This window comes from Vulpes vulpes, chromosome 16 (genome assembly GCF_048418805.1).
Source record: "Vulpes vulpes isolate BD-2025 chromosome 16, VulVul3, whole genome shotgun sequence".
NCBI classification, from domain to species: Eukaryota; Metazoa; Chordata; class Mammalia; order Carnivora; family Canidae; genus Vulpes; species Vulpes vulpes.
Window position 1 is genome coordinate 63,352,970 of NC_132795.1, and position 107,416 is coordinate 63,460,385.

A 107,416-nucleotide genomic window follows, 5' to 3' on the forward strand; every position below is an offset into this window, starting at 1 on the left:
TGCATCTGTGCTCACTCGGTGACAGAGTACAACAGGCCCAGCAAGGTTCTGCTGGGGTGATCAAGCCTCTGACACAGCCTATCCCAGGAGATGGGGTGAATATTTTTTTTTTCACATCAAACGTTTTCATTGAGAAGTTGACACAGACACCCATACAGTTTATCATGGATGGTATCAGAAGCTTTCCTGTGTATGAGAAACGGAACTACAGGCCTTTTTGTATAAGTTCCTGTATATCTTGTCCATGCTGTTCTCAAAGACGGGTTGGTGGGATTTTCCTTTATAAGAGGCTGACCTGTTGGACCAGTATTCACCATCATCCAAATGGAGAGTGCCACGTGGCCGCTGAAATGAGCTATACTCTGGGTCACTGTCGTAGGCAGAGTCTCTGTATAAAAGACCTCTTTTCAGTTCCAGTTCGTCTTCCTTCTCTGGGTCTCTCTCATCATATAAATGTCTTTGATGAGCCTGATGTGATTTCAAGACATTTTTTACCCGGTCATGGATCTCATCGCAGTTTGAAGGTGAACACCAATCAGAATGAAATCTTTCCCTGAGAGAAGCTCTATTTAACACAGGGCTTGGAGAATGCTTCGGCATTGTTGAAGGTGCTGAATGGACTAGTAAGGTCCTTGCTGAATGCTGGGGCTTGCTACATGACCTTGAGCTTAAGTACTCATCACATCTTTCCAAAGAGTCATCAAAGTCTCTCCCATGGGGTGTCCTGATAACCTTATAATCCTTGGGTCGGTAGCAGCCAAGATGAGAATGCTCATTGTGCATCCTGGACCATCCATCTCTTTCACAGTTCTAAATTACACGCCCAAGAGAACCCATTCACCCAACCATGGTCTGCAATCTTGATTCATGTTCTTATTTAAAGAAATACTATTGATAACCTTTTGCCATTTCTGCCTCAGTCTTTTAGAAAATGTGCAAAACAGAAAATCACGTATTTTCAAAGCCCTGGGGCCTTAAATGATGAAGATAATCAATAATGTCTCTTGTTTCATTCTTAATCAGCTGAATAAGTATGATGACTGTGACCATTTCATGTGTAAGCATTACATCCTTTCTTGATAGCATAATGTTTTGGATTTTTCAAAAGAAGGAAAAACACTTTTTGGGCGGGGGGAGGTTCTGCTACGTCATCCATATTCAGCACCTGTTCTGATTTTTCCACCTTTCTTTCTATCTTTTGGCAATATCAGTGTCCTTCTCTAGTAAATTTAAAGTCTCCATTTAATTTCCATTAGAGTCTCATTCATTTGGGGAATATAAAAATTAGTGAAAGGGAATAAAGGGAAAGGAGAGAAAATGGGTGAAAATATGTGAGGGTGACAAAACATGAGAGATGCCTAACTCTGGGAAACGAACAAGGGGTAGTGGAAGGGGAGGTGGGCAGGGGGTTGGGGTGCCTGGGTGATGGACACTGAGGGGGGCACTTGGCAGGATGAGCACTGGGTGTTATGCTAAATGTTGGCAAATTGAACTCCAATAAAAATTTTTTAAAAATAAACAAAAAAATAATAATTTCCATTAGAAAAAAAGTTGCATGTAAAATAATCTCTATCCTCAAACACACTTATCAAAATGACCATGCTAAAAAGTCAAAATTATACACAAGATACTTATTTCCTTTTCATTTTCCAGGTTCCTAACTCAATAATTTTTAGTGATTTCAATTTACCACAAGCCATCAGCTTGAGCTCAGTGTGGGCATATAAATAACTGAATCTGAACATTTGGGTTAAAGTTCTCATTTGGGAACCTATGTTATCTGGACTAACCATTGACATTGGTCAAGTAAATTGGGTAAATACAGCTCTGCCCAACCTCCCTACCCCAGTCCAAAACATTTTGTCTCTGTGTCTCTCTTAAGCTCTTTACTTTCTCATGTGTGAATTAACTTGCATGTATCCAGGACAGAGAGGACAAGATGGAAAGGGAGAACGTAGAAATCCAACTTCAACCTGCCGCTCTATTCCTCTGTGTGTCAGTGGGCTCAGGGGGACAGAAGGGCAGGAGAAGTTATTATATTCTTGTAAAAGCTGGGTTTTGATGTGGACAGAACTGGAGGGTATGATGCTGAGTGAGATAACTCCATCAGAGACAGACAATTATAGCATTTCATTCATACGGGGAATATAAGAAATAGTGAAAGGGATTATAAGGGAGGAAGGGAAAACTGAATGAGGAAAAATCAGAGAATTTGTTTAACTCTGGGAAGCAAACTGAGGGTAGCTGGAGGAGAGATGGGCAGGGGGATGGGGTAACTGGGTGATGGGCATTAAGGAGGGCATGTGATGTGATGAGTGCTGGGTGTTATATGCAACTGATAAATTATTGAAAACTATATCTGAGACTAATGATGTACTACTATATGTTGGCTAATTGAATTTAAATTAAAAAAATAATAGGGATGCCTGTGGGGCTCAGTGATTGAGCATCTGCCCTTGGCTCAGGTCATGATCCTGGGGTTCTGGGATCAAGTCCCACATCGGGTTCCCTGCATGGAGCCTGCGTCTCCATCTGCTTATGTCTCTGCCTCTCTCTGTGTCTCTCATGAATAAATAAATAAAATATTTAATAATGATAGTAAAAGTCGGTTTTTTCCTAATCATTTAACATGTGAGAAAAAATGGGCAAATGCTAAAAGGCAATGTCCTTTCAAAATGTTTGTGTTTCAGACGTGTTCCTGGGGCACAGGGGTGCAGGGGCTCCCAAAAAGAGGCACAGGGGTGCAGGGGCTCCCAAAAAGAGCAGGCTCAGTCACTTACCACTGACAAAATCCAAAGGCAGAGACAGGAGTGGTGGTAAAACAAAAAAGCCAACACAGGAAGACCGCTCACTAATGTCTTAAAGACCATCTCCAAAGTGCTAAAAATACGTCCAGGTGTATGTCTGGAAAATGTGGGACAAAGGATGGTGGGTATATGCAGATGGGAAGTAAAGGTCACCGCCCACCTGCTGCAGGGTCAGTCTTTAGGGTCTGGCTGGCTCAGGGCAGTCCTTAGTGCCTGAGGGGTAGTTTCAGTTCCTGTCAGGGGTGCTTCACCCACGGGTCTTCTGCCCGAGTTAAGAGAGAAACTGGAAAGAACTTAATAAATTAAGAAGTGGAGACTGAGGTCAAAATAGAGGCGGCTGGAGTCCTCTTTATACTTATTTATAAGAGAGAAATGTGGAGTTACACGGGAGATATAGAGCTCTCTGGAATGTGACGGGGTCCAGGTGGGTACGTGGGGTGTGATGGAGTCCATGCAGGCATGTGGGATGTGATGGGGTCCTGGCAGGTACCTGGGGTGTGTTGGGGTCCTGGCAGGTACGTGGGATGTGATTGGGTCCAGGCGGGTATGTGGAGGTTTGTGGGGCATATGACCATTTTGGTGTCAGGGGAAAGGGGAGAGATCAGATCTGGGGTCAGAGCCTGCTGTCGCTGTGCAGGGAGGAGGGAGAAGGACAGGATGTGCACTGACATAGGAACATGTCCCAGAATGATGCAGCAGCTCCCAGGCCTGAGGCCAGCGCAGTAGGGGGTCCTTGGGTGACCAAGTCTTGGTTCGTGGAATCTAATGCTGATTTAGTCTGTTTGGCCCTCCACTCCCCAGAGGCTGGGGGGGCCGATAGAAGCAAGGTTCCCGCTCTTCAAATAGAAATCGCTGATTCTACAATTTCCAAGTGGTGTGTTTCAGGGTAGGACGTCAGGAGCCAGGTGCGCTGTCAGGGGTGCTGCGGAGGGGTGACCCTCGGGGCGGGTGCCGGCCTCTCAGTGCTGGGAAAGGCCTCTAGATGGTGCAGGTGAGTCTGCCGGAGGGAAGGCGAAGGCCGCTCTGCGGGCCGCCGCACACTCGCAGACGGGACGCAGCAGTCCAGGAGCAGTTCCCGGACTGCCTTTTGGAACAGGAGGAAAGTGGGGCGGGCAGCGCCGAGGAGCCCTGCCCCGGGCAGCCGGGCCGGCCTCAAGGGACGCTGGCCACCTGCTTCTCCAAGCGCTGCCGGAGGCCACCTGTGAAAGCTGGTGGCTCCACAAGGGACCGTGCCCGCCTGTCTGCACAGACCATCTTCTGCCTGGATTAGGAACTGACCCGCCAGCAGGTCCAGGTTCCAGGTAAGCCTTGGTCCTTCCTTTGGGTTTTCTGAACTCTTGAGTTGTTGGAGACGGAGGTGTCATGACTGAGAAACGGCCTGAGTGCATTTTTGAAATGCGCGTCATTTTTGGGTTGCGTTTGAACAAGCTTTACCAATTACTGTGCGTCTGCACTACCAGGTCTGAGATCGTTCCTTTGTTTTCAGGAAAACGGTAGAAACCCCATTTTGCTCCTGGTTGCACGTTCGGTGAGTGAGCTAAATCCTAGGTGTGTAGCTGGCTTTCAGATTTTGGCTCCCGAGACCTCGGGTATCTCCGAGACCATGATAAGTATTTCTGAGGTTTGCCCCAAGCTCGGCTCCTGGGGAACACAAGCAGTAGCTGGGACCTAGCTGTATACCTGCGTCCCCCTGAGTTACCTGCGGCGCCCTGAGACACCTTCCAGGTACACTTTTGAATCATGCCTGAGACCCAATGCCTCAGAGGTCCGTTTTGGGGTGCACAGTGGGGGAAGTACGTACTGCTGATGACTGAGGCATTTCTTTCCAGCCAAAAGGCTGCTCAGTGCTCTGACGCATCGCGGACTGGTTAGGGCTCCCGCACAGGAGCCAGCTCAGATTCTGCAGCATCCTGTACGTACAACTGCTCCTGTGCTGCGGGCTTGCGGGCTTAGGGCAGAGTGAAAGGGGGCAGCTCAGCGGGAGGGCAGCTGCCGATGTGGGCCCCAGGGGGCAGTCAAGATGCTAAGGTTCCAGAGCTCACTGACAGGGGAGCAGAACAGAAGCCCGTCAGTAGGGGCATTTGGGACTTGGTGGGAGACACAGGACACCACGAGGCTGGAGTGAGGACAGAGCAGAACCCGACCCCACCTTTTCTGCTGTCCAACTAGCCACTGCCCTGTAGCTCTGAGGTTGCATGTCTGAGACACTAAGAATGAGATGGCAACTAATTCAAAATATTAACAAGGTAAAAAGCCATAAGGGACTAGGAGAAAGGAATCAATTCAAATAACTAACCTAGAGACTATTTCTTGCCTGACTTGATGCTCTGAGATTTCAAAGGTATGGCCATTTAAAGTTACTTTTTGACAAAGTCCATCAAAAAGAGAGATCCTCATCGGAGTTGGGTGGCATTTGTCCTGACGATTGCCCAGTGGAGAGAGGATTGGGGCCCTGCTCTGGGCTGGGTCAGCAGGGGCCTCTGCTGTGCCTCCTCCTCATCCTTCAGTGAGCCAGGCTGTACCTGGGAATATTAATTTGTGATCATACAGCAGAAGGGCAATCCTGGAAGCACATGGCTTTGGGAGGAAAAAATAAATAAAATTTCCTTGAAATGTTTGATTCTTACTCTCTGGCCATTACCTGATTTCTGAAAGTAAACAGGATTTCCATTTTGTTGAAGATACATATTTGCAAAGCTCAGAAGTGTCAGGGGCTCCCCCTTTCTTAAGCATCAGCATGTCCCCATACCCAGCAGAGCACCTGCCATAGGCAGCAGCCCAGTGTTTGCTCAGGAATGTGAAGACAGACCTGGTCTTACCCCCTATTTCACACAGTACAAACCAAATTGACTCTTTTAGCTGAGGAGTATCTTCTCATCCAAGTTCCTTAGGTCCCAAACGAGCACAGGTGGAAGCCAGGTCACCTAGTCACCCTTCTCTATCTAGGTGAGTGAGTTTTGTGGTTTCTAAAAGATGAAGTTCATTCTCAAGGAAATGCCCAGGAACCCAGTGGCAAAGACTCAAGTAAACCTGAAAGTCAAACACAGGAGCTATGAATAGGATGGCATTTGGCAGGCCATCCTGGTGCTCAGCTTCTCCCATCGCCTTCCCTTCCCAGCCTGCCCAGTGTCTTGCCTGCATGCCTTCCAGCAGCTTTCCTCCAGACCCTGGTTTGCTCAATTATCCCGGAGGACACCTGCCTGCTCACCTCTTTGATGCTGTTTGAGGCTCTGCCTAGCTGATTCCACCCCCCAGCAGGATCATTAATTAATTTATATTACACTCACTTAGCACATTAGGTCAATTAGGAAACTGAGGCCCCAGCCCTGTCTCAGAGCAGCGCCCATCACAGGGGGTGATACAGTCCATCCTGAATTCCTATCTTGGGGCAGGACTTTGATTCAATCTCCAATTATTATTTTCCCATAGAGTGAAGAAGAGAAGATAAACTAATGTGCCATCGTTTAAGCTTTGCCTTACATTTCTAGACCACTTTGCAAGCATTTTCATGCATTTCTTCCCTACTTTCCAAACAAGGAAATGGAACCTTAGAAAAGCTAAATGGCCTGCCTAACCCCATATGGCCAGTAATGACCACCATGCCAACAGTAGCTCAGGGCATCATGCTGAGTAACTTGTGATTAGGAGGGCCGCCACCAGAACCTCTGTCCCCTGCCTCTGTGGCGAACACTCTTGCCTCTGTTAGGATGTGTGGCAGTGGTTCTGGGACAGCCGCCCGCTAGAACTGAGGGTAGTGGGAGCAAACTTCTGCCTTTTGAGGAGCCCAACCCTCATACCCCACTGTTTGCTGGCCGCCGTCCTCATCAGAGGCAGGGTTCAGGAGGAAGCAATCTCCCCTCCATTCCTGTGAGCCGTCCTCATGAAAGCTTATAGTATGGGAAATATAGTTGTGGGAAATACAAAGTTGCTGTTAGTATCTGGTGCAGAGTCAAATGTAGGTGATCTCAGGTGGCTCAAACCAGGAACCAAGAGAAATTTCCAAATGGCTTTTGGGGTTCAGGCATCCCAACGGTTTCTTGGCCTCTGTTAGTACAAATGAGACTAGACTCTACTTTTTCACCGTTATCTGTCCTGAGGTCATCACAGAGCAGTGCCCAGGGTGGGTAACCTGTGCAGTCAAAGGATCTCAGCATCAGGGTGGGCCATTCATTTGCTGGTAAACAAGGGATCCTGCAGTCCAAGGTGTCTTCCATAGCACATAGTGGGCACTCAGTGAAAGTGCAGTTGACCCTTGAGCAACACAGGTTTGTACTATGTGGTTCCACTTATATGCAGATTTCTTTATAAATACAGTACAGTACTATAGATGTGTTTTTTCTTCCTTAGGACTTTCTTAATAACATTTTCTTTTCTCTAGCTTACTTTATTGTAAGAACGCAGTATATAATACAAATAACATACAAAATATTTGTTAATCAACTGCTTGTGTTATTGGGAAAGCTTCTGGTCAACGGTAGGCTATTAATAGTTAAGTTTTAGGGAAGTCAAAAGTTCTTTGTGGAGTTTTGAGTGCTCAGGGGTTGGCCCTCCTAACCCCCACGTTGTTCTTAGGTCAGCTGTATGTCCAATGAAGGAATGAATGAGATCCTTCTAAGAAAGGTGACCAGCTGTCCTGATCACAAACTGGGGAGCAAGGGACTGCCTAAGTGAACAAGCAAACAAATTCCAGTTCGCAAAGCTACCCTCTCTGAGTGCAGAGATACGTGTTATTTCTTCATGGGTGGTGCCCACAGATGTCAAACACACTGGCTACACGGGGGAACAGACACAAACTGGTGATGCCGGAAGCTGGCCTCCTGTGCCCAGGCCTCCTCCAGTAATGCCCAGAGCTCTGCATTCAGTTTCCTGTATAGTTAAAGGCCACTTCTGACAAATCAGATCATTGTGGAAAGCAGATGGGTGGTAATGAGCCTTGGGTAGGGAAATGCATTTGTGTTGATAGCCACAGCTGTGCCACCCACCAAGCTTATATCATCCCCAGTCACCTCCCAGGACAGTAAATCTGACTGCTCAGCACGTGGCTGGAAGGTGCCTTGGCTTGTGAGTCCCAATAGAATCAGCAAACAGAGAAGGAATAGCCACACTCATGTCATTACGAGTAGTTGCAAGGCCTGAGGTGCATGGGAGGCAAGCTCAGCTGTGGTATTTCTAGATCCCTTAAGACTGATATTGTTAAAAGATACCATTCAGTGATTGTATACAAGCAACTAAAAGGTGAGCCCAAATACTGAAATAAGATATTAGTCTCTTGAAAATAATAGGGAGATAATTCTGCCAACAGCACTCTAATCCTGACGAAAGGTGCTTTCTTAGGAGATGAAGAAAGACAGGTAGATCTAGACTACAGATGAAAAATGGTGGGCTGGGCGGGGAGGGTCAGAGATTTGACAACTGTCCGATCATTACCAAATCTTTTCTCTTGAAGTTTCTATCTTGCTGTCTTGCCATATTCCCAGTTCCATATTTCTTAAATGTCAGGCACAGAAGAGAGATGAAGGTAGGATTTTATGTTGGTTTTAATATACGTTCATTCAGCAAATCTTTTCTGAGCACCTGCTCCATGGTGGATACTTTGAGGGGACAGAGTGATGTAGTGGTACCATTCGTGGGTGAGGACATGAGATGTCCCTGTTTCGTGGAGCTTACATCCTAGTGTGGCAAAGGAAGCCATCACACAGTGATACAGATGTAGTTCTGGGTGAATCCAATGCCATGAAGAAACAAATAAGCAGAGGAAGCAGACAGAAAGCACTGGGGCAGGGGGCCCCTTGAGAAGATGTTATCTGAGTGAAACCCTGAGTGAAGTAAGGGAGGGGACTCAAGGGAGGCCCCAGGATGCGGATGAACTCCAGACATGCCAGCACCAACAGGAAGGTGCTGTGGCTACAACAGAGGGCAATATGGGAAGAACAGGAGATGGGAAGAGAGAGCCAGGAGCCAGAGCATGCCAGGCTAGAGGCTGTGCTAAGAAGTCTGGGCTTTCAGTGCAGGCAGTGGGAAGGCAAAGGAAACCATGTACTAACTTGGGCTGAAGCCAATCATGAGTATTCATGCCCCATACCACTCGAGGACCCTCAGTGCCCACCACAGGCCATTTGTTATGTTGTGAAACCCACCCCCACCTGCCATGAGTCAGGTCTCCAGGCGTTCTCTTCCTGAGAGGGCTGGTCTGGCTAATGTGTAGACAGCAGGGCAGACAGCAAGGCAGGCAGCAGGACAGACAGTAGGGTGGGCAGCAGGACAGACAGGAGGGCAGATAGCAGGAGAAGCTGGAAGGATGGTGGAATGATCCCTTTCAACCCATAATCTGTTCCCTCTGCAATTAACAAATGACAAAGGGGTCTTTTCTGAGAAAAATTTTAAAGATTCCAACTAGAAACACATGCTTACATTTTTTAATGTCTCCAACCTGAAAAGAAAGCCCAGAACATCTTATGGAGCCCCACGTTGCCTCCGGCCCTGTGCACGCGACGTGATCCTCCTGCATGCAGCCAGCCCAAGCCAGTTCTGCTCACCCTGTTTGTCATCTGGAGAGAGGGACAGGCACTTCCTGGCATTGGGGAGCATGGAGCTGGGCTCTGTTCATGCAGCCCTGCGCCCTGACCCCGAGTCATGAAGCTCTCTTCCAGGCTTGCTGTTATGGATCCAATGGAGAGATGGATATCACAGCAGGTTTGGCATGCCACAGCTATTTGTGCATTGTGCACAGCCCCCGAAGCTAGGGAGAACCCTGGCCACTCAGCCTGGTCAGCAGGTAGCTCAGCAGCACCTGGCAGGTTTGATTTCCTTCCAAGTGACAGAATTGTGGAGAAGCATCAGGATGGAAGGCCAGCCTAGAGGGAGCAATCCTGTGGCAGGGAAGCCCAGGGCACTGACAGCGCAGGGATGGTCAGGAGGCCGGAGGTGGGGTGCGCTCTGGGCTTGGCATCTGGCTGGGCTCCTGACGTACAGCGAGCCCTAAACCACAGAGGACAGTCAGATGGGATGCACACATTTTTGCTTTGGCTGACTTTGTTTACCTGGCAAATGTGGTTTTATGGTTTAATATTTTGATTGAGGCTTTTTGTTCTTGTAAAACAAATGTTACCTCTGTCCTAGAAAAACCATGATCCTTGAAAATACTGAGATGCATTGAACTTTCTTCAAAGCACTTCCGAGGGCTTTCGAGTTTCATTTTCTTTAAGATTTAGTCCTTAATAATGGCTAGAAATGGCTGTTCCTAAACCTTCCTGTCCATAATGAAGAAAATACATCAGAATGGACACTTTGGGGATATGGCTGCTGGACACTCCTCCCTCCCCAGAAATCCAGCATCCCTACAAAGCAGGGGCCAGGCAGCTGGGCAGGGCGACACTTGTAAATGGCACAAGGCAAGTGTGCATCAGTAGGTTTGCAGAGTGGTTTTCTGTTTGATGGAGTCCTTCCTGGGTGATAAAATCTTCAGTAAATATCATTTAAATTAGAAGAATTTAAAGCAAATTTTAGTAGAAGCCTTTTCATAGCTTAGCTCATTCTCAGAGATTGGGAGACAGAGACCCATCCTTAAGATAAGTAACATGCAGCAGATGTGTGATCTATCCTGGTGGCCTCTGGCAGGGGCCAACTCTTCCTACGGCCACTGTGACGTGAGCATATGCCGTGGTCCCCCTCTAGCACTCATTTAAGCAATTTCTCTCCTCATTGTATGGACAGAAGAAACCAAGACAGGGACATGCCGGTGACTTGAGACACTTGGTTTTGAATCAAGTCTAAAAACCCAGAGACTGGACTTCCACCACCATCGCTGCCAGTTGGTTTCCAACGTAAGGTTTCCACATGAAATTCATTATCCAAACAGACCACACACAGCTCTCCAACTTGACTTCTGCAATTGGCGTGTGTGAGGGAAGCAGCGCTTGAGAATATTACCCTGATGATTATCACAGTCGTTGCTTTTGAAGGCAAATATTTATTTTGCAAGGATTGCAAAACTAAGAATAGTAGAATGTGGAGCTCCCTCATGTTTACAGAATAAACAGAATTGAGACACTGACAAATGCAATGTCCCTGGATCTCTGAGGAGCCAGCTGTTTGCCTTCTGCATCAATTAAACGAAAGCAGGGGCCTCTGGAGGTGCAGGTCTCCATGGGGCTGAGCATCTTCCCGCCCATCCCATTGGGTTCTAGGCAGGAGGATGTGGGGTTTGGGGGGCGTCCTTCTTGTTTACCCCTGTGGCCTGAGCAACACTTTTCAAGGGCCTCCCTGGAGGTTTTCCTTGTTAAATTAGAGAGGCCACTGCATTTGCCATAGAATAACAGCCTACAAATTTTGCTCGAGGTTTTGAAAGACGATCTAAAAGAAATTGGAAGACCCGGCCCCTGTTCTTAGGGCTCATAGGGCTCAAAAGGAACCACATATTCACACACAAACAGAAAGATTCATATAAGAAATAGAAATAAACAATATTGCACTGTTATCATGTGTTCAGTGTTCACTCCGGTGTTGCACTGAGTGGTGCTCTCTGAGGCCAGGAGCACATCTCCATGGGAGCACCCCTCTAATCTCTAGCACATGGCACATCTGTGCCTCACATAGTAGATACTCAGTAAATGTTTATATAAAAGAACCTGTATGGAACATTTATGACCTTCACATTTGCATTTCATTCAATCTGTGTAACAATTCTGTGAAGCAGAAATTATCACGGTGTCACAAATGTGTGAGTCAAAGCTCGGAGAGGTGAAGTGACTTCTCCAAGAGCTTGCTCCTGACAAATGGCAGCATTTCAGCCGAGGTTCACAGACCTCAACTTGGTGTCTTTTCCATGGACTCCTTCAGAGATCAGGTCTGGGGTGGGCTGTTGCAAATTAGATTGAAATTTAACTTTTTATCATAACCCTTTCAGGGGTAGGGTATAACTTCTTACCTAGGCAGATATCTAGACTCATCTCTGAGTCTCCCAGATCCTTTTTTCTTTTTTTAAGAGAGAGAGAGTGGTGGAGAAAGACAAAAAGAGAATCCCAAACAGACTCTACACCCAGCCTGATGTGGGGCTTGATCTCATGACCCTGAGATCATGAGCTGAACTAAACTCAAGAGCCAGCTGCTCAATGAACTGAGCCACCCAGGCACTCCTCATACCCCTGTTGGCTGGTCCTGGAGCCTGTAGATATATTATTTGGGGCAGCAGGATGTTGGGAGTCAGAGCAGAAAATAGAGTCTCTCTTTCCATCCGCCAAGGCCAAGAGCCAACCACGCAGCCACTGTTCTCACAATGTCAGTGTCAGAACTGCATGAGAGCCAACACAAGCCAGATCCACTTCAACTTCCGAGGCCTTTCTTCTCTGATATTGGGCTGGATGTGTCCTGTTGGGGTCAGACTGCAGTGGACACACCACAGGAGCTGAACACAGGGGCTGTGTGGAAGTGTGGGCTGGAGTGCAGCCTCCAGCATCCGTCAGACATGGGCCCCAGTCCTGCTTCTCTTCTCCATGTGCTAGTGACAGGACTGTGGACAGTCATTGCTGGGTAACATCTGTCGGTTACCTGACAAAGGACAACAGTACTCAGCTTGTGGGATCATTGTACAGATTTAAGTGAGGTGAGGCAGGCCAAGCTCTGAGAACAGGACATCAGTGCTCTGCACACACTCGTGGGCTGAATTTAATACATCAGCTAGACCTTGGCTTATGAGTCATTCACAGTGGTTTGGTGAAGGTCAAGTCCATCTGAGGTGTCCATCTTTCCCTGGGACAACCTATCGATTTGGCTAGGATCCAGAATACCCCTGGAACCCTGCAATAAGGGGCAGCTACACTGAGGCTAGGCAAGCATGCTGTCTGCTTGCTCCCTGCCCGTAACACCTGGACTGCACTTGGGCCACACTGGCTTTCCTGCTGCTCCTCACACAAGCCACAATTCCTTCTGCCCAGAATGTTCTTCCCCAGGATCCAGGTCTCTGCTAACAAGTCACCTGATCACAGAAACCCTCCCTGGCCCGGCTCAGAATAAAAGAGCGGCTCCCACCTCCAAACTCCTGTTTTTGGCACTGATCATGAGATGACTCACTAGACACACAGTGTAACTTAGGGATCATCATACGTAAGTGAGCCTAGAACGTGGTGGGCAATCAAGTTTATTTTTTTTAATTTTTATTTATTTATGATAGTCACAGAGAGAGAGAGAGAGGGAGAGAGAGAGAGAGGCAGAGACACAGGCAGAGGGAGAAGCAGGCTCCATGCACCGGGAGCCCGATGTGGGATTTGATTCCGGGTCTCCAGGATTGCGCCCTGGGCCAAAGGCAGGCGCTAAACTGCTGCACCACCCAGGGATCCCGGCAATCAAGTTTAGAATCTCATTTAGAAACGTGGATCGCTGCTGAGACCAGAGGCGGGCGTGCCTGTGTACCTGGGGATGGGGATTTCCTCCCTTGCTCTTGACAGCTTCACAAGGCAGTGTTCACCCTGCCCTGCCCTGCCGCGCTGTTGGGATGTGACTCTCAGGAGACTTCCTGGGACTCTCCCCTGGAGCTCAATGTGAAATCAGTGGAGCACGTAGAGGAGAGGATGGAGAGGAGAGGATGGAATGAGCGGAGGTTAAAGAACAAGTAGGAGGCGTAGCCTCAGCTGAATTTCAGGCGAGGAGCTCCAAAGCAGCAAGTGCCCCCTGCCCATACCCCCTCCTCCCTCCCCACTCCGTGCAATCTCACAGCAGCTGCGCTGCTCCGCACAGGTGTGTGCGCTGTCACACGCACACACAGACAGCAGTCATGGGGGGCGAGGTACCACGCTCTGTCACAGTTGGGGGTGCTGCAGCCCCCTCCCACCAGCCTCACCCCAAGGGCACATGGGCCACTCTGCCTCTCTGAGTGCTGCCCTCACAGCTGACTTAGGGACCCAACAGGAAACACAGATGGTCCAAGGTGAAGGAACTTCGTTCACGGGGCCAGTCATCCACTGAGAGCAGCGCTAAGGGGACCACAGCTTCGCCTCCACAAACCCGCCGAACTGTCCTTTCATGGGTTGGTGGCTGTTGCCTCCAATCGGCCAGAGGCCTCTGCTGGGTCTTCAGTTCTTGCCATAATTCATCTAACCCTGGGTGGGCGCGGTGTCTAGGTCTCAGCAGCTTTGCCAGCTGACATGGCCGCATTGTCTGGGGCTTCTTCCCCATCCTTTCCTTCTCCCATTCCTCAGTCACCCTGTTTGGGATAAATAGTGCCACCGAACTGTGCAGTCCCTGCATCAGGATTTACAATCACTGCTCCCCAGCCCCAGGCACCCTCCTCAGCTGAAGTACCACATGGTGTGTGTGTGTGTGTGTGTGTGTGTGTGTGTGTGATTCAACAACCAGAATAGCTCAGAACGAGACCTGGACCAGGCTGGGGTGTGGAAGAGTGAGGGGCAGAAGCAGCCTGGTGTGGGTGCCAGCAAAGGAGCTTGTTGGAGGGACTGAGGCTCACCAGATGGAGGTAGCAAAGCTGGCTCTCAGTTTCCCCAACTGGATGATAACTTTACTTCCTGCACATCTGGAGTCTAAGATACAGATTCTCCCTTAACTCACAGCAAGAAAGGTCTGTTCCTTAAGTATGAGTTAGAGACTTGGGAGGCGTGATGAAGAAAGGCAGAGGGAGGACAGGAGGGAGGACCTCAGCCTCACTGGGTGGTTTAGTATGTGTGGTTTAGGTGAATCTCCTTTTCTACAACACCAAACACCTTTGAAGTTGGCACTTCTCTGCTTCCTAGGTAGACACCTGAGCCCTCCCTGGAAATGGACCATCTGCTCCTTGTGTGCACCCTCGCCCCGCCCACTGGAAACTCTTGAGGGTTAATAGTTTTCCTTTTGGAAAATTTTCCAATTGTATTCATCTGAGTTTACATTAGCTGCTTCCTTCTGTTCTGTGTGTGGATTATTCTCATGTTGGGTTTAATTTAACCAAATTCACAGCTGTGCTAACAAATTTGTTGATGCCTTTCTGCTTTCAGAATGAATTTTTCTGAGTCTTTTCTCTGGCTTTACTGATGGACTGTGTCCATACTGAAACCTTCGGTGTCGGGCACTGGCTGGTGTTCCTTTTGCTTCAAAACCTGTTTCCTCTGACCGTGCCTCACTGCGTCTCAGATGCTAACAAGTTTAGTTTTAATATTTTAATGGTTAAAATTTATGATTTATAAAAATCACTGTTAAACACAAAGAAACAACACAAAACATGTTTCTCTTAGTGCTGTCAGCCTCACAACTATTAGGAGGATAGATCTGTGTGTTCCATAAACATGAAGATCCCCTGGAGGCCTACTTTTTAGAAATACATTGTGAAATTCTGAGTCTTCAAAATTATTTTAAACATGGAGTTTGGTAAAGACACCCAGAACCTGCCAATTTCAATATTTTTGATGAATTTTTTTTAATGAGCTTCTTGTATTTAATTAGACTTAACGAGAGGCCTGGCCACCTAGTAAGATGGTGGTTATTGGGAGCCAAAGAGATACAATGGGGTGTTCTAGGCCTAGAGGGTGTATTTACCCCTTAAAACACTACTCTGTACCCTGCCTGGACCCATTTGTACTTCAAAGGCCAAAGATGGGTTTCTAAAAGAGGGTTCTAAATGAAGGCAGCGCCCCAGCAGGCCTTACCCAGAGGCAGGACTCATGCTTGCCCAGAGCGGGTTGTCTTCCTGCCCTGGCACTTCCCTGTGTGGACACCCTTTATCAGAAGAAGAAATGCCTGCAGCCCAATTCTGTTGGGGTAGGTTGGTTGGAGGTCTTCTATTAGAAATAGGCTCCTTGAAGGGTCTCATCTATATCCATAGATGCCACGGATCCTGTCTATAAATAAGAATAGACGTATGCTATAGGACCCTGATCCATCATACAGTATCATGTCTTGCATTTAGTGAGGGCTTAGAAAGTGATTAGTATGTATGAATGAGAGATTGAGCAAGAAAAGGAAACACAAATGGTTTTTCCCTCTCAGCGGGAGTTGTGCTAAGGCCCAGAAAGCTACCGGGCTTTCACAGATGCTGGAGCCCGTTGCCGCTGTCAGTTTCGAAAGTCTTGTATTCATTAGAGTCTTACAGACTTTTTCAGCAATGGAAATAATGAAGACTCTCAGTGAGAAGGTAAATGGGTAAATGTGTGTCTTGAGGTTGAGGAAGCAGTACTGGGACTTTCAGATGTGCCAAGTCCTTCATAATAACCTGGAATCATTTTTTTTAACATAAAGAATATTCAAAAAGGGCAAGATCCTCAGAGAGCCAATGACAGGAGGCCATGGACCTCTGAGGTAACACTGATGAGCCGTGAAGGCAGAGCTCTTGGCGAGCAGTCCAGGACATTTCAGGTATCCTTTCTGGAAACACGCAGGGGCTGGCCGCTGGCAGGCTACCAGCATCCTCAGGGCACCATCTCAGACTTGCTGTCATAGCATAGTCACCTGCATAGTGGCGAGCTGGTTCTTTCCTGCACTGAGAGGCAACAGGCATCCTCAGGTATCTCCTCACCTTGCCCCACACCCGGATCCACATTTCTTTTTTTTTTTTTAAGATTTTATTTATTTATTCTTGAGAGACACAGAGAGACAGAGATACAGGCAGAGGGAGAAGCAAGCTCCATGCGGGGAGCCCAATGTGGGATTCGATCCCAGGACCCCAGGATCATGACCTGAGCCTGAAGCAGATGCTCAACCACTGAGCCACCCAGGCATCCCAGATCCACATTTCTAATGCTATTCTCAAATGGTATCAGAATTCCTGGGAGAGAGGGTTCATCACAGGGTTGGGGCAGAAAAATAAAATAAAAATAAGCCTGGAGCATCCTCTAGTGCCAAGAAAGTAGAGAAAGGCAAGTGGAATAATTTAAGCAGGAAAATCGTGTTGGATTATAATCCAAAATTTAAAATAAATATCCATGCACCTAAAATAAATAGCCATAGAAATAAATGATTGAATTAATAGAGATTAAGATACAAATTTGTCATTCAGAAGAATTTGAAATACATTATGTGGACACTCCCCTCTCAGAGAGTTGGGACATAACTCCCCGCCCCCCTTAGGAGTGGACTCTCATCACTAAGAGTCCAAAAAGGACAGTGTGGAGGCAGAAAAATTTCTTTTGAGTGGAAAGGCCTGGCAGGTGCTCCAGGTCAGTATCAGCAGTGATACATGATGTTGACAGTCCATACACCCGACGGGATGTGATGAAGAGGATGCTTTACCTCTGTGATCTTCCTCCCTAAAACCCATAACCCCAGTCTGACCTTGAGGAAAACATCGAACAAACCCCTCAATTAAGGGACTTCCTACAGAACACCTGACTGGCCCTCCTCAAAGTGTCCAAGTCATCAAAAGCAGTGAGAGTCTGAGAAACCATCACAGCCTGGGGAGCCATGGAGAGTAAACATGCTGTGATGTGGTGTCTGGGGTGTCATCCTGGAACAGAAGAAGGCCATGAGGGCAAAACTAGAGATGTCTGAATAAAGTACGAATGTGAGCCGCCTATCACATACTAGTGTGGGCTCATCGGTGGTGATAACGTGTTAGGCTAGTGTAAGGCTCATCCCTGGGTTCAAACCCAGTCTCCCTACTTTGCCCCTCAGGCCTTGGGAACATTACAGCTCCTGGAGTGCTGGCTCAGGGCGTTGCCCTGTCTCTTGCCCCCAAACTCTGCTTAATCCCTGTAGACAGTGTCCTTGCACTTAGTGGGGGACTCAGAAAAGCAAATTCAGTGCTGGGTTCTGGTTCTCCAAGCCAACCGGAAAGGTGGTCCTCGTGCGGGGGGCTGCACGATGGCTGCCTGAATTGTCTGGGGATGACAGAGTGACTGCCTTCAGGGCTTTTGAATCTCCAGCAGAATCCTACAAGCCGCACATTTTCTGTGCATGCCTGGTGGCACAGCGCAAGTGCTGAAAGGAACTAGAATTCCACCTTTGCCACTTGCGTTATGTCTACTCTTTGTGGTTTAAGAATGGTACCTTAATAAGAGGGTACTTCTGTATCTAACCCATAATCCACCATGAATATGTGACACTTTTCATTTTATGCTTGCTGTTTTTTAAAGATTTTATTTATTTGAGAGAGATAGAGAGAGAGCACCAGCAGGGGAAGAAACAGGGAGAGAGAGACGCAAGCTCCCCGCTGAGCAGGGAGCCCAATGCAGATGGACTCCCAGGACCCCGGGATTACGACCTGAGCTGATGGTAGATGCTTAACCAACTGAGCCACCCAGGTGCCCCTGGCATCTTTCATTTTTATTATTCGTATTTGAAAAATGAATGGACAGGAAGGTCTTAGGTCTCCTAGAGGTGGAATGTTGAGCCTTTTGTGAACAAAGCTGAGGCCTACAGCTCCATATTTAGTTGATGATGGGTAAGAACTTTGTGCTGAAAATATCCTGGGGCCTGATCTTAAACCCCAGGAAAAGTCATTAAGCTATTTTCATAAAAGTGGAGGCCAGCAGGGTTTCCAAAAAGCTCAGGGTTAAAGGGCCTTTGCGAATTCTGATATGTTTTTCTTACCAGGAGATGGAAAGTCAAGCCTGTGGCTGCAAGCCAAGCAGTTTGCAATGTTTACAATCCATGGTGAACAAGCCATGTTATGAGGGTAGCCCTGGACTCCCCAGCTGGCTTCTTGGAAAATGCATTCCTCATTTCCCCCCCCCAGAGACAGTCAGTACCTTGGCAGGTAGAGGGAGAAAGGCACATGGGTCTAGAAGCCACTGCTTTCAGGCTGTAACTGTTCTAGCACAGGGCAGAGTCAGGGGCTGTGCTCACTGCCAGGGTTTGGGCCCAGGGCATCCTCGGGCACTAGTAGCCTCTGGGCATCCCTGTCTGAGCTGCTGTGAGGACCGGGCTTCCCAATGCTGTCTGCACCCTCCTCTGGCCCCCGCTGGGAGGAGCCATCCCAACGTCCAGTGGCCTATTTTCACTCAGAGCAAGGAGGTGGCATTATGAATACCTGGTGAAGCACCCTCCTGGGAAATGCTCAATCACAGTGTTCTGGGCATGCCCAGCTTAGGAAGTTCACGACGGCACAGGGGAAGATCTCGCTCGCCGAGGGAGGTGGAGGGGTATAGGTGGAGGAAGAGGCACCTGCACAGCAGCAGCAGGCAGCCTTGTGGCCACCACCTTTTCTCACACCCTTTCTGAGTCTCAGTGTTTAGTTTCTGGGCCACCGGCCATTGTCTGGTCATTAATAGATCAGCTGGGTGTTGTTTGTTTGCTTTTCAAATTAGCCAGACCAGTTCCCACTGCTGTGAAATCACAGCCGAGGCCACAAGTCGGGCGGAGTAGGGAAAATCCACGCACCCTGATCAGATGCTGGTTCTGCTCACCCTGGGCATGCAGGGCACACCTGCCTGAACCAAGGTTGTGCCTCTGCTCTCCAAAGCTGCCCCAGCCCTGCTCCCCGCACTCCCGCAGCCTGGCAGTGGCTCAATGTGGTCACTGAAGCCAGCCAGAGGGGCAGGGTCGATGCCTGAGGGGCCTCCAGAAAGGAGTGGGGACCTCAGCATGACTGTGCGGGCTCAGGCTGGGTGACTGCACCATGTCGGGCCCTGCCTGCCTCTGTGTTTAGATTTCATTGTCATTGTCTGCTTTAAACCTGAAGCTTCTAGAGAACCGGGGTCAGCCCGTCTATGTAAGTTCTGTTGGAACCAAACCTGTGGGACAGCCATGTGGATGTTTAGCACACTGGGGTGTGGCAGACGCAGCAGAGGACACGCAGTGAAGCAGAACAAGCAGCTTCAGACAAAGACCTTTGCCACCTCACACAGCTTTGGAGGCCAGGCTCAGGGAGAGGCCCAGAGTCTCGGGGCCACACCACTTGAAGACCTGATGGAGGCGGGGGAGCCACAGGTGGGGAGGCTCTCCTGCGTGGCCACCAGCAGCGGGGCCCACTTCCTGGCCATGTGAGCCTCTCCATGGGCTGCTTGAGTGTCCCCATGATGTGGTAGCTGCGCCACCCAATGCAGGCAGGCAGGAGGCTGCTGTACCTCTGATGACCAAGCCTCGCAGGAGTGCCCGGTAACTTCTGCTGTTTCTGATGGTTAGCAGTGAGCCGCCAAGATGAGTCCGTACTCACAAAGAGGGGAGTTAGGCAGTGTCAGGTTGTGGATGCATTTGAAGCCAGCACAGCTGGCCTCTAACACTAGCTTGCCCCTGACTACTACGTGGCCTCGGGCAAATCACTTCGAATCCATAGGCTTCAGTTTCTTCCATAAAATCAGAGAGTTGACCAGATGGCTCAGGGCCTGCCCTCGGCCCTCATGCCCTATGTTCATTCATTCTGTGTATTCGTTAACTGAATATTTACTCCATTCTTACTCTGAGTCTAGCTCTCTTCTTGATTCCCGTCCTTACGCTGAAATACCTGGGGAGCTTCTAAAAAATGCAGGTGCCTGGAACCCACCCAAGAAATTCAGCTTTAAGTGGTCCAGGGAGGATCCCAGGAGCTCCACAGTCTTAAAATCTCCCTCAGTGATGCCACTGTGCAGGCAGAGCAGAGGACTGTTGCTCTAGAGTTATAACCTTGGACTCTGATGGACCTGTGAATCACCTGGGGATCTGGTTAGGATGCACATTCTGATACTGTGGGTCTGCAGTGAGGCCTCAGATTCCACATTTCTAACAAACCCCAGGTAATCCAGTGCATTCCAAGGACTACCCTATGAATAGCAAGTTTCTAGTTGCTGGGAGAAAGGTGCGGAGGTACAAGGATAATCCCCATCCCCAAAGAGCAAAGAATCTAGTTAGAGAGGAAGACACAGAGTGAAAATGTAAACAGCACCCCAAGACCTAAGTGCCCAATATGTGGCCCAAATGGGATGTACCAGGAATTGAGTTTGAGATGGTGAAGAGTATCCCAGGTGACGCACTGACCCCTGCCTGGACCATCACCACCACGACCTCATTCCCGTTCCTCCAGCAGCTACACAGGTGGTGAGCAGAAAGTCCAGGTCCCTCTGTGATCCGTGGAAGCCTTTCACGAGTTAGTTTGTTTAGCTGAACGGTAGTTCTTTCCATAGGGAAAGAAAAGAATTAGCAAATCCATTATTTGTATTTGTTCAGTCTTGTAGTCGATTCCCAAGATGCTTTTATTGTTTAGTGAGCTTGCTTTTGTTGGCACCAATAACAAATTAAAATGTGTTTCCTGAATTTATGTTAATGGTGTGAAATTCTAGGCTTACAGAAATTTTAGTAAAATTTCTCTTAATGAAAGCTGCAAGTAACCATTGTTCTAGTTTTTCTTCTTTCTCTCTCATGGGTTTTCTGTTAACCTCAGTTCTTAGCAGAAGCCCTCCTCTTCCTTGATGTGTCTTCCCTTAGCATGTGTCTTCCCTTAGCATGTGTCCAGTGGCTCCCGGACTCTGTTGTGTGTGGGCTGACCACACTCACTCAGCCTCCCAGCTCCGACCTGGCTCCCAGAGGCCAGTCCAGGCGCATCCACATGGTGCCTTGCCCTCTCCCACACCTTGGGAAGTCTGGAACAACACCGGGCCCCTCCTAAGGTCCTGAAACAGACTCCTAGTTAAACTCTGGCTTCCAGGTTCTCTTCCATTAACAGATTAATGGTCCTGAAATATTTCCTTTCCCCTGTCACATAGCCTGGCTCCTCACAACCCAACCAAGTACTTTTCAGTTTTTTTGGGTTTTTTTATTGCAGTATAGTTGACGTACAGTGTTATATTAGTTTCAGGTGTGCAACATAGTGATCCGACATTGCTGTGCATTATGCAGAGCCCCCCATGGTAAGCCAGCGTACTCGTGGCTACCATCTGTCACCTTACAACATTATTATGATATTATTGACTACATTCACTGTGCTGGACTTTTCACCTCCGCGACTTATTTATTTTATAACCGGAGGTTCATGGTGGTACTTATCAACCTAATGGGCACCACTGGGGTCCTGTGAAATGAGACTGGGACTCGGGGAGGTGGGGGCTGAGTCTGCAGCTCCAACGGGCTCCTGTGACACCCTCCGCACCAGCACTAGGCTGGAGCCACAAGGTGCTGCAGGGCGAGCTCCTCCTGCTCCTGGGGGCTGACGGCCCAGGTCACCATGATGCGGCCAGGTGCCAACCGCCCCATGGGGAAGCACAGGGTCCTGCGCCTTGTGCCCCAAAGCCCAGCCTCAGCTTTGACGCGAGCCTCTGTGAGCAACTCCCCTGCTTTGCTCCTTTTGTGTTTAACCGGCTCTAGCATCTCTGTGACCCGCATCAAACGCTAACTTCGCCTTGAAGCTTCCCTGGCTGCTGTTTCTTTCACCCTCTTTAGATCCCTCACAGCTTGCTCTCAGCTGTTCTTTTGCTCTTAATCACACTCTACCAGGCATTGTTATTTCAGTTTTTTACATGTTTCTGACTGTCTTTCTATGGTAAGGCCTGAGGGACTGCAGCTTACTCATTTTTCACTTCTTTTGTATTTCTTTCAGCACTGAAAGGGTACTGTGCATTTATTAGGCACTTAATAAATTTCTTGAAATGACTCAAGGTAAAATTCCTGCACTTAGTCAAAAATTAGTCTGAGAAATGGGATAAAGGGCCAAACTGAAACAGAATCACCCCACTTCATAGTCCTCACTGAACTGAATAATCGTCTATGGACCTCCGCACCGGATCGCAGGGGGTGACCTGCCTCCTGTCGGGGGCCTAACACAGTTCCTGGCCCTGCAAACATTTGACAAATGCACAGATCATGAGTTTGCAGACTCTTCTCGGTGGAGGTGTGAGCCAATCTGTCTTCAGCTGTCACATCCACGAGTCGTACAAATCAATAGCAGCAAAAACAAGACCAAGGGGAAAATGGGTAATTTCAGAGGAGGTCTTGGAAAAGCAAAATCTCACTAGGTATCTTTTTTAGAATATGGGGTAGCGGATGGGAGGGACCAGGGCAGAGAGAAGAGTGGAAGTGAAGGAGGAAGGACACCGGCAAACAGAGTCAGTCTCGGGCGTTGTCTTTGGCCCGGGAGCCAGCGGGGCCCTTGTCCTGCGGGCTCATTTATCACGGACGGTGCCGGATGCCTGAGACAAGGAGCCATAAGAGCAGCTGTGTGTTCATCATGGGGAATCTCATTGTCGAGGAGATAAAACTGTGACTCTTCTACAGTATAAACAGTGGGGAGCAAAGCCCCACCCAGCACCCTCCCCTGAGGAGTCAAGTCATCCTGGGCAGCCCCAGGTGACAGTGGGCCGCGCCGCCCTTCCAGGTTGTGTTATTTGCAACTGTTGGTTCTTCGATCAGAGTCCAGCTTTAGCCCAGGGTGACCTGGGGGTGAAGGGAATAAGCCCTCTCTGTACAGCAGTGGAAGGAGATGCCAGCTCTCTTTCCCTCTACAGTGAGGAACAAGAGAAAGCCCCTTGGCTATTACCAGGGGACTGTGGACAGGAAGCTCAAGGTGCCGCCCTCCCAAAGCTCCTCCCCCAGCCTGCAGCAGGAGCTGGGAGGGCAGGACCCAGAGGGCTGATGACACAATGGTCCTCACCCGTCCTCTGCTGCAGCTCAGCTCCCAAGGAGCCACGGGGACTTTATATGCTCTTCGTTCCCTTGCAGCTCAGAGAAACCTGCTCGTTACTAACATGGAAAGCTACAGCCCTAGTTTTCCAAGTTAAACATCCATAAGGAGTGTTGCACCATTAGCAAATAAATATTGCTTTTTCCATCTTACCCTCATGCTTTTATTTTCTGTATCTATATTTAAAAAGTGGATAGTATCTTAGTATAATAGGTGCAGCAGCATGTCACATGTAGATGATGCTTACTCAGTCACCATTAGGGATGTGCAACCAAAATAAGCTTGGAGACCTGTGTGCGAATCCGTTCCTCCTCAGGTATTCCAGTGTATCTGAATCACCTGGCATCTAATTGAAATGCAGATTTCAATTTATTATAGGTCCAGGAGGGCAGAGAGTCCACACTTCTCACAAGTTCCTGGGTGATACTGCTGTAGCAGGTCTGCAAGACCACACTTGGAGGACACAACAGGTTCTGGCTTCTGATCCGTAGAAAATGCTAACCTGGTGGCCCACTTGGAGGTGGTATGCACCCACATGCCAGAGTGGAGTGACGTGCTCACCAGCTCACCTGCACTCAGGAGATGGAGCAGTGGCAGCGGCAGCAGTGGCCATGCTAAGGGTTACCTGGCGTGGATTAACATTCCCCATCTGTCGCTTGCTGGTTATTATGACCTTAGATAAGTTACTTAGCCTCTCTGAGCCCCAGTTTCCTCATCTGTAAAGCGGGATCAGTAACAGAACCTTTCTCAGGCTGCTCTGTGAAAATCAAATGAGCTGGCCTGTGTGCAGCCCCTGGCACAGTGCATGGGGTTGCGTGGGATTGCCCAGGGTTGCCCAGGCTGGGGGCTTCAGGGATACGGGATTCTGTTTTGTTTTTTGTTTTAGAAGGGTTGTAATTTTTTTTTAATCGGAATTCAATTTGCCAACATTTAGCATAACACCCAGTGCTCATCCCACCAAGTGCCCCCCTCAGTGCCCATCACCTAGTCACCCCAACCCCCCAACCACCTCCCTTTCTACTACACCTTGTTTGTTTCCCAGAGATAGGTGTCTCTCATGTTTTGTCACCCTCAGTGATAATTTCACTCATTTTCTCTCCTTTCCCTTTATTCCCTTTCACTAATTTTTATATTCCTCAAATGAATGATGTTTGTCCTTCTCCGATTGACTTATTTCACTCAGCATAATACCCTCCAGTTCCATCCACATTGAAGCAAATGGTGGGTATTTGTCGTTTCTAATGGCTGAGTAATATTCCATTGTATACATAGACCACATCTTCTTTATCCATCATCTTTCGATGGACACCGAGGCTCCTTCCACAGTTTGGCTATTGTGGACATTGCTGCTAGAAACATCGGGGTGCAGGTGTCCCGGCCTTTCATTGCATCTGAATCTCTGGGGTAAATCCCCAACAGTGCAATTGCTGGGTCGTAGGGCAGGTCTATTTTTAACTCTTTGAGGAACCTCCACACAGTTTTCCAGAGTGGCTGCACCAGTTCACATTCCCACCAACAGTGTAAGAGGGTTCCCTTTTCTCCGCATCCTCTCCAACATTTGTTGTTTTCTGTCTTGTTAATTTTCCTCATTCTCACTGGTGTGAGGTGATATCTCATTGTGGTTTTGACTTATATTTCGCTGATGGCCAGTGATGCAGAGCATTTTCTCATGTGCTTGTTGGCCATGTCTATGTCTTCCTCTGTGAGATTTCTGTTCATGTCTTTTGCCCATTTCATGATTGGATTGTTTCTTTGCTGTTGAGTTTAATAAGTTCCTTACAGATCTTGGATACTAGCCCTTTATCTGATATGTCATTTGCAAATATCTTCCCCCATTCTGTAGGTTGTCTTTTAGTTTTGTTGACTGTTTCTTTTGCTGTGCAGAAGCTTTTTATCTTGATGAAGTCCCAATAATTCATTTTTGCTTTTGTTTCCCTTGCCTTCATGGATGTATCTTGCAAGAAGTTACTGTGGCCCAGTTCAAAAAGGGTGTTGCCTGTGTTCTCCTCTAGGATTTTGATGGAATCTTGTCGCACATTTAGATCTTTCATCCATTTTGAGTTTATCTTTGTGTATGGTGTAAGAGAATGGTCCAGTTTCATTCTTCTGCATGTGGATGTCCAATTTTCCCAGCACCCTCTATTGAAGAGACTGTCTTTTTTCCAGTGGATAGTCTTTCCTGCTTTGTCGAATATTAGCTGACCATAAAGTTGAGGGTTCACTTCTGGGTTCTCAATTCTGTTCCATTGATCTATGTGTCTGTTTTTGTGCCAGTACCACACTGTCTTGATGACCACAGCTTTGTAGGACAACCTGAAATCTGGCATTGTGATGCCCCCAGCTATGGTTTTCTTTTTTAATTTTCCCCTGGCTATTCGGGGTCTTTTCTGATTCCACACAAATCTTAAGATGATTTGTTCCAACTCTCTGAAGAAAGTCCATAGTATTTTGATAGGGATTGCATTAAATGTGTAAATTGCCCGGGGTAACATTGATATTTTCACAATATTAATTCTTCCAATCCATGAGCATGGAATATTTTTCCATCTCTTTGTGTCTTCCTCAATTTCTTTCAGAAGTGTTCTATAGTTTTTAGGGTATAGATCCTTTACCACTTTGGTTAGGATTATTCCTAGGTATCTTATGCTTTTGGGTGCAATTGTAAATGGGGTTGACTCCTGAATTTCTCTTTCTTCTGATTTCTGGGCATTGATTTTGTATCCTGCCACACTGCCAAATTGCTGTATGAGTTCTAGAAATCTTGGGGTGGAGTCTTTGAGTTTTCTATGTACAGTATCATTTCACCTGCAAAGAGGGAGAGTTTGACTTCTTTGCCAATTTGAATGCCTTTCATTTCTTTTTGTTGCCTGATTGCTGAGGCGAGGATTCTGTTTTAAACCCATGGGGTGGTCAGTCACATAGTCAGTGCTCAGCATCGAATCTGTGTACCAAAACCCACCATCCAGGCTCCGCGGCTCTGCTCTCAGGTATGTGTCCCGCGGTGGGAGTGAGCACGGCCTGGTGCCTGAGCACTGCCTGCTCCCCTAGCTGTGGCTGCTGGGGTGGGGCACGGGGTCGCCTCGAGCTCTCTCCAACCCATCCTAGGCTTGCTGATCTCTAGGGGTTTCCACACATGAAGCCCTCAAACCAACAAACCCGCAGCTCCGTCTTAATGAATAGATGGTGTTCTCTGGAGCTCTGAGGGAAAGGGGGAAAGAAAGTGGTTTGCGAAGTAAAAGTGAATGAATTAAAGGATCAAGCTCACCTTAACTTTTTCTACAAAAACACACTTTTCCGTGTACGGACAGCATCCAGTTCTTTTCAAGTTTTATAGCCACCTCGTTTGGGCAGAAAAATCAGGAAGTCACTTGTTGCACACAGGACTGGTACAAGTCTCTTTGATAATAAAAAAAAAGGATGAAAAGCAAGTAGGAAATCCGTAAACACTGACTTTAAAGGCCCGAGAGCAATGGACCTCATCTTCCCTCTGTTCCCTCTCTTGCCTGCAAACCCCCTAACCATGTTTTCCACAGCCGTCCCTGCAGCCTCAGGGAGAACACGAAGTATTGAAGTATAGGAAAGTTCGAGCCTTTGATATTCCTATTTTTTTTCTGGTTCTCTCTGTGAAATATGAACCCACCACCGATTATCCCAGGGACTTGGGCTCAAAAACACAAGACTGGGTGGTGTCGGTGGGGGTCCTGCTTTCTGCCCCCTGCTTTTCTACCCCCTCTGGCTTTGAGTATTGAGTTTGTGGAGTTGTCCTACATGGCCACCAGTGTGCTCTGTCCCAAGGAGCCTTGTCCTCCTGCAGCTGCCCTCCAGGGCCAGCTCCTGGACTGTCACAGGGAGCTTGAAAGAAGGGCAGCCCAAGCCCCTGCACCCACCCTCTGTAGGGCCGACACTGGGGGGTCCATTCTCTCAGCAGCATGATAACAAGATGCCGTAGCTCGTAGCTCGGTGCTCCTGAAACCAATAGGCTCTCTTACTCCGGAATGAGCCTGAGAAGTAGCAGTCTACTATCACTGCCCTCCAGATGAAAGGCAGCCTCTTCCTCACAGGCTCTCACTGTTGTCTCGTTGTCTCGAGGAAGGGGCACAAGGCACAGCTGAGCTCACAGGCTCCATGCTCCAGCCCCACGGGACTGACCACAGAACGGCCCAGTAGGACAGCACATGGTGGAACTTCTGTGCCCCGTGAGGGGTACTGTCCCAGGGGACCTGACCTGTGGTGGTCTCGGTGCTGCTGCACTCCTTACAGTTTTGGAGTGACTTACTGCCACTTCCAGACCCTTCACCTCAGTCCGTGCGTTCATTGTAAAGATGATCCAATAAAAAAATGCTAATATGAGAAATGACAACGATGGAACTTGAGCAGCTAATAAAATGCTACCACAGATACATTGTTGAATACTTGGAGTTTAATACATGAGATGGAGACAGGAGCAAAAAAAGACCAGGAGGTGAGGAGTACATCAAAGTCAGTCTGATCAAAACACTTTGATGTGCTAATGGCACCAAGTGCATTAGACACCAGGATCCAGTGATCTGGTGTCAGACACTGACTAAAGTCAGACACTTTAATTGTGCACACTCAGCGCCCAGTTGGAGATTGGAAGATGTCACTCACAGATAAGAGCACTGGGCCCAAATTTTATAACCTAATTTAATTAGCACTGATCTGAGATTTCTGGTACCTGGTTTTTCCAGTTTTCAGGAAATATATCTTGGCCTGGGGGTGATGGGATGCTGAGGGAGGGTGAGTTCAGGGAGGTTGGGGGTGGGCTGTGAGACTTGAAAGGCCTCAATATTGAATTTCATCTGTGATGTGATAAAACCTCAGGCCTCGCTCTCTTCACCTGCCAATATGCACAGAGAGCCACACCTATCCTACATCAAACATTCAATTACCATAAACCCAAGGGAGGGCAAAGGAGACTTTCAGCTGTGGCAGCCACTGGAAGGGAGATGACTGAGGTACACAGACACCCAAAGGTAAGAGGAAAATACCCAAATCCCTCTAAAGCCTGTGGAGCTCAGGAGGAGAAAATCTCTATGGGGTGAAAGTCTGCTGAGGATCCTCCTGGGTTTGCTCTTTCTTTCTGTCACTGGAAGTCTGGGGACTTCCCTAGTGTCTGGGGACACTAGGACAATGATGGTCATTAAAAGATATAACACCTCCGCATACACACAAACAGGCGTTTTTTTATTTTGAGGCAATATTTAAATGGGAGAATATGAAATAAAGAGTAAGTTTTTAGGAAGTTAGCGTGAAACAAGCAGGTTGTGTCACTAAAGGTAAAGAATAGATGTATCTTATAGGATTTAATTAGAGTGAATAAATTATCCTTATCCTCAAGATGCTGTTAAGTATGTTTTTGTCGTGCTACACGGTTTGAAGAATTTCTCCCACACATGCTGTATCTGCCGTTCTCTGGAGACTCATGATGAAGGATGAGTCTCCTGGTGGAAGCCCACCAAGGTGAATGAGCCAAGAGCTCAGGCTAGGGAGACAGCGTGAATCTCTTATTTGGGGAGCTTTCATAGGGATTTATGTTTAATGTTTTTTCTTTCTAGAGTTGGTTTGCTATTTGCTGTTTCAATTTGCTCACATGAACCTGATTCTTGAAATAGGAGTGTCTTAGTTGTCAAAATCATATCCTTATTTCAGTCTCTGGTTATCATGTTTTCCTTGTTTTTTTGTTTGTTTGTTTGTTTGTTTGTTTTTTCCCCAAAAGTGCCTGCCTTTCTCTTAGTTAGAATATAAACTTTTATTTCCCCCATTTTGGGTTTCATATTCAGCGTAGGGAAAGGATGGACAGTCACGACAGTCCATGACAGTCATGGACAACTCATGAATGAGTTGATTTTTTTTAATCACAGTAAAATGTCAGCGGGGTTGCTTCTGAGCCACCATGTGACACAAAGAGGGGGATGATTTGGTCTAGAAGTCCCATGACCTGGGGTGGGCAGTGGGCTCCAGCACAAGTGACCAGTGGGACCTCAGTAGAATCCTGGAGGTGGGCGGGGGGGCAATCTGGATAAGCCTCAATGTTGTTAATTAGAACATTTGAGAGGAGGGAGGGATCTGAAAGACCCTCTCCTGTTCTGCACAGTGCTGTAGCCACAAGCCACATGTGGCTTTACATGTAATTGATGAAAACTAACAGGCACTAAAAACTCAGTTCCAAAGTCACACTGGCCACGTGTCAAGCACTCAGCAGCCACATGTGGATAATGGCCATCGTCCTGGGCAGCTTCAGGTTCAGCTGCCCCATCTTCTGGCCAAGGGAGAGGACCTGAGAAGTGAGTGCAGGACTGGCCAGCACTGGAGCCGGGGCTGGACGCCCGTTCACTGCTAGTACGGAGGGTGTGGGCACCCTTCCCGCTGCCTCCCACCGTACTCCCTCTGCCCACATCTTTTCAGGAGAAGGCTAGAACTTACAGAAAGAAGGGGCCCCTCATTTGCAGGTTGCAGTTCACAGATGGGCACTCCTGTGAGCCCCTCAGCCTGGGCACTTTCCTAAGTTTGTCACAGTGTCCTGAAGAGCCCCCACGTTCGTTTTTCTGCTGAAATAGCAACCCGCTCTTGCAGATGATACCGTTTTACAAAATAGTTTCTAAAAAGGCCTCTTGTGACTCATCTGCATCCTGACTACATGAATGTCAGCAGCCGATGTGCGGGCAATAGCACACTATAATTTTGCAAGATAAAACGATTGGGGTAAGGAGACACCAGGTTTCTGTATTATTTCTCATGACTGTGTGTGAAAGCTACAGTTATCTCAACACAAAAAGGTTAATTTCTCAAAAGATCCTTTTGCAGTGCTTACAATTCACATCTTTCTCAATTCAAGAATGTCTGCATTCTTAAACACCCTAGAAACGGATTGTGGACGGCCTTTAGACCCAAAATGAATTTTCTCCTCCCAGCTCCTAAGAACCTCAGTTTTACTAAATTTAGAGTTTATGATGATGTTTTATTTACAGCATCCATTTTGAATTGCCACAGAATTTCAAGTAAGAATATATAGCCTACAGCTCCACAATGCAGTTTCCAAAACTAAAGCATTCTCTATTGTGGGGCTCAAGCACACAGCACAAGTGATCGAAGTTAGGGAACACATGAGGACATGGGACCTGCACGTGGCAGAGATTAATCTTGACTGGCATGCAGAGCCACAGGATTTTGTTCAGTTTGATTGACTGTTGCTGCCTAAATGACTGGCAGGCGGTAAGAGAAGGCAGCCATGGTCGGCAAACCCTTTTCTTGGCATCTCTGCTGCCTTCAGTTCTTCTAGAAAATACTGGGATTATTTGTGGACCTTTAATGTAACCATGGAAGAGTGAGGATCATTGACGTTGTGGTATATTTGGCCTTGACAAGTGTGTGTACGATCCTCATGCTGGGAAGTGGAAAAGCAGCCTGGTGGCCACTGGTAAGAATGGGGGCCTTGGGTGGGAAGTCTTGGTTGGGCTTCCTTTTTCATCACTTGTGTGAACTTAGACAATTCACCTGGTCTCTTTAATTCTTTATCTGTGAGACAGGCACAACGAAATCTACCTATTTCATAGGATTGTCATGAGATGTAACTTCGGTTAATATGTGTGAAGCACTTGAAGGAATGAAAGTGAACTCTCTGCAGTGAGCAGTGTGCTTTTGTGGATTTACAAAACCATAAGAAAGGCCTGGGTCGGGTGCCTTGAAATGGTCCTGTGTTCTAGCCCCGGACAGAGTTCCTATTCCCACTTGGATGTCTTTTTAGACCTCCCTTCTGTGCTTTACAGGCAAAGTCCAACAGGAGAAAATTTCTCCAGGATTTTATCCAAACTGCTATATTCTGGGACAGGCTGTTGGGAGAAATAGCTCATGACTCATCCTACAGCTGCATTTCCTCTCCTTGGTTTCCCTGAACACAGCTGGGGTTTTTCATACAAATATAAGCTTGGAAAAATGAGAGTTGGCTTGGCCACACATACCATGGACACACTGCCTCTGCCCTTTCCCAGCCTGGTGACCACTCATGAGGCAGTGACCCCAGCACACTCAAGCTGCAGATCCCCTGGCATGAGAATGAATTCATTTTGACCCCAGAGCTTCAGAAAAGAAAACAGTTGGAACACCTGCCAATGAATGCTCATTTCATATAAGTGTCTGTTCTTTTTAGGATCTCTGTAACCAGTAAGGCAGCCCCTCCTTTGACATGTACATCTAATGCTTGTTCCTCAAGAACATGGCTCATTCCTCTTGGATCCCCTCTAGTCCAGTTGTCCACATTGCACAAATCCACTGCAGAAAGTGTTCTTGGGGGGATTCCAGAAGACAGCATGGCCCCAGCTCTCCTGGGGTTGCCCCAAAGCAGCTGAGCCCATGTGAAGAGAAGCAGCTACAGCAGATCCACCGGGAGAGGCCAAGCCGTGACAGGCTGGCTGGCCTCCAGGAATGCTGTACTCCATTTCCAACTCCCCATTTGCCACCCAGGAGCCCATCTGAGTGACCACAGCCAGGCAAGCCTGGAGCTGGTGGCTCCTGCAGCCAGAGGTGTGAACCTTATACCCTAACCGTGCAGCTCCTTGCATGAGGATTTCCCTTCTGCTTCTCTAGAAGGGAGAGAGCTGGACAGTGCTCCCTTGCTTCAATCTGATTTTCTGTTTCTGCCATTACAAATCATGCTCATTTTTCTTCTTCCCTCTGCAACTCCAAAATGTAGTCAGGGACCACCAGAAGTCCTTGGTAGTGGCCATTCTGCAGAATCGGCCCCACGCCCGCTGGGAGAGCCACCAAGGGAGGGACAGTAACACGGCTGAGTTCTCCTGCATCTGTGGATCTTTGATCCAATGATTCTGTCCCCAGGAATTTATCCTGAGGAAACAATGAGAGTTCCTTGCACTGTGTGAGTTATGTACATTGATTATAACAGCGAAATAGCTTGGATAGATTAACTACTCATGGGGCATCCGTGTAGTGGAATACTGTGCAGCTGTGATCCTGGAGAATATTTCATGACAGAGGGAGATGTTTATCAAATTATTAAGCATAAAGGATACAAAACTCTGTGTACAAAATGATCCTTGATTAGACAGATAAGATAGAAAGAAACATCAAAATCTCAATATTTCTGGATGGTAGGACTACAAAGTAGTTTTTAGGTTTTCTTCTCTATAGTTTTACATATTTGAAAACTTCCTATGATTAGTATGTATTGTTATTATAGTTAGAAAATTATTTTTTAAAATGTCAATGAGGCTGAGTGATGAATGAGGTTATAGTCCATTGTTCCATTTGCTGAGAAGGCAGCGGAGCCAGAAGTGTGTAGCTTCCTCAAGCTCTTGCAGAAGTTCTAGGAAATACTTACTTGATAATCTGGTTTTAAGTCAGATATCAAGTATTTTGGAGAGGCATAACAGTAATCTGTAAAGGCACTCACCACCAACATCACCTTGTGAGCTCAACCCATTCTCCACTAAAATGTCTAAGGTACCGAACACCTGTTATTTGTTCAGTCTCCCAGGAAAGCATCAAGTCAGGTGCCTGCTATTCAGAGTTAGAAATTCAGGGAATCAGTTGCAGTGATGTCCAGCCATGGAGAAATGAGCCCAGAGAGGCTGGTGATTGCCTAGGGGAGCCAGGCTGAGCCAGGACTAGAGTCCACCCTCCCAACTCCCAGTCTCCTTGGCACTGTGTCACATCAGTCAGTCCCTTCTATGAGCTGCCTTCAATCCAGGCTGCTAGTTGAGGGCTAGCAACCTGTTCCCTGGAGGGCAGCATTTTCTCGAATTGCCAGTTGCCTCCACTTGGTGCATCTTGAAATTGATGTAGTGGGTCAAAACTAGTGTTTATTTTATTTTTTAAAAGATTTTATTTATTTGACACAGAGAAAGAGCACACAAGCAGGGGGAGTGGCGTTCAGAGGGAGAGAGAGAAGCAGGTTCCCCACAGAGCAAGGAGCTGGACATAAGGCTCTATCCTAGAACCCCAGGATCATGACCTGAGCCATGGCAGACACTCAACCAACTAAGCCACCAGGCACCTCTATTTTTTTTTAACGGAATGGAATACATCATACAGCATTGTATCACATAGTGGAAAATATCAGGTAGAGAGGGTGGTTTGTAAACCTTTTATTCCAGTTATATATGTATGTGCCTATTTGTACATATGTTCAAAAGACTGTAATCCATGAGGACAGACCCTTGGAAAAGTTAGGTTCTCAGAAGCCACATCTTCCTCATTTTCATACAGTATTTTGTGCCAAGCTGCTGAGTAACATGCAGACATACTCTGAAGCAAATCTTGGTCCTGGTCACTTCTGAGGCCAGTGTCCCACAGGGAAGGCCCCACAGGTCCAGCAGCCGTTCACCAGGCACCTAGAGCTGAGTGCTCAGGGTGGATCCCATGCCCAGGTGCTGGCCTGACTGGACACCGCAGAGTGTGAGAGGCCCCAGCTCCCTCTCAGCCCAGTGATAACAGCAGAAACCAGGGCTCCAGGGAAACCTTACACTCGAGTCCTTTCACCACAGGCTTGAAGGTCACAGAAAATCAAGCATTGAAAGATGCAATTCCAGTCATGAAAAAGCAAGAGGACCCCAGATTGGACCAGAGCATGGGGAACTCCATGAGACCGCCTCCTCTGGCCTGGGAACATGACACTTTAGGTTCTGCTCACCAAGGTTGGCTGGCTCCTTCTCTCTATGCCCCACCCTCCTGGGACTTTCTCAACACCAGCTAAACGGCAGTTTGGTTTCCATTTTTTAGACTCACCTCCAGGCATCTGGCTCACTACATCCTCTGTATTACAGAAGCCAGGAAGCCCAAGTTTCCTTTCCATGCGCTCACTCGCTGGGAAAGCTGATTGACAACTTCAAGTCTCCTCTATCCACCAGGCTATGAGTCCCCCGATCACGGGACGCAGGCTCCATGGAGCATCGTCAAGCCCTCGGCCCACACTTAGCCTTGCAGTGACTTTGTTGCTTCAGGGAAGCCTTTGCTTCACCTAAGTCACCTCCACCTCCACCCCCACATACACACACTTCATAGGCATGACTCCAGCATGTTCTCGGAGTCAGGAATCCCAGAGAAGCCACAGAGAGCTAGATGTTGACACAAATTATTCTCTGGCTCTTGCCCATTTTCTAAGCATGACCTGGAGAGCACAGTGTACCATGCCCCGTGGGTGCTGGCTCTAATTGCATCAGCCCCCCAGCTAGAGGCCACTTAGTGTGGACTAGCCAGGGCAGTGAGGTGGGGGGGGAGGATGGTATTTCATTAGGGGGGTGCAGCTCCCAGATTCTTTCACAACTCTTGTCATCCTGCCCCAAACCTGGTGTCTTTTCTCAGCCAGCCATGAGCCTGGGGAGCCTACTCCTCCCATTGGTCTTTCAGATTGGGTTTAGGGTCAAGGCATCCCAAATCATCAAAGCCTCACTCTTGATCTTTTAGGCTCTGGAAGCACCTGAAATCTCAGGCCATCTGAGCACAGGCCTACTTCAGAGGCTCAAGAACCATGCTTCATCCTCTGACCCCAGGGGTGAGGGGCCAGAGAAACAAGTGTCCAACTCGTGGCTTTGCCATTTCTAAGTGAGGGTCCAGAAGCATTGGAGTGGCTGCAAAGTACCCTCCAGCTGCCCTTCCCGCCCTCCATGTGCTGTGCACTGTGTCCGAGTCTTTCTGAACACTTTGCTCTGTCCTCTGACCCTTGCCTCTTCTCCTCTGCCCCCTGCCCCCACCCTCTGCCCTCCGCCCCCTGTTCTAAGTAAGCCCTTCCCCACAAGCCTTCAACCTCAGCCCACTGAGTGCATTCATCTGTTTTTCTTTTCTTTTCTTTTTTTTTAACCTGCTGAAGGAAGGAATATTTCATGGTTATTAATGAAAGTGATAGCAATCCCTTGTGTATTTATCTTAGATTATGTGGTCGTTATAAGATGAAGTACCTCAAGCAGTCAGTCTGCGGTTGATTTGAAAACAGACGAGTCTCAACAATGAGCTTAAGGAAAGGTGTCAGGTATAAATCTTGTCTTCAAACAGTCAGGGTGCATTCCAGACTTCAGAGACACTTCTTTGTATAAAGATGCTTTTTTCCTCCCGCCTTTCTGTTCCTTGGGCCTGGAGGAGGATGAAAGTGCAGGGGTGTGTGCATTCGTTCGTTTAGTCTGATAATGAGGGCGAGGCTCACGGGCATGGTAATTTGGCAGCTTTGGCACTTCCTGTAACAGTTTTAATTTTTTTTTTAATCCAAAGGCTGCTTAAAGACAAACATTTTTTGTTAAACTGCTGGTAGTTCATTTTCTGCAGGAACCGTGCAATTAATCTTGTTTATATTAAAGAGACAGGTTGCCTTTGTCAGCTTTCCTGAACTATAATTAATGAAGATCAAAAACGTTACAAAGACATAATATTTAGCTTAATGCAGATGAAGCTGGGCAACAGCTGCATCAATTAGAGGAGCAAAAGGGAAAACAAATATCCTTTCCTTTGGAATATCTCAAATACATTAAAAACCAGGGAGCACGAGGTGTCCTCCCTCCACCAGCCTTCCCAGTAGGCCAGGTGAGAGACAGGATTTGGGCATCACATAGTGTGTAATGCCCCGTCGATTAGGCTTTAAATGCAGCTGGGGGCACTGCACGTCTCTCCTCACGTAGCTGAAATGCATCCAGGTGTACAGCTCTGATCTGAGAGCCTCCTCGCCGGGAAGGCTGTTTGGGAACCAGGAAGGCAGGGAGAACCTGCCAGAACCCTATCGCCCACTGGAGACTCTAAACACAGCCAAGCCACTTCACTTGGAGCCTCTGTTTAAAGGACCGTTAGTAGGAAAATCCAGACAGACCCAATGAAGTGTATTCCCCACGGCAACATCAGGGCCCCGCCTGTGACTTCCTGACCTGGTGACTAAGACCTATGGTCTCCCAGTGAAAGTGTAAGAGGTCTTGCCTCCGCCTCCAGACAGAGGAATGTGGGCTCTCCTCTGCCTTAAGGAGCCAGTGGCAACAGCCGCCTGGGAGCCCACTGAGATGCTTTGTGAAGACCTGGAGGGGCTGGGACTGGCTGCCAGTGGCAACCTCGCCGGTTACTTTGCTCACAGCTTGGGAACCAGGACTGGGGAAATTGTGGAAAGTAGCGCAGAGTCAGCCAGTTAGCATCATCACCCTCTCTGCTGGGCTATATGCACCTGAGATCCTAATTGCAAAAGTCCAGAACAAGGAAGAAAATGCTAAATAAATTCTAAAACAAAGATTATTCAGCAAGTTCTGGTGATGCAGGATGGTGGCTGAACAGGTAGAAGGAGCTGCCCATCATCAGGTATCTACAAAGTCAATCAGACAGCCAGGTCATAACCATCTAACCAGGAAAGCCCCCGTGGGACCCCTTGTGTGATGCCATGGGCAGCATCAACCCAGAGGGATTGACAAATGTCAGAGGCTTCCTATCTGAAGGACTGGGTGCACAGCTGGTGGAGGACATGAAGTGATTTTAGTGGCGTCAAAAACACCCAATATTCAGAAGCAAACTATGTTCTTACCTGGAACTAAACCAGAAGTCATGTCTGGGCCATGAAGGATGCCTGTACAGGTGCTGTTCTCACACATCATGCTTTTAACTTCATAATTGCACTTTTATGCATCAATATTATCATTGAATATCATCAAAAAGCTTTAAAGATGCTTATTGCACAGTGTTTGTAATGGTAAACATTGGGAAATGACCTGAAGATCAGATATTAGGGGATTTGTTGATTTATTTATGGGCCATCCATATAGTGGGATAGTTTGGACCCATTGAAAAGAACATAGTTTATAAATAATTAAAGCTATAGGAAAAGAAAAGACAAATGCTGAGGAGCATGTATACTGCTATCCTAATTTCATTCTTAAAGATATCTATGTGCAAAGAGAAGACTGAAAGAGTATGTATCAAATGGATAGCCTACGACTTTTCATTTCTTCTCTTTTTCTTTTATCTTCCAATTTTTCCATTGCAAGGAATTTCCAAAATTGGAAAATAGCTTGTATTCATTAACACTTATTATGAACCAAACACTGTTAGCACTTTATACGTATCATCTCACTTAATCCTTGCATTCTGAGATAGGATCTATTAACATTATAATTTTACTAATGAGGCACCTTAGGCACAGAGATCATTAAATTATTATTGCCCAAAGTCACATAGCTAGTAAAGGATCAAGCCAGAATTTGAACCAAAAAAAAAATCTGACTTACGGGTCCTATATGTAGAATTCACCCTCTAATGCTATTATTCGAATAAGCTTGTAAATGCCTCCCTAGGAAAGATGCACCAGTCACTTGCAACCTTATCTGAATTTCTGCATAAAATTATTTTCTTAGTGAAAGCTGGCTGAGTCAAAATCACTGGGGGAATGGGATAGGAAAGCAGGTAAATACAGAAAATTCAGGGACCTGGGAAAACACCATACAGGGTACGTGTCTGAGTGAGAAAGGCACTGACTAAGATGGAAAGACAAAGTGTATGTTTCACAAGTTTGCCAGAAGGAGTTGGTAGGGAGTCTTTTTCCTAGTTTCTGGGCTAATGGCCATGTGGTTGGGCTAGAGGCCACACTTAACACAAAGTTAGCAGGGTCTCCAAACTTGGAAGAGAGAGGGCAGGTTGGCTTCAGAACATCTGTGAAATTCCATTAAGTAATGAACCATTCAGATGATAAACAAAAATTTCAGGCCATATATCCTATGTCTCAATCCACAACCATCTGCCCGGCACACTACCATCTGCCTTCTGGTTCTGGAATGGGATTCTTATCCTAAAGAGAAAATGGTCCAAGACATGGAATTCATGTTATAGAATTGCTTCTTGTGCTCTCTGGGCTGCTATAACTGAAGGGTCTTATAAGGAGATGGTGAAGGTCCCAAGTGTTACTTTTCTCCATCAACTTCTCTGAGTGACAATAGTAAGAAATATTAGAGGAGACAGTTCTTTACAGAGAGGGGCTCCTTGAATCCTGTTTTTTCTGACCCTAGAATTTTTATCACGTTTTACAGGAGAGAGCTGAGAAGTGCAAGGATCTTGGCAATCTTTTGTGTCCCATTCATGGTTTGTAGAAAAGCATTATTTCAGAGAATATCCATGTTCTCAGTCCCTTGTACCAACCAGTCTGGTTCAACTTCAGTTGTTTCTTGAGCAAAAAAAAAAAACAAATGGTAAAAGAGCAGAGAAAAGACTCAGAACCTCTGAACCATTTTCTTCTGTCCAGCTCACCCCCTTCCGCCAGTTTTCTAGATGCACCCTACTTTAGGTTCTTATTTTCATACACCTGTCTCCAGTGTCACAACAGTCATAGATGTGTTGCAAGAACATCATCAAACTAATTTTCCTAAAGAATCCCCTTACTTTGTCCTAGCCCACCAAAAACAATTTCAGAACTAGACCAAGATCAACTATTCTCAGGCACTGGGCAAGAAACAACACAGGACTGTGATCCTTAAGAGAAGAGAAATACATTCATCACCCAGCTTTCTGCTGGGAGGCACTTTCTAGACCACAGTGAGGCCAAGCAGAGAGACTAATCCCAGAGATACTGGGATTTGGGACTGATAATGTATCTAAAATTTGTAGGACAAGATACCATAGAGGTAAGAGCTACACTGAAGAGAGCCCCATAAACTGGCATGAGGGTTCCCATGGGTCCTTGGCCTAGACTCAGCACAACCCAGCAGAGAGCAGGTTCAGGGTTATGAGCTGAACAGAGCTCACCCGTCTCACAGAGCTGGGAAATTTTGGAATGCTGGCAAAATCAGGATGGAGAAGCCTCACTGAGAACTTTAGGCCACCAAATGACACCCCCAAACGTCCACACCTTAGGTATAAGAATCATGCCTTAGGACTAAAGACAAAAAGCTAAATAGACATGGCCTAATAAAGAATGAACCAAAGCCTGACAGTTTCAAGAGAATATGCCAGTAACTTAACACCTGCTTGAGCGAAACTCAACACTCTTCCATGGTAGATTCTCTACAACATATCATTATAATGTCCAGCATACAGTAAAACCACTACCAGGCATAAGAAGAAGGAAAAAAATGTGACCCATAAGTCTGGAAAAGTATTCAATAAAAATAGACTACAAGAAAACACAGCTGTTGGAATTAAGAAAGACTTTAGGACATTTGATATCAACATGTTCAGTGATTTAAAGGAAAAGTTGAATATAATAAGTGAACAGATGGCAATTCTCAGCAGAGAAAGTGAAATTATTTTTTAGAAAGGGAACTCTAGAACTGGAAAGTACAATATCTGAAATGAAATATTCGGCAGAGAGCTTAGCAACCTGTTGGAGACTGTATAAGAAAGGGGCAGTGAGTTGAACTCAGATCAACTGAAATAATGCAATCTGAAGAAGAGAGATTTTTAAGAAACACATCATGTTTTTCTGCTGTTCAGAAAACCCTTATCTAGTTAATGAAAACCAAATGCTATTATTTAAGACCCTTTGTACTCAATCTCCAAACTACCATCCAACCTGATCCCCAATACTGTTCGTGTGAACACACCATTTCAACCAAAGCAATAAACAAACTGCCCCAGCACCACCCAATACCTCCCCTCTTCCCTGCATCATGCCTGCACCTAAAGTTCTTTTCCTTGCCTCAGGTTCTTAAGATAATATCAATTAATGCCACTCCATCCATGAAATTGTCCTTAGTGTGCCCAACCAGCGATGTAATTTCTCTCTTTTGATCTCCTCCCAAAAAGCAAACAAACAAACAAAAAAAGCAAGCAAGAAAAATTTGATGTTTGTACTTCCTTATGGAAATATTCTTGGTCCTACTTTCAAAGTCATTTGCCTACTATCTAGGCCCTCTTATTAGACTGGAAGAGCCTCAAAGCCAGTCTGTGTCTTACTTATCTTTGAATTCCTGTTGGTATCTCAGCAGCCATTGGGAGGTTGATAATGTTTGCTGAATTAATCACAATATACTAAGGTAGTCCATAACATGGGTATTTGTTCTGGTAATGGTGTTACCAAAGCTTTCATGATATTTTCTATGATATTAAGAGATCTGAGAGAACCTTCTGGACTGGTAGAGATGGATGAACGTTTAGAAGTGATCTAATATAACACGTTCATTTTACAGTTAAAGAAATTGAATCCTCGGGAAAGGAAACGCTACCCTATGTCCAATGCTCTTTCCTCCAAACCATGTAACCTTTATCTGTGTGCCAGAATCTATAAATGGGATTATAATGTAGGGTTTGAAACAAAGAATTTCAAGCCCACTTTCACATGCTGATAAGACCGGCCCCTCCCATCAAGATGTGCTTTATTTTGGAATTCCTTTTGATTCCAATGTTCATGACCTGTTAGCAAAGTAATCATAATAGCCTTTCTGGTGTGTGTCTGAACCCAGACACAGTGCTGCCCAGATAACAGAAATTACTGACATTTCAGCTCTTTGTTATCATCTGCTAAGTTTAGGGTTTCTCTAGTGCTGGTACTGTGGTGTGGCCACTCGAATGAGGGTCTGCTAGCAGGGACATATGTGCAAGATGGATGTTGAGATGATTCTGAACACACCACACAGGTCCTGTGGGGTAACTGGGGAATGGGAAAGAGGGGCCTCCCACATGATAAGAGTCCACTGAGGAGGAGCACCAAGCTAAATGGAATCCCTTCAGGGTGCTGAGAAAGCCCAAGGGTAGGTGGTTATCAATCTGGTGAGCAAGCACAAGAAATCGGTGCTCCCCACTGAGTCCCCTAACCTGGCAGCTGTCCTTGGGGGAAGAAGGCTGTTTGACCAACATCACCCCCCTCCTGGGGGAATCCCATATCCTGTGTTTGGCTGGTATGGGGGTGTAAAGGCCTGGTCCCATTGTTCCAATTCAGGACAACTCTGTAGGTCCTACCTGGCTTCTTTGAGGTCTTTCATGGGACTGCATTTGCTACCCAACTTTTCACATCCACTAGTGTTGATCCCCCAAGCTCTCCCTGATAAATGTCATATACTTCAGCCTCCAATTCAAGGAGTTACCTGGTGCACATGACCTGAGAAGGGAGTGAAGGCAGGGGAAAGTTCCAGAAGAGCAGAGGTGAGGCCTAAAGGTAGTGTGGCACTTGAGAAGCACCAAGCAGAGCCCTGCTGACATGCCGTAGGAAGTCGCACACTATCCTATCTCCAGTCACGTTACACTGCAACATGGAGGAATAGAGAGTCACTTACACTTCCCTGATTAATCAGACCCTACTGGGCTCACCTGTTCTTAATGGCTGCAGCCCTTATGAAAGAAATACACATCTCAGGTATTGTCTGCTTTGCCTTGTAGGGTTGGATATCTCTCTATGCCTGTAGCATTCAGCTCCCCCCACACCCCACCTCAGGAAGCTCCTTCCTATGACCAGATCTCACACCTGCTGTCAGAGCAGCCTCCCCAACAGGCAAAGTTCAGTGAATATATGACAATCTGGGCATTGACTTGTCCATTTTGCTGCAATCAATCTCCACAGCTCTAGAGGGATGAATTCCACTTAACTCCCAGACACACTAGCTTCTTCGAAAACTGAAGGAAATGAGGGCATTCGCTTCTGTGAGCTCATAGACTCTTTAATTTGGAAGGGACATATTATTCTGAGGTCATTTTCCAGTCACATCTGCTTCTAAGGTGGCATGAAGACCTAGTCTATGATAAATCATAAGCTGCATACGTCATTATTTCAAGTGAGTCACTCTTTGGTGTTTGGGATGAAATGAAAACATCCGTTTTCCATATGGCGTATGGAGCTGGAGGGGGTAGAGAGGGATGTCACCCAAGTGGGCTCTCTGGCTGGGGTGATTGTTTCCTGCAGTGCCAAATCAGTCCTTGACCCTCAGATGATTCCTGTTTATGATGGCGCAAGTGTAAGAATCTCATCACAAGTGTTAGGAAAAGAATGTTTTTGTGATAAAGTTAACCACAAGTTGTGCCCTGGTTTCTGAGGAGCTATGGCAGCAGGAAGATGATAGTCCCTTAGAGTAAGTGGATGTACCAGGCATGTCATTCTGAAGTCATGGGCCTTAGGTCCCAGCCGCACACAACTATTTGTAAAGACGGGATGGCCAGGCTCAGGGCAGCCATGCTCTTCCTGTAACTAGAAAGCAAAATCACCAGATATTTCGTGTGCCTTTGCTTTTTCCTTTAGAATAATTTTTTATTGTTTTTATTCAAAATAGCCTATGCTCAGGGCCCCTGGGTGGCTCGGTGGTGGAGCATCTGCTTTCAGCTCAGGTCATGATCACAGGGTCCTGGGATCGAGCCCCACATCGGGCTCCTCACAGGGAGCCTGCTTCTCCCTCTGCCTGTGTCTCTGCCTCTCTGTGTGTCTCTCATGAAGTAAATAAAATCTTTTTTTAAAAATAGCATATGGTCATAGAAAAGAAGCAATATAGAAAAGAGTATAGAAGGAAGCAAGAAAAATATTCCTAATTCTCCCATCCAGAAACAACCATTACTAACATTAAGTAGACATTCCAAGTGTGTGCATATGTGTGTGTACTTGTGCGCATATATGTGTGAAGTCCTTGGAGTATCTTCAATAAAGACTTTAGCTTCTTAAACTGGTGAAAATAAGGGAATCCATAGGACATGAAAGAAATGTAGTGAAAACCTCTATTCTTAAAGTAGTCTTGGGCAGCCGCAGTGGCTCAGCAGTTTAGTGCCACCTTCAGTCCGGGGTCTGATCCTGGAGACCCGGGATCAAGTCCCACATTGGGCTCCCTGCATGGAGCCTGCTTCTCCCTCTGCCTGTGTCTCTGCCTCTCTCTCTCTCTCTCTCTCTCTCTCTGTCTGTCTCTTATAAATAAATAAATAAATAATCTTTTTAAAAAATATATTAAAAAATAAAGTTAAAGTTGTCTTTCTTGAGAATAATTCCTCCAAGACCATTTTACTTTTTTTAAAGTTTTTTTTTGTTGAGATATAATTGAAATACGTTATTATATTAGTTTCAAGCATACAGCACAGTGATTTGATACATACATATATATATATGCTGCCAAGTGATCTCCACAACACATTTAGTTAACATCCATTATCACATAGTTCCATTATTTTCTTGTGATAAGAACTTTTAAGACCTACTGCCCTGACAACTTTCAAATATACAATAACAGTGTTATTACTGTCATCACCATGTAATTACATCCCTAGGACCTACTGATTTTATAACTGTTCATTTGTGCCTTATAACCCCCTTCACCCAACCCCACCACTGCCACCCACCTCTGTCTCTGGCAACAACCACTCTGCTCTCGGCATCTATGAGTTTGAGGTGGGGTTTGTTTGTTTTTATGTTCCACACAGAGGTGAAATCAAATGGTATCTCTCTCTGTCTTCTCTGACTTACTTCACTTAGCATAATGCCCTCACAGTCCATCCATGTTGTCACAAATGGCAAGATTTTGTTCTTTTCTGGGGTTGAACAGTATTTCAGTGTGTGTGTGTGTGTGTGTGTGTGTGTGTGTGTGTGTGTGATATTTTCTTTATCCATTCATCTGTTGATGAACAGTGAGGTTGTTTCCCTATCTTGGCTAATGTAAATAATGCTGTAGTAAGCATATGGAGCAGATACCTTTTTGACTTAGTGTTTTTGTTTGCTTTGGGTAAATACCCAGAAGTGGAATTACTGTATCATATGCATCCTCGGGTGGTTCTATTTTTAATTTTTTGAGGAACCTCCATACTGTTTTCCGTGGTGGCTGCATCAATAAATATTCCTACTAGCTTTACTTTTTAATACATAAAAACTTATTAAGCATATAAAAGAGTTTTTAGTATACAGCCTCTGGACAGATAGTGAGCTTTGTAAGAACTGTCTAGTGCTCAGTATATTCCTGCCATCGATCCCCAAGGATTACCTTTATACACAATCCAGTTCTACAGGTGTCCTGGAAGCCCGAAGCCCTCCACTCCCCTGCTGTGTGTGAGGCTCAGGAGGATGCTGAGCATGCTCAGGTGTGTGGAGCCTCCATAAAGTGCAGGGAGAAACAGTGGGACAGGGAGAGTTCCAGGGCCTCAGAATATCTGGTAGTGCACCCAGGTTCACCTTGCCCCTCACATCTGGAATGTACTCCAAGAATTGTGGAGGACTGTCTGGAGGAGGAGGCTGGCATGTCCTCAAAGACATAAGGGTTTGGAGGTCGTCCCAAATGGCTAATTTACACCTGAGGGATGGAGGCTTCCAGTGACAATGCAAAGAAATGGAAGAAATGCACACAGAGACTGGTACTCATCAGTCTGGTTGGTTGTGTTTTACATAGAGGAAGGGTCAGATGAGAGGATGGGGTGGAGGTTCGACATCCCTGATAGGAGAAAGTTCTGTTAGGCCTGTAGTCCCTGCAGTCTGACTATCCCCTCCCGTGGCCCCCACCTGGTTGCATGTCAGCCCCCACTCAGCCCCTGGCTCCTCACATATTCCCCCTGGACCTGAGGCTCAGTAAGCCCAGAATCTGTTTGAAAAGAGCTTATATTCAAACTCATGCTCTCTGCTCCTCCCAAAAAGTCTTCCTTGCCCTGGCCTTTTAAGCTTTTATTCACAGTTCCCAGCCCTCTCCACTTGAAATCCTTTTTGCGTCATCCGTGCCCCATGAAGCCAGTCAGGTCAGGCCTTCTAGATGACACTCCTCTTCCCTTTCTCCATGCTCAGCCTTCCCAGGAGCCTTCTCCATACAGCTGTACTTACCCCTCAGAGGGGCCGCAGGAGGCCACGCAGGGAGGAGCTGTCCTCACAGACCTTCCCAAGTACACAGACTCACAGGCCCACACACCAGACCGAGCCAGCATCTCCAGGCTCTGTTTCACAAAGCTCCCAAGGATGGCAAAAGCTTTACAAAGACTCCACAACTCTTCCATCTTCCCCAACTGAAACTCTATGCATCTGGCACCCAGCATCCTCCTTCCTGTCTCTGCATCTAACAACTCGAGGACCTCCTGTAAGCAGAGTCCCATGGTGCTTGTTCTTTGGTGGTAGCTTAGCATGCTGTCTCTAAGGGTCCCTCATGTCATAGCACACATTGGGATTTCTTCTCTTCATAAGGCAAAAATAGTACCCCATTGCACGCATATACCATAGTTTGTTTCTTCCTTTGGGAAGCCACGGCATTCTAAAATAAATATATATCATTTTTATTAGCTGTATAATTATCTTTAAATCATTTCTGATTCTTTTTCCTGGCATTCTTGGTGGTTGACATTTAAAACACTGGTGGTCCAAATAAACCAAGTTGTATTCTTTGTACCCTGACCTCTAATTAGCTCCCCTAAAAACTCAAGAGACATTTTCTGTCTTTAAGAATTTAATATTTCTTTCTAATTACCAGGTTTCCAACTTTAAATGTATTTTTTAATTTTAATACCAGTATACTGTAGTTCCAAATACTTTGGCATCATCTTAGGGCTGTTGGCATGGGAATAAATGGCATTCAGACTGCCAAAGTACTGAAATATGTAATGAAACACCTAATAAAAGGTGTCTTTAAATGTTGTGTACTTGGATTCATTGGCATAGCACTCCTTATTGGCCCCTGGAATAAACAGAGTGCTCCACTAGGGCAAGAAGAGGGAGTGGGTTCAGGAGGGCTCAGCCACAAACACTGCCTGGGTTTGGCTGATGGCCACACAGCCATTCATCCTCCACGAGGACTCCTGTTCCCCGGGCACAGACGGTGAGGCAGTCACAGCTCCCTATGCTTTTCCAGGGTTGGAAAGCTACAAACTGTATTCATGCACTTTCTGGTTTAGAAGGCAAGGTACAGTTTCCTGAAGTCACCAAAGTGGTACTGGGAACTCTCGCCTTTTTCTACCAGGGGAAGGGTCGGACCTGCCAATAAGCAGAGACACCATCCGCGCTGTGCTTTCCCAGATGTCACCTCCTCAAGGGTGGGGACCACGTCTCTGGCCTGTGGCTTAAGATATAGCCTCCTGCAGTCAGGTGTCTGGCTTAGCCACTCTGCCTGACCCTGTGACCTCAGGAAGGGCTGATTCCTGCAGGGTGCCTCAATTGCCCTACCTACACAGTGGGACCCCTGGCAGGAGCCCCCCTGGCCCCTCGCCCTGGGCTGATGTAGCAAGCGGACCAGTGCCTGCTCCTGGCAGTGCCCCAGGGGTGTGGGTGTCCATGTCCATCCTGACCAGCACTGAGCTCGGTGCATCTTTATTGAGGTCTACAGAGTTCATGAAGGCTTAGACCCTTCCCAGTCCATCATCAGTCCAGGAGAGCTTGCTTCACCCACTGTGAGAGTAACAGCTGTTTTAGATTAAAGGCAACAGTGTGGGCTCCATGGCCAACATCTGGCAGGCTCGGTGAGTCTATTTTACGTTTTCTCAAAGAAAATACCATGCCCGCCGGACAGAGGAGTGTTTGCTCCTACGTGGCTGGGTGGTACTTGCTCGTGCACACTCCTGAGTAAGCATCCGCCTCAGGCCTTCACATTCAGATCTCTTCCACATCAAAGCATCTCATCCTGGGGTCAGCGAAGCCGGCAGACAGAGAGCCTGTGTCCTCCTCAGCTTCCACAGGGCCACCAGTCGAGGTCTCGGGAAAATAGCACCCCCCATGGTGGATCCAGCCTGGCCACCCGCGCTCAGCCCTGGACTGGTGGGCACAGGCTGGGGGGCGCCCCCCCACCACCACTCGCCCTGCAGCCTGCTGCAGGGCACATGCCGCACTCCCACTCAGAAGGGGGCCCACCAGCCCTCTGCCGGCTGGGGAGCAGACGGTGCCCCCCGGGACGCTCGGAGCAACGGCCACTCCTGCCACTGTCCTTTCACACACCAGCCAAGCCAAATGCACCGTAGTCTTGGCTCGGAAAATCCCGTTCAGACAGCAAGCTCCCCCGAGCCTGTGTGGCTCTCTTCACGTGGATTCTGGATCACCCAGACTAGTTGCTACCTGTCCTGCCCAGGGCGATGCACTACTTTCAATTGTTTTGACAAAGGTGCTCAACACTTGCGCAGTGACTCCAGCTCGGAGGAGGAGGAGGAAGGCGCGGGTAGGAGCGGAACGGGGTGAGGCAGCTCGGTCTATGTCACGTTCGTGCGGGACTCGACCTCGGGAAGAGTGAATGAGGCCACGGAGGAAAGGTTTCGGCGTCCACGTCAGTGACCCCCGGACCCCTGAAGGCTCATCAGAGCAGCTCGGTCTCCAGGGGGCTCTGGATGAACCCACAGGACCTCTTCGCGAGCCCGCCCTCCCCAAGGCTCGCCCGCTACTGCGCTGGAAGAGGGAACCTAAGAGACGAATCCTCTTCCAAACCGGTAGAACAAGCCCTTGAGTCTGACAGGAAGGATCCAAATGCACAAGGTCTAACTCGTGCAAGGACTCTAACTCAGGGGGAAGGGGCCCCTTGAGGAGCAGTAAGGGCACACTCCTGGCCTGCACCCAGTTCTGCAGCCCGCGGGGACGCCACCTGCACTTGGCCATTTCCATGGTGGGAGATGGAGGCGGGAGGGGTGGCTGATCCCAGGTTTAAGATCGGGAGACGATCCACGGGCGAGGGAACAAACAAACAAACTCCAACTTCAAAGCCTGGGCGTGTGAGGGTGTGTGCTGTTGCCCGCCTCCCGGGTTCCTGGGGCCCGAACTCTTCCTGGGCATCCAAACTGCCCAGGAGCACAGCATCCTGGAGCTGGCGAGATGTTGAAAGGGGAGAGGAGATAACAGGGACCCGCTGGAACCCATGGTTCCAGGAGTCTTCAAAGCCCCTCCCCCCCCGCCCCCATGCGAGTGGGGACAGGCCTCACTCCTCACTTGGTAGGCTGCCAGCAGGGGACACGGCCTCCTGGCCTCCCAAGGCACTACCTGGCTCTCACAGGTCCGCAGCAGTTAGATGATGCCCAGTCTGTGTGCCACTGACCCCAGGCTTCTTCACCGACTTGCCCTGCTCCCTCTGACCACCTCCTGCTCTCTCTGGCACTCTTGCTGAGGCTCCCCTGTTCCCAGTGTGAGCAAATGGTGGAAAGGGGAGCAAGCCTAGGTGTGTGCCCAGCTCTGCAGCCTCTGTGTGAGACCCCAGGCAAGTCACTCAACCTCTCTGAGCTCCATTGGTTCACAAGTTAAATGGGGAAGAGAGATGTTCAAAGGATTAAATGAGAATGTGTATATGAACAGGGCCTGGCGCTGGGTACACCCTCCATAAATTCTCCCAGTAGGATGAGAGTATATTTGCCTGCAGCAAACACAACACTTGAAGAGACCTTTCTCGTAGGGACTCCCCGGGCTTTCATCAGATAAGGGTCACAGAAAAGGCCATTGCTTTCTCTAACTGCAAGGGAATCTTTGAGTGGGGGCCCTTGGCTTGCAGCAGAGTTGGGTTGTGTCCTCTCATAACCCCACATGCACCATCTCGCTCTGCATCCCACCTCCCTGGATACACACCTTCTTAGTGTTTCGGTCCCCAAGACCACAGCATCCTCAGAAGCGAGAGCCACACGCACACACTGAGTTTGCTTCTTCTTGGAGCCAGTTCTGTATGTGAGCAGAGACACATATTAGGACAAGAGAATTTTGTTGAGGATGATTTATAATGGCGAACAGGCTGCTGTCTTCCGTACACTAGCGATCTTGCTGACTTGACTGGAACACATCGCTGGATTGGCACTGGGCAAATGCTATCATTTTTCTTCTCCCTTGACCCTTCCCTTTTGGCCACACTCAAGCTGGTGTGGCAGGGCCACAGATCTTATCTGGGGATGCTCACAGCTGGCATGTACCTCTCTGTGGCAGCCAGCAGCAGCATCAGGGGGTGGCCAGGGCAGAGGGGTCGAGGAGAGCCTCTCAAAGGGAGCAGGTCGGTGGATGCAGTTGGACGCTGCTGGTTGGTGCCTTGCAGACTCTGGCAACGGGAAGGGAAGATGGCTGCAAGCCCTATTCTGGAGTGTCTAGGGCAGACTCAGACTGAGCCCGGGAGCAGCCCTGTTTGGAACCGGCCTTAGTCGTCTACGTCAGATGTGAGGTCAGGATTGCCCATGTCCAGGAAACAACTGAAAACCCCTTATACAGTGTGATCTTAGCAGGAATAAATCAAATGGGTGAATGAGTGACCATCGTGTGTATGAGTTCCTGGAATATTATTCAGCATTACAAAGGAGCTAACTCTCACAGCCTGCAGGAACCACAATGATTATGTCCAGTGAAAAAAGCCAGACACAAAGAACACATGTGACACAGAGAACCAGAGCAAGTAGGGCTAATGCACACTGATCAGAACTGGCCCAGTGGGTCAGGCTGGTGACAAAAGGGTGCAAGAGGACCTTCTAAAAGCTGCAGGACATTCAGTATCACAATGGGGTGGTCATTACATGGCATATACAGCATCAAAGTAACAGACCTGTACCACTGGAAGTGTGTGGATTTTATTGTGCGTTAATTATACCTCAAGAGAGCTGCTTGTTTTTTAAAAGTATAGTCTTAGCGATAAGAATGTAGAAATGTGTGCCATTAACCAGAACAATAAGCCATCGGTTCTTAGGAGACATGGCTTTAATCACGTTGAACTATCCCCCCTTAGATGTGCCTATCCACATGTGGGCCGTAAGTGTGTAGCACACTACACATTGTCCAAAAATGGAGCTCCCTTCCCCAGAAGCAGCTTTTCTCTTGCTCTGAGCCTAACTCCACATGCATGTTGTGTGATGATGCTGTGGGGCTTTTGCTCCAGAAGATGAATAAACCAGAAGGCCTGAACACCTTCATCTCCAGCATCTGTCTGAGGTTCAGGGCCTCCCAAGAGCCCGCAGTGCAAAGGCCACACATGACTGCCTCCGCGCCGAAGGGTCGTCTTGTTTCTCTGGGCTCAGACTTCAAAGAGACGTGTGAAGGGCAGAGCAGATTGGGGGTGCGGCAGGGGTGCAGGCAGTGAGGAGCTGCATGCCCTTCGCCTGCCTTCCGCGCACCCTCAGCTCACCTTTCCTCTCAGACAGCCGTCTGAGAGGCCCCCCTGCCCCAGCCTCCGCCACCCAGGTGGGAGCCGTTTCAATTACCCACAATCACCATCCTCAGAGAGCAGCAGGCTGTCTGAGGGCCCCTCAGGGGCAAATAATAATAGCAACAATTTCTGGATCCTTCTTGCCTCATTGCTTGCCACAGCTTTGTAGCTAATTTAGGATCTATTGATCCCAGTGCCAATAAGTGGTTTATCTCCTTCAACTTCCTTTACTTAAAGAATACCTTCACCGTCAAATTGATGTCTCTTACTTGGCTGACATGGCTTGGGATTCTCTCAGTGTGTCTTCCAGTAATTGTTTTTATGTTCTCGTTTTGGTTGTACCGCTGGGTAAAATCAGTGTGTTTCAGGTACATTCATGCATCAAGCCTCACCTCCTTAACACAGTGAATATTTTAAGATGCGATGCCCTGTTCCCTAGTGGACCCAGACACAAGAAGAAAGGCTGGACCTGGGAGGGTGGCCTGAAAGTATTGCTTTCCAAGTATCTCTGAGCTGCTGAGAGGAAAGAAACAAGGACCGTGAGATGAGAGAGAAAACCCGGTACAGTAGGCCCTTCGAAGAAAAGGAGAAAGAGTTCTTGATTTCACCGGAATGTGGTTGAGGAAGTAATTCATTGGTCTGTTGCTTAGAGAAGAGGACAAAGCAGTGACCTGGAGGGAGTACCCTGCAACTTTCAGTGCCCCCAGTGGGGCACACCCTTCTCAGGCCTGTCCTTCTTCCTCTTCCTCTCCCCTGCCATTGTGATTCCCTGCTAACCCCTGGCCATGTCCCCTTCCCTAGGTCTGGGCAGGCTTCCCCACTCCCCAACTGGTTGCCTACTCCCACTGCCCCACCATCACTCCTCTCCACCCATGTCCATCCCACTGTGAATCTTTCACATTGTCCACCATATTGTTTCCAATAAATATTGCATACATGGGTGAATGGCTGGAAGGATAGGCAGATGGATGGATGGATGGATGGATGGATGGATGGAAGGACAGATGGACAAGTGGAAGGATGGATGGCTTGCATATTTAAATGCTGGAGAGTGGCTGCTATTATGTCTCAACAAAATTTCGTGTTTATATAAGAGCCCAAGAAAAACTTGGTTATATAATTTAAAGCAATGAATTTGAGTTACAAAAACCTTCCTGATTTCACCCTAAAAATGCCTTCTGCCAATTTTGATAAGGCAATAAAATAGGAACTCTTTTTAAAGCTTCACCTGGCTTTATCACTTCTGCAAGATCCGTTCAGCTCTAAGGCATTAAATGAAATAGAAATGAAACTGTGAGCACATATCTTGACAGCAGGAGCTCTGGATAAGGATAATTGCTCTCCCTCTGAACTTTCCAGATGGATATTTGCTGGCCATATTATTTCCATGAGCAAGCCATCAAGATTGTGGTAGCATCCAAGCACCATGTCCTGTTCCAAATGCAGCAGAGAGCTTCCCTCCTCTTTGGGCTCCAGCCCCAGCTTCCCTGCACAAATGCAGAAGCACCTGCTTAATAATGTAATTAGTATTCTGAGAAGCCCAGGCCTAGTCTGACAAACAACAATAATAATTTTGGTGTTTAGGGAGTGTTCTCGGGCCATGGCTGTCTACAGCACTTCATAAACAATTACCATCAGTGCTGCTTTCCCTGTAGGAAAATGAAAACTGACAGGAATGGGTGAGTCAGATAGAAGGATGTGATGTGAACAGAAATGTCCAAAATGCTAGTTTTCCTTGATCTTTGCTGCCTTTCCAGATTCTGCTTCTACAGAGCTAATGCTCCCCATAGAATCTGAAATAGTTTGACATGCTTATTTGGGTTAGTAGTGATCCTTCAAAGGAAAATCTAAAAGTAGCTAATGTTTCCTGTGTTGCATTTATCTTATTTGTGTAAGAATGACTATTTTCTGAGTATTATTTCAATTAAAGCTTAAAATAAAATGTGGGGACTCTCATTTTCAACCTTCACCTCAAATCACCAAAGTCTTTGCCAGCATCCTGTGGGAAATCACCACCCAAGGGTTCTGTCCAGCAGGTTCGCCCAGTGGCACCTCTGCAGGCCGGGTCTTCTGTGTGGGACCCTGTCTGGGTCTTGCCAGCAGAACAGGTAGATTTACTCGGGCCTTCCTACCCAGGGCTCCTCCTCGGCCAGCACCCGCTCCCATTTCCTCCCACTCTCCCCGGGCATCACCCCACCTGTCCCCAAAACTCTGGGAAAAGCGAAGTAACTCCTCCTGCTTCTCCTTGAGAACCATCAACCCTGTGCTCTGCTAACCATTTTAAGCACCACAGACTTCAAATGAACATCTTATGATGAAAGCCCCAGCGGCCTTTCACCTGGTCTAGGGCCCCAAAGGCTGACATGGAGAGGGAAAAGCTGGAGCCCTAGAATTGTCCCAAGAGTAAATTCTAATGGGTGCAGCCAACTGATACCTGAACACAGTTCCTCCAACAAAGAAAGATCTCTGACCTTAGAAAAGAGGTATGTATATGCACACACATGCGCACATGTGTACACAGATATGTGCATATATACATATAAGGTATGCATATGTTTTCACTCAAAATCCTATCCTTGAGAGAATGTATGGACACTGTCCCCACCCCAGAGATGTTGGTGACAATCGGTTAACCTGTCATGGCCCTGAAACCTTCACCAGAAGCCTTGAATGGAAGTTTCTCTGTGCTGTGGGCAAGAATGGAGACTGGCCCCTTAAAGTCCTCCTGTGCTATGAGTTAAAGCCCTAGGATACCCCGATGCTCTGCATGGCAGGAGTGTCTCTCAGCCTGCCTCTTCCACCCCTCTGGGATTGTACTCCTGAGTCTCAGGAGGTAGTGAGGCTCCTGTGGGCCTCGGCTCCTTTTCTTGGGCTCTTCCTGACCTGGGCTGCGCTTTCCCAGGCAGGGCAGCCCAACAGCAGGCCATGTGGCAGCCTTGCCTGCCCGGCCAGAAAGCCTAAGAAGGGGACAGGCCATTTAGTTTGCAAGGCCATGCAAAATGGACATGGGGGGCCCCTCCTTTAAGAATCACTAAGAAGTTCAGGATGGCAAGCTCAGGACCCTTCCTGTGGGCTGGTATGACTTCAAGGTCCCAACCCCTCACTGCAATGAGACGCCTTATCCCAGGACACCTTCCAGCTGCTTCCAATGAGACAGACTTGACTCAAACAGAAGTGAAAGACAATGAGTTAACCTCTTCACAATCCAGCATCAATTAGCAATCCACCGGAGATGGGAGGGGGGAGCTTCCTGAGAGCCATAAATCACATCAAATGGAAATGTTTTCAGCTGCTCTGATAACGACCTCCACAGGCTCCCGGAGGCTGAGTGAAGGTCTGTCTCTGTTGGTGGGAAGTGGAGGCCTTCTGGGGAGTCTGGGGAGCAAAGGAATCCTGTGGATGTGTGGGGAGGAGGCCACCAGCAGCCTTCCCTGGGGCATCCTCCTGCGGGAGGGGAGAGTGTGGGAGGCCAGGCAGGAGAGGGTAGTGGGGGGCGGGGGGGGGCAGGAAGCTGCCTCCCCAAAGCACAGGCAGCTGCCAGCACCCCGCCTCTCCACGAAGCGCCTGTGCTAAGGACCAGGGTGGGCCAGCCACAGACCTTGCCGTCTCTGCCTCTGGTCCCCCATCCCATGATGTGGGCCAGGAGGACAGCGCTGCTCCCAGGGAGCTGGTGGGACCTCTGTCCCCAGTCACTGCAGCTGGACAGTCGGCTAGCACTGCCTTCTGAGAATTCTCTGGCAGGTGAGCCCACTGGAGAGGTGGAGGGACCAAAACCAGAGAGACCCATGTCCCACATGCTTAAGTAGGTAACTGGGAAGCCCTCATTCCTACAAAGGCTTCCCCTCGCCCCACTGTCTCAGCCCTGCCAGCAGATTCAAGGCTGAGGGTGCCTCAGGTGTAGCTCCGGGGTTATACCACCTTCCCGGAGGGAAGAAGTAGCATCTTCACATATCAGAGTGGTCACATTCCAGGGGTGGCCCACCTGGATCCAGCAGTGAAGTCACTGAGACTCAACTGTCCTCTGGCCCCAATGGTGACTCTCTGTACTTACTCCAAAGGTAGTAGCCAACACGGAACATGACCAAGAGGTGTGCCTGCCAGCGACCTAGGGGCGGTGTGCCTGCCAGCCACCTAGGGGCAGAGCCAGCCCTCCAAGGGTGAAGGTCACCCCAGGGGCAAACTGCTGGAGGGGAGGAGAACAGTTACTTCCTTTCTCTGTTCTTTGGCTGGTCTGATAAATAAATTGACAGAAGACAGATGAACAGGGGAAAAACAAATTTAATTTTGTACCTGTAGGAGCCCATAAAAATATGTGACCAAACCTTTTAGACAGAGAAACAATTAGGGAAGAATTTTTTTTTAATTTTTTTTTATTTATTCATGATAGACATAGAGAGAGAGAGAGGCAGAGATACAGGAGGAGGGAGAAGCAGGCTCCATGCAGGGAGCCCGACGTGGGACTCGATCCTGGGACTCCAGGATCGTGCCCTGGGCCAAAGGCAGGCGCTAAAACGCTGAGCCACCCAGGGATCCCCAATTAGGGAAGAATTGACAAGATAAGAAGTTCGGGCTTGGGTGGTAAACAAGTAAAGGGTGTGTTTATGCAGCCTCCTCAGCCTGAACCCCCACCTCGTGCATAAGGAACCTCTGCATCTCCTGGTACAGTAAGGGCGCCTTTCCCAGCGGACATTTATCTCCTGTTTCAGGGGCACAAAGGATGGTCCAAGGGTCCTGGCACCAGTGTTTCTCGACTGATGTAAATTCAAAATAGTACACCAAAGTGGCATGTTTGGGGTGGCCCACCCTGAACCCCATTACAGGCCAGCATGAAGCTAGACCCGAGGGGGTGCCTCTTCTAAATGTGAGAATTGGCCTGAAGTCCTGGGTAATGGTGTGTTCTCTCTGTCTCCTGGGCAGATAAAGATGCAGTGGGGCAGGGACCTTGTCTGTCTGTTATTGTGTCCAAGGGTCTCCATCACACGGGAGCGACTCGCAGTCACTGATGAATAAACGACGAATGCGTGATGAACTCACAAAGCACAGGAGTCCCCGGGTCTAGTGCACAGTACTGAGCAGGGTGAGGCCAAAGACAGCATTTGTTCCTTGGGAGACGGTCAGAATTTAAGGAGGGAGAGACCCAGGGGAAGCCCTTGCCTGGGTCTGCAGGGAGGAATGAAACAAGGCCTGAGTAAGAAGTCAGAAGGAGGTCATTCGCCCAGCACTTCTCAAGCTTCCGGGTGCACGCAGACACTCCCCACTCCCCCAGGGATCTGCTGAAGCAGCAGGTGGGCCAGGGCTCTGCTGGAACCTTTCTACCCAGCTCCCAGGTAAAGGTGCTGCTGCTGTGGCTCCAGAGATAGCCCCACCCCGGCCGGGGGGAGGGGGTGGCAGCAAGGCTGGACAGATTTTACCTTATTTCGGCCTTGCCTGTGACATCCAGGCCAGCTTGAGACTCGGAGAAACGGTCTAGTCTGCAGTGGGTGTGTGAAGGGAAAGCAGCTCCCCTTGCTGGGGGCCGAGGAGAGAGGCCACAGCCTGAGGACCACGGGCAGCGGCCCACACCTGTGATGTCGGGGGCTTTGAAGCCCGTGGGTCCTCACACCTCGTGTGCACTGCCAGTTGTCCAATCCCCAATCAAGGCAGGTGCCCATAATCCTTCCACAAGAGCACAAAGAATTCTGCTGTCCATGCGGTCTTATGAACAGGTGGGAATGCCACAGGGGGCTTCCCAGAAGGTGAGGCAGGATGTCATCTCCTAGGAAGACGGCCACTGCTGCCAGAGGAGCAGCAGACAGGGTTCACCGACAGGGCCCCCACCTGGAGTTGCCAAGCCCCGAGCATGAACACGCTACATAGACTTCCAGAACCACTGCTCTCAGAATGTGGGAGCCCAACTGTTGAAGGACCCTTCTAGGAGCCAGTGTAGGAGGCAGAGTGTGAAACTGTCAAATGCTATGAAGAGGAGGGCATTGTTGTTCTTTCTCGGCCACTCATGTAGGTGGCAGTACCTCCCAGCCATGCCCACGGTAACTCAGAGCTAAGGTCACACCCCTCCCACAGTCTGAGATACAGCCACACAGCTGTCTGTGACTTCTGTGACCTCTGGTTGCTAGGAACATTGTCATCTTTTCCCTTCATGCTATTGTTTTTTAAGATTTTATTTATTTATTCGTGAGAGACACAGAGGCAGAGACACAGGCAGAGGGAGAAGCAAGCTCCCTGTGGGGAGCCCGATGTGGGACTCGATCCCAAGACCCCAGGATCACGTCCTGAGCCAAAGGCAGACACTCAACTGCTGAGCCACCCAGGTGCCCACTAAGCCCTGTCACACTTGGGGTCTTCTGCATGCCTCATAGCAATCGCTCAGTTGGAAAGGGAGCCAAATTACTCTACGTTCAGAGGAGAACGTTGCCCCCTTGGGGTCCTAGGAGTATCACGCAGGGCAAGAAAGCAAAACCTCCTGAGACTGGCCCCCACGGGAGCCCACAGTCCTGCAGACCTTATCATTCCCTTAGAATAAAAAGATATTTGTCTACATCGCAAGTAGCCCGGACTGTATTAACTTACATACAGGGCAGCAGTAGTGAGCAGTGGCGGCAGACTGTGTAGATTCAGACCCTGGCTCCGCCCCACTGCTGTGCAACCTGGGGCAAGTTACACAGCCTCTCTGTGCCTTGGCTTCTGCTGGAGCAAACGGAGTTGTAGAAGTCCCCACTGGCTCAGCAGTGGTGAGTGTTAGGTTTTTTCCAAAATGAACAGCAGAGAAAAAAAAAAAAAAAACAGCAGAGCCAGGCAATAGGTTCGAGGCTGCTTTTAATGGGGAGCGCTCCTGGGCGAGGTTCCGTGACTAGGAGAGGTGGCCCGAGTCAGGGAAGTCGCACCCGGGTTGGGGAGTGTGGGGGTTTTTAAGCCTTATTGGTTCTGGGTCTGGATCCGGGTGGGTCCCTTGCCAAATTAGGCAAGGGAACACCGTGTCCCTAGGTGACTGGCTGGGGGTGGGGATAGTACAGATGATGGGTGGGGCGGGGTGGCCCCTGGCTGGAAAGTCCTGGATGGAAAGTTTCGATTTCCTGTCTAGGCTTTGATTTACTGGAGATGATCTGGTGGTCATGGCTGCTTTGGCGGGAAAATCAGCCATTTTGACCCAATTTGAGATGTCCGCCATTTGGGGTGCCCCTGTCCCTCAGCCAGCCCAACAGGGAGGATTAGGTGCTTAATACAAACTAAGGAGCCCAGCGTAGTGTCTGGGAGGTACTTGGCCCTTGGGAACTGCTAGTGGGGAGGATGGTGGATACTGTGAGCCAAGACCACCAGCAAATGAGGTTGAGGATTGGGTGCTCCTGGCCCAGGGAGCAAGTGAGCAGAGGGTACGCTGCTGGAAAGGTCCTTGGCAGCAGGTTGGCACAGTTCCGCGTGTAGAGTCGCTGTCCCCTCCGCCCAGATAGATGGGGACCCAGTGCCGGGGAACTCAGGCCACATGGCCCTGTGAGCACCCCCCAGGGAGGCTCAGCTCCGCACATCCCCACTGCCTCTGGCTCCACATCGTCCTGCATCATGGGCCTCATTTCTGGTCTTCTCCAGAAGTCCTGTCATGGAACAGTTTATCTCCAAACAATCTAGACTTTTCTCCACCTCTCAGTTCCTTGCAGTACCCGTGAGGCTGTGTTGGAATGCAGCGTCCTTTCTTTACTTTTTACCTTGGAATCATTTCCTACTTAAAGAAAAGTTGTGAGCATTTGTTATCGTTTTGCCAGATGCGGTGTCTCCTGGCCCCTGACTCCCCTCCCTATAGGCACAGAAGATTGTGCTTCCTCATCTGCGGGAACCCTGGCTTTCTCCGAGTTCCAGAAAGGCTGCTGGAGCAGAGTGATCCAGCAGTCTCCAACCTGGAGATTTTCTACCCAGAGAAAAAGGAAGCCACCCGAGGACACAGCTCCTCTGTTTCATGATCCGACCCTCCCTAAGGCCCAGGAGGAACCCATTGGAACCCAGGCTGCCTTGACACTGTGATGGCCACATAGACGCTCCCTTGCTCAGATATTTCTCCCAAACTCAACCCATGTGTGCAGCTGCCAGATACTGCCTCCTCTTGGAGGCCCTCCAGACTTTTCAGTGTGTTCACATTTGTCACACTTCCCACCTGCCTATAGGAGCCTCACACATGTCTTGTACACCCAGGAGCTGAGTGGAGATATGGGCCAGCCTCGGGGCTCCGTCACCTCTGGTGACCTGTCTCCTTAGTCCTGGATCCTCCAGGCCCCCCTCTCTACCCGCTGGCTCCCCCTGAGGTCGGCCACCATCAGCTCCTTGCAGGCTTCCTCCCTCCTGCCTTGTCTTCATCTAAGCGGGTGGTTTTTGGCTTACTGATTGTGTCCACGCGGCCGTCTACCCGATCCTTGCTATGGGCAGCAACTCCTGCCATTGATCCAACGGAATAAAAATAATGGGATGTAGTAGATCAGTCCACTGCACTCAGTAAGCAGAAATGATTCACGTGACTTAGTGATACGTGTCTTCCAGGTGGCATTCTGCATCCGCTTCTTGCCAGAGTGGCTCTTCCTGTCACCGCAGTGGGAGGTTGGTCCCTGTGTTGCCCCGCCTCCGCACAAGGCCTGCGGAACCTCCTGGCCGATCTGACCTGTGTCCAGCCCTCTGGCCCAGCAGTGGCTTTCCCTGCAGCCATTTGGAGCCCGCACTCCTACTTCCTGGGAGACCTCCCCACCTGTTTCCAAGAAAACTCTCACCTGCCCTTCAGGACCTAGGGAGACTTTGCCTGCCCTGATCTCCCCAAGAATAGGTCATGTGCCTCCAAAAGTGCAGGCCACCTGCCCCTGTGGCTTCTTCATAGTCAGTCATCTCTGTGGAAGCTTCAATCAGCGGCTGAAATGCCATGGGCAGAGTATTTATATCGCTGAAGTAGCCAGACACTACAAATCAGGCCGTTCCTGCCCTGCGCACCACAGGGTAACCCAAGCCTTTCCTACCCGCCCCCGGCCCCAGACTGTGGGTGACCTCTGGCCCCTCACTCTCCAGGCACCTGGAGGGCAGGAGGTAGGCTTCATTCTGTGAGCTCTTCACCTCTGGCCCAGAACTGAGCCCGATTGAAGAGGCTTCATAGTCCTGCGTGGATGTGAGATGTTGAGACCTCTCAATGCCATCCAATCCTCCAGGTTAACCAAACACAGCTTCCTTAGGCTGCACCTCCACCAGAGCCCTGAACCTTCTGGTTTTGTGCAGGCCCCACACTCTCCCCTAAGTACTTTGAACCGGGGGCTCAACCACACTATTCCCAGAGCGTCCTCCCAGCCCTGGTCTGCAGGAGTCAGCCTGCTTGGTGTCAGCAGGAGTCTTGCCACAGCGTGAGGATGTTAAAGGGAAACCATGTGTCTGAAATGCCCAGGCTGGAGCTGAGGTGGTGGTCACAGCAGGAGAGGCCAAGTTCACTTTCAGGAATGGTCAGGCCTCCGTTCCTCCCCGACGCGGGGCAGGCATTCCTCTTACACCCATTCCATGGATAAGGCAGTGAGGTTTATCTATAACTGAGGCACTGAGTAGCGACAGAACTTGCCAAGATGTGATTCAGCCCTTGCTCTACATTACTACCCTTTTTTTTTCCTCTTTGGTTCACGGCAGGTCTGGGACTGCAGGCTGAGGTCACAGGATGGAAAGGGAACGAATCGCGCCAGTAATCCCAGCCGTGCTTGTCTCTCCTGCCTGCTCTCCCCGACCCTTGATCTTGAGCTGGCTCAGGGTGCTGAGGGTTCGGCCAGGGCAGTGCTGGGGCTGGGGTCAGAGGTCCGCAGCCGTCCGCTGGTGTTTTCATGGTTGTGGTGTTGTTCTCAGAGGACGCTGTGCTTTGGAAGACTCAGTGGAGACAGGAGAAGCGGTGACCGCAGCCGGGAGCCGCGCTTTCCTGCACAGCACTCACCCAGTCGGGTCTCTGTGCTGTCATGAAAGTGGCCACAGGCACAAAGATGTGGCCATGAGATGAGGAAAATGCTTCCAAGACTGGGCGGACTGTGGTGGATTCAGGGCCCCAGCAGCCCCCGGACCACACCACCCGCCAGCAGGTCAGGTGCACGGTGAAGCCAAGTCTGTTCTGTCCGGGGACAAGGGCTGCTTCATTTCTCCACCACTGGTGGAGTCGTGGGGGCTCAGTGCCTTGCGATCACACCTCTGACAGCTGGCAGGCCAGGACGCCGCCCTGCTCAGGCCACAGGCGATCCCCAGAGACAACCAGGAGGTCACTTCTGGGAGCAGTTGGGCTGCCAGGCCAGGCTGGCTCCCCAGTGCAGAGCTGCATCTGCAGGGACGTCAGGGACCCTAAGCAGAGGCCGCCCTGGCCTTCCTCCCCGGCCCTGGGTACCCTCTCTGAGCATTGGTAGTCGTGGGGGAAATGCATCTGACACCACAGACTTTGTTTCACCTTATGTATTTGTTTTTATTTTCTGCCTTCTTGGGTTCGCCTGGGAACATCTTTAATGAGCCTCTCAATAAACGCTCCAGGTTGACACCAGGGTGCACCCAGCCCAACCCTCCGCAGTGTTTACAGGGAAGCCCTCCCAGACTCAGCTATAATTAGAAGTCAATTAAATTAGAAACCCTTAGTATTGTTCTTGGAAGGCCTCCAGGGCTGTAACTCTCCTGGAGAGAGCCTCTGGCCCCGGCTGCAGACTCCTCTCTGCGACCCACCCACCGTCCTGAAGCAGGGGCCAGGCTGTGCGGCGGACAGGGAGCTGATTCCTTTGCGCCTTACCCTCCCCGCCTGGCAGGGCTGCAGGCTGGGCCTCCCTCTGCTCCTGTCCTGCCTGCCCCGGCTTGCTCCCTTGCTAGAAGGAAAACACCCAGAAGTTCACCACTGGGGTGGCTGTGTGCTTTAATCTTGCCTCAGCCCTTTTCGTGTGTTTCCAACGTCAATGTGGCCCTGAATTGCAAGGCAGCCAGCATGCTAGAAGGTGAGAAAAAAAGCAGCTTTTGTATCTCCTCAGGAGTTTCTGGAAAACTAACTCTGCTCCAGAGGCCCCCTGATGTTACAGGTGAGAACCTCTCCAAGGTAAGCAGAGGAAGGATCCTAGAAAGATCCAGGCCCCCGGGGCCCTGCCCCATCCTCATCCTCATCATTCCCCACCCCCACCCCCACCATCTCCAGCAGGGCCCCTGTGTCTGGAATCCCCTCGGGACATCCTTCTGGCCTGTTCTCAGAGCAATCAGATACTTCCTCCTGAAGAGAAAGATCTTTACTGCCTTTCTTCCTGTTCTCAAGTTCACGTGTACACCTGTGCATCGTTCTGACGCTGACAACCGTGTGGAAAAGGAGCCTTCCCCGTCACCCCCTCAGTCCGTAGTCACCCCGACCCTATGTCACCCCTGCCAAACATATCTGTCAAAAATTTAGCGGATATCGCTGCAAGCCTACTTCTGTGTGTACAGAAACCTCTACAAATACAAACCCAGAGCTGTTCCCTGTTGTTTCTCCTCTGCCCATTCCTCTGCTCCCCCGCGTGCTATCCCCCTCTCTCAAGTAAACAAAAAATACAATAAAATACTTTTTTTAAAAAAAAGATATTGCATTGAAGAGACTAAGTTCAAGGCTTTTCTCCAGAAACAAGAATGGATTTCCCACTTATCAGGTCTCCTGCTCTGAGCAATACCACACAGTGTGATATTTTGTGTGTGGTATCAGGAACTATGGGTTTCTGTGGGCAGAGAAGGCTCACCCAAATCAAGAGGGTTCAGAGGGCAAATGTTCTTGGGGGGCTTCCCAAGGCCCAGTTTGACTCCTGTCTGAGCTAGCGGTTTATTCTGGAAAGTTCCTCACACAAGCAAGCCATGAGAAGAGAGTGTACTATTTTGTCTGGAATCCACCTCAGTGTCAAAGCGAGACAGCAGTGACCCCACAGCGCCCATGAAGGGATGTAGGCGCTCTTATGGTCATGTCACTTGTCTCCGTATAGCTAGGCTCCCAGGTAAACCTGCTTCGGTTAGAAACACAGGCCTCCCATCCTGACGATGGAAAAGTAAAAATCAATACCTCCTCCTTCAAAGCAGTGCATTGACTTAGCAGTTGGGGAAACATCTGAGTGCCTGGGCTACCCTATGTGGCCCTGGACGAGTCACTACACCCTCCAGGCTCCAATTGTCTTGGCTATAAAATGAAGTGGTTGGACTGGTGCACACTCTTAACCACCTTGACAACAACCTGTTCTCAACAGAGAGAGGAAGAAGCTGACAGTGGGGCTGGGACAGTGGGCAGTGGAGTGGGAAGGAGCTGCGCAGACTCTGAGTCTTGGCACTACCTCCAGGGGGTATGCCAGAGCCAGAGGATTGGGACTTTATGCTCCGTGTAAAGCCAGGCTTCTTCAGCCTCTGTGAGCGGGTGAACATTTGATCTTTGCCCTGCCTTCCATAGTCAGCCCTCCATGCACTCTGGTCCTTTCTCCCTGGGATGGGTGTGACATTGGCAAGGCCACGGGTGGAGTCAGCCCACGAAGCCTGGTCCTCAGTTTAAAATCCATCTTTTCTTTTAGAGTATATTCACTTCCTGCCCTCACTTTTAGGGGGGCCCCTCGCACCCCCTAGGGACATAGTGGAGACTCCGGACTGAGGGTGGGGGCTGGGCCATGGCCAGTCAGTCCTGGGGCAGCTCAGACCCTGCTGGCCCTGGGGTGCTATGATGTGTGTCTTTCAGGCAGAGCCGCAGGAGCAGATGGCTCACACAGGAGACCGCAAGCGGATGCCCTGGCTCCCCGTCCTAGTGGTAAGTGCACCCTAACTCTGTGAGTACCTGCAGTGGCCCGGGAGGAGGTTCCAGTGAGAGCTCCTCTGCCTTCCATGCTACTGTAGGCCAGCTCCTGGGCCTCTCCCATGTCCGTCTGCACAGCTGTCCCTTGGGATTGATGCTGCTAGCAGCCCCTTCACTGGGCTCTTCTGAGGGCAAGAAGCACCAAGCAGCACCCGATTCAGATTAGACTTCTTGGCAGCCCCATTTCTAGGGTTCTACAGATGGAAAGGTTCTTAACTAGTTCTTTGTGTTGCAATATGCACAACCCAGCGCCCGTTGGTGAGCACTATGCCTGTGGGTCCTGCAGCTGAGGACGATCCAGGCCCTCATCATCAGGCTTCCTATGGAGAAGAGGCGGCATGTGACTGCAATCCTCTGGTCTAGAGGCTCCAGGAAGAGGGCCACCTCCTCCGCGACTCTGGAGAGGGTGGAAGCGAGATTGCGTGGGTGAACAGACAATGGGATGGCATTTTGATGGAGCGGGGAGGGGGACCAGCAGTGAGGCCAGCTGGCAGGAGAGGTGGCCTGCCCGGTTTATCAGCTGCAGTTACTGAGACCTGGCACCACACGAGCACCAAGTAACCAGCAGGCCCCGCCCTTGAGGCTCCTCCCCCCACAGCACCTGCTCAGGGTCCTCGCGTGAGTAAGCACACGTGTCTCCAGGGAGGGATGGAGACCAAAAGGACGTCCTTTCTCGTGGCAGGTGTCGCTGCTGTGCTCAGCCAGGGCAGAGTACTCCAACTGCGGTGAGAATGAGTACTACAACCAGACCACTGGGCTGTGCCACGAGTGTCCGCAGTGTGGCCCGGGGGAGGAGCCCTACCTGGTAAGGCCCCTACCAGCCGCCCTAGGTGTGGGGAGCTCTTCTCCATCACCTGGGTGGTGTCACCGTCATGTGTGTTGCTCTCCATGCGGTCCCCAAGCTAAATCTTGGTCTGCGGTCCCCAGACTCCGTGGCTAAAGGATTTAGGCAGCGGTGAGCACAGGAACAGCTTTCTCAGGAGACGTTCCCATTTATCCAGAGGGCGATTCTTTTCCTGCTCTACTTTGATCAGACAGGTTTCAGGTCCTCTGAGTCGGGGCAAACTGAGGTCCTGCAGTGATGGCATCGTGACTCCCGAGCAAGGCGCCTCCCTGTCCTGTGGGAACGGCTCCTGTGCTGCTGTTATGCGCTCTGAGCAACACCCACAGCACCAGCATTCAGGGTTCTCATAGAGATCCGAGAGGGACAGAAGCCATGGGCTGTGTCACTGGCAGGTCGTCCCCTGAGCTGGCTGAATGTATCCAGGGACTCTCAGGAGAGGAGCAGCGTCTGAATCCTAAGAGCACTGGGGAAAGGAGCTCAGAGTTGGAGACACAGGGGAGTTGCAGTTAGCACAGGTCAAGAGCCAAAGGCCAGCAAAGAGAAACTTCTGGACACAGCCAGTGTGTCCAGTGCATATGATGCACACAGCACACCGGGTGTGCCAGTGCCCCCAGGACCACAGGGCTAGTCAGGGCAGGTGCAGCTGCTGCCCTCACCTGGATCCCTCTGTCCTGTTCCTTGGCCAGTCCTGCGGCTATGGCACCAAAGATGAGGACTACGGCTGTGTCCCCTGCCCGGCAGAGAAGTTCTCCAAAGGAGGCTACCAGATATGCAGGCGCCACAAGGACTGCGAGGGCTTCTTCCGGGCCACCGTGCTGACACCGGGGGACATGGAGAATGATGCCGAGTGCGGGCCGTGTCTCCCTGGGTAAGCATGGCCATTGCCAGGCCTCGCCCCATTTCTGCAGAAAGCCCCCCTACCCCACCGACAGTCTCAGTGGGAGGCCTCAGGGAACGTGAGCACCTCAAGCGGCAGTGTAGCCATCACTGCTGCATTTGGTTTGCTCCTTCCTTCTACTAGGGGCAGCTCTGCAGGGAGGGGGACACGTGTCTGGATTCAGGAAGGATGGCATCTAGGATGGCGGGGCCTGCTACCTAGAGGATGGGCAGCCCACCCAGGCTCAGCTTCCAACTCTCTTAAGTGGATGTTAGTCGTAATAATCATAATAATATCTTCTGACAACCCAAATCAAACAAATCTGTTGAATACTTAGAATAAGATAACACATGTGGAATGCTTTGAAGAAAAGAAAACTAATATACTGTGTAATACACTGTATAAATCTAGTGGTCTTGGTATTCTGGAAAAATCTGAGGGTAAAAGCTATTAATTGGAACATGTGAATCATGTGGTGCCTATAATTCCACCACAGTTATGTCATATATCAAAAGTGTTCCCAAAAATGCAGTGAAAATGAGTTAGCCTGAAAGAAAGATCAAATCTTCCCTCTGACAGGTAGGACACACTAGTGAGTCCTGCCTGGGAGTGGAAGTGCAGCCCAGACACCCTGGACCTACCAAGCCACAGCTGTTGCTGCTGCCTCCCTCTAGTGGCCACACAGCGCAGTGCTTGCAAGGGCTACAGAGAAAAAAAGCAGGGACGGAGGCTACGTTGAGGTAGAGGTGATATAAGTGGTAGAGGTGGTGATGGTGGTAATAATGATGGAGGTGGTGATGGTGGAGACAATGGTGGTATGGGGTGGCGGTGGTGATAATGCAAGTGGTCATGATGATGATAATGGTGGTGATGATGGAGACAATGATGGATACAGTGGTGGTGATGACAATGGTGATGGTGATGATGGAGGTGGTGCTGGTGATAGAGGCGGCGGTGGTGATGATAATGGTGATGGTGATGATGGATGTGCTGATAATAGAGGTGGTAGTGGTCATGATGAAGGTGGTGATGGCAATGAGGGAAGTAATGATGATGGAAGCAGTGGTGGTGACGGCAATGGTGATAATAGAGGCAGTGGTGGTCTTAGTAATAGTGACATTTTTTAAAAAATGATTTTATTTATTTGGTCATGAGAGACACAGAGAGAGAGAGAAAGAGGCAGAGACAGACAGAGAGAGAAGCAGGCTCCGGGCAGGGAGTCTGATGCGGGAATCGATCCCCGGACCCTAGGATCATGCCCTGGGCCAAAGGCAGGTGCTAAACTGCTGAGCCACCCAGGGATCCCCAGTTGTAGTGACATTTTGAATAGCAACCTGTTTGTGCACATTATCTTTCTGGATCACTGTACTGAGTTAAGACAAGAAAGGAAGTAAGAAGGGCATATCCAAACAAGAACATGAGGCATTATTCTGTAAGAAGAAAGAAGTACAAAGAAGGCAGAAAGACCCACCAGCCTAAGAATACAAGACCAGTACTCTAACCCCAGAGCTATGGAGGCTTCTCCTTCAATCTAAGAATAGACTGGAAGTGAATAACCCTTTAAAATGAGGAGATCTTACAAACTTGCAGAAATTAACCTTAGGTTAGTTTGTTACAGAGAAGCACTGATTCCCATGACTTCCACTGCCATCTTGCTGCTGGTGACCATCCCCCACCCCAGGGTCTCCAGTTTTCTGTCTTCAGTTCAGACCCACCTCCAGAACTACAGACCCACATTTCCAAATATCTGCTTGACAACCCCATGTCAGTGTCCCTGACATGTAAATCAAATGTATTGGTCAAATGAATGAAGAAAGCAGGGAAACTTTATTGCAGGACCTTATTTTTCAATATGCAAAAAGCAGGTAGCTATAGCTAGGAAAGGTATTAGACTGTTTTCTTAAAGGATATAATAAAAAGTAAAAGTTCTGTAGCTGACAGTCTTTAACTTAGTTGTTGAGGTTATTGTGTTGTGGGGGCTCCACCAAAAGGAACATGTTAGAAGAAGCAGAATCAATAATTCCCACCCAATGTACAGTCATTCATTGAGGGAAGAAAGACATGGTTCTTCTTTGCTGTGAGGGAGTGGGATGAGAAAATCAGTGACCACAGCATAGTGTTGTGGGTGCACAGGGTGTTTTAGAAGTCCAGGAAGGACCCCTCCCTTCATGGTTAAGGAGGTGGGTCAGGAGGGGTCTCAGAAGACTTCCCAGGGTGATGTTGGGACGGTGGGAGTTAGTCAGGCTAAGAATTAGGACAGAGCTCCCCAAGATGTTCAGGACAAAGCTCAAAGAGACAAGCAACCTGATGAGATATGGAACTGAGGATCCTTCTGCCTGCACAGAAGGCGCCCCTGTGGGGGTGTGAAGAAACCAGCGAGGGGGGCAGGAGCCAGAGGAAGAATAGCTCTGGAAAATGAAGCTGAAGACACAGATCTTTAGGTTGACGCTGAAGCGGGCCACTGTGCAGACTTCCAAGATGATATAGGACACAGTTGGGTTGTACCTTAGAGGTAAGGAAAATGTACTGTGCAGGGAAAACATGGGAGCCCAGGGGCATTGTGAAAACTGGGGCAAGGTGAAAGCCTTGGAGGTTGGAGGGAGAGGAAAACTTTGAGAATTCATTGGAAGATGGAGAGCATTGACTGAAGTTTGCAGACCAAGGGCATGGGGAGTGTGGGGAAGGAGATTTTGAAGAGGAATCTCAGACGTCTGCCTCGTGTGGACATTGACACCGTTTGCTAGGAGGTGGGATACAGGAGGGGTAGGGATTTTGGAGAGAAAGTGGAGAGAAGATGGAGGAGGTATGTGTACTTCTGAGGTGATTATAACACCCAGACCAAGGTATCTGACACATAGATGGATAAACAGGTATGAAGCTTAGATCAGATCTGGAAGTCATCTCTGCATTAATGATGTGGGAGCTGCTGGTCCACAGAGGCTCCTCTGGTGAAGCAGCTTCATAGAGGAGGAGAAGGGTAGGTGCAGAGTGAGGCCTCGCCCACAGCATTGCTGGCTCTGTCCCAGCCATGCAGCCGTGGCTCAGACCATGCAGGCATCCCACCATGGTCTGTGAGATTCAGCCGTAATATTATTCAAGATGATCTAAAAGGGGCAGTGATTATGCACTTTGAGTGGCCTGTTGCATTTTTACCTAGATCCACAGAGTTTTTAGCCAGAAAGCCCAAGCCCTGGGACCAGTATCATAACTGTGTCCTGGAGACAAGTGCCAGGGCTGTCCTGGGGCAGTGAAGGCAATTTCCTTGGCCCTCAGACATTCCCCAAAAAGGGGATTGCCAGTGGAATGGCTGTATGTACCCTGCCTCTAAAAGGCTTCAAAAGGCAAGGATAACGGTCTGTAGAATTAGTGGGGATGGTGGCATCTGTAGTCTTAAAAGGGTCTGCCCAGCTCTGAAGGCCTGACTAACTCCCTCCCTACTCCGTGAGAATAGCTGCCTGCTTCTTCTACACCTTGTCACCAGCACCCAGGACCCTTGCTGAGGGGATGAAGGCCACTGTGCAGGAAACACATCTTGACTAGCATCTTAGTGCATCCTCATGTTGCTCCATGGATGTGAAGATATAGTTGGTTTCCAGTTGGGCTCTGTGGTGTGATATGACCCTTCAAATAAGTGACCCCCAACCCCAGGCCACTGCAATGGGAGGTACCTACTTTATCTCTGGTCCCTCCCCCCTCCCCCCCCACACACAGCCCTCCTCCTCAGGGCTCTGTGGAGCTTGGTGCTTGTCAGAGGAGGACCCCTGGGCCATCCATATCCTGCCACCCACCTGAGGTCTAGGGAACAAATAAAGCTCTCATCTGTGTCACAGAGGAGGATGACAGGGAGTTTGGGTAAGCTGGCGCCATTCGTTCACTGAAAGGCTGTTTCCCTTTCTGAGTCCGTGTGGCTGCCAGGCCACTGTGCAGGCCATCTCAGATTTGTTTTCCAATTTTAGTATATGTGCTGCTGAAGCGAGCACTTAGATTTGTCTTCCGAATGCCACAGGTTGCATTGGCCCAGGCCGCCTTGTGGTTTGGCAGGCATGCTCTTCTTATTCTTTGCCCTCTGTTGCACATCGGTATGTGCCCAAGATGCTGGCAGCACAATGAGCATACACGGCTTTCCTGTTGAGAAAGGTTGTGTGGGAGGACTGGGAACAAAAACAAAAGAGGAAGACAGCTAAGGTTGGGTTCCATGGCCCGCCTCCCCCCATGCCAGGGCATCATCTTACCAACAGCTGGCTGAGGCCCATCTCACCTTCTGCTGGCCACTCCCCCAAATGAAGCACGTTAAGGGACCAGGAGAAGGCCATAGTTGTACATGCTGCATTGTGTGGGAAGACAGAGCATCTGATGGCTCAATGGCATCCATTACAAGCTTTAGGGGAAATCTCTTGACATAGAGGTCAATCCCTTCATGGAAGATTCTAGAGGCCCTATTTATTATTTTTTAAAAATATTCTATTTATTTATTTGACAGGAAGGGAGAGCATGAGTGGGGGCAGAGGAGCAGAGGGAGAGAGAGGAGCAGACTCCCCACTGAGCAGAAGCCCTACGTGGGGCTTGATCCCATGATCTGGGATCATGACCTGAGCCGAAGGCAGACCCTTAACTGACTGAGCCACCCAGAGGCCTCTAGAGACCCCACTTAAACTGAGTTTTATCTTGGTCTACTTACCTTTGTCAACTTTTGAGGAAGAAACCAAAAAAGAACCAAGAAAAGTCAAAACATAGACCAAAGGGTAGGAAATTAGGCATCCATAGTGGGACCTGCTACTCTCAGACAGGGCCACAGAGCCCTGCATGAACACCCAGCTTCAAGCTGACAGGACCTTGTCAGACAGAGGCAGCCGGACAGTTTATTCTGAACTCCTGCAGGGCTGGATGAGCGCTCTGGGTGGAAGCTACGGCAAGAGTTGCTGAGGTTGATCCTGAAGGGGAAACTCACACTTGGAAACGTTCGGAGCAACAGGGCACGGGGAGTGGGTGAGGTCTCAGGAGGTGCAATCCCACGACTGCCACCCGGAGCTGTGTTAGGGTTCTAGATGTGTAGACTTTGAGTGTCTTGACTAAGTTATTTAGTACACAACATGGCTTGGTACAGATACGTGCTCAGGACAGGAGGCCCAGTGGGCCCAGACAGACGCCCTCGGTGGGGGGGGGGGCGGGGGGGACAGAAGGGGCCACGGGCTGAGGAGGGCAATGGACTGCGCCCAGGTGTGCACCGTGTGGCCCCAAGGCCCACTCTCCCCCACCTCCCCACCTGAGACAGCTTGGCACCCAGGTGCTAACCACAGCAGGTCTCACTATGGTTCTGCTTTTTAGATGCACAGAACTCCCTCGGGGCTGCCTTTTCCAACCAATGCTGGCCTAAAACCATTCACCCTCGGGACTCAGCGCAGGTCCTAGGAATACAGATGTGAACGAGGCTTCCCCTGAGGGGCTCCCAAGATAGTCCAGGCTGGAGACAGTCTGGGCCCAGCAGAAGAATGTGCTTGAGGAGGCAGTGAGGAGGAACTCTGAGCCCCAAGTGCCAGCACTGGGTCTGCAGAGTAGAAATCTGGGGGTTGACCTGGAGCCTGTCACCCTCACAAGGCCACACGTGAACACAAGCCACCTCCTGGGAACAGATGCACCGTAGGCCCTGCTGTCGCTTCCTGTGTCCCAGGCACAGATGGTTCCACAAGGGTGGCAGCGTATGTATTTGAGAGAAGCTTTTTCCAGAAGGCTTAACTGGAAAACTGGCTGTTGTGGCTTCTCTGAGGGGTGTTTTGAGATGGTTAATTAATGTTTAGGAGATACACAGGGATCTTAGGATAAAAGGCCCTGAGGAAGGGGCAAGCAATTATGATCATAATGTTATTGGTAATGGTCCAGCTTACAGCAGCTGGAGTCCAAAGACACCCCCCACCCGGCAAGCACTCCTGCCATGCTGCCACCTACCCTGCCATCAGTGGGGGCCTGAGTGTGCACGGCTAATAAAAAGGAGATTAAAAACCAACCATGTAAAAATCCAGTAGTGGAGAGGGATTTTTCATCTTTTGAATTGTAATGAAGGAAAACTTTGGCACCAGCTCACCTTACTTAATCGACCTCTCACGCTGTGATAAATGGCTCCATGATCACCACCAAATGTGTGTTTATGGAAAGCAGGCACACGCCAAGAGAAGTGCCAGAGCCTGCAGGTGGAAAGGAGCCTGAGCCGTGAGAGCTGGGGGCAAGGACTGCTGGGTGGATGGGGTAGCAGGTCCTGCCTAGAGCTCTGCCCCAGGGGGTGGCACATCCTACCCACAGCTCTGCCCCAGGGGGTGGAGCTCTGCGGAGGTGGGGGTGGGGGGTTCTGAGAGTTAGCATGGCCACCAGAGCTGGCACATTGACACTGGGAAGCTCGAAAGACGTGCATCAATGAAGGTCTTCAGTCTTACTGTGAGTGATTTGTCCCTTTCCTGCAGAATGTGCAACCCCAGCACAAGTACTTGCCCTCCGGCCGTGTCCAGGTCAGGTGCTTACTGAGGGGGGAGCAAAGGAATTTCAGTCATGACCTGGTAGTATGTCAGGCCACCCCTAAGGCCTTCTGCATTGACCTCTCCAGGTGCTGCTGTCCTGTCCGCTGTGGCCAGCTCTGTTCTGTCTCACCAGGTGTGCGGGAGGTCTAGGAGGTTCCTGTGTCCTAGGGGCTCATGGACACATCTGCCAGTGATGTCACCAGGCTAGAGGCTCTGAGGCAGGCGCTCACTGGGTTGGGGGTGGGGGCACTCCTCCTCCAGGGTTTCTGGCTCACCGGCTGGGACACCCAGAGAGCTAATCAGGTTCTATACGTGGTAGGTACACAGATATGCCAGGGACTGATGTGGGTGAAATGATGATTGCTCACACACACTGAGCAAATCCATCAGTGAAGGAACCAAACAGGAGAGTGGATGGAAAGGCACAAAGTAGCTCAGTATTGGAAAAAGAATGTTCCATTTTAAGACAGGCTGAAAACCCCCAAGGAAACTGTCATCAGAATGGGCTGCTGGCTCTGAGGGCTCCTGATTCCCATGGCACCTGTCTCTTTCCTGACTTTGGTTATGCCTGGAGCATGCCTAGATCATGGGCATGCCAAGTGGTCAGTACTTGCTTGTGCTGACACCTGGCTCACCTGTCTGCTTTATCTTGTCTCTCCCTCCCTGTAGCTACTACATGTTGGAAAACAGACCCAGGAACATCTACGGCATGGTCTGCTACTCCTGCCTCCTGGCACCCCCTAACACCAAGGAATGTGAGTGCTCTTGTCCTTCTGTCATTACACTGGTACCTCTCATTACACGGTGCTGTAGAAGGAAGCCAGTCCCAGCACCTAGGCAGATGAACTACAGGGGAGGCGAAAGCACAAATGCTCCCGGGGCCTGGCCAGCCTGCAGCAGGTCCACGAAGGGACATTGGCTATAGCTGAGCTGTGAGTCAGAGACAGGTCAGGCACCTGCTGCCTGGTGCAAGTTTTCTCATCTGTGACATGGGGGCACTAAAATCTGAACTCCCCCCTCACTTCCCTTTTGTGCATTATTGGAAAAAAAGCAACGAGATCACAGTTGCCAAGCTATTTTGTCAAGTCCTACAAAGCACTTACACGAAAGCAAGTTCTCATACATGTGTTTCCAAACCAGGAAATGCCAAGGGAAAGGTGAGGAGTGGTCCCACTGAAGGAACCAGATTCCACAAAGCCACGTGAGCGGTGAGGCTCACGGGTTCAGAGTCCCACCCTGGGCTCTTTCTTGTTTTCATTCTGTTTGATTCTCACTGCACATGCCTGTGAGAAAGGGCCAGGGACTGGCCTCTGCTCCAGAGAATGTAGTATAGGGCCACTTGGATCCAAGGTCTGGAGAGACACCATGGAGGTGGTGGGTGGACAGTTGGCCCCTGGGCTGCAGGAGCCCTTGTTTGCCCTCCCCCAGCCCCACTCCCACTGAGGCAGAAGAGGGGCTGTGTGGGGTCTCTCCATTAGGCCCCTGCCCCACTTGCTCACAGTAATCCTGCCCAGGAGAATAGGATTGCCTTACGAGCAGTGGGAGGTGGGGAAGGAAGACAGGAACAGCCCTTGGAGGAGGGGGAGGAGGCACCCAGGTCGGTGTGTGGCAGGGCTGCCCAGGGTGGGGGGCACCCTCTCTCTTCTAGATTGCCTCAGTAGACGTGCCAGCAGTCATGAATTTGTGTGTCTTTAAAGCTGAGCTTTGTACTCTGCTGCATGCTCGTTAATTCACACATTAGAGGAGGCCCGAGGTTTCAGAGTCTGAAACTGGCCTTCCCGCAGGCCCTGCAGAAAAGCCAGCTGCGGCCTCCAGCTGGGGAATCCCAGCCCACTCAGTACCGGACAGCCCTGGGATGGAGTCCTCACTGACAACATGTCAGGCACACCCCACCTGCGTGAAAGGCTCCTTGCCTGTGGATCCTGGCAGACCAGCTCACACATGAGGAGTGTCCCCATCCAGGGCACCTCCCTCCTCTCGCCATCCAGCAGGGGATCTGTCACATGGAGAGAAAAGGCAGAGCCCTTGAGTCCTAGATGCTTCGAGAATGAGTACATCCCACCACACCCTCCAGCCCTGAGCTGCTTCACTGGAAACCAGCTCCCAGGAAGCCTCGTAGCACTTCGTAGCAGCCAGCCTTAAAAGAGGCCCGCAAGGACCCTGAAACGGGGCCAGGGCACAAGCCACCCCGACCTCTGTGTGCCCGTATGGGATATGAGGACACGCAACCAGCTGGGCTTTGTCAGGTGGTATGGTGGACGGAGGCCTGCCTGGGTCAGGGCCTTGAGTATGGACATGAGGCTTATTCTCTCCAGCTCTGGGCTTGCACTTCCCCCTGTACCTGTCCTCAGTCAAGAAATCTGAGCTCAGGCTTCTGCTCTGGAGCAGCACATAGAACCAGAAAAGCTGGTGATGACCACGGCCTCCATGAAGACCCTGGGACTCAAACTCTCAGGGCTGCCCCTGACGGCCTCACCCCAGGAAAGAACTGGATGGTGGGGAGGCCTCCTGGCCTGGCCGCCCCAGCTCACCAGGTGCTGCCCTTCTGGAGCTGGCGCTCCGTGGTGCAGAGCTCCTTGGCCTCCAACCTGAGATGTGTCCTCTGATTTAGAAGTGCTCTCCCTGGGCCCTTGGGGCATGAAGTCACTCTGAGTCACAGAGTAGCAGATTGTGCAAACCCACAGTTAGAGGACTTGGGACAGACCCTGGGGAGCACATGGTGCACGTCGAGGTCTGGAGCAGACCAAGGGCGATGGGCAGCTCCCAGAAAGACAACTGCGAGCAGGGAGCCCCGGGTGCCGTGGTGGGAGCTCCTTGGCTCTCCTGCACCCCCAGGGGTAACCCCTCCACTCTGTGCAGCAACTACTCTTCCATCTTAGAGGAAAAGCAGCTTCTCTACATGGCTTCATGAAGTGTTGGGTGATGGGGCTGCTGGTTACAGTCATCTTGTCTTTGCGCGAGTCATCATCCCTGATGAAATCAGAAGTTAGTGCAAATTACTGCAGAGCCTGGTGCTCAGGGGCTCTAAAATACACTGCAAGCCTCGGAACCTCTGTCCGTGCCTGTTTCCTCTCCTGCACTGCTGAGAAGATGCTATACTGTCAGGGTGCCAATAGGGCTGACACACCTGTGCCCCAAATACTCTGACCACTGAAGATACAAAGCAGGTATGAATGAGGACTCTGCTCTCAGCGCTGGAGTGCGACAGAAAGGCCCTCAGATGCTCAGGACACCCCCCCCCCCCACCCCGCCAGGTGCTCAAGAGCCTTGAAAGTAGCGCTTCCCCTTCTTCCCTCTGGTGACTCACCCATCAGGAAAGTGTAGAGCTTCCTTCCAGATGCTGCAGTGACCGCAGCCACTTCCACTCCCATCACTGTTCGTCCTGGCTAATCAGCACAGATGGAAGAAGGAGAAGAAGCCCTTCAGTCATTTTTCAGTGAAGTCAAAGAGAAAGATCCACTTGGAGAACCAGCACTGTCCAGTTTTCTTTATTTCCTGCACCGTCCTGAGAACTCACGCGTGAGGGCTGTCCCATGCCAGAATCCATGTTGTGGTGACACAGAGGCAACCTGGTGTCATAGTGAGGGAGAGAACGGCGTAGCTTCGAATTTCGGAACCACTTGTTCCGAAATTCCCATCTTGGGAACGTTATGTAACTTTGTGCCTCAGTTTCCCTATCCTTAAAATGGGGCTGTCTCAAGATGTAGCAAGGGTGGGACGGTGTATCAACTGCATGTGAAGTATCTGCCACAGTGCCACCCACAGCATTCAGGAAGCAGAGGACAGTTCACAGCCCAAGTGGGTGTGCAGGGCCCTACCACAGGTCTCCCCGGGGCCCATGGGCCATGGGCCCATGTGGCCCATGGGCCACATCCCTACCTCCTGTCCTCCATCAGCTCACCTGAAACCAGGCTGGCAGGAGCCCTCCCTCAGAGCGTTGGAGGGACCAGTGAGGCAGATCTGGGCCTGGGGCCTCATGCCATCGTCATCATTTTTATTATCCCTCCTCAGTGACCCTGAGCCCTGCATCTGGCCCAGGATGGACTTGTCTTTTGGAAAGTCCTGCTCAAGAAAGCTGTGGCGAGTTTCATTCAGATGCCATCGTGCGACGCCCAACAGCGATGCCACTCAAATGAGAAGCTTTGGTACCCCCAAATGCCAGTGGCCAGCTGTTTCTAACACAGGGTTTCTCAAACTTAAATGCATACACCTGTCACCAGGGTCCTTCTAAAAAAAAGAGATCCTGGTACAACAGGTCTGGGGAGGGGTCCCAGACTGTGGTTCCAGCAAGCTCCTGGGGAACCTAACTTTGAGCAGCTTGCTTCACGTGGCTTTGCCCATTGTTCCAGAATCCACCCCTGGGGTGTTCTGGGCCAATGCAGCAGCCAGGGGCACCATCGCTAACAACTCTGAGAATCAGTAAATAAATCCACCCTGCTTGCCCCACACCGAGAATCCCAGTAGTCTTTAGTACATACGGCATATTTATAAATTCTGTGGATTAACCACCCCAGAAGCCCCCTAAGTCCTGTCGTCACATGGAGCCACATGCTTACAGTTCCCAAAACCTCTTGAGGAAGGTGGACGCACAGTGCGCGGCACGCAGCCCCCCACCTCCCGCACCTACTGTGCCCAATCAGTGCCGCTCGAACACACCGGTGAGGTAAGTGGAGCCAGGCCCCACTTACTTTCATTTTATTGTAGACTTTATGTGGAAATCTATGCTGATTTTCTGGGACTAGTCTTCATCTACCTTCCCTTCCTCCTATCCTAGAGGCCCTAATCTCTGTCTGTTCAGAGCTAGGCTCCAGTGGGCGCATTGTACAGGGTAAGGTGACCAGTAGTTGACCACCCAACGAGAACACTGAAGGCCATTTTCATCTAATGATCTGTTCCAAGGAGGCCAAATGAACCCGAAACGCGTGGCACATGTTGGCGCAGAGGGAAACCGCCCCGACACCAAATACTTGTGCTTGTGCTGAGTTAAACCTCATCGGACCAGAGCGGAACCTGAAACAGGAAACTTGCCATGCAGGGACCTGGTGGCCATGGCGTGCTGTCCTCCCGGACCTCCCATCATGCAGTCTTCCTGCCCACCCTCCCTCTCACCCTGGCATGTGCTCAGAACAGAGTAGTTTTTGGTGGGCCCGGGGATCATGATGCGCCAGAGCACACCTCGCCCACGTCTGCAGCCCAGGGCCAGTCAGCCGACACGGGCTGGAGCTCAGTTCGGGCAATGTCTATAAAGCAGGGTGGGGGTACAGCCCTGCTTGCCACCTGAGCAAGGACGGGAGCCGCCCGTTGGGTGTGAGGAGACGTGCTGATGTGCAATGGCCTTTGCACAGTGTTTGCTGACGGTGCCATGTGAGCAGCCCTGCCAGCCAGTGCACAGGCCTCTCACAAAGTCTGTGTGCAGCCAGGCTGTTCTCATTGTTCCTCCCTGGACTGCAGGCCTGGGCACATTTCTGCCCCCAACCCCAGCCCCTGTCACCCGCCCTGGCCGGCAAGCCCTGGCAGAAAGGGACAAGAAGAGACAAAGATGACAAGTCCACAAGCAGAGCCCACAGGTATTTTTTTTTTCCTGAGGAACAGCTTAAGCTCCCTTGAGCCCCTTCCCAAACAGATAGACTAGCTTTGTTTTCAGCGTCCTGTTTGCTTTTAAAGAGGAAATCAGGTTCTGCTCGAAGCTATGCCCCATGTCACTTTTCTCACTTGATGCTGTTGAAGCCTCCCTCCCCTCGCTGGAGGGGAGCCGCACACGGCAGAGCCTCTGGCCCTGGGGTGACCACATGCAGGCCTCGCTGGGTGCACCCTCCTGCCAGCACCTCCCAGAAGGCCGCCAGTTCTGAGGCCTGAGGAGAAGGCTAAAGGGAAAAGCAAGGAGTTGTCATGACTTTGGGGCTGGGAAGTGTGAGAAAGCTTCTCTTTGTCCTCCAGAAAAGGCAAAGAAACATCTTTAGGCTCTGGACACCAGCAGGGCCCCTCCCTGCAATCCACAGGTGCAGGAGAACCTTCCAACTGTCACCGACAGACGTCCTTGTCCCCCCTTCCTGCTTCCTCGCCTCATGGGCAGCCACTACAGGAGGAAGGGTATGGCCATAGGACCCCAGAGCCTGGAGTGGGGGGGGCCTGTCTCCATTCAGGGCAGGTCAGCTCTGCCGTCTGCATTGGTTCATGGGCAGCCTATGCTGCTGAGTGCTCGGGCACCACGGGCGAGCCGGCTGCTTCGGTACCCCTGGCACCCTCAGCACACTTGTCTCTCAGGGTGGGAGAGCTAAGTGGGGGATCCCGGGGACCAGCAGTGGAGAAAGAAGGGAATAAGCTGCCGCTACAGAAGTCATCAGGCCTGCGGGGGGAAGGGATGGTCCTGTCCACCGTGCGTGGGTCTGGGCCCACCCACTACTACTGTCCCCATGGGACGCCATCCTGCAGGAGACAGAGACCAGGTGAAGGTGCAGAAGCCAGGAGCTCCACAGAAGTTGGGTCCCTGGGCTCCAGAAGCAGCAAATCCCCAGGGAGGAGACAGCTCTGGCACCAAGAGCTCTGCTCCGAGCGTGGGCTGGGGGGGCACAGAGGGGCACCTGCAGCTCCTGAGCAGGTCCTGCCAACAAGGCTCCCCGGGCTCCCAGGCCAGCCTCTGTCCTGGGGAGCTGGGGTGGCTGTGTGCCCCCCACCCCTCAGTGCCTCCCCATGGTAGGCGTGTTGTTTAAAGGCCCACAACTTTACTCCTTTGCCTGCAGATGACATTTCTCATCCAGTGACAACAGTTTGATTCCCGGCCCACACACGTGGCAGTTGGGCCTCCCTGAGGCCCGTGGGCCCTCCCTGCAAGCCAGTCCTCAGCCTGTGCCCATTCCCTCCCAAGCCTCCCTCTGTTTTATTTGCAGAGATTTCTATTTGTCACCGGATCCTTATCCGATGTAAGGATCGGATGTTTCTGGCCATGCTCCCTGGGGACTGTGTCTACCTGCTGGACACAGATGTGTGACTAAGTCAGCAGCCTGCCAGTGGTCCCCATGTCCTGGGTTGCCCCACACGTGTGCACAGGCAGCTTTAGAAATACCAGTCACACGGTGTGGTTTCTCCAGAGCATCTTCTCTCAGAGAAAACATCCATGTTACGCAGGGTCCTCAGGGGAGCCCCGAGGCTGGTGGGCCAGGGTCCCTGCCTCAGCCCCACTCCCTCCTTGCTAGGCTGGCTGGGGACCACATGCATGACTTGTAGGGAGGCCAGCTCACCCGCCCTGACTCAGGAGTGTGCAAGCTCTCTTCACGAATTACTCCAGGATGGCCACCGACAAGAGCGAGACAGAAGGAAGTATATTTGAAATACAATCATTTTTATCAATGGCGAAACTCAAGTCCAGCCTAAAGGAAGGTGGACCGTCAGGACGTCATGTTTTCTGAGGCAGAACACGTTTGCTTTATTTTAACCAAATAATGTCTTACTGGCTTGATTGGTCACAGAACCAGCTTCAGTTTAATCTCTGCTAAAGTGATAGTTTCTAAATAGAGAAGGCAAGTTTTATGAGTCACAGTTTTAAGGGACAGCAAAATTCATCTCTGCTCTTTATAAACCGTTAAGTCACAAGTATTTTTTAAAAAATGAATCACAGGAAAATCCTAAAGGGAAACATACCAAATTGTCAACCTCAGGTAGTGAGGCTGTCAGGGATTCTTTTACTGCTTTCTTGTGTTCTCATTTTTTTCTGATTTTCAAAATGGCACGAATTACTTTAATAACTAGAAAAAGTATCAAAAAACATTCCACTTTATGTCATTGAAGAAATGTCTCAAGTACTTTTTCCCCCTAATAATACTGTATGTATATATATATATACTTTTCTCACCTTTAGAGATGGCATATATTTGACCTCTGTCCATAGAAATATTGAAAAATTGAGTCGGTGAAGCAGCACTGTTGAGTCCTAGCGGATTTACTCCTGGGTCTTCTTCAATAACCTTGTTAGGTCAGAGTGCTCTGAGGGATTATGAAACACTCTGAGGAATGAAAACGTCCCCCTCTCCCGCCGCCCTCTACCCCGCAGCACCCACATAATCTAGAATTCTGTCCCCTGGAAAGCAGCTGCACCTTGCATCCTTGAAGGCGGGGCTGGTGCAGGTCATCTGGGGAGCATGCAGTGACCGGGTTCCCCTTGCAGGTGCAGGAGCCAGCTCCGGAGCGTCTGCCAACTTCCCCAGCACCTCTGGCAGCAGCACCCTCTCTCCTTTCCAGCACGCCCACAAAGGTAAGGATTGTGCTCCTGCAGCTGCAAGTAGGGGCTGGGGTGGAAGGGGCGGGGAGGCCGGAAGCAGCGGTGAGGAATGGTGCTGGGACTCCTGGTGCCCCCAGCAGCAAGAGGTCATGACCTCCGCAAGGAGTGGAAACATCTTTCCATGGTGCCCTGGGCCCCTTAGAACACTCCAGCAAGAAAGGCACATCCCTGGGGCATGGAGTGGTGCTCAGGGCGCAGGTGGTGGGCAAAGAATGGGCTTCCGGCCGTGGCTGGGTTTGAGGACAGGCTGGCTTTCAGATCAACCTGTGGAGCCCCACGTTTGTTTTTTTTTTTTAAGATTTATTTACTCATTCATGAGAGATACAGACTGAGAGAGAGGCAGAAACACAGGCAGAGGGAAAAGCAGGCTCCCTGCAGGGATCCCGAGATCACAACCTGAGCCAAAGGCAGACTCCCAACGGCTGAGCCATCCAGGCATCCCGCCCCACACTTTAATGTTCGTTTCCAAGAACTACATTTTGCTAATTCTTTAGGGATGGAAAGGCTTGGAGGATGGCAGAGGCCCCCAGGGCCCTGATTTCTCTGAGATCAAGGCCCCACGCGGACCTCTCCTGCCACTTGGCAGGTTCACTACCACCCATTATTGGAGCACATTTAGGGCCCGGGTCTCGGTGAGGCTCAGGGCACTCCAAAGTCCCACAGTGCGCTCAGCAGACAAGTCTCAACATCGCCCCCCAAACCTGACCCTCCTGCACATTCATGGAGCATCAAAGCAGGAACACTTTGCTAGGATACATGAGTCTCATTTCCGGCAGGCCCAAGTCAGCGGCGGGAAATAGCACACAACAGAGAATATCAGAGCGTTTATATCAGCCATACCTGGCATCCAGATGATGGGACTCCCCACGTGACAGCCTGGCTGGTTTTCTTGCAGACACACTTGACCTGGGAGAGTGGGTGTGGAAACTGGCAGCCCTGGGGAAACGAGCTCTGGTACCTCTTTCCAAAACGGCCACTGCCTCCATCTGAGGGTCCCCAGTGCTTCACACCTTGTCCCTTTCCTGTGGGAACAGTGGGAAACCTGGATCCTGCCTCATGGGGACCAGAATCCTGTGTGTTATTTCAGAGAATTAGAACAAGTGTCAGGGCATTGTATGTGTCAGTGGCAAGAAACCAGCAAGAACCCCCTGGGGCAAGGGACCCCATAGTGAGGGTGACAGAGCAGAGGAAGGGCTGTGGCAGCCCCTGCGCGACCCTTGCCCTGGGAGTCTGATTATTACTTAGGTTGAAATTGCATGAGACACAGGGTAGCACCAAACCAAGAAAAGAATCTCTGGCCCTTGGGGGTGACTCCTGCTTGGATAGAACTGTCTTCAGGGCACCTGCTCGTGGACACTTCTCCACATCCCACCTCACTCAGGGTTCCCAAATTAGTAGAACCAAGAGCTAGTACCTCAGGAACAGCTGAGGGAACCCAAACCATGGTGTTCCAGATAAGTCTAGATCATCCTCAGATATATGAGTCTCATGTCAGGGGGGCTCCCAGGCCTGACATGAGGGCCAAGACAGACCTGTAGGGTTTGGCTCTGAGGCTAAGCAAAACTTTTGGATTCTGAGGGTCCCCTAGAAATGTCGCCTGCTCCAGACATCAAGTCTTCTTGGAGGGTAGACCCTGCCAGCCTAAGGGGCTCCTATAGGGAGTCCTGAGCCCCATGTTGCCCTCTCTCCCTGCCTCCAGCAGAGCTCTCAGGCCAAGGGCACCTGGCCACAGCCCTGATCATTGCCATGTCCACCATCTTCATCATGGCCATAGCCATTGTCCTCATCATCATGTTCTACATCATGAAGACGAAGCCTTCCGCCCCAGGTGACTGCTCCCCAATGCCCTTGCTCCCTCCCCACAGACCCTTGCTCCCTGATAGCTCTGTCAGCTTACCCAGTCTCCTTCCCTTTCTCCAACCAGCCTGCTGTACCAGCCACCCAGTGAAGAGCGTGGAAGCCCAAGTGAGCAAGGAAGAAGAGAAGAAAGAGCCCCAAGGTCTGCAAACAGGTCCCCACAGCACAGGTGTACACCTACATGGCAGAGGTTGTCTGCCCCACTCACCAGTCCCTGGGCAGCCTGGCCTCCCAACTCCTGGTGCTCTCGTGCCACTTGGAACAGGGCTGCAGGAAGAGGTGTCAGTGCCCCCACATTGTGCCTGTGAGGGTGGTGTGGCTTAGTCACCAGGCAAGGCCTGCCAAAGAGGAAGTGAGCAGGGAAGGATGAGCTCAGAGCCAGGGGCTGACTCTGGCTTCCTCCCCCCACCTCCAATTTACCTGCAGACAGTGTGGTGATTTTCTCCGAGAAGGATGAATTTGAGAAGCTGACCACAGCTCCAGCAAAGACTGCCAAGAGGTAAGTCAAACCACAGCAGCCACTTCTCATGCGGTAGAGCACCCCCCAGCCCCAGGTGAGGTCAGGGGTCCTCTTGGGTTCCTGAGCAGAAAGAGGAGTTGGCCTATCAGGTGGGGAGCAGACCGAGAAGCCTGGCCTCTGGCCCGGAGGCTCCAGAGGGAGCAGGGCCCCAGGATCAGCAAGGCAGGGGAGTAGCAGGGCCAGGCAGTGTGAGGGGTAGGTCTTAACACCTTGCTCCAGAGCCAGCTGCCCCTGGCCCTCCTCTGTGACATTCACCTTCTGTGTGCAGACTCGAAGCTCATGAGTGCCCCCTTCTTCTACAGCAGCCCCCAGGGGCCAGCGGTGCTGACATCACTAGTCCTAGAGCTAGAACCCATATCCCTAAACCCTGAACAGCACTGGTGATGGTGCTTATTGCCCACCAGGGCTGCGCTAAGTTTATGAGTGCCCCACCAGCAAGGTGCTAATGTCATTCTTGACCATGCAAGGCTGAGGTCTGCAAGCGTCACATGCCTGAGGTCACACCTCCAGGAGCAGCAGGGGGACCAGGCCAGGCCACCTGGCTTCACAGGCTGCACAGGCTCCAGACCAACTACTACCACTTGTGAAGTGAGGCTTCTGAAGGAAGATGTTTGACATATGAAATTTTGACCATATTTAGCACACGTTAGATGCAGAATCAGCCCTGGCTTTAATATCTAGGGCCGAGGGAAGTAAACTTTTCCTTTGCCCTCTGAGATTGTTGTTTGGACTCGATTCTGCTTGGGTTCCCAAATCCACTCCAGGGTGTTGTCCCATTTGGCCTCTACCCCCTTGGCCATTCCAGGACCCCCATCTGTCCAAGTGCCCATGTTGTAGATGGGCCCCAAATGTCTCCTCTCCTAGGCTCTGGCCTGGGACCTTCCCCAGGTGGGTGAACTCTTGCCAAGCCTTCATTTGTACCAGTGACCATGACTGTAGATGTTTGTGGAGAGCTTTGGCATTAACCAAGTACATCCAAATGTGTTACCTCCTGTGGAAAACTCTAGCATCTCTCAAGACCCCTGACATAAGGGCAGGGAGCAGACTTAAATAATGAAATCTCTGCATGCTGGGAAAGAAAAGAAAGAATGTGTGTCCACCTGCGTGGTCCCTTCGCCAGCGGTCATTTCCAGGGAGCACTTCTGGTCCCACTGAGAGTGTCTCAGAGCTGTGGGCCCTGCTGGCCAGGCTGTGGGGACTGGCTCAACTCTGTGGCCACCCAACCCAGGACCAGCTTGTCCTCCATCCTCCTTCTGTCAGGCTCGTGTTGTGGCAGCCTCTCCCCTCTGTTCTCCCAGCATTTTCTCATTTTCAAAAGTAGGAAAAAAGAGTACTCAAAGGGCAGAGATATGTCCTAGGACTTCAATCTCATCAAAAGACTGAGGGAGGGACGCCTGACTGGCTCAGTGGTTGAGCTTCTGCTTCAGACTCAGGTCGTGATCCTGGGGTCCTGGGATCAAGTCCCACATTGGTCCCTCTGCCCGTGTCTCTGCCTCTGTGTGTGTGTCTCTCATGAATAAATAGGCAAAATCTTTTTAAAAAAGAAAAAAGAAAGAAAGACTGAGAGAAACGTGGGGGATTTAGAAGAATATTTGGAAAAATAATACTTGTTTCATATGCAAATGTCAAATAGAAATTAAAACCTGGCAATCGTGCTGTGAAAGACAAGGCACAGAGCACCTGTCCCCTCTGTCCACTCTCAGGTCTCAGGGAAAGGCCCCGGGGCCGTCAGTGGTCTCTGAGGACAACCGTGCTCTGTTCCCAATATGCTATCCGGTGGGGGCACCAGCAGGCCAGCCAACTCCCAGCAAGGCCCTGGACCCACACGGGGCCACACCTTCATCCGGCCTCTAGGGTTGCATTGGAGCGTGGGTTTCATTACTGTAACCTACTTGCTAGAAAAGAAAAATTCTTTGTAAGTCATCAGCCAGACCACAGGAAGCAAGAGGGATGCCTAACAAAAGAATGTTGTTTTTCAGATATTTGGAATGATTTTGAGAGTTTAAGCTCCAACCCATATGGGCCCATGGCTGTGGAGGGTGAGCAGTGATGGATCATGAGCCCAACTAGCTTCCTGGGGGAGCTCCCAAAGCCCCTCATGGGGCTTGCTGTGACCCCCTCCCCATGCACACATTTTAGGCAGGTTCCCAGCCCCCAAACGAGAGGGGGCAGGCTCACTCAGCTTTGCTTTGGGCTGTTCTGGAGAGCTTGCACAGATTCAGTCAGTGCCGCCCACGTAAACCTGTTTGCATTTAGACTCAAGGCCAAACGTGGAGCTTGCCTGCATTAAAAATAGGAAGCTGGGACATATTCCAGAAAGCTTAACCAAGCCAGTTGGGGGGGAGGGATGAGTAGATGCCGGCCCCCTCCCTGATGGGCTGCAGCCCTGCAGGGCTCCAGACACACCTTGTTCGTCCTCTCACAGGACACCTGCAGGCCGCCCTGCATCCGGGCCATTATTTGGGAATAGAGCAGAGCACAAGGAGTAGAGAGTGTGGTGTGTCTTTCTCATCTCTCAGCCCAGGAGCCTGCTTGGGGCACAGGTCCCTGCGTCCCACTAGTCTCCCCACTGGGAGGATGCGTCGGGGCTGCTGGTAACAAACACCTTCCTATTCCCACAGTGAGAATGACGCATCATCGGAGAATGAACAGCTGCTGAGCCGGAGCATGGACAGTGACGAGGAGCCTGCCACCGACAAGCAGGGATCCCCTGAGCTGTGCCTCTTGTCACTGGTTCACCTGGCCCGGGAGAAGCCAGCGGCCACCAAGTCAGCCGGGGTGAGGGCCTGATGCTGCTCCACACACCCCCACTGTTGCCCAGGGAGGCAGAGGCATGAGGCAGGCCCACCGCGGAACCTAGATTCAGTGGCAGGTTTAAAATAAGAGAGTAAGAGACTAGGAAACTTATCTCTGTATTATCGAGCTTTATAGAAGGAAATGAAAGAGAGTAAGCAAAGAGAGGAAAGTTGAAATTGCTTGGAATACCATAGGACAGAGAAAAACCTTTGTAAACATACCGGCATGTGTCCAAGCAGAACAACAACAATACACACACACACACACACACACACACAGACATACACAATATGCATTTTGTATGTAAAATGGTCCACAGCATTTGTCACCCTAAGCAGGCCACCTGGGAGCGTGCTACAGCAGGTGCATGGGCGGAGGTGCACAGCTCTGCCCAGGCTGCCTGAGCATGTGGCGCAAGGTCACTGGCAGCCCCATCCCAGTCTAGGTGAGCGTGTGGCTAGGTGATGTGCTTCGGGTAAATATGTCTCTGATTAGGAAGCCGGGTCTGGCTTAGGTCTGGACAGGGTTGCCACGTCTGGGCTGCCCTGAGTTCAGGGACACCTGTAACAGCACTCAGCACTTACAGGCACCCTAGAGGCATCTGGAGTTGTTCTGGGAGGTATTGGCTCCTGGAGGTGTCCAGGACTTCGCAGCCAGAGCCCCTTCTGCCCCAGCCCAGCACCAGCCTCATATCCTTACCCTGAGCTGTGAGCTCTGGAGAAAAGGCCGGGGATGGCTGCGGACACAGCCAGGGCCTCCCAGGCTACCACCGGCCAGCAGAGTTCCCACTGCACCTCTGCCATAGACAGATGCGGGGTGTCTGGGGAGACTAAGCAGCAGCACTGCCTCTGTGAACACTAGGTGCCTAAACCCGAGGCCCAGAGGCCTGTGGCTTCCTGACCCCGGGCCTGTGGGAGCCCCAGGCAGCATTCTGACAGGGGACAGCAGCTGCCAGCCCCACGATGGAGAATCTGCAGTTCTGTTGGCCACGGCTTTCTCTTGTTCTGAACACTAACATTCTCTTGACTTTTCCCGTAGATTCAAAGTCGAAGGAAGAAGATATTGGATGTGTATGCCAATGTGTGTGGAGTCGTTGAAGGTAAGCCTGGGTGCTCTGTGTGGGGACCTGTCCCCCAGATTTCCCCAAGGGTCTCGCCCCAGCTGTCCACAAGGAGGAGGAGGAGGAGGAGGCAGGGGACCCAAGGCCCCAGAGGGCCGAGAAAGGCCACACCTCAGCTGGTCATGTTCCACATCCCTGTGGCTGGCAAACCCACTTCTGGTGTGGAGGGTCGTGGAATTTGGCACCAGACTGTCTCAGGCCTTTCCCCTAGTGCTCCCCAAGGCCCCTTCCCTCTCAGGACAAGGAGATAACACCCAGCCAGCCCCAGGGCAGAGCCTCCCTGGTGGGCCGCGGAGTCTGCAGAGGACATGGTTGAAGGAGCTCATGTCCCCCAGCATCCCCCAGATGCTGTCCTGCACGAGTATTTCAGTCACTAACCCAGTAATTAGCTGGCCTTGCCCTCTCCTCCACAAACATGCTTCCCAAGCGAGCTGTCAGTCTCTGTCCCAACGACTGCACTCTGGACATGGCAGCATTTCAATCTGGAACACATGATCTCCATTTCTTCCAAATCTAGGCTCTCAATTACCTTTGTATTCAGGGAACAGAAGCCCTCATTGCTGAGGTTAAGGGATGTTCCCCAGTTTCATCAGGCAACTGGGTCCTGGTCCCACCGACATCCCTCCTTGGACTTCTGGGTCTGGCCCAGGCTCCTGCCACTCCCCAGGAGTGGCGCCTGGGGATGTCTCATTTCTCCACAGAGGTGGAACCAGCGAGCTGAGGTGGGGGCGGGGAAGGGGTAAGGGGGAGGGGCAGGCTTGCTGGCCCTGTGCTCCTTGGGCCAGAAATAAGGGGCCAAAAACTCTGCTTGGCTGCCTGCTGAAATGGGCATCTCTCCATAAATACACATGTCCCATGGTCAGCCTGTCTGGTAAGACTGGCATGGCAGAAGGACCTCGGCTGCCCAGTGGACAGTGGTCTGAGATTTACGCTCCATCACCCTGGAAAGCTCTTCTCTGTTCCAAAAGATGTTTCGGCTTTAAGAGCCTGTCCTGTCCTGCCTGGGCCAGCGTTGCATCAATCTATGTGTCATTTCCTCTGCCAGTATCACATAGCTATAGAAGTCTTGAAATCGGGTAGACTGTTTGCTTCCACTTTATTCTTTCTGTTCAAAATTGTTCTAACTAATGCTACTTTCTGTGGCTTTCCATATAAATTTTAGAATAATTGTCCCTATAGCTACAAAATATCTTGCTGGTGATTTTGATAGGAATTACATCAAACTGTATACCAAAGTTTGGGGAGATCTGCTTTTATACTATGTTGAGTTTTCTAATCCATGAAAATGGTATGTCTCATTTAGATTTTCTTCAACTTTTCTTGTCAGCAGTATGTAGTTTTTAGAATACAAGTCCTATACATATTTTGCTAGATTTAAAGCTAGGAATTTCTGTTATTTTTTGAATGATTATAAATGACATTTTATTTTAGTTTCAGTGTCTACATATCAATTGTTAGTATATAGAAATACAATTGATTTTTGTATGTTTATCTTGTATCCTGTGACTTTGCTGAACTTACTTACAAAGACTCAGAGTTTTCATGTAGATTCCTTGAGATTTTCTACATAGATAATCACATCTGTAGATGGAAATACTTTTATTTCTTCCTTCTCCATCTGTGTGCCTTTTCTTGCCTTATTGCAGTAGCTATAACTTCCAGCATCATATTGAATAAGAGTAATGAGAACAGAAATCCTTGCTTTGTTCCTCATCTGAAAGGAAAAGCATGTTTTTCATCATTAACTATAATGTTAGTTCTAGAGTTTTTGTAAATGATTTATATTAGTTTTGCGGGTAGATTACATTATTTTTATTATTGAACCAGCCTCACAACCCTGGAGTGAAGTCCACTTGTCATGGTGTATAATTCTTTTTACATATTGTTAAATTCTATTTACTAATATTTTGTTAAGGATTTTTTTTATCTGTATTCATGAAGGATATTGGAGTGTAGATTCTCTTTTTGTACTTGTCTTATCTGGTTTTGGTATCAAGCTAATACTGGCTTCACAGAATAAATTGGGGAGACTTCCTCCTTTTCTATTTTCCAGAAGAGATTATGTAGAATTGGTGTTAATTCTTCTTTGTATATTTGGTAGAGTTAGCCAATGAAACTATGTAGCCTGGATATTTCTTTGGGGGGGGGGGGGGGGCTTTTAAAATTAAAAATTACATTTCTTTAATAGTTATAAAGTTATTCAAATTATCTATTTTATACTGACTGAGTTGTGTTCATGCTTTTTGAGGAATTGTCCCATTTCATCTAAGTTGTCAAATTTGTGTGTGTAGAGTTGCTTGTAGATTCCTTTTTACTTTTTTTTATGTCTGCAGTGTCTGTAGTGATATCCCCTTTTTCATGGCTTAATATTTTGTGTCTTCTTTCTTCATTTTTTCTTTATCAACCTCACATTTGTTCACTTGATTGATTTTTTCAATGAACTGGATTTTTTCATATTTATATCTATTGTTTTTCATTTTTCAATTTTGTTGATCACTGCTCTTTACCATATCCTTCCTCCTATTTATGTTGGGTTTGTCTTGTTCTTTTCCTACATAATTGAAATGGGAGCTTAGATAACAGGTGTTTTTTTTCCAAAATTTATTTTTTTAATTTAAATTCAATTAATTAACATGTTACTGGTTTCAGAGGTAGAGTTCAATGATTCATTAGTCTCATATAATAGTCAGTGCTCATTACATCACATGCCCTCCTTCATGTCCATCACCCAGTTACCCCATCTCCCGAATCCTCCTTCCTTCAGCAACCATCTATTTTTTTCCCATGATTAAGAATCTCTTATGATTTGTCTCCCTCTCTGATTTTATCTTGTTTTATTTTTCCCTCTCCTCCCCTATGATCCTCTGTGTTGTTTCTTAAAATCCACATATGAGTGAGATCATATGATAATTGTCTTTCTCTGATTGACTTATTTCACTTAGCATTATATCCTCTAGTTACATCCATCTCATTACAAATGGCAAGATTTAATTTTTTGATGGCTGAGTAGTACTCCATTATACAGATATATAGATATAGATATAGATGATACATATTTTTTATCCATTCATCTGTTGATGGACATCTGGGCTTTTTCCATAGTTTGATGATTGTGGACATTGCTGCTATAAACATTGAGTACAGGTATCTTTGGGGTATTGGATCACTAAATCTGTATCTTTGGGGTAAATACCTAGTAGTGCAATTAATTGGTAGGGTAGCTCTATTTTCAACTTTTTGAGGACCCTCTAAACTGTTTTCCAGAGTGACTGCCCCAGCTTGCATTCCCACCAACAGTGTAAGAGGGTTCCCCTTTCTCCACATCCTTGCCAACATTTGTCATTTCCTGACTTGTTAATTTTAGCCATTCTCACTGGTGGGAGGTGGTATCTCATTGTGGTTTTGATTTGTATTTCCCTGATGCCAAGTGATGTTGAGCATTTTTTCATGTGTCTGTTGGCCATTTGTATGCCTTCTTTGGAGAAATATCTGTTCAAATCTTCTGTCCATTTCTTGATTGGGTTATTTGTTCTTTGGGTGTTGAGTTTGATAAGTTCTTTATAAATTTTGGATACTAGCCCTTTATCTGATATGTCATTTGCAAATATCTTCTCCCAATCAGTAGGTTGTCCTTTGATTTTGTCAACTGTTTCCTTTGCTGTGTAAAAGCTTTTTATCTTGATGAATTCCTGATAGTTCATTTTTGCTTTTGTTTCTCTTGCCTTTGGAGATATGTCTAGTAAGAAGTTGCTGCAGCCAAGATTACAGAGGTTGCTGCCTGTGTTGTCCTCTAGGATTTTGATGGATTCTTGTCTCACACTTAGGTCTTTCATCCACTCTGAGTCTCGTTTTGTGCATGGTGTAAGGAAATGGTCCAGTTTAATTCTTCTGCATGTGGCTGTCCAATTTTCCCAACACCATTTGTTGAAGAGACTGTCTTTTTTCCATTGAATATTCTTTCCTGCTTTGTCAAAGATTAGTTGACCATAGAGTTGAGGGCCCATTTCTGGGTTCTCTATTCTGTTCCATTGATCTGTGTGTTAATTTTGTGCCAGCACCACACTGTCTTGATGATCACAGCTTTGTAATACAGATTGAAGTCTGGAATTATGATGCCACCAGCTTTGGTTTTCTTTTTCAACATTCTTTTGGCTATTTGGGGTCTTTTGTGGTTCCATACATAGTTTAGGATTATTTGTTCCAGCTATTTGAAAAAAAAGTTGATGGCATTTGATAGGGATTGCATTGAATATATAGATTTCTCTAGCTGGCATAGACATTTTAACAAAATTTATTCTTCCAATCCATGAGCATGGAACATTTTTCCATTTCTTTGTGTCTTCCTCAATTTCTTTCATGAGTGTTCTATAGTTTTCTGAGTATAGATCCTTTGCCCCTCTAGTTATGTTTATTCCTAGGTATCTTATGGTTTTTGGTGTAATTGTAAATGGGATCAATTCCTTAATTTCTCTTTCTTTAGTCTCATTGTTAGTGTATAGAAATGCCACGGATTTCTGTGCATTGATTTTGTATCCTGCCACATTGCTGAATTGGTGTATGAGTTCTAGCAATCTTGCAGTGGAGTCTTTTGGGTTTTCTATATACAGTATCATGTCATCTGTGAAGAGGGAGAGTTTGACTTCTTCTTTGCCAATTTAAATGTCTTTGTTGTTGTTGTTGTTGTTGTTGTTGTTGTTGTCTGATTGCTGAGGCTAGGACCTCCAGTACTATGTTGAATAAACAGTGGTGAGAGTGGACATCCTGCCATGTTCTTGATCTTAGGGGAAAAGTTCTGAGTTTTTCCCCATTGAGAATGATATTCACTGCGGGATTTTTGTAGATGGCTTTTATAATATTAAGCTGTGTTCCCTGTATCCCTACACTCTGAAGAGTTTTAATCAAGAAAGGATGCCATATTTTTTCAAATGCTTTTTTTCTATCTATTGAGAGGATCATATGGTTCTTGTCCTTTCCTCTATTAATATAGTGTATCACATTGATTGATTTGCAGATGTTGAACCCTTGCAGCCCAGGAATAAATCCCACTTGGATGTGGTGAATAACCCTTTTAAGGTACTCTTGGATCCTAGAGCTAGTATCTTGGTGAGAAGTTTGGCATCCAAGTTCATCAGGGATTTGGTCTGTAATTCTCCTTTCTGGTTAGGTCTTCAGGTCCAGCATCAGGTAATGCTGGACTCATAGAACATGTTTGGAAGTTTTCTTTCCGTTTCTATTTCTTGAAACAGCTTCAGTAGAATAGGCATTAATTCTTTAAATTTTTGGTAGAATTCCCCTGGGAAGCCATCCTGCCCTGGGCTCTTGTTTGTTGGGAGATTTTCAGTTACTGCTTCAATTTCCTTGCTGGTTATGGGTCTGTTCAGGTTTTCTATTTCTTCCTGTTCCAGTTTTGGTAGTTTACACGTCCCTAGGAATGCACCATTTTTTACCAGATTGCCTAATTTACTGGCCTATAGGTGCTCATAATATGTTCTTATAATTGTTTGTATTTCTTTGGTGTTGGTTGTGATCTCCTCTCTTTCATTCATGATTTTATTTATATGAGTCCTTTCTCTTTTCTTTTTGATAAATCTGGCCAGGGGTTTATCAATCTTACTAATTCTTTTGAAGAACCAGCTCCTAGTTTTGTTGATCTGTTCTACTATTCTTTGGTTTGTTTCGTTGATTTCTGCTCTAATCTTTATTATTTGTCTTCTCCTGCTAAGTTTAGGCTTTATTTGCTTTCCTTTCTCTAGCTTCTTCAGATTAAGGCTAGGTTGTATATTTGAGACCTTTCTTGTTTCTTGAGAAAGGCTTGTATTGCTATATACTTTCCTCTTATGACCACTTTGCTGCACCCCAAAGGTTTTGAACAGTTGTGTTTTTATTTTCATTTGTTTCCGTGAATTTTTTAAATTCTTAATTTCCTGGTTGACCCATTCGTTCTTTAATAGGATGCTCTTTAGCCTCCATGTATTTGAGTTCTTTCCAAATCTCCTCTTGTGGTCCAGTTCAAGTTTCAAAGCGTTATGATCTGAAAATATGCAGGGAATGATCCCAATCTTTTGGTACCAGTTGAGATCTGATTTGTGACCCAGTAGGTGATCTCTTTTGGAGAATGGTCCATGTGCACTCAAGAAGAATGTGTATTCTTCTGCTTTAGGATGAAATACTCCAAATATATTTGCTAAGTCCATCTGGTCCAGTGTGTCACTCAAAGCCCTTGTTTCCTTGTTGATCTGCTTAGACAATCTGAGCAGTGAGTGAGATGTTAAAGCCCCTACTATTCTTGTATTATTTCAATGTGTTTCTTTATTTTTGTCATTAATTGGTTTATATAATTGGCTGCTCCCATGTTAGGGGCATAAATATCTATAATTGTTAGATTTACTTGTTGGATAAACACTTTAATGATGATATAAGTGTCCTTTCTCATCTCTATTACAGTCTTTGGTTTAAAATCTAATTTGTCTGATATAAGAATGGCTACCTCAGCTTTCTTTTGATGTCCATTAGCATGAAAAATGGTTCTCCACCCCCTCACTTTCAATCTGGAGGTGTCTTTGTGTCTAAAACGAGCCTCTTGCTGACACCATAACAATGGTTCTTGCTTTTTATATCCAATCTGATATCCTTTGTCTTTTGATTGCTGCTTTTAGCCCATTTACATTCAGAGTAACTATTGAAAGATACGAATTTAGTGCCGTTAAATACCTGTAAAGTCCCTGTTTCTGTGGATTTTCTCCTTTCTGGTCTGTTACTTTTGCGCTCTCTCTTCCCTTACGGAAACCCTTTTAATATTTATTGCAGGGCTGGTTTAGTGATCATAAGTTTTCTTAGTTTCTGTTTGTCCTGGAAGATTTTTATCTCTTCTTCTGTTTTGAATGACAGCCTTACTGGATAAAGTATTTTTGGCTGCTTATTTTTCTCTTTTAGCACCCTGTCCTTTCTGGCCTGCCAGGTCTCTGTGGATAAGTCTGCTGTGAGTCTAATGTTTCTGGCCTTGTAGGTTATGGACCTCTTGTTCTGAGCTACTTTCAGGATTTTCTTTGTCTCTGAGATTTGGCCAAGATGATGACTATTTATTATTGATTTTGAGGGGGGTTCTCTGGGCCTCCTGGACTTGCATGCCTGTTTCCATCCCCAAATTAGGGAAGTTCTCAGCTATAATTTGCTCAAATATACCTTCTGCTCACCTCTCTTTCCTCTTCTTATGAGATCTCAATTATTCTAATATTGTTTCACTTTATAGGATCACTTATTCTTGAATTCTCCCTTCAAGATTCAGTAGTTTATCTCTCTTTTTCTCAGCTTCTTTATTCTCCATCATTTCTGTCTTCTGTATCACTAATTCTTTTGCCTCATTTATCCTAGCAGTTAGAGCCTCCTTTTTGTTGTTGTTGTTGTTGCACATCATTAATAGCCTTTTATATTTCAACTTGATTAAATTTTAGTTCTTTTATTTTTCCAGAAAGGGATTTTCTAGTGACTTCTATGCTTTGTTCAAGCCCAGCTAGTATCTTTATAATTGTTATTCTGAACTCTAGTTGTGACATGTTACTTATATCTATACTGATTAGGTCCCTGGAAGTCAGTACTGCCTCTGGTTCTCTTTTTTGAGGTGAGTTTTCCTGTCTTGTCACTCTTGCGGAAAGTGATTGTTTTTCGATTTGTAGAGTTGCAGCTATTCTTTTCTTAGATCTCCAGTTGAGTTTACAGGTGTTCAGAATGATATAGCTACCTAGCTAAATTCCTGGAACCAGAGAAAACCAAGGTCTCCTATTCCTCTGCCATCTTGGACTCTGATTGAGATTGGAGTTTAGATTACAGATTTGAGATTTTCCCTCTTTTGTTATGTATGTATTTGTGATATAAATGCCCCTCTCAGTATTTACTTCAGCTGTGTCCTACAAACTTTGATATGTTGTATTTTCATGTTTAGAATTTCCTTTAAAAATAAAATAAAATAAAATAAAATAAAATAAAATAAAATAATTTCCTTTAAGATTTCTTCTTTGAACCATGGATTGTTTGGAAATATGCTATTTAGTCCTCATACCACACCAGATACATTAACAGTAGTGCAAGACAGAGGTCTGCTCAAGAGTGGAGCCCCCAGAATGCAGGGAAAGGCCAGCACTGTGTAGTTACTCCCAGTGCCAGTGGCTTTCCTCATGGCAGGAGGCAGGACAAGGGCAGGAAGTGACTGCTAGTGGTTCTTCCCTGCTTGGGAAGCACCAACAACCTTTGGTTCTGGATGCTTCCAGAAAGAAGAGGACTTACACATCTTTTCTCCTTCCACCCCCGTATAACAACTTTCTTCTAAAGGAATATCAAGGGAACAGACAGGAGTCTAATAAAGGTCTCTGAACAATGTATCTCCATTTGAAAAATAGACCATGTCTTTAAATGCATTAACCCCTGCCAAAAAATAACAACAAAAGATTGTGTTGTTAAATTTCCAAGTGTGTAAAAATTTTCCTGTTATCTTTGTTTTTGATTTATAGTTTGATTCATTGTGGTAGGCAAATATACTCTGTATATAGATTCACTTCTTTTCATTCTTTTGTTGAGATTTAAGGCCTACATTTGATGAGACTATGTCTTCTGTTATTGTTAAGTGGGGTATTCTATAAATGTTGATTGGATTTTGTTGGTCAATGGTGATGTCAAGTTCTATATTCTTGCTGATTTCCCAGCAATTCTTTTATCAGTTTAAGGAAAAATTGTTGAAGTCTCCAATTGCAGTTGTGGCTTTATTTCTTCTTTCAGTTCTTCAGTTTTTGCTTCATATATTTTGGAGCTCTGTTGTTTGATGCATGGAGATTTAGAATTGCTATGTCTTCATAGCAGGTTAACCCTTTTATCATTATATAATGTCCCTCTTTGTCTCTGGTAATTTCCTTTATTCTGAAGTCTACTCTGTCTGATGTGACAGCCACTTCTGCTTTTTTTTTTTTTCCTGCTTTCCTTCTATTAGTGTTTACATGGTATATCTTTTTCCATTCTTGTACTTTCAAACTGCCTTTATCATTATATTGAACATTAGCTTCTTGTAGATACCATATAATTGGTTTCTTAAATTGAATTTGAATCATTTACACTTAATGTAGCTATTGATATGTTAGCATTTAAGATTGCTATTTTATTTTTTGTATACTCTTTTTTGTCTGTTTTTCATTCTCTGTTTTCTTTTTCCTGCTTTCCTTTGTGTCACTTGAATATATTTTAGAAATCCATTTGAGGTTTTTTTGAGTGATGTGTGAGTTTTGAGTACATCGTTTTTTTCCATAGCTATTGCTATTTTATTAGTCTCTCTCTCTCTCTATATATATATATATAGATAGATATATAGATATATAGATAGATTATATAGATCATATCTATCTATATATATTATATCTATATATATCTATATATATAGATATATATAGATATAGATTATATCTATCTATATATCTATATATCTATATCTATATCTATATATATATATATATAGAGAGAGAGAGAGAGAGGCAGGATAAGAGCAGGAAGTGACTGCTGGTGACTATATACATAAAGAGAGAGAGAGAGAGATGTTAGGTATATTAGATATATATATATATATATATATATATATATTAGAGACTTCCTTTAGTCATTCTTTTAAGGTAGCTCTGTTGGTGACAGATTCTTAGTTTTCCTTCATCCTGAGGCTGCCTTGATTTCTGCTTCATTACAGAAGTGTATTTTTCCCTGGGTGTGGGACACTGTTTCTGTTAGTTGAGAATACTGTACCATGTCCCTCTGGTCTCCAGGTTTCTGATGAGAAATCCACTGCTATTCTAAATGGTTTTCCTCTGTAGGTAAGGTGCTGGGGTTTTTTTCTTGCTGCTTTCAAGACTTCTTTGTCTTTAGTTTTCAAGTGCTTACAATGTGTCTTGTGAATTTCTTTGGGTGTATCCTGTTTGGAGTTTTCTCAGCTTCTTAAATCTATAAGCTTATGTCTGTCTCCAAGTTTGGGAAGTTTTCAGCCATTATTCCCTTTTCCATCCATACCTCTCTCTCCTCTCCTAGGCCTCCATGACACAAATGTGAGATCTTTTGTTTTAGTCCCACAGATCCTTGGGACTCTGTGTTTTCAGTTTATTTTATATCTGTTGTTCAAATAAATAATTTCTCTTCCATTATTCAGTTCACTAATTCTTTCCTCTGTCTATACTCTGCCATTGAGCATATCTACTTAAACTTTTATTTCAATTATTGTTTTTCTGCAGTTCTAACATTTCCACTTGGTACTTTTTTATATTTTCTATCTTAGCTAAGGCTTTCTATTTTTTTCATTTGTTTCAAGAGTGTATGTAATTATTTGTTGAAGCATTTTTTATCATGGATTCTTTAAAATCTTTATCAGATAATTCTAACATCTCTATTATCTCTGGTGTTATCTTTTATTCATTCATTTGAGATCTTCCTAGCCATCAACAACAACAGAGGATTTGACTGACCCTGCCTCACACTCTTTACCCCTTTTTGGAAATATTTTCGAAAACAAAATTAAGAACATTTGAGATCTCCCTAGTTCTTGATAAATGGGTTTCTATTGAAACTGGACAGTTTTATGTCACATTATGAGACTCAGCCTTCATTGACACCCAAGTAGGGGCTTCTTTTTGTTGCTGACAAGGAGGTGAGGCGGGAATCTGTTTCTTCAAGTGGTCTCTACTGATACCAGTATGGTGGAAGGCTTGATACCAGCTGATGATAAGGAAGTCCAGGCTCTAGACTTGACCTTCCCTGATATCTGGTGCAGTGTTACAGCCTACTGAGGGTGGACATCCAAGGCTCCCACTCAGCCTTTGCTGGCCTTGGTGAGGACAGGGCCATAGTTTTCTCTGTAGTGTTTAGTTGTAACAAAGCAGTTATTGTCTAACTGCTCTCTTCTTGCTGACCTTCTATTTTTCTAATGCTTTAGCTAGAGAGAGCAGGCCTCTCTTGGGGCTATTTTTACTTGTGATTGTTGGTGTTTCTGGGTTGATGGACTCTTCAGCTCCATGTCTGGGATACTGAGGCAAAAGGAAACTGAGGAACTCAGCACCATGTCATTGTTCTACTCCCAAGATCCCTACCAGTCTATCTTTTCTCTCCACTTTACAGGGTCTCTTTAAGTTTGCTTTGTACATCTAGGGTTTTTAGCTGTACTTACCAGGAGGAGTAGGGAAAAACATGGCTGTTCTATTTTCCAAAAGTGAAAATACATCAGTTTTTTCCCCCAAAACACTCCCAGGTGAGTCTAATGTGCAGGGAAGGCTGAGAATCATCAGGTGGCAGTGACTTGGCTCAGGCAGCCCCAACTTAAGGCTGTCTTTGAAAGCACCTTTCATAAAGATGACTGCTGTCCCCATAAAGAGATGTGATACTACTGTTCCTTTGACTCCCTCCTCATCCCAGCTCCAGGTGAAGCAGGGTCACCCAACTAAGGATGGCCTGTGTTCAAGACTTTGGTGGCTGCTGACAGTGGTTTTGAGGGGATTACTCTAACAGTCAGTATGGTGGCTATTTTCCTAGAAGGAGAAGGGCTATTATTGAGATTAGGGCAAATGGAGAGGCTGCTCATGTGGCTGGCAAAGTCCTGGGTGTAGTTCACCCTGAGCTATGCATTTATTTTGTGTGGCTTTCTACATCTGTGTTTTAGTTTACAATTTTTAAAAAAGGTTATAAAAATAATGTTTAAAAGCATTGAGCTTCTGTTAACTGCCATTCATGATGTCTGACCATGGCCCTTTGTCTCTGCAGGTCTCAGCCCCACAGAGCTGCCATTTGACTGCCTTGAGAAGACGAGCCGAATGCTCAGCTCTACCTACAACTCGGAGAAAGCAGTAGTGAAAACTTGGCGCCACCTCGCCGAGAGCTTTGGACTGAAGAGGGATGAGATTGGGGGCATGACAGATGGCCTGCAGCTCTTTGACCGCATCAGCACAGCAGGCTACAGCATCCCAGAGCTGCTCACAAAACTGGTGCAGATAGAGCGACTAGATGCTGTGGAGTCCTTGTGTGCAGACATCCTGGAGTGGGCCGGGCTCGTGCCACCTGCCTCCCAGCCCCCTGCCACGTCCTGAGGAGGCCACCTGGAGGCCGTCCTCCTTGGGGGCACCAGGGATCTGACAAGGGCACTTGGAGCCTTGAGTGCTGCCAACAGACTGCCAAGAATCAAGGCTTTTTCTGCTGTCACCAGGCTTTGCCCTATGCTGTTCCTAGGAATGAGAGGAAATGGAGCCTGTTTTCCAGTCTTCCAATCTAACCAGAGATAAAAGGTTCAAGCTGGAATACTCCCAGCTCCCCACCAGTACCTCACCAGGCAGGATGAATATTTAAGCACTAACTCATTCAAGGGACATTGTTGGGTGCTCAGATGACCCGAATGACGTGGGATGGCAGAGTGAAGAATCTGGTCCCTGTCTGTAAGGAGTTTACAACCTAGGGAGAGAGACAAGACGTGTTTACAAAGCACCTTGCTAGAAGACATCAAATTGTCTTGATGAGGGGCTGCTGAGGAAACATAATAGAAGTTTGAGGGAGGAGATGGCTCCTCGTGGGTGATGAAGGAGGGCAGCCTCATGAAGAAAGCAGCTGGAAAGCCTGGTGACACGACTACAAAGGGTAGATGTCCCACTCCATGTAGTGTGTCAGGTTCACAACTTGTCTATTAATATCTTAAGTGGCTACATTGGGATAAGTCTGCCTGTTCCTGAGGCCATCTGTATTCCTACCGCCCTTCTGGTCGCAAGTGCAAGAATCCACCCTGTGGCCTGCCTCCTGTCACTGATATACCAGGTGTGTGTCTGTCCAGTCAAGTAGACCTGTGTCCAGTCAGTGATCAGCTCACTTACTACAGGGGGCCCGGGCCTGGCCCCAGTGGGTTGGGACTACACACGAGCTGCATTCCACTCTCATCCTTGGTCAGGTGTGACCCTTTGTGGGCAGCAATGCTCAAGAACACAATCCATTTAAATGATGTGTCAGCCTGTTTTTGCTTCAAACAGAAATGAGTGGTCAACTGTCTGTACAAAGAGAAATGGTGACTTCCTAAGATTCAGCCATGCATAATTGTAGATTTTCAGCATCTGAGACTTGTGGATGAGCCTCGTGGCATGGAGGGCTTCTGAACCAGTCAAAGAAAGTAGGGCCTCACAGCGCAGGGAGGGCCTGGCCGCAGAATCCAGGGACCTGACCCTAGTTGTACCAACTTGGGTGTAGTTCACCCTCCCTCCCCAGCTTCAGTTCCTCTTCTGCAAAGGAAAGGTTAGTTTGTGATTCTGTAATCAGGGAAAGTAAAGTTCAGGTAGGCAACAGGAAAGTGAGCTGCAGGAAATGCCAGGCCTTCAAGGTGCACATCGAAGTGAACACCCATTCATCAAGTAAAATGAGAGTAGAAGCAGAAAAACTGACAGTAAAGCAATAAACTGGCATTATTCTTGGAAAATTCTCTTACTACACCTGCAGTTGCCAAAAGTGTGGGAGCCAGGGTAGTGATCATACCAGGGGGTTAATCTAGAGTTCACTGCTGAGCTTCCTAATGACAGATCTGACAATGGGTTATTACTAAATTAAAACAGTCTCTGACTTACAAAACGATGTTTTTAAAATTACAAGTCGCATGACTGAGCAAATGCTTCAGGGTGGGGGTGGGGAATCAGTCATATGTTTAGAGCCAATAAGCAACTTCCCACCAATGAATGTAGAACATACTGTGATAGGATCATAATTAGGTCCTGAATATTTAATATCATCATTTGCTGTGTCTGTTTGCTGCTGTTTTTCAGAGCCTATTTGCTATAGCCTGAAAGCTAAATACTGCATAGCAAAACTTAATTATCCTTTTAATTCCTCTTTGAAATCCTGCGGTGCCCCTTTCTTCTGCTTTGTGATAATGATGAGAGTCTCCCCCTGAATTAGGCAGCAGTCACATGTGATGAGCATGCCAGTCCAGGGAGACAGCTTGTAGTTTGCCAAGAACAACATTTTCAGTGAAGGAGCAGGAGTGGCTGCTGCCAGGCCTGGAGCTTTGCTTCATTTCACACAGTTAAAACTCCAGGGCCGGAGGTCCAGCCAGCATCATACCATGTTTCAATGACTCCCAACCTGGCATTTTTAGGGAGCTAGTCCTTGTAGAGTTAAAAATTCCTTTGTCATTTACTTATTTGGAAACAAATCCAAGAACAATCTATTCTAATGAAAGTTAGCCTACATTATGGAATTCAAATCAATGAGACCATAATGATTATCACTGACCAGAGCAGGGATTTCCACCCTGCCATTTTGTATGGAGACCGTCATTATTTTGATATACTTAAAAACATTTAGGGAACACCCAAGGCTAGAGCTATGGGCCCTAGCCAGTGAAGTCTTAATTGTCAATAATTTTTGTCTAATTTTGTATATATAACTTATTATATTTTACAATTTCAATAAACTAATAAAAAGATCTACAGACTGCTACAATGTGACTTCTTTCAAGGGCTGGAGGGAAGTAGGAGTGGAGAAGAATACTCTGATTACTCTCTGTTCCTGGTTATTGCATGTGTATGATGAGACTGCAGGATTGTGACTAGCTTAAATGAATTGCCTGAATTTTTATGGCCTGGGCTATGCATTCAACAGAAGCAAACATTACAATAAGATTGTGTAAAAAAACACCCGGAGGATTGCTTTCCAAGTTGCCATCACTGTATCACTTAGCTATTGCTGTGTATAACAAAGTGTCCCAAAATTCAGTGGCTTAAAGTGACAATTTATTATCACAATTCAGAGGTCAATAAGGATCTCAGCTGACATAAGTTGGGCTTAGTTGGATATGGCTCAGCTGGGGCCTCTCCCTGTTGGGATACTCTAACTGGGGTTACTCTGTTCCATTGTCCGCCATCCTTGGCCTCAGACCATCATCTAGCCTAGGCATGTCTCTATCATGTCAATGACAGATATGCAATAGTGGGCAGACACACAATGTTTCTTCAGGCCTACACTCAGAACTGGTACATCATCACTTCTAGCTCACTCTTTTGGCTAAAGTAAGTCATATGGTCAACCCAGAGTCAAGGGTAGGGAGACAGACCCCACCTTAACTCTATGAAGAACAAGGTCAAATCACAAAAGATAAAATACGAGGGCAGGCAATGCAAATGTCCACAGGTATGTTTGTTTCCTATGGCTACTCTAACAAATTACCACAAACCTTGTGGTTTAGAGCAACAAAATTTATGGTCTTACAGCTCTAGAGGTCAGAAGTCCTAAAGTCAAAATTTTAACAGTTGTGTTCCTTATGGAGACTATAGAAGAAAATCTGTTTTCTTGCCTGTTCTAACTTCTAGAGCCTGTCCGTGTTCATTGGCTCATTGTTCCCTTTCATCATCTAGGCCAGCAGTCCTGTCTCTTCAGCTTCCATTGTCACATGTCTTTCCCTAACACGCTCTTGCTTCCCTCTCTGTACTCTTGTGATCACATGGGCCCCATCCAGATTATCCAGGATCATCTCCTCCCTCAAGATCCTTAATCACCTCTGCAAAGTCCTTTTGCCATGTGAGGTCACATATTCACAAGTTTAGGGTAAATATTTTTGAGAGGCCATTGGTCTGTCAACCACAGTAAGTATGGAAGTGACTGTGGACTACCACAATGTAACATCCTCAGAGGGTGTTCTGCCAAAGCATAGTTTCCAGCTGGGGCTATTTTGTGTGAATCAATGTAAACTAAGGAGTGGCTGCCTTCCTGCTGGGGACTGTGAGGAAAGGGTGGATGGGATGGGCTGCAGGTGCTCAGCAGCAAGGACTTCGGTGGACCACCTGCCTCGCAACCCTGACTGGGGTGCACGAGCTCTGCTCCCCTCCACCTCTAGCCTCAGTGGTGCAGGGGGGTGTGGCAGTCTCACGAGCTCCCAGTTTGGATTAGAGGATAACTATTCAGGGCTTTGCTTACACTTTTCTTCCCTGAACATTTCTAGTAAATCATTCGCTTTGGCAACAATGATGGCTTTTAGAAGTTTTGTGTGGAATCAATACTGAAGCTATATTTTGCCATTACACGCAATGCATTTGGGGCCCTTCAAAGACACCTTGCATTTTGCAGCAAAAAGCTAAAATCCTGGGGCACCTGGGTGGCTCATTCAGTTAAGTGTCTGCCTTCGGCTCAGGTCATGATCCCAGGGTCCTGGGATTGAGTCCTACATCGGGCCCCTGTTCAGCAGGGAGCCTGCTTCTCCCTCTCCCTCTGCCAATCCCCCTGCTTTTGCATGCTCTCTCTCTTTCCCTCTCTGTCTAATAAATACATAAAATCTTTTAAAACAAAACCTAAAATCCTGGTACTACTTGCCATGTATTGGAATGCTTTATGAACCAGGAAAATCTGGAAAGAGCCAAATATTGTTTGCATTAAAAAGGTATTTTTTTCTATAAAGAACTTATCAAACCCAAAACCCCCTCTGAAGAATCTAGTCAAGAAATGGGCAGAAGACATAGACATTTCTCTAAAGAAGATCTACACATGGCTAACAGACACATGAAAAAATGCTCCACATACTGGCAATCAGGGAAATACAAATCAAAACCACAATGAGATACCACCTCACACCAGTGAGAATGGTGAAGACTGACAGGAAACAATAAATGTTAGAGAGGATGTGGAGAAGGGGGAACACTCTTGCACTGTTGGTGAGAATGTGAACTGGTACAGCACTCTGGAAAACAGTGCAGAGGTTCCTCAAAGAGTTAAAAATAGAGCTACCCTATGACTCAGCAATTGCACTGCTGGGGATTTACCCCAAAGATACAGATGCAGTGAAATGCCGGGACAGCCGCACCCCAATGTTCACAGCAGCTATGTCCACAATAGCCAAATTGTGGGAGGAGCCTCGATGTCCATTGACAGATTAATGGATAAAGAAGATGTGGTTTGTATATAAAATGGAATATTAGCCATCAAGAAGGACAAATACCCACCATTTGTTTTGACGTGGATGGAACTGGAGGGTATTATGCTGAGTGAAATAAATCAATTAGAGAAATACAATTCTCATAGGGTCTCACTTATATGGGGAATATAAGAAATAGTGAAAGGGACTGTAAGGGAAGGAGAAAAACTGAGTGGGGAAAAATTAGAGAGGGAGATAAATCAGGAGGGACTCCTAACTCTGGGAAACAAACAAAGGGTTGCAGAAGGTGGGTGATGGGGGGATGGGGTGATTGGGTGATAAGCACTAAGGGATGGGATGAGCACTGGGTGTTATATGTTGACCTGAATTTATTTATTTATTTTATTTTATTTTTTTTTTTTTGACCTGAATTTAAATAAAATAAAATAAAGACATTTTTGAGGGCTGGAGAATTCCTGCTCAGCTACACATTCTGGCACCAAGAGACCTCATGAGAAATTCAAGTTTTGAAGATATTTCATTTTTAAAAAACTTGCAGAGAGATAACTAGAGGGTGAAAATGAAGAGAAGGTTTAAAACCATTTTTCTGAGAGTCACCCTGAGCCTGGCTTTTTACTCAAAGTTACATAATGATTCCAATGAAATAGACATTCATGTTCTGTTCCTCCTTGTTTTCTTAATGCTGATCAGCATTACTTACACGGGGTAATGACTTCACTGAGGGAAAACGTTCCAGTTCACTCACAATCACCTGCATGGGACTCTGTAAAGGCAATTTCAAGTCCTTTCTCTATGCTTCAGTTGTCTCATCCGTATGCAAGGATTACAGTATTACGTTGTTTTTAGAATTGTGAGAATCACATAATGAAGTACGCCATCTGGCACATAATAAGGTTCAATAAGTGTTAGCTATCATTACATTATTGAAGGGTACAGAAACTAATAAACTCACTGCAAAGAACTTTCCAAATGGAATTCAGATAAGGAAGATGATCATGATTATAAAATGATTATTACAAGGAAAAATATCAGTGCAGGAGAGAAGAGGCAGTAAGTCTAACCAGAGAAAATGCTGGCACACGATAGCTGCTGTCTGTGGTGGTGACCTGAAGGGATCCCCAAGGGCACAAACCAGTGGCCTTATACCTGGAGATGTGTCTTCAGGCCCTGGAGCCACTCTGCCTGGCCTAATAGCACCTGACAGGAAGAGGGGTGGAAGGAGCCTCTTCTAATTCAGATGGTGGATTTTTTTTTAAATTTCCCTTCAAATTATTTAAACTAAAAAAACAAACAAACAACAACAACAGCAAAAAAAACCAGTTCATTCACCCATTCCTCCCACTCACTCTCAACTCTTGGAACCATCAGTCTATTCTCTGTGTCTATGAGCTTGTTGGGTTGGGGTTTTTTTAGATTCCACATAAAAAGTGAGATCATACAGAACACTTGTACGGTACTTTGGCTGTTCAGGGTCTTTTGTGGTTTCCTATGCAGTTTGTACTTTTTGTTCTATTTCTCTGAAAAATACCATGGTAATACTGATAGAGATTGCATTGAATCTGTAGATCGTTTTAGATAGTATGGACATTTTAACAATATTAATTCTTCTAATCCATGAGCACAGAATATCTTTACATTTATTTGTGTCTTCTTCAATTCCTTTCATTAATGTCATATTTTCTAATATACAAATCTTTCACCTTCTTTGTTAAATTTATTCCTAGGTATTCAACGTATATGAAATATATGAAAAACCCACAGCTAGTATCATCTTCATGGAGAAAAACTGAGAGCTTTTCCCCTAGGGTCAGGAATAAGAGAGGGATGTCCACTCTCACCACTGTTATTTTACATACTACTGGAAGTCCTAGCCTCAGCAATCAGACTACAAAAAGAAATAAAAGCATCCAAATCAACAAGGAAGAAGTCAAACTTTCACTATTTGCAGGTGAGATGATACTCCAGATAGAAAACCTGAAAGACTCCACCAAAATGCTTCTAGAACTGATATACAAATTCAGTAGTCTCAGGATACAGGGGCTCCTGGCTGGCTCAGTTGGAAGAGCACACGGCTCTTGATCTCGGGATTATGGTTTGAGTCCTGCATTGGGAGTAGCAATTATTTAAATAAATAAAATTTAAAATAAGTTGCAAGACACAAGATCACATGCAGAAACCTGTTGCATTTCTATACACCAATAATGAAGCAACAGAAAGAAAAATCAAGAAATTGATCCTATTTACAATTGCACCAAATATCATAAGATACCTAGGAATAATCAAAGAGGTAAAAGATCTGTAATCTGAAAAGTATAGAATGTTTATGAAAGAAATTGGAGATGTCAAAAAGAAATGAAAAACCAGTCCATGCTCTTCACTGGAAGAACAAATATTGTTAAAATATCTATACTACTCAAAGAAATCTACACATTTAATGCAATCTCTATCAAAATACCACTCACATTTTCACAGAGCTAGAACAAACAATCCTAACATTTGTATGGAACCACAAAAGACCCCAAATAGCCAAAGCAGTCTTGAAAAAGAAAAGCAAAGATGCAAGGTGCCTTGGTGGCATAGTCGGTTTCAGTTCAGGTTGTGATCTTGGGGTTGAATTGAGGCCCATGTTCGGCTCCTTGCTCAGCACAGAGTCTACTTGGGACTCTTTCTCTCTCTCCCTCTTCTCCCATCCTCTCCCCCTAAAACAAATAAATAAATCTTTTAAAAAGCAAAGAAAAGGAAAGCTGGAAGCATCACAATTCTGGACTGCAAATTATATTACAAATCTGTAGTAATCAAAACAGTATGATATTGACACAAAAATAGACACATATCAATAGAATAGAACAGAGAACCCAGAAATGAACCCACAACTATATGGCCAATTGATCTTCAACAAAGCAGGAAAGAATTTCAATAGAAAAAAAATAGTCTGTTCAACAAATGATTCTGAAAACAGCAACAGGTGGAAGAATGAGACAGGACCACTTTCTTACACCATGCACAAAAATAAATTCAAAATGGATGAAAGCCCTAAATGTGAGACAGGAAACCATTAAAGTCCTAGAAATCACAGGCAGTAACTTATTTAACATTGGCTGTAGTATATTCCTCTCAATGTATCTCCTGAGGCAAGGAAAACAAAAATAAACATAAACTTTGGGACTACATCAGAATATAAAACAACACAGTGAAGGAAACAATCAATGAAACTAAAAGGCAACCTTTGAAATGGGGGGAAGATATTTGCAAATGATATATCTGATAAAGGGTTAGTATCCAAAATCTATAAAGAACTTATCAAACTCAACACCCAGAAAAATATAATCCAATAAAAAAAATGGGCAGAAGATATGAATAGACATTTTCCCAAAGAAGACGTTCAGATGGCCAACAGACATGAAAAGATACTCAACATCACTGATTATCAGAAAAACTCAAATCAAAACTACAATGAGATACCATCTCACACCTGTCAGAACAGCTAAAATCACCAACACAAGAAACTACAGGTGTTGGCAAGGATGTGGAGAAAGGGGAACTGTCTCACACGGTGGGCATGCAAACTGGTGCAGCCACTCTGGAAAAAAGTATGGAGGGTCCTCAAAAGTTAAAAAAAATATAGTTCCCCTATGACCCAGCAATTGCACTACTAGGTATTTACCCAAAGAATACAAATACTAATGCAAAGGGATACATGCACCCTGATGTTTATAGCAGTACTATCTACAATAGCCAAATTATTTAAAGATCCCAAATGTCCATCAACTGATGAATAGATAAGGAAGATGTGATGTGGTGTATATATATTAGAATATTACTCTGTTGTAAAAAAAGAATGAAATCTTGCCATTTGCAATAACATGGATGGAGCTAGAGAGTATTATGCTAACTGAAATGAGTCAGTCAGAGAAAGACAAATGCCATGTGATTTCACTCATATGTAGAATCTAAGAAACAAAACAAATGAGCAAAGGGGGAAGAGAAGAGAGAGAGAAGCAAATCAACAAATAGACTCTTGATTATTGAGAACAAACTGATGGCTACCAGAAGAGGTGGGTGGGGAGATGGTTAAATAGGTGCTGAGGATTAAGGAGGGCACTTGTGATGAGCACTGGGGTGTTGAATCACTATATTGTATGCCTGAAACTAATATTACACTTTATGTTAACTAACTGGAATTTAAATAAAGACTTTTAATATTTTATTTCTGGGATGCCTGGGTGGCTCAGCGGTTTAGTGCCTGCCTTCGGCCCAGGGCATCATCCTCAAGTCCCGGGATCAAGCCCCACATCAGGCTCCCTGCATGGAGCCTGCTTCTCCCTCTGCTTATGTCTCTGCTTCCCTCTCTCTCTCTCTCTCTGTCTCTGTCTCTCATGAATAAATAAATAAAATCTTTTAAAAATAATAAAATAAAAATAAATAAAATTTTATTTTTATGCATTTATTTTTGGTGTAATTGTAAAGGAGATTGATTTCTTAATTTCTCTTTCTGCTGCTTCATTATTAGTGTAAAGGAATGCAACAGATTTTTGCATATTGATTTTGTATCCTACAACTTTAATGAGTTTATTAGTTCTAATGGTTTTTTTAATGGAGACTTTAGTGTTTTCTCTATATAGTATTGTGTCATCTGCAAATAGTGACAGTTTTGTTTCTTTTCCAGTTTAGATGTCCTTTAT

General features: G+C 47.9%; 1 protein-coding gene and 1 long non-coding RNA gene across 5 annotated transcripts; one reads left to right on the forward strand and one right to left on the reverse strand.

The window, feature by feature from the left end:
* Positions 1-3,812: 3,812 nt before the first annotated feature.
* EDAR (ectodysplasin A receptor) lies at positions 3,813-100,307 on the forward strand. 4 transcript variants are annotated; one of them, XM_026010907.2, is made up of 12 exons: positions 3,813-4,108; positions 62,926-62,994; positions 63,722-63,844; positions 64,570-64,751; positions 71,936-72,021; positions 79,428-79,514; positions 81,244-81,369; positions 81,466-81,540; positions 81,825-81,897; positions 84,540-84,696; positions 85,753-85,813; positions 97,607-100,307. In XM_026010907.2, exons 2-12 carry the CDS (start codon positions 62,944-62,946, stop codon positions 97,927-97,929), a joined length of 1,344 nt encoding a protein of 447 aa, XP_025866692.1. In that variant the 5' UTR covers positions 3,813-4,108; positions 62,926-62,943; the 3' UTR covers positions 97,930-100,307. The 4 variants fall into 4 exon arrangements, with proteins under 4 accessions (XP_025866692.1, XP_072598976.1, XP_072598975.1 ...); XM_072742874.1 differs by having other exon boundaries at positions 3,845-4,108; positions 81,241-81,369; XM_072742875.1 differs by lacking the exon at positions 81,244-81,369 and having other exon boundaries at positions 3,843-4,108.
* On the reverse strand, positions 65,880-81,724 carry LOC140595999 (uncharacterized). Its single transcript, XR_011998021.1, has 5 exons — positions 81,607-81,724; positions 80,382-80,563; positions 74,574-74,835; positions 73,160-73,262; positions 65,880-68,911 (listed from the first exon to the last, which is right to left on the reverse strand). It is a non-coding gene; the product is annotated as an uncharacterized lncRNA (long non-coding RNA).
* Positions 100,308-107,416: the final 7,109 nt, after the last annotated feature.

Bases quoted from the DNA above. Each gene is read 5' to 3' on its own strand.
- EDAR (XM_072742873.1), top strand. From the start codon at position 62,944: ATGGCTCACACAGGAGACCGCAAGCGGATGCCCTGGCTCCCCGTCCTA. The intron at 79,515-81,243 runs GTAAGGATTGTG...TGCCTCCAGCAG, and splicing joins TTTCCAGCACGCCCACAAAG to AGCTCTCAGGCCAAGGGCAC. The intron at 85,814-97,606 runs GTAAGCCTGGGT...TTGTCTCTGCAG, and splicing joins TGTGTGTGGAGTCGTTGAAG to GTCTCAGCCCCACAGAGCTG.